Raw genomic sequence first — 142835 nt, 5'->3', positions numbered from 1 at the left:
CAAACGAGCTATAATATCAGCAGTGACTCCTGGGCCCTCGGGGTTTGTATGTGTATCCCTCTCACCATCTTACAGATACTGCTTCCAGTTTTCTGTGAGAATTAAATCTGTTCTTTAGTTTAAAACAGTGTTATCAACACCATGATTAAGGGAGGAGGAAGAAAGGAAGTAGAGTAGGAATAAGAGAGAAATTTAAATGGCCCCAGTTTGGCCAAGAGAGGAGAAAGCGAAATCGCACTTGAGAGTTTGTTTGAGACAAATCCCTCAGCCATCAACTTGCAGATGTGGACACTGTGTGAGAAGCATGTGCTCGGAGAACTATACCAGCCAGCGCGCAGTCCTGGGCTTCTCCTGATGTGCTGACGGAGACTCACTGCCCTCTCCTACTCCCCCACCGTCTCCAGGAGCCAGCCATGCACAGCTCAGCACCACTGCAGTCTCCTCGGGCCAAGCTAACCGTGTCCCACACTGGTATACATTGTATAAACCGATCAAATCAAATAAGTCACTTCACCTCCCTGCCCCCTTTTCTCTTTTAAGCCCCCGTTTCCTCCCTCCAGCTGGAATACTAGTCCGCACCTGTCTCCCAGTCTGTTCTATGCCAGAATCCATAACACCTTTCCATTTATTTCAACCCACATTATGATTTCTTTGTCAGTGGCTGGAAATAACAAGAGCTTTTCCAAAGTCCCATTTAGACAGATCATAAGAAAGAGTAATGACAGACAGACAGCCACCTTGATTCTTCTTGGAGGGGTCCGACACAGAAAACCAGGTAAGCTGTGTTCAGCCTTGGAAGGGGGAAAAGAAATAAACATTTGAGAGGGAGCGAAAATCTTACTGCAACACTACACTTTACTCTCTCCAGCACGTTACTAAAGATATTAAGTATGCTAAAGTGATGTCATGGGAAACATCTCTACATTTAGATATGCTTATCTAGATGTGTGTGTGTGTGTGTGTGTGTGTGTGTGTGTGTGTGTGTGTGTGTGTGTCCATGCCCATGAGGGCTCTCAAGTGAAAGTCAGGTGACAATGTGTGGGAGTTGGTTCTCTCTTGCACCAGGTGGTTCCTGGGAACCAAACTTGGGCTGTCAGGCTTGGTGCCCTTAGTGCTGAGACACCTCTGCCCCTTGTTGTTAAAAACCTGACTAATAAATGAGGCAAAACCCAACTCTATTCAGAATAGAGTTTAAAGTTTAATATCTACCTGTCTGCTTGGCTGTCATATTTTGACTATGATTACTTCTCTTTGATAAGCACGCGTAAAACTGCTAAGACATCAGGCCCCGAAAGCTCAGAATTGGGGCCAGTGAGGTGGCGCAGTGTGTGGAAATGCCTGCCTCCAAGATTAGAGAGCCTGGCACTCATGTGGTGCAAGAGCGGAGCTGACTCCAACACCTACATGTATGCTAACACAAACACACGCGTACACATGCACCCACACACGATACATCCTAAATTGAAAACAGTAAATGTTTTTTAAAATGTACCAAACAGACCACATTTCTATTCTCTAATAAAACAAAATTAATACAAAACAATTAAGTGGGGAGAGAGGAACCAATCATTTGGAAACTTTGGGTGAGGGGGTTATTCCATTTCTCAGGACAGAAAAAAATCAAAAGTACAATTGTAGCTAATGCAGGGGTCAAAGGATATGAAACAGTAAAACTAACAATGTGCACAACTGAACCAAAACCCAACTCGTTTATTTAGGTGTTTCCATTGTATAAAAAAGAAATTGAATGAAATATTCAACTCAAAAATTAGAAAAATAACTTCTTCCTTTAAAAAATTACCAGAAAAGAAACAAACTCCCCACCGCCCACCAAATTGGAGAAAAGTAAATATAAAGTCATAGAATCCAGGACAGATGTGACAACACTTCTGTAATTTCAGCACTCAGCCATGGGCCCATGGGCAGCCTCGTGTGTATAACAGGCTGTGCCTCAGAACAACAACAATGAAACCATAAGAAATGGTAAATAAAAGCCATTAGTTCACAAGTAGCCGTAAGAGCCGTGCCTTTGGAGGAGAGCTAATACAATGGACCCTGGGGGGACCACCCTCCCCCAATACTGCCTAATATAATACCGACTACCACCAGATACACCCAATACCACCGATTACCACCTAATATACCCCAAACTACCACAAAGGCCTGAGGTTTGAAGAATGAGAAAGGGGACAAAATTGTATTTTTTAATTATAAAGGATATTACCATTTTAATAATGTGGCAGACTGGCTAAGTTGTTCAGACTGTCGTTCCCATGGAGTTGGGGGGATGATGGACAGACTTATATCACACATACTCTTCAAAGCAATAAGGACCCAGTGAGACCATAAGGAGTTCTGAAGAAAGCAAGGGATGCTGGAGATGTTGGCAGAGCACAGTAACCGCTGTTATTCTAGGGACATTTGCTAACCCAGGGGAACGCTGGCATTAGTCTTTGTGGAGGGTGTACAACAGACATTAGAGCCCAAGGCTGGTCCAAGGTAAAGACCCAAAAGGAGACTTTCCCACAGAGCCAAGCTCATGAGGGTGATTTGCTCAGGATGAGGTTGAATCGGGAGTGGCCATTCCCCGCATCTGTGGCCTCAGTTTCAGATACAGCAGCACCGGGAAATAAAGGGCAACTTGGAGAAACCGTTTCCTTACAAATGTATCTGGAGCTCAAGCTCGTGGGAAGTTAAGGCGGGCTGAGACCCTCTAAGCCCGAGTACAGGTGTTTCAGAAATGGTGGAGTGTCTGCCCCAGGTAGAAGAAGCTCTGCTTGATCTCTGCTTGGGGCCTCAGGGATTTTCAGAAATAAGTTGCAAAGGGAAACCCAAAAACAGCCGATAGAAACAAGCAGGGCACAGGGGAACAAATCCCAGTGAACGAGAGCTAGGAGAAGGGCAAACAGCTAAACCTAACCTAAAAAAATAAAAATCAATCTAGCATGGCTGTAAGAACTAAACGAAACTTCCTGAAATGCAAAACAGCAGTGGAAATATGAGTCTCAGATTCACCAACATAAGGAGATCACAATGTTTGAAGACAGATAAGAGGACACTTCAGGACACAGAGACACTAGCAGACTATACAAAGGAGTTTATGTAACGTGGAGCTGAGCATACACCTTACATTTGCTGAGTTCCAGTCAGAAAGGAAAGAGAGCTTCATGGTGATAGCACAGGCTTTTAATCCCAGCACTTGGAGGCAGGCGGATCTCTACGAATTCAAGGCCAGCCTGGTCTACATGGTGAGTTCCAGGACAGCCAGGGCAAACAAACAGACAAACAAACAATAATCATATCTAGTGATAGGCTCTAATTTCAAACAGGGTAATACATTTTTAAAAGATTACATTAACAGTCTGAGCTGTTACCCTGAAGAATAATTCAATATTTATCCAATTCTTTGTGTGTTTCTGCTGACCTCGGAAAGAGAAGCCTCAGTGTCCAGTGTCTATTATTCAACGGCCTGTGGGAAATATTCCCCGCACCCTTTAGATCTAACACAAATGTCTTGTTTGGTTTCTTTTCAGTTTCACAAGAAAAGGGGACAGGACTGGGGCACTGACTGTTCCGCCTTTGATCTCAGGCATGATTCCGGCTTGTGGAATAAATGAGAAATGCTTGTTGATTTAATTAAAAGAACCCCATTGGCTGTGCTAGCCTGCCTGCCTCGTGGTGCCCAAGCAAGTGCACTGATAAACGGATCAAAAGCTGCGCGTGCCATTGTCCCAGGTCTTTCTCATCTATCTTGACAGCTTTTGAGAATACGAGTCAATTTCTCAAAAGCAGTTTATTGTAAGACTTGAAATACCCAGTTTCCTACCTGGTACCTTAAATCATTTCTTCCTCCCTAGGGACAACTGGTGAACTATCTTTGAATGTAGCCTTCTTGTCCGTTGACTCAAAAAGCTGATTGGGAAGAGGCCACCTGTGTCTTGGGGAATGCTAGCTGGCCTCTGAGATGGGGACACTGGAACTGCAGCCTGGGGATAAATGCACTACCCCAGGGCAGACTCAGTTCCTGGCCCCAGGGATATACCTCCAGTGTAAGACCTCCAGTAAAGATTCCTGCTAGGCCCAATCACAGACACTAGTGGGTGTGGTCAGAAAGCCCGCGGCACAGCCGGTTCAGTCACTCTACAGGCAAGTCACCACTAAGGCCAAACCTTAGGAGAAGAGCAAGACAACATCAGTGGCTGGAGTTACACATCTGTAACAGCCGCTCACCAACCCATTCTACATTGCCACTGAAAGTTCTCAGGAATATAAACATTTAGGAGTGTGATTAAACAGTCGAGTGATATGGGTAAGGGTATATCTCTATTATTTTTCTAAAGATTTTTTATTTGTGTGTGTGTGTGTGTATGTGTGTGTGTGTGTGTGTGTGTGTGTGTGTGTGTGTGTGTGTCCGTGGATGTATGCCACATGTGCCTGAGTACTGGAAGAGGCTAGAAGAGGAAGCCCGATTACCCGGAGCTCGTGAGCCTCTCACCGTGGGAGCTGGGTACAAACATGAGTCCTCTGGAACAGCAGCAAGTGGTCTTGGCCACGGAGCCTCTTCTCCTCCCTCATTACTGTTCTGTGTGTCGTCGTGGTAAATATCATTTTGGGGTTTCTATCCCAATAGATTATTTAGTTCCCAAATAAAAGACATAAAGCCTTTATACTTATAATAAGCCTCTGTGCTATATTGTCTTCTTCCCTGTCAATAACCCTGAGATCTCACTTGCCGTGTTCTGCCTGGGCCGCTGCTATTCCACCAGGCCGGCCCTCGTGGCCACGCGCTCATGATCCACCAACCATTCTTTTTGAATTTCTCTCAAGTCCTGTCCCTCAAGATCTGGTCCTGTCCCCTTTTCCTGTGAAATTGAAGTTTCTTCCTCCTTTCTCTTCTCCCTCCTCCTTGTCCCTCTTTCAGACCCCCGAGCCTGCGAACTGAAGCCCCGCCCACCCCTCTTCTGCCCAGCTACAGGCTGTTGGCATCTTTATTAACCAATCACAGATAACCTGGGGGTAAGGGGAGTTTTAAATAACAAAAGCTGCTGTAAGTTAGGATCTGCTTGTCCTAGAGCAACCAGATCTCAGGGTACAGAATTTAGCAGATGAATACACGCACCAGCAGACCAACCCACTACAATGTGTGTTTATGGAGGAACGGGGAGTGTTGTATGTTGTACGTATATGGTACATTTTGGTATACACATGTGTACGCATACATTCAAGGGACTGAGAGGTACGCCAGGTGCACTAGGTTTCTTCCTCTGTTACCATCTATCTTATTAGCTCGAGGCAGAGTCTCTTACTGAATGAAAGAAAGGAAAACTGTGTTTTGTGCTGGCCAGCAACCTTCTGGAGTCTTCCTGTCTTTGCCTCTCCTACCCCAATGAGCTGGGGATTTGAACTCGGGATCTAATGCTTGCAAAGCAAGAACTTTTGCCCACATAGCCATCTCCCAAGCCCATCTATGATGTTCTTTATAAGTGTTATTAACAGTCCAGGGTCTTGTTATAGAAGACTAACTTCTGTGTAGCGGGAAGGTACTTCCTGCTTAATAGCTATGCTCCCAAAAGATAATCGACTAGACTAAGAGCTAATGACGTGCTTTGCCTTGACTGTTACATTTTATGTATTTAAATGCTTTTTACATCTAACCTTACATTTTGCATTGTATGTTATGACTGCTAATTCACAGCAATCAATCAGTGACTTAAAAATTTGCAAGCCGATTTCAGGTCTTGGCTCCAAGATGAAGAATAAGAAGAAGAAGGAGAAGAAGAAGAAGAAGAAGAAGAAGAAGAAGAAGAAGAAGAAGAAGAAGAAGAAGAAGAAGAGGAGGAGGAGGAGGAGGAGGAGGAGGAGGAGGAGGAGGAGGAGGAGGAGGAGGAGGAGGAGGAGGAGGAGGAGGGAGGAGGAGGAGGAGGAGATGGAACAATGGTTGTGCCAAAAAGGGCCAAGGCCATGTGCAGACAATTCACTGCATGAACTGTGCCTGGTGCATGCTCAAGGATAAGGCCATTATGAAGTTTGTCATTCAGAACGTTGTAGAAGCCGTTGCTTCTACAGCCAGGGACGTATCTGAAGCAAGTATCTTCAGTGCTTCTGTGCTTCCCAAACCCTATGTCGAGCTGCATTACTGTTAGCTGTGTCATTCATAGCAAGGTCATCAGGAACCAATAACATGAAGGACTGAACACAGTCATGAAGTGGAAACTTAAGGGTTCTTTAGAAAGTCAATTGTGTCAGATGATGTTTTACCAGGGCGAATATGTGAAAGAGTGTTTTCCTGAAGCAGACACAGGTAAAAGGATGTTTTGCTAAGCAAACACATGAAAGGACACATGATAAAGGATTCTTCACTAATGACAGGCATGTATTGGTTCGCCTTATATGCCTTGTGGAGCTCCATTTGTCCTGACTCCATAGTGAGAAACGCACCAACATTTTTCTGACAGTGTGCTAGCAACTTCTTGTTGCTTCAGCAGACTCGGGGTGATTGGCAGAATGATGGCAGCGGATACAGATTCACATAGAGTTTTGCTAAGACATTTACGTGCTGAGGCAAGACATGGAGTGAGGCAAGACCCATGGAGGACACGTGGTGTTTGGAGGGAGTATCATTAGAACTCAAGAGAGAGGCTTGCTTGTAGAGAATGCAACGTTTCTTGCGTTCTTCGCTGTTCTTCAACTCATCAAAAGAGGCCCTCCTGATGACCAGTGCCAATTCTGCTGAGGCCTGGCTGCCCCTCCCAGGTCATTGACACTGCTGCTGCTATCCTAACACTACTAAACTGGGCTGCTGGTGAACCCGTGAAGTGTTTGTGAGTGGATCGAGCTGCCACTGCTGACCTGTGAGCTGAACTGCTGATTTCCTGACAATGCAGATGGGATTTGCTCCAAAGAACCAGTTCTAAAGAACCATTTCTAAACAGGTCCACTCCCCACCGTATCCTTTCCTTTCCACTGCCTCTGGTGGGCGGTGGGCCAGAAGGAAGGTTAAAGTGTTTAAGAACCCATATTAAAAGTAGGGTTTGGAAAATAAAAGTTTACATTCCCACAATTTAAACCTACCGACGCTGTAACATGACCTCCCCGCAAAGCCCATGTAAAGAGGTGGCTTCATAAGGCAGAAGGAAAAACACCTTGGAAAAATGAAATGGAAGTGATACTTAACAATAGAAAGGTTGCAAGCCATGGAGGGACAGTGTGAATAGAGAGACTGTGACTGTGATCAGAGCTCAGAATACCCAGCTGGCTCCTCGATGGGTAACTCCTGATGAGTACAAGAAAATGAATCCTATCAGAGGAGCCAGCAGTGCGCCTCTGGTTTCTATTGCATTTGTGAAACTTTGTTATAAGGTAGCAAGAAGCCACTGACACTCTCCTCCTTTTCAGAGTACCCAGGTCTTTCTGAGAAGCCAACTGAATTTTTCCAGAACAATCACAAAACAATGCTTTTGAATAGGGAGTTGATTAAGTTGTCATCTAAAGGAGAGGGACACAGAAACTAAAGCATGATGATTCAATATGGGGCATTCCAAAACAAGTCCAGATGTCACGGTGTGGCCAGCGATGCTCAGGAGAGACACCAATTAGATCCTGTGAGCTCCATGATCCAAATGGGCTGCTGCGTGTACAGCAGTGTGTACAGCTATGTGAACAGACAGTGCTGACAGCACGGAGTGCAGTGTGCAAGACTGTGCTTGTGAACACCTTCATCGCCTCGGGCAGAAAGGCACAAAGCATTGTGAAAGACACAGCTGCCAGGCGACCCACACTTCCGAACTCCTCTCCCTGCCTCCTCCCTCTTGTGGCTTCACTTCTCCAGTCCTTGCAAGAGAACACTGTGAGATCTCTTATCAAAGGACTTATCAACCTTAGATTAACTCTCACATATGTGCCTCACCCCAAAAACCAGAGAAATGTATAAAAGTGTTTGGTGACTAATTGTCTAGCGTTCTGCCCCAGCTCCACATGGAGGAACTTTTCCAGGTAGATTCCAGTGGTTTTGTGAGCCATGATGGGGTTCACGTTAAGGCAAGACGTGGACAGCTGCTCCTCCATCCGTGATTTTATCCCCAGAGAACAGCTATGTGAAAGCGCCATTGCCAGCAGGGTCTGTCTCTTCAGGGTGGCTTTTCAGAGGGAAAGTGGCAGCAAACGCACCTCAGGAGAAGTCCCGCCCACTGGGACAAGAAAGCATTGGCTCCCAGTTTGGAAGCTAGGAATGGGGCAAAGCCTTTTCACCACCATGCTGATCCTCCCCACCCCCACCCCGTCTCTCCTTCTCTCCCTTCAGAAAGGCAGATTTTTGAGTGGTGCCGTCCTTCCCTTCATGTCAGAGTGTAAGCTTTGTCACATTCCTGACTGTTGTTACTGGAATCTTTAGAAAAGGGTTGTTCATTTTTATGTGCATAGATACTGTTTGCCTGCATGCCTGTCTCAGTGAGGGTGCTCTAACTGGAGTTACGGACAGTCGTAAGCTCCTAAATGGGTTGTGGGATCGAACCCCGGTCCTTTGGAAGAGCAGCCAGTGTTCTTAACCACTGGGCCATCTCTCCAGCCCCAATTACCTGAATTTCATATAAACACAAAACCATGGCATAAGTCTTAACTAATTTGATATCCACATTTTTTACCTTTTTCCGTTCACCAGAGAAATCAATCACATGATGAGATGCAGGAAAATTCAAAGAAAAAAAAAAAAAAAAAAAGGCAAAGAAATCAGATAAAGCAAAGGAAACCCAGTGATGATCCCGCATCTGAAGAAACACTCGTGGAAAGCTGAATGGAAGCAGAGTGGAGTGGGACTCCTGAGGGAGACACACACCACTGCCTGTGCTCTGATTCATTCACATTTCTTTGCATGTGTATGTACAGGTATGTACACCTGTGTGCACATGGGCGCCAGAGGAGAGCATCCTGTGCCCTTCTCTATCACTGTCTTATTTCTTTGAGCCAGGGTCTGTCCCTCAGCCTGAGGCTCTTGTTCTCTTGGTTAGACTAGAAGGCAGCAAGTCCCAGCAATCCTCCAGTCTCCAGCCCTGAATCAGGCAACTCATTTAGGTCTGAGGGTATAGGGTGTCTGTGGAATCCAAACTCACGTTCTCATGGTCATTAGCAAGCACTCTCAACTGCTGAGCCATCTTTCCAACTGCTCCGTATCCCCACAGCGAGAAAAATCCTACCATAGACTCTGAGGCCATGTTGGAATCACGTGTTTAGAGCTAGCAGAGGTTGGGGACAACCTTTCCAACCAGGAAGACTAATAATTGTGATCAGGACTTTCTCTTTTATCAGATATAGTATCAGAAAAGGAAGGACCCGCGTGAGCGCCAGTCTCTGCCTCATGCTCTTCACCGTTTACACTGTTACAAAACCTCTGGTGGAAGATTACACCTAAGGATACACGCGCTTCCCCTGTGGTTACACACAGGATCATGTGTCCCCCGTGATTACACATAGGATCATACTTCCCCCTTCCCCTGTGATTACCCACAGGATCATGGTTCCCCCATGATTACACACAAGGATCATGCTTTCCCCCGTGATTACACATAGAATCATACTTCCCCCTTCCCCTGTGATTACCCACAGGATCATGGTTCCCCCCCCGACTACACATAGGATCATGCATCCCCCGTGATTACACACAGGATCATGCTTCCCCCATGATTACACACAAGGATCATGCTTCCCCCATGATTACACAAAAGGATCATGCTTCCCCAGTGATTACACATAATGATCATGCTTCCCTCATGATTACACACAGGCTCATGCTTCCCTCATGATTACACATAGGATCATGTTTCTCCCGTGATTACACATAGGATCATGCTTTCCCTGTGATTACACATAACGATCATGCTTCCCTCATGATTACACACAGGATCATGCTTCCCCCGTGATTACACATAGGATCACGTTTCCCCTGTGTGAAATTATGATGGCTTACAACTATGATTACATTCATCACAATTATTGTGAATAAAAACATTATGTTTTAAAGGAACACTGGGGAAATTATGAAACGTGAATTAAGCCAAGAACAAAAAGGACAAATACATAGTGCCTAATTTGTTTTATATGAGGTGCTTAAGCAGTAAATTCATGGAGAGAGTGAAGCAGAAGCTACAGGAGGCTGTGGAGGCAGCCCTGAAGGCTGACAGGTCCACAGTGTCTTTTTGGAATAATGTGAAAATCATAGATGTGGGTGCTGGCAATGGCGATATAAAGCTAAATACCCCTGAAGTATATTCTTAAGAGTGGTAAAACAATATACTTTGTTATGCATGTTTCAGTAACACTGTCTTATTAGTATTTTTTTAAATTGTAACAAACTGTGCTTACATACATCCTACAGTTTTACTCCTGGGAGTGCCAAGACACCAGGCGCTGCTCTGTGGAGGCCGGCTCTGGACACTCTCAGTAGAAAGCATTGTTTCTGCAGAACGGAGGGCCGGGCGTGAGAGCAGACGGGGAAGGTGGGAGAGAAGGGATGACCCTGGAGTACAAGCTGAAGCTCCCTGACACTGGCTGTGGACTCGCTTTTGAGACGCCTGCTAGCGTCCACACGTACTTCCGTACACATGGCCTCGCACACCGCACTGTGCAGTGGAGAGCCGTCCTGTCTTGAAAAGCCGGTGACGAAGCTAAGCAAGGGGGTCCTAGCTCCGTCCTAACTGAGGAGAGACATGGCTGGGCCATGGAGTGGAAGCACCTTTGTTGCAGTTTGGGGCAGTGCGTTTATATTGCTCGTTATCTCCATGAGTCTGTTGATGTGAGAGTCGGGTGGCCAAGGCGCCTTGTTTAAACCTTTGCTACTGAATGCAAACAGAGTCTCTGTGGACTTCACCTGAAGATGCCATTTCCTAGGGTCCATAAAAATGAGGTCTGTGGTGAAGCAAATGCTACCACACAATTTTTCACTGCAGAACTTTTGGGAAAGGGGTTCAGAATCCTTTCTATCAACGCTCCTAGGGGATGACTCTAGGGATCAAATCCGGGGTCTTGTAAATGCACTAAGCATCAGATTCCCTGGAACTGGGATTGCACGTGCTTTCGAGCCACCCTATGACTGCTGGGAACTGAAACCAGGTCCTCTGGAGGAGCAGCCGGTGCTCTTAACTGGTGAGCCATCTCTCCAGCCCCACGCGACTCTCAGAATTACTTAAAAGAGGCTCATTTGAGAGACACCTGCAAAGAGTTCGTATGGCCTTACACATTGCAGTCCCAGCACACACTGGACTGTACATGGTAATCAGCAGCTGACGCGCAAAGGTCAAGACAAGAGGAAAAACACAGAAGACTCCATTATAGCTGTTTGAATGAGAATGTCCTGCATAGGCTCGGACATTAAAGCACTGGGTCCCCAGTTGGTAGTACTGTTTGGGGAGGTTTAGGTGGTGTGCCTTGCTGAAGGAAGTGCGTCACCCCAGGCCGGGAGGCATTTCCTGCTCGCTCTCTCTGTTCCATGCTGGTGCTTGAGGCGCAAGCGCTCAGCTTCCTGCTCCCGCCTGACCCTTGCCTCTTGCTGCCCCACTTCCCCGCTTTTGCCGACTCATCCAACTGGAGCTGAGTTCAAAGAAGCCCTTCCTTCTGTAAGTTGTCTTGGTCATGGTGTTTCGTCACAGCAACAGAAGAGTGACTGACACATACACCTACAGGGGTGTAACAGGCTTTTTGCACCTGACTCTTTCCCAGACACACCTAGGATCTGGGCCTCCGAACTGAGACCTGCGGGGAACACCATTTTCTAAGGACGGTGCTGTCTAAACACTTTCATGTACACTTCTGTAAGACTCGACCTGAGTCTTAATTTCCAGGAGACTCACGTGAATGAGATGTGAGACCAGAGACCGAAGCAATAGCTAGAGGATCAGTACTATTCCAGCAAGCTCACGAGGAGAGGCGACCCCAAACAATCCGTAAAGTAGTTTTATACATTCCGTAAAGGGTGGGTTGCAGTGATGGAGATTGGGCCATTGGTGAGCTCAATCGACTTTTAGGCCGCTACAAACCAGGGCAGCATCAGGGTCCTCGAAGTGCATTCCTTTAGATAAGGTTGAGACAGCCCTGCTGTGAGGACAGCGCTCCCAGTGACCTCCAAGAACTGCCTCAGACATGATTGCTGCACTCCCTCCTGAATGGGAAGGGCTGCCTGAGGCTGATGGGAAAAATAACTAGCTCGCACACTTCAACTCCACCTGCAATTGTGTTCACATGTCAAAAGACCCTGGTTGATCCAAAGACAGAGAGGCCCTCCTCCTGCTGGAGGAGCATGGCTTCCCAGGCAGGGAGAGATGTGGATCCTAAGAGACAGATCCAGCCTTTGCCTTTGTCCAGTGGCTTGTCCACCACCCCTTCTCAGTGGCATTCATCTTTGTTCTCTGCTTCAAGGCTACTCAAAGGACTCAGCAGACACACGTTCCCTGGACTGAGGCACGCCTGAGTGGAGACCGTTCAGTAGTTCTCCCAGCTGGCGAAACAATGGATTCACTTAAAACCCACGGTCAAGTGGGCCACTAGCCTGAAACTCCTGAAGAGCAGAGGGGTTGGGCCCAGAGAGGAATAGAATTGTGGGGGGCTAGGAGCACCGCGTTGCATCAGAGTGTTAGTGTGTGAAAGGCCCCAGGTGTGACCCCAGCACCTCAGATAAAATATTAAGAAAGAAACTAAAGGCATGAATGTAGTCAAGGATATCTCGAGAATAGCTTAGAAGACTAGAATGTATATCTTTACTTAAATGCACGGACACTTGTGGCATGATGTCACAGGTGAGGCAGGTACAAGATAGAAGGAGGCCTGTCATTGGACAAGAAGGAAGGATGGGCGGGAGAAAAGTTTGAAGGAAGGGGAGGAGACTGGACCGGAAAGGAGAAGAGACAGGAGGCAGAGGGAGAAGAAGCCGTGGCAGGACAATGGGTTCTGCTCTGTGTATTTATGGTTATTACTAATATTCTTAAGGGATGGATGGTTACTGGGCTTTGTATGTTTAGGTGGGCAATTATAGCTTATCAATTGGGCCAAAGGTTATTGTGTTGTGTGTTCTTTCATGTGTAGATTTAAGTGTAATGGAGTGTGGGGTGGCTGGTCAGGACCGCCCACGGAATTGGATTGTGCTGGCAAGATATCCAGCAGACATCTTGGGGCACTGCGGTGCTGGACCTAGGGGGATAAAAGGCAACCCTACTTTTTTTTAATTTTATATATTTTTACAACAACAGATACTTAGTTTCTTCAGTCTCCAAACAGTGGATCTTACTAATGAAGGGCGAAGGGTTCATAATGATCACCCAGATCAAGATGCACAGCTAGCCCAGTTCTAAGAGTGGGTTGTAGGTGTTGACTTTGCAGCCATAGAATTCAAACTCAGGGCCCTCTGCAGGCGAGGCAGGAGGTCTACACAACCCTCACTGCAGCCAGTTGACCACGTGCCGGCCTCCTTTCAATCTGTCAAATCATCTGGACAACCTAAGAAAGTTACCATTTGGGAGGACTAAAAGAAAAATCGTCTTGTGATTCCCAGAGAGCTCTTTTGTTGCCATAAACAGCGTGCACAAACAGACGCGTCCATCTGCTCTCTTAAATACTATTTCAACAGCAGTAGCTAACAGTGTTATGTTAACATTTTAGAAACTTTCAAGTTGAAAATAAACCCGGGAATCAAAGTCCCCTGGGAGCACTTCATGCCTAAAGACCAATCAAAATGCCGTTCTTTAGTCAGCCCGACTCCCGGAGTAAAGAAATGTGTGTTTGCCGATGTCAAGTCATTTCGATTGAAGACGAAAATGGTTCTTAGTTTATGTGTACATGCTCAGTGGAGTCCTCTCTTCCCGTATGTGTGCAAGGGAGTGAGAGGATATGTTGATTAACCAATGGTTGAATTGTTTTTCAAAGGAAAGAGCAGAAAGTGCGTGTGTGTGTGTGTGTGTGTGTGTGTGTGTCTGTCATATAGTACAAACTTGACCTTTAATGCATACACCTGGCTTCTTTCTTTTAAGCAAAAATAAAGCAGAACACCCCCACTCCACACAAACCCGCACACAGAGAAGCTGAGTGGGGTCGTGCAGGCCTGGTGTTCAGAGCTGAACGGAAAAGGCCACCCGCCTCCCAGGTCTCCTGACTGCACGCCTCTGGTGTGCTCTTGATCAGGCCCACCCGCAACAATGTCGTGTGTGCACACACATGAAATGTCCAGATGCATTCTTCTCCTGAGTCTAGGCCGGCACTCCCTCTGAGGCTCTGCAAAGCACAGACCAGCAGCGATGCCATCTTTAAGTGGCTCGTGTGACTGTACGAGGGAGTGCAGTGAGGATCTCTTTCACTCGTGCCCACCACTGTGCCTTCAGCCCCAGGCGGTAGTTGGTCCAAAACAGATATTTACTTGAGTGTGTATTGAATGGATGCTAATCATTTAAACAGTTGAAAAACATTCATGCTTCTTTGACAGCCTTTTCCCACGTTATTGGAAATGCGGGTAACTTGTGCTGTGCCAGTGTCTGTGCAGTACACCCTGGCTGGGAGTGTTTCTGAGGAGCCGACTAAAGGCTGTCAAGTTTTCCTCTGTGAGGGTGTCTCTCTTTCTCTCTTTGGTATTGAGTTTGAACCAGCGACCTCAGAATTGCTGAGTTCATATTCCATTCACTGAGCCACACCCACCCGAGGTGGGACTAACAATGACTCTGTATCTCATCATGAGGACTTCATGCTTTTGCCTGTGCCAGTGTGCCCTGTCCTTAATGCATGGTCACATTGGGCTTTGTGGATTTCTATTGCCTATGTCACCTAGTATCTAGTGCACTGAACTCCACGGGATGGTAGACAGAGGACATTATTAATCTGTGTAGAGAGGGAGGATCCCATTAATACCATAGTCTAAGACAGGAAACTTCTCCCAGCAATAACAATCATTTTAAAAATGGCAAGGAACTCATCAGTTTCTGGAGTGTGTAAGGAGGCAGACAGTGGTACCCAGAACCTTCGAGGTGAGGGCGACAGCTGTGGGCAGAAGACTGTCGCCCCAAAGGCACAGAAAATGAGTAGAGAGACCCTCCATCTGAGCCACTCTCTGTGCGTTTGCCTTGTTTCAGCCTCAGGGGGTCACTGGCCTCTCTTGGCTTCTTGCCCCACCCTGTTACCACATGTTCTTCTCTGACTCCCCTCTGCTTCCTTCTGGTCCCTTTGAAGGTCACGTGGCTACGTGGACACATCTGGATGCTCTCTCCATCTTAAGATCTTTAGATCAGTCACATCTGCAGGTCTCTCTTTACCAGCAAGGTGCCGGCGAGATGGAGATTTCCAGAACCGTAATTGTGATTTCAGTATGTGAAACATAACGGAAGGAGCTTTCAGAATGTAAAAATATGCCAAGTGGGCTGGAGAGACAGCTCAGTCTATAACAGCACACACTGCTCTTGCAGAGGGCTGGAGTTCAGTTCCGGTTCTCACATCGGGTAGCTCACAACAGCCTGTCTTTGGATCCAGGGGATCTGATGCCTCTGGCCTCTTTGGCACCTGTACCCACGTACCCTCCACTCCCCACAAATAAGTGGATCTTCAAAACTAGGTCACTTGTTGAGTTTAGTGGTGCACACCTTTAATTCCATTGCTTGGAGGCAGATGCAGGCAGATCTAGGCCAACCTGGTCTACACATAAAAAGTTCCAAGTCAGCCATGGCTGCTGTGTGAGAACATGAATCAAAAATAGAAAAGAGGGCTGGAGAGATGTCTCAGTGTTTAATAGCACTGACTGCTCTTCGAGGGGTCCCGGGTTCAAATCCCAGCAACCACATGGTGGCTCACACCCATCTGTAATGGTATCTGATGCCCTCTTCTGGTGTGTCTGAAGATAACTACAGTGTATGTATGTATAATAAATTTAAAAAATTGAAAAGAAAAAGAAAAATAGGTCACATACATCAGACTTATGGATCCTGAACCATACGAGGTTACATTCCCTTCCCTCACTCATCTGACCTGCTTGCTGAGTCCTCTGGGGCACTCTAAGCTGCCCTGAGAAGTCTGCTATCCCCAGTAGACCTCCATTCTCCTGCCACCTCTCCACCTACTTCGTCGGACCTTTGGATCTGGAACCATACAGACCTGCTGGTGTCAAACCATACAGCCCAAGGATACCCATCAGAGGCCTGCCACACCAGGATGTTGAGTTTAACCCCCGTCAAAATACCTTCTTAGGACAGGAACATCCAGAGACCAAAGCCATCCAAATGGATGAAGGCCCTTGAAAGAACACAAAGAACACATTCAACAAAAGCCAGAGCAATATGGCAACCTCAGGGCACACTTAGCCTATTATAGCAAGCCCTGGATATCCTAAGACAACCGAAACACAAGAAAATGACCTCAAATCCAATCTTATGAAGATGATAAAGGCCTTTAAAGAAGAAATGAATGAATCCCTTAAAGAAATACAGTAAAATATAATTAAACAGGTAAAGGAAATAAATAAAACTGTTCAAAACATGAAAGTGGAAAATAAAAGCAATAAGACACAAACAGGAAATCCTGGAGATGGAAAAACCTAGAGAAGAGAACAGGAACAACAGATGCCCGCATCACCAACAGAATACAAAAGATGGAAGAGAAAATCTCAGGTGTAGAAGATACAATAGAAGAAACTGATACATCAGTCAAAGCAAACATTAAATCTAAAAATTCCTTATGTGAAACATCCAGGAAATCTGAAATACCATGAAAAGACCTAACCTAAGAATAATAGGACTAGAAGAAGTTGAAGAGTCCCACCTCCAAGGCCCAGAAAATATTTTCAACAGAATCATAGAAGAAAACTTTCCCAACCTAAAAGAAAGAGATACCTATAAACATACAAGAAGCTTATAGAACATCCATTAGATTGGATCTAAAAAGAAAATCCTCCCACTACATAATAATCAAAACACAAATCTGTAGAACAAAGAAAAAATATTAAAAGTGTCAAGGGGGAAAGGCCAGGTAACATACAAAGGCAGAATTGCATCTGACTTCTCAGTAGACACTGAAATCCTAGAAGAGCCTGGACAGATATTTCACAACCTCTAACAAGCCACAGAGGCCAACCTAGGCTACAACATTCAGTCTAACTCTCAGTCACCATAGATGGAGAGAAAAGGTATTTCAGAACAAATCCAAATTTAAACAATATCCATCCACAAATCCAGCTCTACAGAAGATACTAGAAGGAAAGCTCCAACCCAAGGAAGATAACTGCATCCAAGAAAACACAGGAAATAAGTAAGTCCATAGCAACAAAAGTAAGAGAAGTGCACACACACACACACACTAATACCAACAACATCAAAATAATAGGAATTAACAATCACTGGTCATTAATATCTCTCAACATCAATGGATTAAATTCCCCAATAAAAAGACATGGCTAACAGAATGAATGTGAAAACAGGATCCATCATTCTGCTGCATACAAGAAACACCACACCTGAGCCATAAAGATAAACATTACCTCAGAGTAAAAAGATGGAACCAAGTTTTCCAAGCAAATAGACCCAAGAAGCACACTGGAGTAGCCATTCTAAAACCAAATAAAATACTTTCAATCAAAATTAATGAAAAAAGACAGAGGACACTTCACATTCATCAAAGCAAAAGTCTTCCAAGATGATATCTCAATCCTGAACATCTATACCACAAACAAAGAGCACCCACAGTTGTAAAGAAGCATTACTAAAGCTCAAATTGCACATCGAACCCTATTAATTTACATTAATAGTGGAAGATTTCAACATCCCACTGTAACCAATTGACAGGTCATCCAGATAAAAACTAAACAGAGAAACAATGAAACTAACAGACATTATGAATCAAATGGACTTAAGAGACGTCTGTAGAACATTTCACCCAAACACAAAAGAATTTACCTTCTTCTCAGCACCTCACAGAACTTTCTCCAAAACTGACCATATAGTCAGTCACAAAGCAAGCCTCAACAGATACAAGGAAGTTGAAATAACACCTTGTATCTTATCAAACCACCATGTATTAAAGTTGGACTTCAACAATAACAAAGGCACAAGAAAGCCTACACACTCATGGAAATTAAACAACTCTCTACTCAATGATCTCTAGGTCAGGGAAGAAATAAAGAAAGAAGTTAAAGACTTTCCAGAATTCAATGAAAATGAAGGCACAGTGTACCCAAATTTATGGAACCCAATGAAAGCAGTGCTAAGAGGAAAGTTGGTAGCACTACGTGCCTCCATAAAGAAGTTAGAAAGTTCTCATACCAGCAACTTAAAAGCACACCCGAAAGCTCTAGAAAAAAAAGAAGAAACAGGCACACTGAAGAGAAGTAGAAGGCAGGAAATAATCAAAATTAGGGCTGAAATCAATCATTTAGAAATAAAGAAAACAATACAAAGAATCTATGAAACCAAGAGGTGGTTCTTTGAGAAAATCAACAAGATAGACAAACCATGAACCATAATAACTAAAAGACAGAGAGACAGTATCCAAACAGACAAAACCAGAAATGAAGAGAGAGATGTAACAACAGGTCTTACTTCAAAAGCCTGTCCTCCACAAAAGTGGAAAATCTTAACGAAATGGACAATTTTCTAGATGGATACCACTTAACAAAGTTAAATCAAGAACAGGCGAACTATCTAAACAGCCATATTACTCCTAAGGAAATAGAAGCAGTCATTAAACGTCTCCCAACCCCCCCCAAAAACTATTACCAATACTTCTCAAACTATTCGACAAAATATAGACAGAAGGAACACTGCCAAACTAATTCCATGAGGCCACAGTCACCCTGCTAACCTAAACTACACAAAGACTCAACAAAGAGAATTTCAGACCAGTTTTTCTTATGAACATTGTTGCACAAAGTACTCAATAAAATACTTGCAAACAGAACCTAGGTACACATCAAAGATATTACCCACTGTGATCAAGTAGGCTTCTTCCCAGAGTGTAGGGATAGTTCAATATAAACATAATCTACCGTGTAAGCAAACTGAAAGAAAAAAAAATCGCATGATGATCTCACTAGATGCTGAAAAAGCTTTTAACAAGTTCCAACACCTCTTCATGCTAAAAAGTCTTAGAGAGATCAAGGATAAAATGTGCCTCCCTAAATGTAATCAGAGCAATATACAGCAAAGAAATAGCCAACATCAAACTAAATGGAGAGAAACTTAAATCAATTCTACTAAAATCAGGAACAAGATAAGGCTACCCGCTTTCTTTCTATAGTACTTGAATTTCTAGCCAGAGTAATAAGACAACTGAAGGAGATCAAAGAGATACACAAATTGGAAAGGAAGATGTCAAAGTATCATTACATGTGAATGATATGATAGTTTACATAAGTGACCCTTAAAATTCTGCCAGAGGACTCCTACAGTTGATAAATACCTTCAGCAAAGTCGCTGGATATAAAATTAACTCAAATAAATCAATAGCTTTCCTTTATACAAATGATAAACAGGCTGAGAAAGAAATTAGGGAAACAACACTGTTTACAACAGCCACAAATAATATGAAACATCTTGATGTAACTCTAACCAGGCAAGAGAAAGACCTGTATGACAAGAAGTTCAAGCCACTGAAGAAAGACTTTGAAGATCTCAGAAGAGCATGAGGAGAGAGCTCCCATGCTCAAAGATCTACAGGATTAGCATAGTAAAAATAGCCATCTTACCAAGAGCAATTTAAAGATTCAATGAAATTTCCATAACAATTCCAACACAATCCTTAACTTTATATGGAAAAGCAAAAAACGCAGGATAGCTAAAATAATCCTAAACAATAAAATAATGTCTGCAGGTATCCCCGTCCCTGATCTCAGTAGGAATAAAAGCTGCATGGCATTGTTTGGGGACAGACAGGTTGATCAATGGAATAGAAGACCCTGAAATAAACCCTTTAGACACTTGGTTTTTGACAAAGAAGGCAATGGAAGAAATAAAATATCTTCAATAAATGGTGCTGGTCTAACTAGTTATCTGCCTGTAGAAGAATGCTAAGAGATGCATATCTATCACCCTGCACAAAACTCAAGTCCACGTGGATCAAAGACCTCAAGGTAAAACAGGATACACTACATCTAATGGAACAGAAAGTGGGGAACTGCCTTGAACTCATTGGTACAGGAGACAACTTCCTGAACAGAACACCCATGGCTCAGGCTCTAAGATCAACACTTGCTAACTGGGATCTCATGAAGCTGAAAATCTTCTATAAGGCAGAAGACACTGTCAATAGGACAAAACTGCAGCCTATAGATTGGAAAGGGCTCTTCACCAACCTTACATCTGACAGAAGACTGTTATTCGAACTTAATAATAGCTCAAGACGTTAGACACTGACAACCCAAATAACCCAATCAGGAAATGCAAATGGAAACAGCTCTGAATGGCTAACCCATCAAAACAACCCATCAGAATGGCTGAGATCAAAAGCTAAGTGACAGCAGATGCTGGCGAGGATGTGGAGCAAGGGGGACGCTCCTCCATTGCTGGTGGAAATGCAAACTTGAACAACCACTTTGGAAATCAATTTGGCAGTTTCTCAGAAAACTGGGAATAGTTCTACCTCAAGAGCCAGCTATAGCACTCCTGGGCATATGCCCAAAAGATGCCTCACTGTGCCATGGACCACTTGCTCAACTACATTCATAGCAGTTTTATTCGTAAGAGACAGGATGTCGAGGAAGGGGGGCAACCGCTGGAATGTAAGGAATTACAGGGGTCCGTTCCCCTCTTCCACTATGCAGGTCTTTAGGGATTAAAATCAGATGAATAAATTAAAAAAAAAAAAGAAAGAAAGAGAGTATTTCCAAGCCCCAAAACAGAAAAAGAAAAAAGCACAGAAAGAAAAAACGTCACATGAACCTAACTTGTCTCGGACCTGGAGTTGGTGTCTCTCTTGCAAACCTAGGTGACACAGAAACTGCTCTGTCAATGCTTTTCCCAGTTAGGGGGACATTATGTCAGAATATGGCAACTGTCAATCAAAAGGAGGGCAAGTTTTGTTTAAAATGTTATTATAAAGATTGCCTTTGTGTGCGATGTTGTCTGTTTGCTTTAGAAAATAACGAAAGTGGACTCAAGGGATCTGGAATGGGTCCAGAGGGAGCAAAAGTGCCAGGAGACGGGCAAAAGGTAGGGTGTGTACAGGGCAGAAGGAAGACCCACTGGTTGTAGTTCACAGAGAAAGAAAAGGACGAATAGGAGATTAAAGACTTGGGTGGCAGACAGAAAACCAGAAGATAGGTAGACAGACAACAGACAGACAGACAGAGTCAAAGCTTGAGAGACAAGGTTTAAGGCAACGAATGAAGGAGCTAATGTGACAGTGGCCAGCTCTGCCATCCTCATGGCCAGTGAGAAGTGATGGGTAATCAGAGGTGACTGCTCACAGAAGCAATGGCCTCTTGTCTCAGGGAAACTGCCACCTTGTTTTTAAGGGCTAAGTCAGACCTATGCTTTAATTCCCTTTACTTAGAATCAGTTGACAGGAGATTACACCATTCATGTTTGAATACCTGAGACTCACCAGGAACAGTTTATTGTTGCTTTGTTAATTTTATTACATTCTCTGTGCCTGTGTGTGCAAGCATATGCATGGGTGCACGTGTGCACGAGTGTGCACATGAGTACACCTGTAAGGTCAGAGGATGACTATAGGGTCATCTACTATATGGGTCTTTAGGGATTAAAATCAGGTGTCAGGCTTAGTGGCAAGCACCTTTACTGAGCCGTCTCACCAGCAGGCTGTGTTGAGTCAGGGTCTGGTAGCTCAGGTTGTCCTCCAATTCACTATGTGGAACTCATTGACCTTGAACTCTTGATCTTCTTGCCCCGCACGTCTGAAGTGCTGGGATTATAGGTGTGTACATGTCCAGACATTATGGTCTGAATACAAACCAAACTGAAATGACAACACAGGGAACAGTCAGATATTTGAACTTGGCTCTGGAAACATTTCCTATTCAAGGGCTCAGCAGGTAGATGTTGAAGCCAGGAAGGAGAGAGGAGGGTTATATAGAGCTCACTGCTTGGCCCCAGATGGACAGTTGACATAGCTAGGATAACGTAAGTACTGTTTATTCCCTCAGGACCCTTGGCTCAATTAAAAGAATGTGGAGTAAACACCATCATCCTTGACGTCACATACGCAGAAGCTGCAGGACCAGGGTCAGCTGTGAGCTTTATATCTCCACCTCGCAGTGGGCCCAGCTAGGTCACAGGGGCTGTGTGCAGTGGGCGGTGTGAGAAAGGGCACATTGCAGTTTGAAGACACGAAGGCCAGGAAGGAAGTGGGAATCACAACATTGCTATGCTAGGAACAGGCAGGAAGGGGATGTGGGAGCCGTGGAAGTTAACTAAGTCCTCTGTCACAGCCGGAAATCAATAAATAAGGCCCGGAGTTAATAAGCCAGAAATAGATGGAGAAGTTTATTATTTAGAGCTATGGGAATAGCGACCCAGAAGAGAATAACAAATGCTGGCAACAGCTCACTTCAGGGAAGCAAAATTTAAAGAGTGGGGCAGGGGAGCCTTCAACAGGAGAATGATATCTTTCTGTAACTATTGTTTAGTTGTTCCTTAGTCAAATGCATGTCACCCCAATAAAAAAGTTTTAAACAAATGTATTTAAAAGACTAAAAAGTCCCAAACAAAACCAGAGCCTTGTGTGATGTGTAAAAGATGAATCAAGGCGTAGAAACACATGAATGGTCATCCGATTAACAGAGTGAGCTTAGGGTGGCCATTCGGCTTCCTATCACCCATGTCCGCAGTGGAACTCCCAGGAGCTGTACTTGGAGACCAGAAGAGCAGGTCTACCCTGGGAAGGATACTGGCTGCTATTCAAGGGTCAAGCAATAATTTAAAAAGACGCATGTGACCTCGAATCAGGACCCGTGTGTGCCTTTTGCCACTTACCTTCCGCTTGACAGATGTGTGAGGAACCGAGAGAGAAAGAGACTCTTTTACCAGGGACCCTGGCTCTATGTGTATGTGACCACACACTGCAGGTGACCAAGGCTCTGACTGGATGACTTCCAAGCTTTACTTCCTCCTTGCAATTTCCTGGCAGTCCCGCTCTGATGTTAAATGAAACCTTTCCTCTTGGCAGAGCGTCGCAGTACGGGTGCACCAAAGCAACGCTCGAACATCCAAGTAATAACTGGAAGCTTCCTCCTCTCCTCCTCTTCCTCCCTCTCTTCCGTCCCTTCTTCTCCCTCCCCTGTTTCTTCTGGGTTGGGGTTTTGCCTGGTCATCCGTCCCTCTTGGTCAGGTTCTCTGCTTTCCTCTGCATTTGTAATTTGCATGCATTTGTCCTTCTCTATGCACAATGCTGATGTTTTATTTTAATGCATTTGCATAATGCTCAGATCGGTTTCTTCTGGCTTGGCTTTCTTCATGATCTCCTCTACAGATCGTGTGCTTGGGAGAAGGTGAACAAAACGCCTCCTGCCCTCCTTGGCTCTTTTATATTAACAGAACTCTTTAGAAGTTGTTCTCTCTCTCTCTCTCTCTCTCTCTCTCTCTCTCTCTCTCTCTCTCTCTCTCTCGTTCTCTCTCTCTCTCCCCACACACACCCCATTGGAGCAAGTATTGAGCAATAAGTAAGTAATTTAGCCAGCTGTGAGTAGAACAGAGGCAGGCCGGCATCACAACAGTACCACTCAAACACTGAAAATTGGGACTACCTCAGGCAGATGGGACTAACCTGCCTCACCAAGATGATTCACAGCAAAATGTTCTTTGCTTCATAAATGACATCTCCATATTGTCAGTCTTACAAAACCAGCCTTTCCCATGATACATCTGGGGCCAGGACTATCCACAAACCACACAGGAGAACAGAGGAAGGACATGAATTCTCTTCTGGACAAACTTGACTCTTTGCAAAATTCCCCAACCTGCCCCCACCTTACTTAGCTTATAACTAATCCTCCCCTCAGTAGATTGTCCATAATATAGATGTTCCATTTTCCGGTGAGGGTTCCTTTCTCTTAGAATACCAACAGTCAGGCTTTGAGCATGTGCCATCAGCACATATAGGGACTTTTTTTTTTTGCAGTTCCATAGTCTCAGAGAAATTAAAGAATGGATTCCAAGCAGCACAAGCAAGCTAGAGATTCCACTGGCTTCCTGGGGGAGAGAGGCAGCAGAAGAGGAAAGAGGAAGTTAGCTCTCTGAGATGGACGTCAACAAAGCCGGCAGCTACGTTAGTGTAAGTCTGTCCAACTGCATGGTGGGAGGGCCTTCCCAGAGTGCGGAATGCCCTGTGTGCCAGGAAGCCTCTCAGGCAAGCAGGCGCAGGATGTTGGCTAGTATCTGGAGACAAGGAGGAGGAGAAATCTAAGCTAGAACTCAGAATTTGAGGTTTGCCAGGCAACCTGCATGCAATGGCATCAAGGGAGGGGCTTGGGCAGTGTATAGGCACACACCTTACTTGTTCATCCTGTTTTCTTGTCATGTCTGCAGGTGCGTCGTGATTCTTTCCAAATTTTGGCTTTAAGCTGGTCATAGGTTGTAAAACAGGATCTGTTTCTTACCAAAGGTCTGGCCAAGGGAAGCACCTGCTGTCCACATCAAAAGGGTGCTCGGGCCACTGACCAAGCCATTTGGAAAGGGTTTTCTGGTCATCCACCAAGCTGTTCAAGCCAGAGGATGTTGACATTCCATTGTCCCCAAGGAGCCCAGTATGGGAGGCACCTGCTGCTTACAGCAGGAAGGATGTTAAAGCCAGGGTTCATGCGGGCCAAATGGTGCTGGGATGTAGATGGCGGCAAATGGCCCTTCTCAGGCTCTCCCTCCCAGCCTAGCAACACTATCTCACTTTCTCTCTGTTGTAGAGCTTCCTCCCAACTCCTTACTATGTCTTTGAATTCTTTCTTGGGCAGAGATCCTAATCTGGACCACACTTTCTGTTCTCTCCCCAGCTTTCAAAACGGCACCGTTTTACCGTCGGCAGATACACAACCTGGAAAGAGCTTCCTATTCTCCTGCAGTGTTGTTCAAAAGTTAAGAAAGTAGGGCTGGGGAGGGTTCCATCAGTAAGGTGTTTGCTGTACACCCTGAGGGTCCCCAGCACCCATGTGAGAAGTCAGGTACATCAGTGCAAGGCTGTAATCCCAGACCTCAGGAGATGAGAAAGGAAGTCTCTGGGACTCAGTGGCCAATTGATCTTGCTTAAGCAATAAGATCCAGGTTGCGTAAGAGACCCTGCCACAAGGAAAAGAAAAGCCTAGAAGTGACTGAGGAAGGCATGCAATGTTAGTCTCTAGCCTACACACACACACACACACACACACACACACACGCACGAATACATACACACACACATACATGAATGCACACACACATGCACACTCATGTACACACATGCATGCACACACCCACACATATGCATACACACATACACATTCATGCAGATATGTATGAACACACATACCATATACATATACATTAATGCACACACATGTATGCCCTCATGTACATACATGCATCCACTCTACACAGATGCATACATACATACACAGCCATGATGGACAAGTATGCATATACATGCACACACACATACATGCATGCATATATACACATATGTATGCACACACATATGTACATACACACACCACACATATACACACACATATGCATGCACCCGCACACATGCATATATAAACACATGTATGCACACACTCGTATATACACAACAGACCATACACAGAATAAATAAATGCCATGAAACAGATTACTGTATGGTGAACTATGTCAGCCACACTCATTGGCAATTTTACCAAGTCATAGCACTAAGGAAGTCACAAACACACAGCTTCCTCCATGTGTACCAACTAAGACACAGTATGCTTTCCGAACAGACACAGGTAGAACTGAAACAAGAACCTTCCAACAGTTTCAGAACAGCAATCCCTACAGAGCGAGCCAATAGTAAGACGCAGAGACCCTTCAGGAGTTAAAATAACTTGGCTGGTGCATAAATAAAGCAAGTCATGTTTATTTTAGAAACTAAAAGCCTGTGAAAATACGATTTTAGAAGCTCAAACACAGCCTAGTAATTTCATTATGCACTTTGCATTTTGACAATGTAAGTGGAATTAGAATGAGTGTCCACAGCATTGTGGGGGGAAACCCTGAAAGTATCCGAGTATGGTTACATTATCTGGTGTAAAATGGACATCAAATATAATAAGCATATAGTTCAACCCTGCTTTAAATATTATATTTAATTTAGGAAACATAGAACGTTGCCAACAACTTATGAAGTGGCTATGGTTTTGAATGTAAACCCCCACCCCCTCCAGATTCCTGTATTTAATCACTTGTCTCCAGTTACTGACACTGTTTGGGAAGTTGTGGAATCTTGGGACATTGGGGATTTATCTGGAGGAAGCGTGTCCCTAGGGGAACAGAGAAACATGTCTTAAGTGAGTCTCTGGGGAAGGGATCTTGAGATTTATAGCCCAACCTCTTTCTGTTGAGATCTATAAACACAGCCAAATTCCTGCCACTGTAACCCAAGCTGCTTCTCCTGCCACCACCCGCCTTCCCGCCATGATGCATAGCCACCCTCAAAGCATAGCCAAGGTAATCCTTTCCACCGTAAGTTGCTTCTTGTCGGTTGCTTGGTTGCAATGACAGGAAGGTAGCCAATAGGCAATGTTGGTACTGAGAAATAGCACTTCTACGATAAACTGACCATGTTCTTCTTAGACCTTGGGAACTGGCTTATGGGAGGAATGTGGAAGAGTTAGAAGCATTGCCCAAAGAAGTCCTAGAACGCTGAGAGCAGAACCGAATAGTCACATCTGGTGGCAATGTGTCAAACCAGACTGCCCGTGGGAGCACACGTAGCAAGGGGGAAGCCCCAAGGCTTCACAGCACATACTGAGCTACTGGCCATTCTCGTTAGTTTCTGGCTACATCTCACTCGTGTCTTGAGAATTTTAGGGAGGCTGAATCAACAATGACAGGCTAAGTGGTTTAGCAGAGTGAATTCCCAGACAGCACAGCACTCGGGGCTATGGCACGGTTATTCTCCACAGCCTTTAGTCGGTTCTACTCATGAATTCTAACCAGAAAGCAGAGAACAAAAAGAGCAGCAAAAGACAAAAACATGGTTGGTGAGGACAGGAGCACGAGGACCTTGAAGTTACGGGAGCAGTGCTGGGCAAAGCACCAGTGACCAGTTCAGACAAGGGTCAGGAAGACACTGATCGGCTAGACGCAGTTTCTCCACCAGGGAAGGGAGTGACTGGCAGGAAAGACCGTGTGCTTTTGACCCATGATTTTGACACAGCGGCTTCGTGCAGCGTGAACACACCTGTATCATTCCTCTGGGCTGTTGGGTTTGCCTCTTCAGTGTGTTGTTTGGTCTTACGTTAGTGCTTTGGCTATAAAATACTGTTCACGGCCTAGGCTTTCACTATAACCAACCCATAATGGAGGACCATCCTACAAGTGAGGGGCAACATTCTTTACTTTGCCTGCGAAATGTTAGGAACACACACATCCTGGTCCAATACCTTCCCATTCCATCTCACCCCACCTCTCCCACCCCAATCCTGATTCCGCTGAGAAATACTCCCATAAGGAACACTCCTTAGGAACATGGAGCTCCAAGAAAAAGCTCTACGAACGAACCTTAAAAGGAGCCTGGAATTTTGTTCTAAGTGCCTTGGAAAGTCATAGGAAACTTTTATCCTCAGAAGCAAAATAAGCAATTTATTTTCCCTTTCTTCACTCTGATGTGTGTATGCATACATGTATGTCTCTCTCTCTCTCTCTCTCTCTCTCTCCCTCCCCCTCTGTGTGTGTGTGTGTGTCTGTGTGAGTGTGTGTGAGTGTGTGTGTCTGTGTGAGTGTGTGTGTGTGTGTGTGTGTGTGTGTGTGTATGTGCACACCTGTGCTCAGTGGCCAGAGATTGACATTCACTCTGAATCATTTTTCTATCATATTAACTGAATCAGGGTCTCCTTATCAAAACCAAGCTCACCAAAATGGTGGGTCTCACTAGCAAACTTGTTTTAGGAATCCCTTGTCTCTCCCTTCCTACGCTGGAATTTCTGGCCAAGCTACTATACATACCCAGCATTTTCATATGGGGTCAGAGGATGTGAACTCCCATGCACATTCTTGAACTGTGAGCACTTTCCCCATAGCCCCGATCAGCAATTTCACACTGCCCGGGTAATTAAATGGAGACTTTGGTTTGGAGTTTGCTTGTTTGAAGACAGGGTCATAGGAACTCACTATGGAGGATAGGCTGGCCTTGAACTCAGAGCTCTGCTTGCTTCTGTCACCTAAATGCTGGATTAAAGGGCTATCCATGAAGATCTGAGTGCGGCTGAGGGGAGTGTGCAGGGAGGATTCTTGTACAAGTTTAGGGCAGGATTTCTTTTCTTTTTTTTTTTTTTTTTTTTTTTTTTTTCGGAGCTGGGGACCAAACCCAGGGCCTTGTGTTTGCTAGGCAAGCGCTCTACCACTGAGCTAAATCCCCAACCCCAGGGCAGGATTTCAACTCTTCCTTGACATCCTTCATACCTTCGGAATTGTCATGGGCCCCGGGTAAGTAGGTACATGAAATAAGGCCTACAAATCAGATACTTCCCAGTACAAGAAACTCATTTTAAAACCATCCTTTAGTGTGCATATATTTGCTACTTACTACTGACAAAAGCAAGTTTACATACTAACAAGGAAGATGTGTTTTTTTTTTTTTGTCTTGTTTTGTTTTTTACAAAAAGAAGTACATTTAGCAATAAAGGTGATGCTGTTGGGTGTGAAGCACCTCCGAAGTTTCTCAAAGCTGATCAATACTTTGATTTTATAATAGCCAATTCTGAGAACTACTTTGTATAAATCTGTAACACACAGCGGCAGGAACACACTCAGGGCATTCTGGAATTTGTACACTCTATCACGATCTCAAGCCAAAATGTATTGAACAACTATGTCTATGGGACTTAGCCAGCACCTCAAACAACAATGTTAAAATCAATTTTAAATTCTCATACGATGCACTCCAAAGATATATTTGTTCAATACTCATATTGGAATGCCAGGAGAAAAACATTTAAAGCCGTTTTTCTCTGTAATTAAACCATTATGTTTTTGTAAGAACAGAAACCTATACATTAAGAACGAGGCAATTAATAATACCATACAACACTGGCAGCAGCTTGGTGGCATGGACTTTGCACAGCTGAGCGCTCTGTGGTCTGAGCCCAGGCTGCAGCGAGGTGACATGATTCCACAGGGACAAGCACTGCCAGAAATGCCTTGCATTCATTAAACGTTTGACTTGGAATTTGTTTTCGGCCATTGCACATTTACAAACCCTTTTCTGATGCCAATTTTTTTGCAACCCCCACATTCAGTTGTGTGACCACCTATACGGTTATGACCCACAGTGGGACAAGGGATTCAAGCCGCCTTAGCTAAGGTGGCAGACGCAGATCTGAAAAGAAATGGACACACTGAGGGTGCGCTAAGAGTGGGTGCAGAGAGACTTACTGGGGGTTTGGGTGCGGGATGAGTTGCTTTAGCAACTGAATAAATGACAGTGGCCAACAGTGACTAAGAAAGAGAAGCTCACATTGTGTGTGAGTCCAGCTGTGCCCGTGTGAAGTTTGAGGTGACATTGGTGAAGAGAGACATGTCAACTTAGAGGGAGAAGTCTGTGAGAGGAATCCTGGCTACAGAGTCTTCCGGGATCAACAGTACACTGGAGGCATTGGGAGCCCAGGATTGACTGAAGAGTGCACATAACATTGGGAGAGAAGGTGGATGGAGGAGAAGGGCAGCCAGGACAGAGCCGTGGGGACCTAAACACCATTAAACAAAGCACTTCTCTATTAATTATTCCATTAAGAGCAACACTGACATTTCACACATTAATTTTAATGGGAATATTTAATGATTGATGACACTAGCTTTGGCTTATGGGTAGAAATTTTGGAACTAATTATACTCATTTTTCAAAGCTCGGGGATGCCCTCCTTTATGTATTTCAAATTATTTCCCGACATAGTGTATGGATATCATAATCATAGTATGCTATAAACGTAGCAATTAATGTTTGCATCAAGGGCAGGCTTCTGTAGAAGGGGGTCTCGGGCTCACGTCCAACCAGAGGTGGCAGCTGACGGTCAGTAATCAATATTTATCGGTCACCTACAGCACAGGGCTGGACTTTCTCACCTTCAAAGTCACTTAGATATTTTCTAAGGGGTTTGATGAGTTCTGTTTCCCAAGTCAAAGGAAATCCACAGAATTAAGCATAACTTCCAGGGTACCCCTACGGCTTTGACATTGAAAGTGACTGCTGTAAATTTTCAAACACACAGAGACAGGGACTGGGCAAAGAGATCTACTGCTGCACCGGTACAGCCTGACAGCGCTATGGCTACTCTTCAATAGCTGTCAAGCAGGTAGGAGGTGTGACCAACAGGATTCAGTTATTCCTCGTCCTCGATACATTCACCCCACGCCCCTTTGTATAGAAAACAAAGCTTCAACAGATCTGGAGAACTTTCCAGAAAACACTCAGGAGGAAGCATGGGAGCCAGGGTCTGGATGGGGTCTCAGTACTCAAGGCATTTTCTCCTCCCTTCACCTCTGCTTAGGAAATCCTAAGAGACGGAAGCTGGAGTCTGGAATAAATGTAGACCCCTTCCCCCACTTGAAAGACAGATTAATGCCACAATTCACTGACACTGGAGTCACGCTGGTTTGAACCTTAAAGCACTTTCCTGTCATATAGGGATTAACTTTAAGGAAATGTCTGAGTGATGTTACACTTAATGCCTGTGCTAAAGCAGAGTTACCGAGTCCATAAATGTTAAATTCACTGACATCGTCTCCTAGCTGGGAGACAGTGGGACCTAAGCTGACTTAAGTATCTAACTATATTTAGACAAGAGCCAAGTGCAGGATGAGGCAAGAACATTGGTAGGGACAAGTTAATGGATCTTACTAGATACACGTGGGTTATTAATATATGATGACTGGTGTCAGTAGAATGTGCTGTGTACTTAGGCAGTCACCCAGGGCAAGGTGGCTGCCAGGTCACCTAGTTACGTACGGATCATACACTGCCAGAAGTCGAATAGAGGAGCTCCACGTCCTGATCAGAGGAGATAAGGTTACACAAACAAAATGAGTCCTTGCCTACAGAATGAGAGCGAGAATTTGGGATGTAAGACTGCGTGGAGAATGAACAGCTTAAGAAACTGTGAAGGTGACACATCCAGGCTGCAAACGGCCACTTCAGCGGGATAAGAAGATGACTGGACCCTGGACGGCTTGAGTCCCGTGGCTTGGTGGGTTGATTCTGAAGTAGATGTGGGAGTTGGGAGTACAGGGTCTATTGGAGTCTCTGTTCAAGATGGAACAGCCCAGGGTCAATTCAGAAATCTTCTCTAGCATTCATGAGGCCAATACCATATAAACAGAGCATAGTGACACACATCTGTAATCCCAGCATTTGGAAGGTAGAGACAGGAGGATCAGAAGTTCAAGGTCCTCCTTAGACACAGGGAGTTTCTGGCCTGTCTGAGATGTCTCAAAACCATTATTTTGGGAGTTGTTAATACTTAATTTTCAAAAGTCTGAGCACTGGAACTTATCACCCTGTGCTTCCTAACGGCAGGTGCCGTGTGACCGGCTGCCTCAGGTTGTCACCATGCCTTCTCATGGTGGACTGTGACCTACAACCGTGAGTCAGGAAAGTCCTCTTGCCTTAAGCTGCTTTCGTCCTGTGTGGCCACAGAAATGAGACACGTAGGACAGGCGTGGTCACGGCAGGACGAAATCAAGCTCTATAGCCACGCAGGCATCACTCCCACGGTGATCACTGTTTGATGGAACTTTCCCAGGGCTGCTTTGTCAACCCTCAGCTCTAGGAACGTGACTGCGCTCTTGTTCCCTGATCCCCAGTTCCAGCTGTGGGAATGGGAGGGACAACAGGGTTATTGCCACCTCAGCGATGCTCACACCTCTGGAGGACGCATGCTTTGTCAAGTGTGGGCTCCTTCCGCCCTCACAGCAGCCGCTCTTCCAGTCTTCAGCGCAGCCTTTGTCCCTGTTCTGTGAGTGACTCCCAGAGACAGATCTCACAGCTGAGCTCGAGGGTCTTGACTAACACAACCTTTCTATCTCCTCATCTTCCAGCCTCTGGATTCTGCTCTCCGTCTCTGCCTCCTCCTCACCAATAAACCTATTTTTTTTTAGAACTCAAAAATACTTCTACTCCTTTCAGCTCAGACTTCCAAACTGTTACACGTTGGCTTTATGTACCATGGCCACCCTGTCCCCAGTGTAAGTTAATTGTCAATGTCACAAGATCTAGAATCACGAGGGAGATGGTCATATGAACCATATGCCTATAGGCGATTATATTGATGACTTAGTTTGGGTTTCATTGTTGTGAAGAGACACCATGACCAAGGCAACTCTTTCAAAGGGAAACATTTAATTGGGTCTGGCTTACAGTTTTAGAAGCTCAGTCTATTATGGTCATGATGGGAAGCAAGGCGGCCTACAGGCAGACATGGTCCTGGAGAAGGAGTTCTACATCTGGAAGTCAGGCAGCAGGAAGCGAATGCCACACTGAACATGGGTTGAGCATCTGAGACTTCAAAGCCCTCACTGACACATTTGCTCCTACAAAGCCATCCACACCTACTCTAGCAAGGCCACACCTCCTAATAGTGCCATTCCCTATGACCCAAACATTCAAACATATGTGTCTACAAGGTCCACTCCTATTCAAACCACCACATTTGATTATGTCCATTGAGATGGGAAGACATGCCCACTGTGGGTGGCTTCATTCCCTGACAGGACTCCTGGATTGGATAAATGCACACACATTGCACATACCACCCTGTTCTTGATTGTGGATGCAGTGTGGCCAGCTGCTACAAGCTCCTGCCTTGCCTTCCTCACCATGAAGAACCTGGGACTGCTTTCTCTCATAAGTTATTTTGTCAGTGTGTCTTATCACAGCAGTAGGAAAAGAAGCTAACTACGCCCAAAACTCATTGGTTAGTAAGGGCTCTGTAATTCCTAAGTATAAACCTATTCTGAGGCCCTGTCCTTCTCTGTTCTGTGTTGGTCCTTCTGTAAAGCAAACCTTGCTTGTGGAGGCCTGCTCTGTTCCTTTCTATATCCTTTACTGGAGTTGCATCATGCGTGTGCATGTGTGCATGTGTGTGTGTGTATGTGTGTGTGTGTGTGTGTGTGTGATCCTCAAGTGATCAATCAAGGAGCTCCTCCTATAATCACAGAAGGGAAAAACATCCCATTCCTTAGTATATGGTACCCAAGGTTATTCAAGCAGCAACCAGGACCACATGCAGCCTGGGCAAACTTACCTCCAGTTGCGATGGAGGGGCAGGGAGGGAGTGGTTAGAATCTCTGGGGCTGTCTGAAGACTCTTCCCTCCCTCTGAGAACTTAACAGACCACACTGAGGGATTCTGGCAGGTAGCTGAGGCTATTCTGTTTCAGGTGGTAATGACTGCTACGCTTGGGAGACAGCATTTCAGAACAACTTCTCAGTGGCCCATTGTGTTAAAGGCTTGGCTTGCAGAAATGTGCTATCAGGAGATGGTGGAGTCTTCTTAAAGAGGTGGGACTTGGAGGTCTTCAGGCATGCTTTCAAAGGGGATAAGTGGGAGACACCAATCCCACATCCCCCTTGTTGCTCAGCCAAAAGGTGAGCAGTTAATGTCCACCCTATGTCCCTATACATCTTGCCCACCTGTCTTTTACACAGGTTTGAAAGCAATGGGACCTTCCTGGTCAAAGTCACTGGCCACAACCTCCTCACTGAGTCAAAAATAAACTGATTCTCTTTTTTTTTTTTTTAAGATTTATTCATTTATTATATATAAGTACACTGTAGCTGTCTTCAGACACACCAGAAGAGGGCATCGGATCTCTTTACAGATGGTTGTGAGCCACCATGTGGTTGCTGGGAATTGAACTCAGGACCTCTGAAAGAGCAGTCGGTGCTCTTAACCACTGAGCCATCTCTCCAGCCCACTGATTCTCTTTATACACTGGCCGTCGTCTTAATTATTTATTTCAGCAAGACAGCAAGGCAAGAATTGGAGAGGGAGTAGCATGTTCTTGTGAGGAAGAGAGGAATGCTGTGGGAAAGGCCCTGGCAGGGACCAGAGCACAAAGACCCAGGCACCCATTCACTAGCGTCCTCCCTTTAGACTGTAAGCGCCTTGTTGACAGGATTTCTGACTGTTTAAAGGTAAGTCTTCTCCCAAATACCAGCTAAACCCAAGTGCTTTCCCAGCCAGATGTTAAGGAGGTTTAAGCGTTTACTGGGAAGTTCTAAGGGCTTTGCATATGTTCAATGTCAAGATGATCTGAGATTAGCTTTTCCAAGAAGCTTTCTAATTCTATCAAGTGCGGAGGGCGGTGGAGAGCTCTCCAATTCTAATCCCCACTACTGATTCTCAGCAAAAGTCCCCATGACCTTTGCCATCTTATGGAACCTCACTGTTTCTCTCGTTATCTAGACAAATAGTTGCTTTGATTTTCTCATTCCCCTAACAAAATATTTCCCAAAGACTTCCTCCCCAATCTTCTATGGCCAACGAGAATGCGTTTCATTAAGATTTTACTAGAATTCCATGAAATTGCCCTTAAACACAACGGGCATTTTTACGCACGGCACTTGCACACTGCAGGGTCTCCAGGTCGGATGATCTTCCTGTTTTATCCAGCTCACCTTCAAGGCCCTAGCAGTGTAATCCTCAGCTCACCTACTATCCAACTCACTAACTGTCCAACAGCCAGCGAGAGAACTCAAGGAAGGCAAAGGCAGCTATCCCCCTGCTTCGGAGAACTCTTACCCTGAGCTCTTTTGGACAATCTCTAGTTACACATCACAGTACATAATTTAACGGTAATTTTATCTGCGCTCTTTATTTTTAGACAATTTCCAGTAATATATCATGGTATAATTTAAAGGTAACTTTGCTTATTCCCATTGGCCATTTTCATAGTCTGGTGATGCACGTGTGTGTGTGTGTGTGTGTGTGTGTGTGTGTGTGTTTGTGTGTACGCGCGTGTGCACACCTGGAGCCTAAGGTTGACATCAGGAATCATTCTCGATCATTCTTCCACCTTATTGAGGCAGGGTCTCCACAGTCGATTTGCTCTGGGGAAGGAGTCCCCGTCTCTGTCTTCTCAGGCTGGAATTACAGGTGGGCTGCCTCATAGGCTGATGCAAGAAATGGACTACAGAAGACTCAAGAACGGTGGCTGTTGTATTTTGACACTTACATTTCTAAGGTATTCTTAACTTTAGCTGAATGATCCCCACACCGACCTGTGATGACCCTATCTCCATTCAATGAGTGTGCAGGGAGAGGTCCAGCAAAGATGGATAGGAAACTGTCACAGCACAGGTCCCCTGGCCCAGGCTCTCTTGCTTGCTGTTGATGGTCTTGGGGGCAATAATAGAAGATAGAAATGTTGGCCTGGTCACTGTTTAGGGGAGGTATTTTGTAGTTTCAGGGGAGTAAGACATTCTTTTCTTTAAAGTCGATTCCAAATGGTGGGAGGCAGTAGATTCTGAAATTTTGGGTTGTGAACCAAGTCCAGGAAAGAATATAGGGAGAAACAGTGGCATCTACATGGCTAGATAATGACCTCAAATTGTTTATTTTTAAATAAGTTTTAAAAAATGTTCTTGGTGGACCTGGGTTGTGGTTGGCACATGCACTTGGGAAGCAGAGGGAGGCAAATTTCTGAGTCCAGCCTGGTCTACAGAGCGAGTTCCAGTACACCCAGGGCTGAGAGAGAAACCCTATCTTGAAAACAAACATTTTTTTTTTCTTGATGGGAGAAAGAAAACCATCCCTATCCCAATAAAACTGCACTGAGGTCATCATTTTCTCCTGTGCAGCCTCCATTTTCAGCCTCCTTGGCTACATTCTCCCATGGCTACCCTATGTGTGCACCTTTAGCTCCCAAATCAACTCTTCTGGTTAACCGAGGTGGCCACCCATCAGTAACTGTGCTGCTGCGCCCTTACATTAAACATTTCTACATCTGTGGGCTGGGAAGACGGCCCAGTGGGTAATGGTGTTTGCCCGTCAACCCTGTGACCTCAGCTTAATCTCTGAAACCCACACCATGGGAGGACGGACCCAGGGCACGAGCCACCCTCTCGCCTGCCCAGGCGGACCATGGTACACACCCCGCCCTCAAGTTATTGCTTTTAAGTCTACATGCTTAGTTTTTCTCTAATTTTTCCAGTTTAGTGTATCCTTTCTCTTCCGATTCCAAACCACTGTCTCGGCCGTTCAGGCGCATGGCTTCACTTCAGTAACAGCTTTTGTACTCAGACAGTGCTCAAAAGAACACCGCATTTGACTGATTTTAACTTGCAAAGAAAAAAAATGACACATTTTTAATCAAAGTAAGCAATAATGACAGGTTTTATTTAAAAATTTCCAGTAGAGAAAAACCCTGCTAGTGTTGGAATAAAAGAACTCGCTGTATAAGAGAAAAGGAGAATAGAAAACTTCAACAGAAGAAAACCAAATAGTACAAAAAAACCGAAACAAAATTAAAAAAAAAAACTTTGAAATGGATTCTGATAGAGATCTTCTTCAAACCTGCGAATAATGAACAGAGTTACCAGGTTTGGCAAACAATTTATTTGAAAAATCAAAGCCTATGTCTGTATTGTAAACGCCGTAAGAACTGCTCGTTAAGTCCACGCTTTTCATGTTCCGGGAACTGAGACGCAGAGCCAGTCCGTTTGCGAACAGAAGGAATTACTCATTTGCTCTCAGTTAGAGGAATTAACCAGCTGCTTAACTGCATTGTGGAGCGGATGAGACAGCAGAAAAGAAAGGAAGAAAAGCCAGATAAAACTCTAAAAAACCTGAAACACAGCAAATTCCGACACCAGCTTGTCCGTTTAAGGCAACAGGCTGGGCTTTACGGCAATGTCTACATTTGCAGCTGTCGTTTTCCTCCCCGACCCCGCCCCTCAGATACTGTGTAGACCCACTAGCCATTTGGACTATTCATAACCTCCAAGTATTCTGTATATACATATTTAGCAAAGGGCATATGCCTGACGTCATCCTGACAGCAATACAGTCAGCATACAGCTTCAGAAAGGTTACTACGCATGGCATAACAATTAACCTTTACTTTAAAACAAACAAAAAACCCATTCATTTCTAAACAAATAGTTTTAAAATATTAAGAAAACCCATGAGAAGATGATCAGCGTGGGCTCCGAGCCTGATGAGAGCCCACTCCATAAAGACGATCGGCGCCAACCTTCTGCCAACACCCACACAAAAGGATTGCTCAGGGCCTTTTTTTTTTGCTTTTTTCCTCATAGATAATTTGCCCCTGGCTTGGCCATCTCTTTTCTAACTATTCACAAAGTCCTGCTAAAAGTCAGCATTTTAGTTGATTTTACAACAGAATGTCACAATGTAAACTAAGCGGGTTCTTGATATCAACAGCTTGTTACCAAGGCCTGTCAGCTTCTCCATCCAACGGTTGGTCACAGAGGTCAAGTATCACGGCTCCTTTACAGCTCCCCATCCTGTCTGACTTCTCCGTCCTTCAAGTACATGCAAGGCCCAATAGTTTGCAAGAGACAGAAGCCGAGGGCCCTTTAAGACACCGATGAAATAGGGTTGTGGGGCGAGCCCATCTGGGTAAGGACTTTATCCAGCCACTGGAGAGGGCCATGCAGGTGTATCTCAATCCAGCAGGGGGTGCTAGTAACATCCTGCCGGTGGTACTCCGCTCCCCAGCCCTAGGAAAAAGAAAGCACACTGGGAATCATTGAACTCCTTCATCTCAGTGGTTCAGTAGAAAGTTATATGATCAGTTCCTAGGAGCCGGTTTGTATTCATGGTTATTCCCTACAAGAAAAACACGCCACGCATGCATGCGGAACTCAGTCATTTTTGGGATACACGCTGACCACTCAAAGTCTATCCAAGGACCCCCAGATTACCCCCAGATTTTGTTGGGTATGGTGGTACACATCTTTAATCCCAGCAGTGAGACCTTGTTATAAACAAACAAACAAACAAACAAACAAACAAATATTGCTGGTCTTTGATTCTTAAAACTTTAACATAAATTCAACAGCTGACTGAATAAAAATATTTTAAATATCTATTTCCTATTATGTTAAAACTTTAATTACTTTTTTCTTTTATTGGTTTTTTTTTTAATTTACTACTTACTTATTTTTCAAAGACAAATTCTTACTATGTAACTCTGACTGCCCTAGGACTTCCTATGTGTACCAGACAAACCAGCCTCAAGCTCCGAGATCCACCTGCCTCTGATTTCTGAGCACTGGGATTAAAGGCTATGTTATCAAGCCTGGCTTTTTTGTGGTTGTTTTGGGGTTTTGTTGTTGTTGTTGTTTTAAAATTTATTTAAAATGTATATATGTACCAGCTTGAATAGATATTTATCTTTGAATGCTGTGTGTGAGGCCTATCTGAACCCCTGGTGCTGGAGTTACAGGCTGTTGTGAGCCATCTCAGCTGGGTGCTAGGACCCGAACCCAGGACCTCTGCCAGCACACTACACACTCCTGACTGAGTAATACCATGCCCCTGTGTGTGTGTGTGTGCGCGTGCGTGCGTGCGTTCGTGCGTGTGTGTGTGTGTGTGTGTTCATACCTGGGAGGTCAGGGGTCAACACTGGCTGTCTTCCTCAATCATACCCCACTGTATCTTCTGACACAAGGCCACTTGAACGTGGGGGCTTTTGCCAATTAGGCTAGACTGATGGTCAGTCAGTGTAAGGAGTCCTATCTCTGCTGTCTCCTAAGATGGGATTACCAGTGTACCCAGCTTTTTTTTAAATTGTTGCACGTATGTGTGTGCATGCACTCCAGTGTGCACGTATGTGTGTGCATGCACTCGAGTGTGCATGTGGAGGTTGGTGCACAGCTGTGAGCTCAGTTCCTTTCCCTTCTAGCCCTTACTTTGCTCTGTTGCAATTTCTCTAGAGATAAAAGCTTCCATCTAAGAGGAAAGCCCCTTGATTGGCAACCGTTCTAAGGGGAGGTGAAATACCCCACCCTATAGGCAAACTCTTTAAAACTCAAGAAGCAAACTACACAAGAGCTTTAGGAAGTCCTATGAAATGGACCAGATTCACTAGGCCCCTTTCTCCCCAAGCTGACATGAACATTACAGATTGATATGAACATTACAGATTGATATGAACATTACAGATTGCTCAGACGGGCTGAGCTCCAAGGAAGACAGGCGAGCTAAGCTGCCTAGAAGGGGCTCAGACCAAGTGAGCTTCCGGGAAGGCCCTCTCTAGCCTGTTGAGCTGCAGTGAGCTCTAGTCCCCACGTTTGTGAGCATCACCCATGCTAGGGGAACTTTTGATGACACGAGCTGTCTTTGACTCACTTCTGTTCCTGTAAGTAACCCTAGTAACTCAGTGGCTCCCCAAATCGGACGTCAGTGGTACTCATATTTTGATCTGTCACTGGCTCCCTATCTGGGGTGAGTAGATGTTTATTCAGGTCTCCCCAGGAACAGCATCATGCAACAGCAATGCGACCTACAGGGACTGAACTCGGGTTGCTAGGCTTGTGTACCCAGTCCCAGCTGGCTGCAAACTTGTAGCAATCCTTGGGCCTCGACCTCCCCTATGCTGGAATTACAAGTGTAGGGCACTGTGCCTGGCTCCCCTCTGTCCGTTTTTGTGGCACTGGGGATAAACCCAAGGCTCACGTAAGCAGTACATTCCACCACTAAGCCCTGGGAGAGCTGTCACTCCATTCTCTCCTTACCCTAAATAAACGCAGAAAGGGTGGTGCCAGACAGACTGCTATTGTTTCTTCCCCACTTTGGCAGATAAAACTCTACCTGTCAACCACACAATCTCTTGATTTTTCAGTCTCAGGGGAAACTGAAGGGTAGCGGCTACGACACCCCAAAGTTCTTCCGACACCTCGGCACTGTCTGGAAGTGACAGGCTTCGACCACTCATGTGGTCAGGGTGGTTGGCTACAGGCATCGGAATGACAAATTAGGACACCAATGCTCCACAGACATCACCATGAGAGCCTGTGAGGTCAACAGGACGTCCCTGAAATCCTAGCACTAGTCGGAGGCTGAGGCAGGAGGACTGTGAACGATACAAAGTCAGTCCGGCTACACTGAGTTTGAGGCTAACCCGAGTTACTCAGGGAGACCCTCTCTTAAAAATTTTGTACAAAAATGGTGTCGGTGTGAATAAAAAGAATCAAAATAATTTCTAATTAATCCTTGCTTGCAAAGAATTATGGCTACTAGGGTCTCTGATACATTCCTTTCTCTAGCAATTTTAAGAAACATATCTGAGTGAGAACTTTTAAGACAAAGTTGGGTCACGTGAACTCCACCTGTGAACTTGCATGCACGTCCCTGGGTTTGCACATTCAACAGCTACAGCTGCCATGCAGGTCTGTGTCTTTAGAAAGTGAGTTTTTTGAAGACAGGGGCTGACATCTGACCTTCAATCCGGTCATGAGGCAGAAGCCCCACACATACTTTCTGGGCCAGACTGATTTGGGTTTGTCAGGAACAGTTTCATATTAACACCAAAAACGATCATTTGGGGGGCTGGGGATTTAGCTCAGCGGTAGAGCGCTTACCTAGGAAGCGCAAGGCCCTGGGTTCGGTCCCCAGCTCCGGGAAAAAAAAAAAAAAAACAAAAAAAAACGATCATTTGGACCCCGCCCGATAATGCTGGCAAGTTCCTTGGTATCACTCATCCCTTACAGAGAGTGTGCATGCGAGCTTTCGTTATGAGCATTCGACTTCTTGTTATGTGGGGTCTGTTATTTATAGGTCGCTGAGCATTAAATGAGATTTATTTTTTTATTATGTGCATTTGGGGGTGTCCATGTGCACATGTATGTAGGTACCCATGGAAAACAAAAGAAGTTAAGGTGTTTGAGTTTTGGAGATGGTGCTAGAAGAAGTTATGAGCTGCCGGATGTGGAAGATCAGGACAGGATTCTGGTCCTCTGTAAGAGCACCTCTAGCCCATTACCAGCTTTGGAGTAGTAAGATTTGTCTAGCTTAGGTTCCCACCCACATCCACCCTTGCTTGCACAGTTGCCTCGCTAGTCAGTATTAAATTCTTTTATGTTCCGTTACTAATAAAGCCACAGGAAGCCATATGCATCCTGACGCTAGAGGTTTCAGATGTGTTTTTCCCCTCTTTGTATTCTTTTCAGAATAGCGGTAAAATGTCTGCAGAAAGAATGAAGTCAGTCGATTCTGAACTGCAGTTTTGGGCTGGAGAGATGTCTTAGCAGACTTGCTGCCCCACCAGAGGACCTGGGTTTGGGTCCAGGCACCCGTGACTGCTCACGGTAGCTTATAACTCCTGCTACGAGAGCTCTGACACCCTCTGTGGCCTCCAGCAGCGTGCACACACGTTTTGGTCATAAATATACACACTGACATGAATAAAAAAAACCTTTAAATACCTTAGTGCAAATAAATGTTTTTAGTTGTACAAAAGTAACATTTAACTGCTGGTGTGATCAGTAGGAAACAGATGCCAAGGAGATAGCTTATTGGAGTCAAAACTTCTTCAAGAATTCAATAATCACAGCCCACCAAGGAACCTCAGGCATGGTTACCAAAGGCCCAGATCCATCCAGCCCTACAGACCATGAGGAGATCTGAGAACAACCCGTGTCTCCACCACAGTCCAAACACCCCCGCTCTCAAGGGTTCTTTCTTCCAAACAAAAACCACTTTGGCAAGAAGCTGGTCTCATTTTGTAATTCGCCTGAGCCAAAATGCTTGAGTCAAAAATTAAACGGTGCCTGGGAAAAACGAACAAGGACAGGCCCTGTGGTCGCATTTGCACACACTGTACAGGTCAACTTCTTTAAGGGGTAGAAAAAGGCCTCCTTTAATATTAAAGAGGTGCCACGTTCAGCCAAGGCGGGGAAGGGCGCCTTTGATCTGGGTGATGATGAGCAGAGCACAGCTCTGGAATCACCCGGTGATGAACCGCTAAACAGGCCCGGCGAGAAGGCACAGAGCTTTTGAAGACTGCACATGAAAGACGACTGCCTCGCCCAGGTTTGTAATTAGCGCTCTTCCTCAAGGTAAAGCAGGATAAAGACTTATCTCCGAGGCTTCAGAGACAAGGTGGTTGCTAGAATGTGCTGTCATCAGATGTGCCCTTTTTTAAAAACATTTCATTGGCATCGAAAAAAACTTTCATTTTTAGTGGCAGAAGAGGACCGAGGAGATATCTGTGATAAGCAATGACTCCTTTCTTTGATATCACAGAATTCTCTTGGAACCAGGGCCTTGCTAACTTTTCAATTATACACAAAACACACGATTTACTAGAAATACATTTTAACGAAAAGCATCTGATCAACTAAAAAGAATTTCCAGTATAAATACGTCTTTCACTATTTTTTTTTTTTTTACATCTATTTACTGCCCTCCCAGCCCTGTGTGTGTGTACATGTGGAGGTCAGAGAACAACCTGCAGGAGTTGGTTCTCTCTTTCTACCATGTGGGTCCCAGGAATCAAACTGCTGAAGGCACCTAAACAGTCATGCGCTGACCACAGATCCACAGCCAGTAGGCACCGGCATCCTGTGTATTCAGCCCACAGCCAGTAGGCACCGGCATCCTGTGTATTCAGCCCACAGCCAGTAGGCACCGGCATCCTGTGCATTCAGCCCACAGCCAGTACGCACCGGCATCCTCTGCACTCAGAACTAAGAGCAAAGAACAGGAGGAAGAAAGCTGATCTCACAGGACGGCCATGCATTTAAGCTACTTGTTGAATACATAGCATTCCCTATGCTATGACAGCAGCTATGGGGCTGGGGACATAGTGCAGTGGGGAGAGCACTGGCCTAGTGTCCCAGAGACCCCACAATGGGGCAATGGCAGCACACAGGTCAGGAAGCCTAGCCACTCTGGACGCAGAGCTGACACACCTCCCCAGCGCCATCAACTCAGCCGCCTGGGCAATGTCAGACCCTCTCTCTAGCAACAGAGGTCTGACCAGGGCCAGCAAGATGGCTCAGCTGGGTAAAGGTGCCTGCCCCCAAGCCTGGGGATCTGAGTTCTATCCCTGGGACCCACACGGTGAGAGATTACATCGCTATGTTCCAAAGACAACTTTTTGGACACTGACCCTCTTGTTAGAGGTTTGAAAAAGGAAGATATACCAAGAAGGCGCAGATTCATATTCTGTGAGAGAGTGTGTGCGTGTGGTGGAAGCATGTGCATGTGTGTATGCAGAGTGTTTGTGGTGGGGGAAGCATGTATGTGTGTAGGGGAGCATGTGTGTGTGTAATGGAGGGAGTGTGTATGTTTATGTGTGGAGTGTGTATGCGTGGTTGTGTGTGTGTGGTTGTGTGTGTGTATGTGTGTGTGTGTAATGGAGGGAGTGTGTATGTGTGGGTGTGTGGTTCTCTGTGTGTGTGTATGCAGAGTGTTTGTGGTGGGGGAAGCACATATGTGTGTGTGTGAGCATGTGTGTGTAATGGAGGGAGTGTGTAAGTTTATGTGTGGAGTGTGTATGCGAGGTTGTGTGTGTGGTTTTGTGTGTAGAGTGTGTATGTTTGTGTGTGTGTGTGGTTGTATGTGTTGTTGTGTGGTTTTGTGTGTGTGTATGTGTGTGTGTGTGTGGTTGTGTGTGTGTGTGTGTGTGTGTGTGTGTGTGTGTGTGTGTGTTGTGTGTGTGTGTGTGTGTGTGGTTGTGTGTGTGTGTGTGTGTGTGTGTGTGTGTGTGTGTGTGTGTGTGTGCGTGTGTGTGTGTGTGTGTGTGTGTGTGCGTATGTGTGTGTGTCCAGCCTGAATGAGATGGGTGGGCACCGCTCACCTTCACGAAGCTCATTCGAATAGTGCACATTTTGGTGAGTTCATACACGGTCTCGAACCCATGGTTCACAGACTGCGCCAGTAGCTGAGCGAACTCTTGGTTGTTGAAGATTTTCAAGCTGCACCCGCTGGGGATCTTGCAGACCGTGGTGGGATGAAAGCCATGGTGGTAGTTGCAGTTCCGACTCTGCACGAAGATGCTGCTGTCACTGAGGCACTCCGCATACACCTCTCCTCCGACGTAATAAAGGTGGACTCCTGTGCGAGACGGAGACAGACCGAGTCAGCCGGCTGTTATCTGGATGACAGGTGCCCAGGCAGTCAGGCTGGGCTGCTCTGACAAATCTCTGAGGTAACTATGCTACCCTTGTGTCAGTCAGCATGTCCAGGAAATAACAAAGTCTCTCAAAAATAATAAAGTATAACACTTTCATTTCAGTAAGTATTTAATGTCCCACTTGGCCAGGGTTGAAAGTATATCTGTGCTCTAAAAATAGAGTGCAGTAGGACCTAGAGTTCACTGGGGCATCCTGTGTGTTTAAAGTCCCCTGCATTTATGCCAGGGCTAAATTGTTCAGAAAACTTCAGCGAGATGGAAGTGATGATCAATAAACACGGAGGGATGAAACCCGGGAGGAAGAAGTCCTACTGGGGGCTGGAAGGTGGGAGGTCCAGCTAAAAACAAAAGCTTCAGAAATAGGAAAAAAGGCGCGCACGCGTGTGTATGTGTATGTGTGTGTGTGTGCGTGTGTGTGTGCATGTGTGAAATAGAAGCTCACCAAAATAACCACTACAAACAATGCCTGAAAACGTCTCCCAGCTTAGAATGCCAGCACCCACCTTCAAGGTGGGGAGGAGGGGTCAGCGGCCTGAATCCTTTCCTGCTGAAGGTGGGAGAATCAGTCCTGCAAAGCTGCCCTCTGGATGCCACGTGACTCCCGTCACACAGGAAGTGATTAAAAACAGGGAGAAGGAAAGCTCTCAAAGCCTCCGAGGGGGAACAAGCACCCAGCAAAAGTGGTGTGGCTCCAAACCCTGTCCATGCCTGGGGCACGGCGCTACCGTGACTGTCCAAGGAAACGCCATGCGGCATCTCTACAGATACATAGGGCTAGAAAACTACGGAAAAGAAAAGAAACTTTCTTCCTGGTAATAAAGATGACTTCTCATCTTAGAAAATTAAGGCAGGGTGTGAAACCATAAAGAAGGGAAAATACTAACAATGCTTCAGTGCAGAAAACAATGCTTGTTAGCGTGCATGCACTGTGTTGATTTTGCAATCAGGAAAGCTTCTGAGAAACTTTTAAACCTCTGCCTGACTGCCCTGCTATCAACCGGTCACCAGTGTGGCAATAGCTTTCTATCCCTGCAGTCATGACAAATGTCACTATCCGTAAGAGAGTCCTGAAGTTAAATGGCTCCACAGAAGGCCTTGGAATCACGTGGCCAGACAACTGTTCAGGATGCTCATGTCGGTTTACACCCACAACAGCACTGTGGGCGCGCCGTTCATCTGACCCACATCAGCGCTGATCCAGAGCAAAGTGTTTGCAGCTGGAAAATAATACAATTGTCTTAATTTGCACGTGGGGCTGGGTGTGCACTCCCGGCTTGGTGGCCATTCGAGTGTCTCCTGTGAATTCACTGCCTTTACAGCTCATCTATTTATCCTGCTGCGGTTGTGGGGTTTTTATTATTTTTTATGAGCTATGGGTTCCAGGCCAGATATAAATAATTTATCTTGTGTTTTCCTGTAATTCCTTTTCTTTCAATTTTATTCATTCTATACACTTGTGTGCATAGACAGAGCGACAGATAAGACAGTTACAGATACACCTGCACTCATTCCCACATGTAATGTGTGGTGCAGGACCATTAGGGAAGGATACTGACCTGATGCCAACACCCGACATCGGCTCCCATGCCCACTACAGTACGAGTCTAATTTACTTTGCTCTTTTCTCCACTGCTGATTGACTTACTTGTAATTCTTACAAGCCCTAATGTCAGAATTTTTCTTTACTTGTCCATCCGTTATTATTTTTAACCATTCTTATTAACCTTTCCAAGTAATCGTGGCATCACAATTTAAGTCACAAAACAATATAGAAAGAATTACTGTCTGCTTCAAAGTTTTCACAGTATTCAGCCATTCCTTTAAGGACCAAAGGCTACCTGTATATGCAGTTTTCTCTCTCTCTTTGTATAGTCTGGAAGGAGGTGTCAGGAGAGATAGGCTTTGAGAGTTTAAAGGCTTGTACCATTTCTAGTTCGCTCTCTCTCTCTGTTTTGTGACTGAGGTTCAAGACGTGAGCTGCCTGCTTCTGGTCTAACTGCCATGCTCCTGCTGCCACCCTTCCCTGCTGTGCTGGACTCTGTCCCTCTGAACCATAAGCCCAACTAAGCTCTATTCTCTGATTTCCTTGGTCATGGCTTCGCCATGGCTATACAAGCTTCTAGGTGGACGACTGACAGGGACAGACATGAAGCTCCTCACGAGCTGTCCAGGGTGAAGGGAAACACCACACGTCTATTTCTAGTGGGAGGTACAAGTCAGTAAGAACTTTCTGGAAAGTATATATAACCAAGAGCTTCTGGCTCCACTCCAAGGACCTGTCCCAAGATGACTATCCATTATGCCGTCCACAGTGATGTCTGCACGGGGTTTCTGCTGCTTGTCCGTGGGTCAGGATGTGAGGAGTCCTCAGCTTATCCCTAGCACTGACCCCGGCTGCTTCTGTCATCTAGAACTCGACACTGGGTCCACTCCTCTGGCGCCGGGGTGACAAGGAAGTGCAGCCCCAGAAATCCGCCTGCCTCTGCCTCCCGAGTGCTGGCATTAAAGGCGTGCACCACACCCAACCCCTCAGAATGTCCTAAAGAATGTGGCTTTCTCCTACTTTGGGGGCGAAGTTCCCCTAAAATTGAGTGAGACACACACTCTTCCTTCTGAATGTGCTGACAGGAAACACCATGTTTCAGGTGCAGGCCAATGCCCACGTGTGCTGCGAGCTGTGTTCACCTTAGACTGTCTCCATCTTCCCTCCCTTGATCACAGTAAGATGTCCACCAAGTCCCATCTCAACAGCTGTTTCTCTAAAAACAATCTTAAAACATTTTCTTAAATGGCTCTTATCCCTTGTTGAAATACCCCTTTTTATTTGATCTCTTTCTAGATGTTGATTCTTTTATTTTTTTACTCTGCCTTGCAACTAAAGTAGCTTTTAGAGAAATATTTTAAAACATGCAAATGCTCTATCATAGAACTTCTCTTCACATTTGGCATATATTGATGGTTCTCTGCTTTATTAATTCACTTCCTTGTTTGGTGTGCATGGATGATGGTGGTGGTGGTGTGTGTGTGTGCGTGCGTGTATGTGTGTGTGTATGTGCGTGCGTGCGTGTGAAGCATGGGTGATGGTCAGAGGACAAAGCATGGCAGCTGGCTTTCCCCACCACGCAGTCCTGGGGACTAAGCTAAGGCCCTTAGGCTAGGCAGCAAAGCCCTTACCTACCCACTGAGCCATCTCACCGGCCCTATGCCAATGACTCTTGCTTGGTCTTTACCACAATGGTTGCAAAATGATGAATTTTATAACACTCACTGTCCATTTAGCGGTTGGACTTCCCAATTAATTCATTTCTCTATTAATGATTCCTATGGCTGTACCAGTCAGAATTTTCTAATTGGACAGATTCTCACTGTGCAGCCTGACCTGCCTTGGTTGTCCTGATGTTCTGCTGCAAGCCTCCCCAGTGCTGGCATCACAGGCGTACGCTCATCGCCACACCGGGCAGTATCTTTAGATCCGCTGCTGTGGTTAATTACAGTTGCTCTTCATTATCTGTGGATCTGGGACCCAGTTTCAACCACGCACAGATCAAAATGATCTTTCAACATTAACATGTCCAGGCTGTGCCTCTCACGATTCACTCAACAGTGCGACTGTTTGCCCGCCATGAACTGTGCAGCAGGTGCGACTCTCATAAGGACACTTGACAGGTGACGTGTGATAAATGAAGTCACAGCACTGTGTGATAGAGGGGGAACTGAGCATCCGAGGTTTCCTGGTTCTCGAGGGTCTCAGAACAAACCCACCATGGATACCAAAGGACAAATACATCCTGGTACCAAACTGTACAAAGCGGTGAGGTGGGAGCTGGATGCCGAGAGGCACCACGGTTTCCCGCAGGGGGACAGATATTAGCAGCAATGGGCTGGACCCCAGGTATGTGCTTGTCAACACTTTGTATCTTTGCTTCAGAAAAACTACATGTGTGTTCGGAGGGCACATGGACAGGCTCACATACAGACACGCACAGCAGCATATAAACACGTGCCGTGCCATTAAGTTATGATTTACACTGACACTTCCAAGGGATGCCATGCCCTTTCATGAATGCATGTTCCTTACCTCACAGGGAATGCTGCGCTGATCACCTACCCACACATTTAGCTATTTGTTTAATCACAGAATAAAGGCGTGTAAACGGTACAGAACTGTCTTAATCTACCATTGAATAATTAAGCCTATTAAGAAAAATCGGCAGGATGGCTGGATGGCTAGGTTTGCCACCAAGCTGATGACTGGAATTTGATTTCTGGTGTCCACAGGATGGAAGTAGAGAACTGACTCCCAAAGTCTGTCCTCTGATGGAGACACTCACACACACACATGTACAAGTGCACACATGTGCATGCACACACATGTAATAAATGTAAAAATTATTAAGATATTTTCATAACAAAAACGTTAAAAGAATTGCCCACGGTAGCAAGCCACAGTATCCACTAATCCCTATCCACATTATCAGGGTGGGAAAATCCACTAAGATCATTGATTAGAACAATCTCCAGATAATGTGAATTTGAAAAACTCTTCAAAGCAGTATTTGAGCCTTCACTGGCATTGTCACAGGAATGATGGAGTCACTTATAGAGGAACATTTGCAATGGAGTAAAGGGAAGGTTCACCTTTCCCGATGTGTCGCCTGGTATTTTCAATAGTGGAGTTCCGGTTAACATTGGAGAGCAGCCCAAGGCAGAATCGGTTCTTATTGTTGGAAGGATCGGTGAAACCATCCACCAACACGCTGGTGGAGGAGGCGTGGAACGCTTCGCCCACACGGTTGTTGAGCTCATAGTACACAATAGAGCACCAGTGTTTTGGTTCCTCGTAAGCAACTGCTTGAACATCTGTAAGAAGGGAAGAAAAGGTGGTGTTGCTCACGGTTTGCGCCTGGAGCATCCCCAAACCGAAACCACATTGTAAAACTGGCTGGACATCACCCAGAAGACAGCCAAGGGCGACCACTGTGATCACATGTATCATTTTTGAGAGCTGAAGTACTTCTTATTAAAGGTGGCATTCTCCTTTAATTGGGGAACAATCTTCTCCAATGACTAGCAGAAAACCAAAATACCAGCTAAGCAAGCCCGGCGACAGCATTTGCTGAATACTAAGGACCTATTACCTTCTCATTAACATACAGAAATAATTAGGAATCTCTCTCGCTGGCACACTACCTACGAGAAATACAAGCGACCAATGAAAAACCAAGTGGCTCAGGAATAAGAGGGGCCTGGAGATGTGCCAATGGGGCTGGCATGGAAAGGAGCTACTGTTGGAAAAGCCTTGGTAAACCTCTGCTTTCTCAAAGCACCAGAAACAACTTCTACCTATCGCGGGGAAGCTGCCTGCCTTCCCAAGAGCCAGGGATGGCGGTGGCTGCAGCTGCCGTTTTGCTGTGTTTCTAGCTCAGGAAGAAATCTTGCCAACTGGCCATTCTCCCTCAATGAATCATATCTCTCTCACCCAGACTCCGTGCTAACTTCCTTCTATTTGCTTTAAGTCATGCCGAGCAGGTGTGTTTTGTCTCTCGCTTCCCAGAATGGGCCAACAATGGAAACTACCCAGCTTTACTGACAGGATGCAGCTTGTTCAGTCCGATCTCTTAAGCCCAACGAATCTCCAAACACGAATGCTTTCAACCAAGAGGTGGGAGATGAATCCTTTCTGCAGCAAACCTCCTTCAAGACCCCCAGGCATACAAGCCACACTACATCCAACGTAATTATTAGTGATCTGGGCTTCATGGGACCTCATGAACAAACGGGAAGGATCGCAAGGAAAATCCAGCAGGCATGGTAAAAAAAAGAAGGACTTCCATGTCCTTCGTTAGTAACATTTTGTACTTAAGTGGCTTAGCTGAAAATAAACTATTTCCCTTGTTTTCTAAACAGTTCCCGCCTGTTGCTCCATTGTTCTTCAAGGAGCAAAGCTTCAGTGATTCACCAGGTGCCGGAGCGTGAAGGCGGCTGCGGCCACAGTCACACGAGCCTTTTATCGGCGTTTAGTGTTGTTCGAAATGCTATTCATCTAGTTTAGCCTTGGACACATTTTTTTCCTATAAAAGGCCAGAAAGACTTGTGGGACATATGGTCTTTATCACAACTATTCCACTCTGTCTTTGTATCTCTTGAAAACAGCCATTGATAATGTGTAACAAATGGGCACAGCTGTGTTCTAATAAAGCTTTATTTATAAAAACAGACAGTGGGCTGATCTGTCTGTGGGCTGTAGTTTGCTGACCCTTGCTCTGCGAAAACCACCACAGGTGACAACAGGAAAAAAGCCAACTCTTTTTCCTTTGAAGATTCTAGGTGATTTTAAATTGGCTCTAATGGGGCAACATTTTAAAAGCTGTTTAAAAGGGAAAAAGATCTTAAAGTATGGTCTCTGTTTGGGGTATCAGCTAATCTCGTCAGTACAGATACAGGGTCCACACAGGAAATCTTGCTCCCCAAATAAAAATTCTAAAAATAGGTCAGATAGAGGCTACTCTTTCACACACTTCACTTGTTAACTCCCAACATCTAACGCTGACCAAGACCCATAAAACACAGAGCACCTATAAAGAAAACTTCAAAACAAAATCACTGATTTATATATGCTCCAATTTACTTAACTGTACTGCTAAGGTTTTTTTTTTTTTTTTTTGATAGTATTTATTTTGGAGTCAACATTTCAGGTCGCTGCAAAGTGAGACTTCCCATACGCCCTCTCACCACAGAGATCTGGCATCAGATTGGCATATTCAATATAATCCCAGAGCCTACACGGCCATGTCATCATCCCAAATCCAGAGTGAGCATTAGGGCTTGTTCTTGGCTACAGTGTGTGCGTCTGAACACATGTGAACACAGCATGCTACTATCCTCGTGCTAACACAGGGACAGTGCTACTATCCTCGTGCTACCACAGGGACAGCATAATATTTAAGTCCTGAAAAAGCACCAGTAACTCGGATCCAGTCCAAGGCACCTCTCATTTCACTGAAAATGGGCTTTAGAACAAAACAAGACACGTTCAGCAGCCACACTGCTTCTAATTTCAACTTGCTTCATCCCCGGGTGGAGAGCTTGCTGGAGGCTCCCTCAGAAGCTACTGAGCGGATGGGAGATCTCGCCAGGGCACATGGTACCTCTTGGCATGGGGTAATGTGCACTTGGTATACTGGGCTGAAATGAGCCTGGGGGTGAAGACCAGCCCCTTCCCTGAGGGAAGGTGAACTTCAGTTCAGCTGTAAATTCTTTGAGGGGAAAAGAATAAATTCTTACCCTTTAAATTAATTCTTCTGGTAACAAAGTTAGGCAGGAGGACAGAGAGAGGAAAAATGCACCATTACTTGTCACAACGATAAAGGCTCTAAAATAGATAAGGTGTGTGTGTGTGTGTGTGTGTGTGTGTGTGTGTGCATGCGCACCTCTATGTAAGCATCTGGGTGTGCATGCGTGTGTGCCTGTCTATTCTAACACAAAGGGAACCGTCTGGAAACCTAGCTATATGGATTTCCAGTGAGATCACCAGTGGGAAGTCCGCTCTGCACTACTGCGGGTAGCCCATTCCTCTTGGCCCATTTAAAGACAATTCTTGCAGCACCGATCCCAAGTTACTAATTACTGAAGACCTGAATACGCGGCCATCTAAATGAAAGACACAGGTAATGTAAAACAGGCCTCGGCTGCCCCATGTGCAAGAGCTCTCATATGTACACAGGTACATGAAACAGCTATACAAACCATGTGTCTATTGACACTAAACCATAGATAAATGTATATCTAAATAGTTCTTTGTTTATATTACTTAGCCATTTACAAAAAGTAGAAGCAGATTAGCATGCTGATGAGATACGCCTGTTCGCCTTTTACGGAAACAATAAATCTTGGCTGACCGTTCAGCTCTGACGGATGTATGGCACATTCAGTTGCCTTCAGAGTTTGCCAACGGCATGGTTTTCTAATCACCAAGGCTGAGACTTGGCCTCACTTAACTTCCTAGTACCAAATGGCAAACGGACGCTTAAGGCCATCTCATAGGCTACTGAAAATTCATTCAATTCTGAGACCCCTTAGGAGACTGTGGCAGAGATTTTAGGCAAAGGGCTGGGTTCTAGAGAATTCTTTCCTTCAGGCTTAGAACAACAGTTTTTTCTGTTTTCCAGACAGCTACTGTTTGAAGGTCTATATGACTGAAAGCAACACTTGGACCTGCAGACGACAAACTTTCACAGGGAGAGCGGCAGCTGACTTCACCTCCTCTGTTGATCTCCGCGGGCAGTGGCGGTGCCGTCATGTTCGTCATGTTCGTGTCCATAGGCTGAGAGCCATCCTGGGCCATGGGGTCTTCAGGAGGCAGGTAAGCAGGCGGGGGTGTGTCGGCTACAACGGTTTAAAGAGAAAAATACATGTTTCAGGCATAGATTCTCTTCTGTGTTGTCTCTGTGCACGCTGTTCACGGGAATGCAGGTGCATGCCTACGTGTATGCAGGCAGTCAGAGGTTAACTTTGGGTTTAATTACTGTGGGGAAGAAGGAACAAGTGGGGGTCAGAGCATAACTTGGGGAGTTAGGTCTCTCCAACATGTAGGTTTCAGGGACTCAGTGAAAGCCTTCACAATGGCAGCAAGTGTCTACCCCCTGAGTCATTGGGCAAGCGCTCACCTTCTGTGGGGTGGGGGTGGGGGAAGCAAGGACTCTCGGTGGTCTGGACTCTATAAGCAGGCTTGGCTGACCAGCCAGTGAGCCCCAGGGATCTGCTTGTCCCTGCCTCCCTGTGCTGAACCAGTCCCTTAACAAAAAGGCCTTCCATGGTGGTGTTCAACTGCAAGGATTGCAGGCGGGAAGCAGAGGCAGGATGACGGAGAAGTCAAGGCTAATCTCGGCCACAGTTTAGCATCTAATCCTTTGCAGAGGGGTGAAGGGTGAGCCTAAAGACACTGGACTTAAGGTACAGTTTCAGAAAACGATCGTATCCCCAAACTTTGTTTCCAGTAACAACAGACCCTTAAGTGGGCTCTAGGAGTCCCCGTACCTCTCTAGGACCACGTCACTTTAAACCCACTGAGAAGGACACGGGTGCACACTCTCATGCAGCAGACTCTTGAGAGCCCTCAAATTTCATTTCACTGCTGTAACTAAACTGCCTGACAAGACTTGGTAAGGAGAAACTTCTTTCCAGGTCTCTGACATTAAACCTCTGGGCAGGAATTTGCTACTCACTGAGTCTTGGTTCCCATGAATTTAAGCAATCTCTGCACCATAACCATTTAAGCAATGACTAGCCTAAAAACCCCCAGTAACAGAATAATAGGAGATAAAGCAGTTTAGCTCAGCTGTCTTCTGTTTTAGAATTTACATAGGTCTCCTTCTGAACAGTTTCTAACAAGTAATAAGATTACTGAAACCACATATATTAATGCAAAACTGGTATTTTCTTACTGGGAAATACAAGACTTAAAAACCAAATACAGCTCCTCATTGGCCTGTCAGCCCACCCAGCATGTCCGGCAGAGCCTTGAGAACGACATTTTACCTTAGGGATCCATAAATGCTCGGGTAAATACTTAGGGCAACAGGGCTCCCTGGCGGTTCCCACCACCCCTGACCCTGGCAGAGTCTTAACTCAGCTGCTAAAAAGCTGAGAGCCAGCCGGGCTCCAGAGACCTTTCCTGTACGTCTCAGTGGGCCTCCCCGCACTCCAGCTTCTTGGTGCAGCTCTAAGGTGAAGTCTGCTTTGTCTCGAGTCAGGAGCAAAGCCAGGAGGCTGCTCAACAGAACCGGATGAATTTACCCCAACAGGCGGTGAAAATCTCAGCAGCGCCAACAGGGCTCAGGGCGGCAGGGTCTCACCAACAGTGTTCTACCACCTCCCCCAGGACACGCTCGAGCTTTGCTCCTCCAGCTTTTGCTTTAATCCCTGACGGCCAAGGACAGGAGTGAATCCTAGCAACAGTCTTTGCTTCTCTTTACTGGGGCTCGCCTGGGGTGGCCCCTGCTCAAAAGTCCTCTGAAATGGACCCTGTCATCACCGGCCCATCCAGCAGACCCAGCAGACTTGCCAGGGAATGGGTAGATAGGAAACCATCGAGTTATTACTTTGGTTATCAAAATAATCTCTTCCACCTTCATGCCAAACAGACAGACATAATGCAAAATAAACAAGTTGAATTAAAATAAGAATAATTAAAGAAAAACAAAAAGAAGCAACAATAAAGTGTGGACCACCTTTCAACATGGACATTGAATTAAAATTTAATCTAAAGCACTTTTAGTGGCTCCGTAAACATACCTGCCCGCCCAGTTATCGCCCTCACAGAAATACCCAGATCTCAAGATGATCTTTTGTTTATAGTAGCCTTCCTGCTGTTGACCGTCAAGGATTCTAGCACTAATATTTGAGATGCTTGTTTACTAACCTGCAACTTGAAAACTAGAACGTTCTAATTAATCACCCATTTTGAGAACTATCACAGTATCCGTTATGACTACAACAGGAAAATAACTGGCTTTGTCTCTGCTAAGTTAAACATGCAGATGGTCTCCAGCACTCCTGATACAATTCCTTGTTGTTAAAAGCACATGCTTCTTGGGATCACATCGCTGGTTAAATGAATTTAATTAAATGGGGGTTGTGACCCCTCAGAAAACAGCTCTTCCAGGGCTGCACTGACAGCAAGGGTTCTTCGATGTCAGAAGCACTCATTGGAGCCACTTCTCGGAACAGCACTGTGTGTAACATAATGTTTTCCCTTTCTCTCATGGAGAGCCGAGGCTGGAACAATCGTGCCACTCCCAGAAGGATGCAGCTGTTTCAGAACTTTTGAAAACAAGGGGAAAATGTAGCAGGAATCAAACAGGCCATCCCCTTGTCTGGCTGTGAGACTCCACTCTACAACTGATGTTCTGAAGGACTCGCTCACTGGAACTTGCTCTTGAGTTCAGACCTCTTCCTTGCAGGTCACGCCCACCCACCTCCCCAAACACCCCATCCCCACTCTGTGAACCCCTCCTACCTGGCATCTGAAAAGGGCTGCCCGGGTCTGAGCTGGTCGGGGAGTGAGGGTAGGTGCTGCTGCTGCTGCCAGGAGAGTTGGGGTAGCTGCTGTTGGGGGACTGGGGAAACGGGTGGCTGTGTGGCTGCTGGAAGGAGTCGGGGAACGTGGCATTCAGTGGCATGTGGGGCTCATTTTGTCCCAGGTTTCGGAACTGAGCCAGAAGGCTGTGCTGAGGGTTGTACTCGCTGTGCCTCGGAACCAGCACCGGTGGGAGAACTGGAAATGGGAAGAGAGAGAGAGAAATGAGAACGGTGAAAACCGGTAACAGCCTCACGGCAAGTGAGGGCAAATGACCAGAACATCACTGTCAGCTCCACAGCTCTGACCAGAGGGGAAAGCACAGCCCAGATCGATCACAGGACTCCAGCCAGAGAGCAGCGCTCCTGGCCTGCTGACCCGAGAAGCCTCGAAACACAGTTTCAGACTAAACCATGTTGCTGCATTTCACTTCAAATTTTCCCACTCACAAGAAACTCAAGCACAGTTAACAATGTGCATCGCCCGCTAGCCAGGTGGCTTCAGGGGAAAGGAGCTTGTCACACAGCTGGGTGACCTGAGCTTGATCCCTGGAACTCATGTAAAGGGACAGAATAGATTCCACAAAGTTGGTCGGTGGCATGAGCACCACTTTCATATGCACACACGCACACACGCACGCACACACACACGCATAAAGCACTGTGGCATATACCCACGATCCCAGTACTCAGGAAGGAGGTTAAAGCAACAGAATGCCAGTCTGGGGTCCAGCCTGGGCTACCCTGTTTATGTATTTATATATCACCACTGATGTTCTCCCTGACAGTCTGCTGACATCTGAGTTATTGAATGATATTCGAATGTATTGAATCACATTACTTACCAATAAGTATTTTAATTGACACATTAGCTCCTTTTAAAATAAAAAGCAACAGAATGAAGGTTGAAGAAATAAACACAGTGGGCATCAAATACCCAAAGACCAAGGATGAGGACTGGTTACGTAGCCTCTGAGGATCTGGACGAAGGAACCCACTTCTCTGTGATCCACAAAACAGGGCCGAGGAGGACCCGGAAGTTACAGTCACATTTTGCTAACTGAAAACTCCAAGCTACGAAGGTGTAAGAGGTAGGTATGTAAGCAAAAGCAAAAAGAGTTGTCTCTCCTGAGGGCTGCAGGTTAAGAATCTAGGACAGTGAGAATCAGCATGGTTAACTCCCCAAATCCTGGCACAGCCACCACCAAACTGGTGACCTACCAGGGATGGGCAGGCCGCCTATGGTAACTTATAGAACCCCGCCCTGGGAGAAGTCATTAGACCCCAAGATGTCCTCCAGGGTCACAAGGTAGCTTCCCCTTAGTGACAAAGACCTCTGGAAGCCCTTCTGCTCTTGTGGCCCCAAAACAACAGAGAAAAGCAACATGTTTTAAAACTGCAAGAATGGAATTTTCTTTTTAAATTTATTTTTCTATGTAAAACACTTGGATTCGTTTCCATTTTTGTCCAAAACTCATTTGGGTACAACTCCCACCCCCAGTGTTGGGCTTACTGCTCGACACACGTCAGCCCTCAGCAGCCTCCCAGTGCTCTGTACAAAGCCAGAACACACTCGCCCAGCCCTGAAGGCCAGAGGCCTGCGGCTCCCACCGTCTCCTCTGCTTCTCTCATTCTCACCTCCTCCCAGGGCAGCGCCAGGTTCGTGTGTGTGTGTGTGTGTGTGTGTGTGTGTGTGTGTGTGTGTATGTGAGTGTGTGTGTGTGTGTGTGTGTGTGTGTGTGTGTGTGTGTGTGTGTGTGTGTGTGAGTGTGTGTGTGTGAGTGTGTGTGAGTGTGTGTGTGTGATGTGTGTGTGTGTGTGTGTATGTGTGTGTGTGTATGTGTGTGTGTGAGAGTGTGTGTGTGTGTGTGAGTGTGTGTGTGTCTGTGTCTGTGTGTGTGTGAGTGTGTGTGTGTGTGTGTATGTGTGAGTGTGTGTGTGAGTGTGCAGTCATAGAGTCTTGTGTATCCATGCTGAAAGGAAGAATTCATCCCTGTACCCTTCTGGGGCACGGAGTTTCCCAATTTGTTTCGGTTTCTGAGCCACTAGTTTTATTTAATTTTACCTTTCTCTAACTGGTTAACCAGAAATGCCACTCATTAGGAGTCCATCTTTGTCCTGGGGACCAAGGGGGACCTTTCTCATGATGTCCTATGTACGTTCTGCTGCTTTCTCGGACACCTCCTCTGCTCTGTCTGGGCCATGCCACCATTGTTTCTTGGGTCTTTGTTTACTTTTATATATATATATATATATATTTTAGAGAGAGAGAGAGAGAGAGAGAGAGAGAGAGAGAGAGAGAGAGAGAGAGAGAGGTGTTTTAGACAGGTTTTCTCTATGTAGACCTGGCTGTTCTGACTTGTCCGGTGGAGGCTGCCTGTCTCTGCCTCCCGAGCTCTGGAATTAAGTGTGTTCCACACTAGGAGGACTGACAGGTCCAGCTCCTGTCGGTTTTCCTTCTCGGTGTTCAGGACCCATGCTTCTCTTTCCAAATGGCTTCAGTTACTTCCCTGTCTACCTTTTGGAAACCAAAAACGTTCTTGTTGCCTTACTGAGAGGCCATTCCATTCACAGATACAGGGAAGTATCTGGGTGCTGGGTGCCTTCCTTACACTAAGGAAGGGCTGGGCAGGAGATGGAAGCCGGATGCTGAGTGCAAAGCCGGTCTCAGCTACAAAATGAGTTCGAGGCCAGCCTGGGCAACTTAGCGAAACTGTTGAAAATAAAACCTAAAGAGGCTGAAGAGAGGCTCAGCAGTGAGGAGCATGCACTGTCCTTCCAGTTTTCATCACCCACAAGGATAATTCCATCTGTAAGAGACCCTTCATCTGGACTCCGAGGGAACCTGTATGCATGTGCGCAGTTAAACTGCAGAGAGAGCCATGGGTACAGCTTAGTGCTACAGAACCTGCCCGGCATGCACGGGAGCCCAGGTTCATCCCCAGGACTGGACAAACAAAAGCACTCGGAAGGTCTGTTCAAGTCCACAATGGCTCTGTGATTTGTGGACACTGTAGCTAGGGCAGCTGTAATGAAATACCAAAGAGTGGAGCCCAGAGTAACAGGAATTCATTTTCCTGTGGTCCTGGAGGCTGATGTCCAGGATGAAGGGTTCTCCCGAGGCCTTGGTTCTCAGCTCCTGATGGCCTACTATCTTGGTGTATCTCTGCACAGCTTAACCCATCTCACAAGGATGTTAGGCAGTCTACATTAGGGCCCCCCACAATGCCCTCATCTTATCTTTTCCTTAAAGGCTCTGTCTCTAAAGCCCACCTTCAGTGGTACTCGGGGTTCAGGCTTCAACATGAATTTAGGGACACACACAGCCTGGTCCGTAAAGGCACACTCAGTGTCTTCCAAGTTCCCGAGCACCCCGAACTTCATACTTAAGGACAGTGCACTTGGTTTGGAACTGTTCTCCTTATGTTTCCAGAGATGCTGTTCCCCACAAGACACTCTGGAGAAGCCAGATTCCAAATCTGCTTCCTAAACGTTGTCGGAATCTGCCCTTTTTGCCTTGGGCCCCGAGGTTCCTCCTTGGAGAGGCAACCCCATGGTTAGGTTTACTAATGCTTGGTCTCTAAGATGACCAGGTTGTATGGTCACTAATACCCAGGCCTGGCTGCGCTGTGCCCTTCCTGAAAAAGAGGCCTAGTGAGTGGAACCTTTCTCATGTAGCTGACAACCACCTGAAGTCTGTGTGTGCGTGTGCATGTGTCTATGTGAGTGTGTGTGTATGTACATGCGTGTGTGTGTGTGTGTGCGTGTGCGTGTGTGCTGCCTAGAGAACTCTGTGGTTGGATGCTGGGGATCTGAACCCAGGTCCTCAGGCTCGTGCCGGAAGCACTTTACCAACTAAGCCACCTCATTCTCTGCCACATCTTCATTGGCATTTTTAAAAATTCCTTATTTTAGCCGTTATTTTAACTCTGTGTATATATGTGCATCTGTGTGCACATCCGTACATGTATGTGAGTGTTGGTGCCCTGTGTAACTAGAATATTAAAACCTCCTCTAGAGGTCATTGTGAGCTGCCCAGTGTGGATGCTGGGAATTAAACTTGGGTCCTTTCTCAGAGCAGTTTGTGCTCTTAACCACTGAGCCATCTCTCCAGCCCTCTAAGAATTCAAAAGGAGGATGCTCTCGCTTCCCATTTTTTCCTGACCTTTCTGAAGGGAGGAGTTGGGTTTCTTCCTTTCCTCACCACTGTTAACTCTGCTTCTCAACTGCGTCTCCTCCCATGAAAAAGTAAAATCCCTTTTCCGGCTAACAGGACAACCAACGGGAGACTAAAGCCGCAGGACGCTGCAGCCTGAGGACGTCTGTGATTCTTCTAGTGGGCTCTGCTTTTCTGTGTTGCCAAGGTGCACAGGAGAGAAAAGACCGAGAACGGCTAAAACGATACAACAGGAGCGCAGCAGCGCCTCACACCCCAGATGGGAGCTCTGTCCAGAGGCTCAAGTGCGGCTTGAAATCCTACGCCAAATGGTCAGTGGCAGCGTGCTCTCGCCTAACCCTGGCAAGTCTTCAGCTGTGCTCTGACCCTCCAAATGGTCTCCAAAAGGCAGCTGGTTTCTGCTCCAACACACGGAGAACTCTGATGAGGAGGCTGCCAGCCCCTTGGCCTGTGTTTGTCCACGAAGACAGAATGGCAGTCAAGACTCCTAAATGCTTCCTGCCCAGTTCTGCAGTGCTGGAGGAGGTACCTGGCTAAGTGACCTCCACAGATGACCACCCTGTGACTCTGGGCAAATCACCCAACCGCTTGGGGTTCGCACTCTGGCTTCCCTCCGGCAGCTCTGCCCTGAATTCTGTCTGTCTCCTGCTATGACTTCCTGTGTACCTAATTCTAGCCCTGCATCGTCACAGCGCTGTCCAGGTGAGACTCGAGACATCCCACTGGGGTTGTCTAAGAGCAGAGAGGTGGCACAGTCAGTCAGCCTTACAGTAAGGACTCTTACCAAAAGGGCAGGTTGCCTCAGCAGCTGCTTAAGACAGATGTCCCTAATAAGAGTGTACTGGGTGAGCTTGTGGGCAGGAACCATTCATGTAAAGAGGTGGGGGAGGAGGTAAGATGGCTTTCAAGTTAATAGAATGTTTGTTTATAAAATTAAATCCCTTACTTGGAGATCTGCCTCGGAAACTGAAGCAATGGTTCTCCGAATCTTAACCAAGGTTAAATTTTAACAGCAGTAAACAACAGGTAAAACCCCTTTATCTTCTTGTTTGCTCACTGATGGTGAGCTGAGGGTGGGCAGGGTTTGAAATATTAGATAAGGTCTCCCGAACTGTGGTTATAAAAGTCAACCGGAGGACACGGCTCTACCACAGGGTGTCTCCATGCTGATTCTTACAACTGTGATCTCTGTTTCTCCAGGGAAGCAGGCTCAGCCTAGCTAGGTAACTCATTCTGGATCTAGCACCTCAAGAAAGAGGGGCCAAGGCCTGAGTGAAAGGATGTTCACCGCCACCAGGTTTTACTACTTAGTCCTACAAAACTGAGAGGAGACTGAAAGTCACAGGGGTGTGTGTTCTGTGTGTGTGTACGCTTGCATGCATATGTGTAGTGTGTGTGTGGTATGTGTGTGCATCTGTGTATGAGAGAAAGAGAAAGAGAGAGAGAAAGAGAGAGGGGCAGATACAGACAAACAAACACTGGGTTTTCTTCCTCAATTGTTTCTCTATTTTATTTCTTGAGACAAGATCTTTCACAAAACCTGGAGTTTAGTGTTTTGGCTAGACTGCCTGGGCCAGCCAGCCCCCATGACTGCCTGTCTTTTTCCCTCAGTACTGGGATTACAACCATTTTCTGTGTGTGCTGAGGACCAAACTCAGGCCGTTCATCATCTCTGCACAGCAAACACCTGACTAAGCTGTGTCCCCACACCCGTGCTTGGGTTGAAATCATATTTTCAACAGACTTTTATCTGCGGAGGGCACTGTAGTGTTTACACTGTAGGAATGCAGCAGTCTGAAGTACAGAGTGTATCACAGACGGCAAAGACACAAAGTAATTTGAACGCAGGTAGAGAAATGAATTGCATTCAATCAGTATCAACCTTTTCTTTCTTTTAAATAAAGGCCCAACATTCAGTTTACTTTTAAAATAGCCTAAATGTAACTCGGCTTCCCAGGAAATGGGAGTCAGTGATCTCTAGGCCACCACAAATGATTCCTGGCAGACGTGTCTCTGTGGGACTGTGCCGCACATGCTGGCCATGACTGGGGACCCTGACTGAGGTTCCTGCTCTGACCTATCTTTCCCTCCCCGCCTGGCTACCCTCGGCTTCTGCACTCTCTGTCTCCTTGTCTCTCAGACACTCTTCCTGCTCCCTGTCCACGCCAGCAGGTAATTTCCGCCCCATGGTGGCTGTGCAGGCTTTACCAAGGTAACTCCCCTGTTTTATTTCTCACCTGACTTCCTCATCTGGTGGAGTGTCATGCCCTTGAGGGTGGAACTGTTGCTCCTTCTCTTGGACTGCCCCGAGTCTGACATATAAAAAAGCCCTGAATGTGTTTTCACTTAACAGTTTTATTGTAACCCCTGCCCTGTTAGGTATGGTGCGTGCAGTCTCTCCCCGATGCGCTCCTCACATTCTACTCAACTGCAGATTGTGAGCATCATCCCTGTGAACAAGACCAGAACCTGGACGGTTGGTGAATTCAGCCTCAGTCACTGTGCCTTGGGTCCAGGACACCCGTCTCTCGTTCCATGGCTCCAGCTATGGAAACCAAACCTCAAATTTCTCCCTTGTGTCAAATACCTAGCAATGACTCCCTGCATTTCTAAGACTCGGTACAGTGGTAGCTCGGAGCCTTAGGTAGAACACACCAGTAGCTACGGGCTTGCCCGGCTTGGCCTTACACTGCTCACAACAAACAGTATCCAGGGGCCAGAGCGACAGCTTCTCAAGTAAAGTTGCTTCTTGCTAGACCTGAGGATCTGTTTGGTTCCTGGAATCCAAGGTAGAAGGGGAAGAACTGACTCCCGAAAGTTGCTCTCAGACCTCTACACAAACAGATGTAAAACAAAAAACAAACAAAACCTGCTTAGCTTCTTTGGCCAAGCTGCATGGCGTTATGGAAAAAACACTGGCTCTCACTCAAGAAGGCCTGGGGTTCACCGCATGAACTTAGGGAGCACAAGCTCGTGCTGAGATTTCCATGCAGGTGTCCCCATCAGCCAAGATGGTCACAGCGGCCTCCCACCGACAGCTCCCCCTCAGGCCTCTTTTCTTCATCAGTTCCCTTTCCTTTGCTAAACATTTGTTTGCTTCATTTCCACAGAGGGAAGGCGTGAGGTTATAAGACAGTACAGAAGTCTTCTAAGGTAGAGAAAAACTTGAGTATAAACTACAATTATCACACCAGGAGTTAAAAACAAAACCACTGTAGGCGATGCATGAGAGAGAACAATACTGTTTTAGCTTTAGCTTTCCCAATTTAGGGTTTTGCCTAACTCCTCATTAGACAAGTAACAGGAACGATTTTTAAAACCTTCCTTCCTTTCAATAGTAGAGCTGCAACACACATCACTTACATATGCTGAGTGCTGTACCAAATATTAACTGATCAAAGGTTCACAAGAGCCTCGTACACAAACTTGGACAAACATCGTACAGGTAATTAAAACGGGTGAGAATACAGCGTAAAATAGAGGTGGAAATGAAGATACTGGGAGATTTCATAACTTAACTGAGACACTAGTCACCTATGGTTAGACAGCCAATGTCCAGGGAATCAGGTTCAAACTGGACCGCCTTGGTCTTAAGAAGTTTCTGAGCAGCGGCTCAGTTACCTAACAATCCACTGAAACGCTCACAATGGCCTCCAAGCCGCTCTGTTTAACTAACACTCAGAGTTCAATTAACTGTATTCAGCTCAAAGTGGATCCCAGCAAATATCACTGATGGATGGGAAATAAATGTAAACAGAACTTCCTAAACACACAGACACAGGCATGGATGCTCCCACAGGGCACCGGCGCAGATGCTCCCAACTCTCCACTCTCAGCCCAGCCCACAGGCAGGCTACCACATGTGTCTTAGAACACACACTCTAACACTTACACACTGGGTGTCTGGCTCCTCTGTTAACGAGAAAGCCAACTGCTTCATGGTTCATCAGAAGCAGTCCCAGCACACACACTGGCTGCCCTGATTCAGTCACCATTTTAGTGTAATGACTACCACTACTTTTCTGGAACTGATTGCTTCTTGGAGACTTGCTCCCATTACAGGTTTCCCTTCATCCTACAGGAGGTATGGAGGAAAAGAGCGACCTTCCTCGCCTTGCAGACCTCATCATTTTCAAGGATGCACAAGTGTGGACGGAGGTCTCTTCACACACTGTGACTAATGTGATCTTCACAGCAAACCTGGACAGACAGACCGTCACAACCCTCAGCTTCCCCCACAGGTCAGCAAACAGAAAATCCCAAGGAAGAAATGTAAGGGGCTCAGGGCCAAACCGCCCAAGGCGAGTGGACGCCTAAGTCCATGGTCCCCATCGTGTTCTCACAACATTACTGAAGGAAACTGGTATCTTCTTCACATGGCCTTTTCTGTCCTGAATCCCTAAGGAATCCCACTCTACCAGTCCACTAGGGACTAATCCTCTCTCACTGATACGACTTGTGTGGTTTCAGGGTTTTTTTTGTTTTTTTGTTTTTTTTTTTTTGTTTGTTTGTTTTTTTTTTTTTTTTTGATCTATCACAACCAGTAGTTTACAGTCTGCTTGTTTTAAGGGTTTTCTCATCAAATGGCCTCAGGTTTGAGGCACAGTCTCTCCTTCCTGCTGCTGTGTTCTGACTGACTCCCTTTGCTGTCCTAGTGCTGGGATTACAGATGTGGGCCACTACATCTGGCTTTTAAGAAGAAACAAAACAAAGCACCCTGTGAGTTCCAGCTGCAGAAACAGTAAGAAAGGTCCTGCCTCAAAGAACGAGGTGCAAGGAGAGAGCGACTCCGGAGACGTCATCCTCTGACCACTGCCAGGATACGGCGGCATGTGCCAACCCTTCACTCCTCCACAGAATAAAATGAACCTCCACATCCTCTTCTTATGCTTGGGGAGGCTCCTTGGGTAAACTGGGTAGGCAGACAGAAGGAACCCTGAAACTCTCAGGCCAAGAGAGTCAAGCCAGGTGACCATCAAGCTCAGTGAGAGCGCTGTTACAGAGAAGTGAACAGTGTCTCTGAGAATAACACCCCAAACTGGCTGACCTCCAAACGCACACATACACATAGAAAAAATCCTTGAGACAGTGGCCATGCACGGCCATCTCGGCACGGCACTGGGGCAGTGTTAGCGAGAGCAGTGTGCAGGGGTGTCAGCTGAGGAAGTCTTGTCAGTGCTCTTCCCAGCTTGTGAGTTAAGTTCTCCCTCCATCCACACGGGTCCTTCAATTTAGCATCAGCCATGATAATTGCACGCCAGTGTTTTCTCGTGGGCACAGTTCCTGTAGACTCCTGTGTTTGTCATAAATGTAAGAAGGAAGGGAAACTTAGATGTGCTGGAACACAGCGCATACTGTCGTTTTAATTTCTATTGTTAGTATAGTTAATTTATCTCCAATCTTCAAAATCTTTCTAATGAATACATCTTGGTATCTGACTTTTTTTTTTTTTTTAAAGATTTATTTATGAGTCTTAACCTTCAGACAACCAGAGGGCACATACTGGTTACAGATGGTTGTGGAGCCACCATGCGTTGTTGGGAATTGAACTCAGAACCTCTGAAGAGCAGTCAGTGCTCTTAAATGAGCCATCTCTCCAGCCCGGTATCTGACTTTTAACCTCCAAACCTTGAAATAAAGTCAATCCTTGCTCCCGACCCAGCAAGTGCATTTGCTGCCCAGGTGCAGCCAGTCTCAGCGATGGGGTCACATCTGAATAAAGCCGGGGTCAAAGTACTCTAAGTCAGAAATGGACTCCTGCCTAACCTGCCTACCCTTAATGCTCGCCTCACCTGGGCAGCACCCCGGGGCTTCAATCACTGGTGTGTGTGACAGCGACCGCTGCCCACTGCTGTCTCCACCATCCCCGGCACTGAGGGTGCACACCTCCAGCCCAGGAAAGATAGGCTCCATTGTGACTAAGCAGAAGACAGTTCTGCCCCATCTGACAGGGGCTCTGGCTGCCTGTGGCAGAGCACTGGGGTGACTGAGTTGACACCAATTGATGCCCTTCCACAGAACACTTTTCAACGGAGATCATTACAGATTCATATGCAGGTTTATGCCACCACCAGAGTCTGCCACTGGCACTGTTAAATCTAGAGAAGCGCCAGCATCCTCAGACCTACACTGCTTACCTCTCTCCTCGGCATCTACTCCCCCTGCCCCGTTCCTGCTGGGCAATAATGAATCTTTCTTTGGTTCTGTAACTTTTAAAACATTTTCTTCCAGGGTGAACGGGTGGCTGAGTTGAAGCCCATTTTCAGCCAACAGGTGGGAAGTTTCAGACTATTTCAAGTTTAAGCCGCCAGCAGCCACTAGGCCGCCAATTGAGCCGAGATTTCCATTTTCATTGTTAATGGAAACCTCAGACTGTATTTGTTTAGAGGATGGTGTCTGATGAGACAAGGTCTTGCCATGTGGCCCCAAACGATCTTTCCCCTCAGCCTCTTGGGTGTTGGGATCATAGGTATAACATACGTGTGTACCGGCACACTCGACAAAAACCTCAGAATTTTAAACCTGAGTTCGATAAGGGCCTCCATGGTGAAGTTCGAAGTGCAAAAATGATTTTTATGTGCCGCATGAGAAAAGAGGGAGGGGAGAGAAAGAGAGGGGGCAGTGGACAGGATACCCCTATGGAGGCACTTTAGGAGCAGTGGACAGCAGCCGAATGGGCCCCTCAATACCACAATTAGGTGACTTACTCAGCCTTGGTCAGCATTTACTTTGGGAGAAGAAAAAGAGAAGCCATATTTAATCCAACCACTAATAAGCAGCCTCCCTCCGAAGGCAAAGTCCAGGCAAACAGGTCGCTACGTCAGCAGCTGGGTCAGCCTCCGTGTCCGGGCTCTGAGAACTTTCTGTTTCCTGCAAGTGTCTACACGCGTGCAGGGGGAAAGAAACGCTCAATGGTGGCCAGAGTACGACCTTTCACAGAAGGAAGAGTCTCCGGGGCTTTGGGAAGCAACGTTTCTCAAAGTGCTGGGTGGCCCACCGTGTTTTTACAGTACTTACGTGTAACAAGACACACAGCCCAGGTTAAGGAAAAACTGTAAGTTGATGAAATTACTTTGGGACAAGGAAATAGAGAATGAATATACTCAAAGGAACAAGGACAAATCTGCCTGTGCAGATTTTGAAATGAAATCAGTTGTTTCTCTTGTTAAACTTGACTATCTGAAGGAAAAATCTAGAAAGAGCAAGTCTCAGCACAAGACAAGCCCCCAAGCTCAATGACTTAAAGACCAACTCACCAGCACCTTATGAATGGGAGAACCTAGAAGGGCAGTGGGACTTGACTTGCCTGGACACCTAACCAGCGGTTCCGTGATCTTAGCATGCGATGCACAGCTGTCACGTGATCACTCACACGCACTCTAAGAGGGTACAATATGAAAAATAAAAGGAAACCCCTGGTATATTTAAATCACATACACCTCTCCCTTAGCCACAGTGGGTTTCCAGAAGTGCCCGGTAAGTGGCTGGCAACACTCCTGGCTGAAGTAGAGAAAGGACGTGAAACACAGAGTCATATTCCGCCAGCCTTCCGCCTCCTCATCAAGCCTTTATGTTAGAACAAGTTACTAGGTAACCAAGAGTTGTGCCAGGAATCATTTCCCTTTTTATCTTACAGCAGCAAGGAAATGACCCTACAGGAAAAGATGGTTTTCAAAGGCTGCAGAGAAACGGAAAACCCATCTCTAGGAAGGCAGACAGCAGTCACGGCGTTTTCAGTGACCGACAATGATTGGTGTCACAGTGGTAGCTGCTGAGACAGACACCAGCACATACAGTGCCCGCCCAACACGGAGATCAGCTGAACAGTACTGGCTGTGAAGTTTATTATGAAGAAGCTCGGGTTGCTACGGGAAAGGCATAATCTCTCTGGGGTACGAAAATAGAGGAATTAAAAAAGAGTCCCACCTAAACACCTCTGCAAGATTAGACTTGAGAGAGAGAAGTGAGCTGGATCAGGAAGGAGGAGGGAGGAGTTAGGGACCGAGTGCCCGCATAGAACGCAAGTACAGAGCAAGGGAGAAAATGGGAACGGAAGTGGGGAAGGAGGCAGGAACTCGAACGGGCAGGGCTCTACTGAAGAGCGAAGGGAAAGAAGGTCTATCGATCGATCACAGCTGCTTTTCAGTGGCTCACAAGGGCAGGGGCTCCGCAGCTGACGCAAGCAGTTAGCATGTGGGGCGGGCTACGCAGCTGACGCATGCAGTTACGTGTGGGGCGGGGCTGCTGGCTAGCTGGCGCGGCAGAGTGAGAGCCGGGTGGCTGGAGAGGGTGCGTGCCCACAGTGTTCCTAACAATACCTTAGGTGTGAGAGCACTTCCTGTGTGCAAACCCCTCTGCTTTCCAGATGTCTGACACGTAAGTCCCCCACTCAGAGGACTCTCCTCTTCATTACTCACGCGGCATTAACCACGTCAGCTGAAACACATGTACCCAGAATCTAATTTGTATGAAATATTTGCACGACACTTTTTACTCGCCAGACTCCCATCTCCGTTTCAGTTTCTGGCTAAAAGAAAACCATGTGTATGTGAGTTGTTCCTAAGAATAAACAAAAACAAAACCACACATCCCATCTGGTTTGACAAAGAGTGAAGAATCCCAGAGCTAATGAGAACCCCGCAAGGCTGGGGGAAGGGGCAAACGCTGCGCAGAACAACCTGTAACAGTGTAACTTTCAAAGGGTCCAATAAAAAGGCACCAGGAAAGAGAGCTAAAAGGTGTGTGAGAAGTGTTCAGCAAAAACCCGAGAGTACGGAAGAGACTATGTGATGGGCCTGAGGGTAGCAAGCCTCCAATGAAATTCCAACAGAGAGGCCCTTCATAGCACAGGCAAGGGCGTTCTAATGACCTACATTCTAGAACCATGGAGCATCCTGTGGATTGAATACAACAGTCAGTTCCACGAAAATCGAATGTCATTAAAGAATATTTCATGTGTTAGTATGAAATGTGCACGCATGAAGATAGATGATTTCAGAATGGTGGTGACTAACGGGAATGCACGGTCACACCGGGTTTTAGTTCATATACTCTCTTCCTTAAACTAGGTGGGGACACAAGTGTTTGCAAATGTTCCTTTACTTTTTCAGAATGCAAATACTGCACAAAAATACAAAATGCCTTCAGAGAGTAGAGAGAAACAGGTATTGCACAACCATACTACAGATCTGCACTTGATGAAGCAGCTCCTCTTTCCCTGGTGTCTGAAGTTCCTGTAAGAGAAGGAGATCACCTGGCCCTCCCAGGAGCAGGGACAGGGAGAAGGGTCACATGATTTTGATGCTTAAACCACCGGCTAAGAGAGCAAGTCCACCCACACAATCCCCCTGTGAGCAACACTCAGGCACCTCAAGTACAGAACCACTTGCCAGTTGATCCACTGGTCCCGATGTAGAGTCCAGCTCAGGGGCAAAACTATACAAATTAAAAATGTAGAGGTTTGTATCCATGGGAGACTGGCACCGGAGCTCCCTCACAGACCCTCAAGTCCCTTGTGTGACACAGCACAGGACCTGCGTGGAACCTGTGTCATTTGCCCTACATGTTAAATCACCCCCAAGTCACTTACAACACCTGACGTGATATAAACACCATGAAGACGGTCACTTAGTTGTTTAGAGAGTAAGGGGGGCTTCTGCCCTGTCTGCAATGGTTCCTGATCAAGAGAAATGTACAGCGGCACAGCACTCACCGACCATGGGAAGACTCTAAACTCCTTCCAGTACAATGGGCTGATTTACTCCCAGGACTGTGAGAACCGAGCCCATTGCTGAGGCAAAGCTGTGTGGCCACAAAGCTAGGCTCGCCAGTGCACGCCAGCCTACATGAGGCCTGCTCCTGGGTCACCCTCAAGCAGCACCAGACGCAAGTACAGCCCTGATCTGTACATGGTGGCCGTCCCCCCTCCTGAGAAGCCTGTGGTGGAGAGGAAGAACTGAGCCCTGGGCCCCGGAAGCAATGGAGTTCATGGACTTTTCCAGCCACTAAAACTGAAAGAGAAAGTACCAGGAAGGGTCAGCCTGCTCGATACAGACAGCATTCCTTCGCTAAACGTGTTTAGCGGCAGTGGACTCTGAATATGGACTCGGAATCCAGACTGCACAACTGTTACCATACCCCAGGGCCAAGGCATAAAGACAGATTCCTAGAAGGCACCCAGCAGCAAATCCTAGCAGAACAGTGTGCAGGGAACACACTGCAGCACACTTCCGCATGGATGACAAAAGGTGCTGCCTGGAAACAACCTGGTTCTAGTCACAGCTGCCCTGCTCTGCCCTTCTCTTAGGGCACAGGCCAAAAGCCTGTGTTTCTGTTGTCTTCTGATGCACAGCTAAACTTGCTAGAGAGACACGCAGAACCAATGTGCATCACTCAAAGCAAATTCACACACAAAACCCAATGTTCAGAACCTGTTCCTAAGAAAGAAGTCACTTAGAGAGGAGGAGGCTGACAACATGAATGAAATACTCAGGGGCTGCTAAACTTATACCTGGAAAGCAACTCCCAAAATGTTCAAGTGCTGAAGGCTTGTTCCCAAAGCCTCCTGGGTAATAGCACAGTCACTGAAGGGGACAGTGGGGCTCAAGCTCCTTCCTCTTAGACATAAGCTCTGCTGACACCCCTTCACCCTAGGATGCTGCTGGGCTGCGGGTCAGAGAGTACAGGGCTGACAGGCCCAAGGACTGATACTTTCAAACTCATGACCAAAGTGACCCTCTCCCCTCTACAGTGATCGCTGCAGGTGCTTGTTACAGTGAGGGAAAGCCGACTGACGCACGCGCATTCCTGTGCTAGCTCTCTCTTGCACACGCATGTACAAATACAGACAGAATTTCTCCCAAATGGTTTAGAATTACAACCCAAGGCGGAAAGGTGCTTTTCTTTCGATCTTTGGGGACTCGCGGGGCACACGGGTGCAGCGTCACTCACCAGGGCTCTCCACTCGCTTATAGTGGTAGGGATTGATGCAGACTTCCTTCTGCTTGGAACCAAATGGGAACTCGCAGCATTCCAGAGGCTTTAGTTCATGGTGGCTCTGGAGGTCGGGCCAGCGCCACACGCGGCAATAAATGACATGAGGCAGTCCCTTCCGGTGGGACACCTGCAACCTGCCATCCAGGGAGCGAGGAATGGTGACGCAGTTACTCGGCTGCCCGGGGCAGCTCAGGGCCTTCTCCAGCTCTTCCATGGCCCCTTTCTTCTTCTTCAGCTTCTTCACCAAAGCGTCCACAGCCTTCTCCGCCCATTTCTCTTCTTCGTCGCCCTGTTTCCACCCAAGGAGTCTCTTCACGGCTGGGCTTGTGAATGAAAACAAGCTGGTCACATTCATAGCGGCTGGCCGAGGTCTACACGCTCCTCAGACCGGGGAAAGTGACGGCTCCGAACTGGGGGTGCAAAGCCAACAGAGATTTCAGTTTATTTACATAGATTCTCTAGCTTCTTGGTCTTCGGTTCGGAAAGGTAGGAAATACTGTTCCTTCTGCTTCAGGGAGGACCCAGTTAGCACCTGCGAAAGAAAAGACAAGAAGCTGATTTAAAATTAACTGCGTCACAATTAGCTAATTAGTGCGTGCCAGTCTGACCCTGTAGAGGTCCACGCTTGGCTTAGACCAATTCAGTGACTTCATTAGAGAGCAGCCCCATGCTGAGTTCATGAACATTTGTGTCCTGTGACACCAGGAACTGAGCTTCACCCGTTAAAGGCAGAGCACCCACTGCGACCGACTTGTATTTGGGCTGGGAGCCTCTAAGTAACTCACTAGGGTTAAGTTAGATTATAAGGGTGGGTGGGGCTTGAGGCAACAGGATTGGCAGCTTTACAAGAGGAAGGGAATAGATTGCTCCCAACAGCACCCAAGCCCTGGACAAAGGTCATGCGAGTGTTTCGGGCACAGAAATCCACTTGGCTGATTTGCATATTACCACCTCATATGTAAACGAAAGTGACAAGCCCCAACAGATACCAAGCACAAAACTGCAAAGAAGCTAAACCACTCCAGCAACCGACACTCCTGGAGGGAGATGGGCTGATACACAGGAACCGACAGGTACAGAAGACTACAGCATAAAAATGCGACCAAATTAATCGGCAAAGCCAACAGGTGACAGAGGAAAATCATTTGAAAGATAAGCTCCTGTGGGTGGAGGAGCCCGCTCAGTGCCTCAGAAGCCTGAGGGCACGCGTCCCATTCTCAGAGCCCACACTGAGTGGACCGTGCTTATCTGCCCACACTGAGAAGGCACAGGCGGGTCTCTGAACTTGGTGGCTGGCCAGCCTAGACCAGTTCATTAGCAAGCTCAGGTCAGCCAGAGACCCTGTCTCCATAATGAACAAACAACCAGGGCAGACAACTCTTGACGTCTGTGCACGTAGCTGCGTGTAAGCGTATAATAAACGGTAATAACCAAGACCCCTCGGCCTTAGTATAACTAAGACATCAACAATAATATGGTGGTTGAAAACAACCATGATTTTAACCACGAGTCAAAGAAGAAACTACAGTAGAGATGAAACATTTTAACTGAATGATTATAAATTTATGACATCAGCTACATTTACTGGAAGAGGAAAAAACCTGAAAACTATGTTTTACATACCCAACATGGGGAGGTGGACAGTGATTTAAACTCCAAAAAAAATACAAGGAATTGAGCAATTATTTCTTAAAGTAGACTAGAGAAAACTGTAAATTCAAAATGGTATAATCTCTTAGCAAGACTGACAAATTCCAATAAAACAGAAAAATGACCAATAACAGGTATGGGGGGAGGGGGAGAGAATCTTCCTGATCCTCAGACTTAAAACAATGACCCAAGTAATCTGGGTCTCCGTCCAGTTCTGGAGCAAATGGTCTGGCCGCTCCATCTCATAATGTTCCTATCTTTGGAGCTGGTACCTGGTACAGGACAGCGTCTCAGTAAATGTTTGATGACTGACTTGGCTCCAGGAAGAAGTTATACTAAGATGAAAAGATTCCATGTTCCCTGAGTTCCTCAAGGAGCAACAGCTCACCTTTAGTCAAGAGAAAGCTGCTTGCAGGAGGGAGCTCACCACATTTAGTCGTTTTTGCGAAGGTTTTATTTGCGCAGCTCAGAAGTCAGCGTGGTTAGGGGCACCTCCCTACTGATATGCTAATTCACCGTTCCGAAAAGTTGGGGGAGGGTGCTCTTTCCTTTTGTTCTTTTGTTTTGTTTCAGAACTGGGAAGACTGCATCTTTCCAGGCCTCCCCCAGCAAACTAGAGAGGCCTTGAATTTCTTCTAGCCCCCTCCCCTCTCCTGACCGAATAGCTGCTTAATATTTTAATAAATGGCTTCAAATATGAAGGATCATTTACCTCAAAGTTGCCCGAGGGCTATTTTCCGGTGAGAGTTTACCAAGTGAAATGAGTGTATTAGGGTGCAAGGGGTACCTAAGAACACCGCTTTGGATCTTTATTCTTTTCCAAACAACTGTGGGAGTGGGGGCAGTGACCGACACCCCAGAGAGCTCCCAGGAAGAACAAGGTAAAAACATCCAAGTGACTCCCATGGAGCACTGGCTAATCGGATGCCAGCCTCACAGGACTGCAGTGGGCCCTCTTCAGCTCTCCCCAGCCTCTGCCAGAAGGAATGCTGACAAAGTACCAAGGGTAACAGGAAGTGGTAACTGTTGTCAAACAGGCAGAAGCAAGAGTATAGGCTGATGCTTGTGTGTGTGTGTCCCAGTCGTAAACTGTATTGTACAGTATTAGGAGGTGGGGCCTCTGGGAGGGGGGTCAGGTCGTGGGAATAAAGCCCCCACTAAACTCCACAGTGCCCTCCCTTCCTGGGTGTAGCAGGAAGATGCTGCCCAGCTAGCTGGAAGCACCCCAACTATCAGTCTTGGTCTTGGGGCATCATGGCTATTCAAGCGTCAGCTAGAACAGATGAAGTCAAGCGTCAATTCCGAACAGAAAAGACAAAAAGGAGCAAAGAGCTAACTCCAGGGGCTTCAGGAAGTTTTTTCCAAAGAGGAAGCCTCAGACAGCCAGTGAAGGATTGTAGAGTTCTGTGGAGACAACAGACATCCTGAGCACTTCCTAGCACCAGACCAACGACCTCTCCATCTGTGAAAGGCAGAGCCAAGGTCTAAACCCCTTTGCCCAAGTCTCCTGTGCAGACTGTTAAAAGTCGCAGCCTGCCTGAGCTCAGACATGGGACAGGAATCCCCAGGGTCAACCCGTGTAGTCAAAGCAGGAGGGGCAAGACTTCGAAGAGAGGGCCGTAGGTACAGCATCTCGATGAGCCCTTGGGGTGGGTGAGGGGGGCGGGTTGGGAGTGGGGAAGCCTGGCGGTGACTCAGGGACACAGGGAAGGCAGTGCCTTCAAGAAAGCAGGGTCTCTGCAGACACCACACTAGAACAACAGTGTTCACCTGGGCAGTCAAGATCTGAGCAGAGCTCACAATAATTAAACCGAAAAGATCACAAGCCTTGGGGAACGAACATGGAGACCATAAATATTGCGGACTGAGAAGGTTTCCAAGAGCAAGTCAAACAGGTAACCAACCTCCCGTGAAGAACTCCAAAATGAGTTCTAGACACTTGGCAAGACAACCAGATTTTCCCCTCTGTCCCTTTTTGTACTTCCTGCCTTAGTTTATATCAGAAGCTAACTGGCCTTATCAGTTTAAAACGCAACATAAAAACATGAGTCAGCACACAGAGATTTCCTTCCCTCCTGTGCAAATACAAACATTTCACACTGACCAAAAAAAAAAAAAAAAAAAAGTCCAATGAGGAACACTGCAGCCAGCCCAGTCGCCTCATCACGAGCTTAAATTTACTTGTAGAGAAAGAACATTCTAAACTGAAAAGGGAAAAATTTTTTTCACAGCAAGATTTTCATCATAGAATTACTCATCGCAGGAAAACAGCGATGCGGGCATCCACAGTGTAGACGGTTATTAGCCCTGAAGCTCTGCTCGGAAACCGTGCTTGGAGGCAGAGAACACTACTCAGAGAAAGTGGGCTACGGGAGGAGAGGATGGGCATCTGCCAACAGTGAACAGCAGCCAGGGTTTACAGACGTCTCCAACTTCCTGAAACGCTCCAATCGGTCTTTACAAAAGAGGTTTTGAAAACTTCATTATGCGAATATTTGCTAATCAAACAACACACATGGGTATAACAGATATCTCTCTCTGTCTCTCTCTCTGTCTCTCTCTCTCTCTCTCTCTCTCTCTCTCTCTCTCTCTCTCACACACACACACACACACACACACACACACACACACACACACACACCCAGGACCTGAAGGTGTCTCTATTGTGCACTCAGAAGTCAGATGGGTAAGAGGAGGCAGGAATGACAGTCCAGCAGTTCCAAGTTGGTGCTTTTCTTGCAGAACCCAGAGTTCCAGACATCCAGTGGCTCACAACTGACAACAGCAGCCCCTGGGAAATCCCAGCCTCAACCCTCTGTGGGTACCTGCGCTCACATGTATACCCCCCCAATAACTGGAATCACAGTGTGATCTAACTCCAGAAACAATAAAAAGGATAATTTTAAAAACAGTTCTTAATTCAGGACTTCCCTTATAAAGTCTCAGCCACAAGAAGGATTTCAATTAGTACCACTGGAAGCTGACACCGATATTCGAATATTCACTTTTAAATGGCTAACTTTGAAACTTACGTGGTATTCCTTATGTTAAAAGGAGCAAGATTTAAATACTTTTAATTGCTGTGTAATTTGCTTTGTGTCGGAGGAAACTAAATCGGCCAATTGCACAATGGACGTTTCCTTATCTGTGCCTCCTCTGGTAACGAAACATGCAATTACCTAATTGTGTAAATACCAGCAAATCGCAGTCTCTGCTTCGATGCCTTGAATTCCTTCAGGAACTGTGAATAATAATCCTAGCTTGTATCTGAGACACAGCTGACTCTCCGTATCTATGAGTTCTTATGGATTCAACCAACAGTTGATATTTTAAGAAAATTGATCATCAGTTGTGGTAAAACTGATCATCAGCTCTGTGGGTAAAAGTGCTTGCCTCCAAGAGCACTGAGTTTGCTCCCCGGACCCATGTAGAAGTGGAAGGAGAAAACCAACTACACACACACACACACACACACACACACACACACACACACACACACCCCATGGCCTGTGCGTCCACATCATGCACACAGCATGACATAGGCACACACATTCGCTTTTAAAATGTAACACTGACACGCTCCTTGAACAACAGAGCAGACCCGTTTGTAAGCGTCCTGACTGAATTAGGTGCTTAAAGTGAAGAGCTGATGTGAACGGCCAGGAAGCTGCAGTTTGCAGAGCGCTGCAGGCTCCTCGGAACCCTGGACTCTGCATACGTGTGACGGCCTGCCTGGACCTTTAATAAGGGGAGAAACAAAGAGAGACTGCCACTCGTGGTCTCAGCTCGGACACAGGGACTGTTTGTCAATTCTTCTCCTGGCATGGGAAACAGCGGACTACACCAAATGCAGGTATGGAGGGGATAATTAAATTTTCTAGGAAGGCTGTCTCAGAAAATGACTGAGAAAAAGAAGATGGATGGCTCGCCCTGCCTTTACAAGCCACTGACTGCTAAGTGCTGAGCTGTGCAGGAGGCAGCCCCCTCTCCCCCAGTTCTTACCCTGTGGTCCAGCCCTTTCTGTCTTAACAAAAGTATGGTATCAGGACATGGCGATCAAGTGTACGGAGCAGAACAAAAGGCACGGGGTATTGATTAACCCTACTTTGAAACCGCTTAGCAGCTAGGTAAGTGATTCAAGAAAAAACCTTATAAAGATTTTGCTATTTTTGTTTATTTTATTTTTTTTTTTAAAGAAAGATATTTTCTAGTAACTCACACCAGTTCAGGTCCTGTTTCCTGACTATGCCATGGCCACCATTTTAGAGATGGACTGACCCTGTGGACCTAGGGAATAAACAAGCTCGGCAGTTATGTGTTGTTTGTTATTGTGACACGGGAAAATCATCTTGCCATAGACCTTGGCCATCACAGCGGTGTGTACACCTGAGAGACCCACTGCACAGAACAGTGTTCTCAGCCTTCCTAATGCTCTGGCCCTTTAAAACACTTCCCCGTGGTGTGGCGAGCTCCAACCGTAAAATTATTTTGTTGCTACTTCATCACTGTAATTTTGCTACTGTTATGAACCATAATGTAAATCTCTGTTTTCCTATAGTATTAGGTAACCCGGGTAAGGGCCCCCCAGGGGGTCCTGACTCACAGGCTGAGAACTGCTGGTTCCCTCAGCACTGGGGGTCTGAATCAGCATCAGAGAAAGGTACAGTAACCTGTCCCGTGTCTACTTTCAGGCAGAGGAATTCTTGCTTCCTCTGAAATATTTAAACTGGAACATGGAAAAAAGGCAAAGAGGAATACACCAGGGCCTACGTTTAACTTTCATTATTCTGAAATGGATTTTTAAAAAAATTTAATTCCTCACCCTCACAGAACTAGATGCCGCAGAGTTTGTAAAGAACAGACACAGTTTGTAAAGAAATTTTCCTTTTCACAGGCTCACTGCCAGGAATATATTATAAAACATTAAAAAAAAAATACCCAAAGACTGTAATTCAGTGAAGAAACACGAGTCTTGTTGGTAAGAATAAGATGGGGAAGTCAAAAAGCAAGCAGGAAAACCACCGTCATCATCATTAGGACTGCGTGAAAGTAGGCCACTGGGTTAAGTAGAATTCAGGAGAGCAAAGAGCTCAGAGTTGAGCATTCCTTACTTGAAAAGCCAGAGGACAAAGTCCTAAGCCACTGGCACCCCCACCACACCCCTTCCCCTTCCCCACCCCCACCCCCGACAGAGACAACAGCTTTTGTAAGTTAACCTCCATTGTCAACTGGACTGGGCTAAGAAGTACCTAACTAAATTAGTTACCCACAGCTCTGGGTCTGTCTGTCAGGGAGTCTTCCGGAAGATTCCCTAAGGGTGGTAGAAGCCCTCCCTGATGTGGGGAGCCCCTCCGATAGCCCCCTCCCCCACCATGGACTAAGGGCGTGAGAAGTATAATGAGGGAGAATCATGAACCCCTTTCATCTGAGAACCTGTGTAGGCAGAAATAGGTGAATCTCTGCTTTGAAGCCAGCCTAGTGTACACACTGGGTTTGAACTAAGGCTGCGTATTATCTCAGAAAGGAGGTGGAGTGTGTAACGGTCTGGCAAATGTACTCCCCTCCGCCAACAAGCAGAAGGAAGCCATCAGGTGGCAAGAGTGAGGCAATCAGGAGAAAGGACAAGGTAAAGCTGCTGTACAACTCAATGTCATTACCCAAGCAGAGAAACGGAGGCGGGCCTTCCTATGTCAGTCCCAGAGAATATCTTCTCGTAGAAATGCTATGGTCTGGTCACACAAGGTTTCCTCTGCGGGCAAAGCCATGTGACCTGCCTGCCCCTTCCTTGCTCCCACTCAAAACAGCACTCAACTCTCAAGACGCCCTATCAGAACTGGGGTCAAACAGACAGCCAGGCTTACTGCTAACCAAAGCCAGAAAGAAAACCCTAGAACAGAAGGAGGCTGAAGGTTAAACAATCCCTCAATATTCCCCCTGTGGCGCCTAACTTGATTTTTCCAATTATATTTATGTATTCAGTGTGTGCCCGCGCATGCACGTGTGTGCACACGTCCCTCCTTGCTTATGCAGAGGTCAGAGGACAACTTTGAGGCGTCCTTCCACCATGTGGGTTGGAACTCTGGCTGTCCGGCTTGGCAGCAAGCACCTTTACCTATCGAGCCCTCTCTCTGGCCCCTGAAGCATGTTTTAAAGACTTTATTTCACTGCCAGATAATTTGGCTAAAATGAGCTCTTGGTCAAGTCCCAGGGGGAAAAATATTTTTACAAAATTCCTATATAAGAAACAACATGAGGACGCTCAGAGACCACAGGAATCTGTTCAGTCTCGGGACTGATGACATAGTATGTAGTTTACCTTGTTTTCATTTGAAAGAAAATTCCTTTCCAGAGTTGGATTTTTTCCCCAGTAGGGGAGGGGTAGTAGGTAATGAAGAAGAGAGTCCAGGAGGTAGAGAGAGCTCAGCTGGTACAGGTGCCTTTAAGGTGCAAGCATTAACAGCTAAACTTCCAGTGCAACAGGGTGTCAGGGGCTGCCATACGTCTCGGGGTATCGATTAAGTGCAAGACTTAGAAATCAGCAGAGAAAGAGTGTGAGTCCCAGATTACCACTTACAAACCTCGGGACACTGACTTCACAAGGAGTGTCCCCTTGATGAACCAAAGAATTTATGGATGTCAGCACAACAGGGCTTCCCAGGATATAGCTGTAGTCTATATATTTAGATGACCAGGTATGTTCTCAACGTAGCTTTTGTATATTAGAAAAGTCTACTCTCTGCATACACAAATCCTTTCCCGGCACATCTAGGCTTAAACCGGGTGGCCTGGCTCATTTCGCTTATATCTGTAAGCAACAGCAAGTTTCAGAATTTTGTTTTAAGCTTCTTAGATAATTACTTCTTTGGATGAGGATGACAATACAAATTTTCCTTACTGTTCCCAACTTCATCCACCGGACTTGGTTTTTTCCCATTTCCTTGACATTTCCCCTAAACCCTACTGGATGCTCATTCTTTCAGCATGAAGGAACCTTGGGCAGACGCAGCACGCCCTGACCTCCTCTGAGAAAGTTCACCTGAGTGCTCAGTCCTGAAATGCAGGAAGATGAGCCCTTAGTCATCTCCTAAGACAAATCAACAACAACCACAACAACCACCACCACCACCACCACCACCACCACCACCACCACCACCACCACCACTCTTCTCTTTGAACCGTTATCTCAAACAGTAATTTTACGGACTATAGCAGGCTAAATGGGACAAACTTCCTCTAGTGCCCAGGAGCTGTGCTGTTAGTAGAGTTCCTGCCTGAGGAGACACTGGCTGTCTCTACATCTCACAGACCCTCCAGGGATCTGCCTATGACTATCTCAATCCTACTACGTGTCCGGAGGCTTGGAGTTAGGTGACTTCTCTGGGACACACTGGAATAAAAGCCTACATTTCAGGGGTTGGGGAGCTCAGTGGTAGGCTTGACTTCTCAAGGACTGGGTTCGGTCCTAGCTCCGAAAAAAAAAAAAAAAAAAAAAAGAGCCTACATTTCAGCCAATATTTACTGACATAAAAGTCCGCAGCCGGCCAGGTTCAGTTTCCATCCAACACTTAGGAAGCGGAGGCAGGTGGATCTCTGAGTTCAAGGCCAGCCTGGTCTACCTGCCAAGTTCCAGGCCAACCAGGGGATACATAGTCGGACCCCAAGAGATCAAAACGAAACAAAAAAGGCAAGAAAGAAAATGAAAAGTTTACAAAACAGGTTTTAAAAAAACAAGGAATTTAAATAGCAAATCCACAGACGCCGGAGGATTGGAGCATAGGGGAGAAGGCCATCCATCGGTTTCCCCAGACTCTCTCGGCCCAGCGTCTTTCAGAACACGCGTGTCTGTTTTTCTGCTGAACTGGCAGGTGCTGTTTGTAACAACAGGCACATCTGTGCAGCACGCTGGTGTCCACAGAGCAGGGCGGCCTGAACTCGCTCCCTATATTTAGATCCTCCAGCTCTGCTCCTAATAGCTTAATTTAATCAGGACCCACTAGAGGGGAAGCACATCCATGTTCCTCACAGGCATCAAAGGAAACATCTTTACGAGTTATATCCTTTTGCAAACCAACATATGGTCTCACGCCACTCTCCCAATTGTTGAGCCCCTCCTGTGGGAAGAGCATGGAATTTTATTTCTTTTTATCACTTGAAAAAATCACTTCCCTCCTAATTCAGTCAAGCTGGGTGGAGGCCACTTCCTGCACAGGTGAGAGAAATAAAACTTGTTGCTTTGACATTGTCAGGAATTTTAACATTAACCACTTATTTTATGTTTTCAAACTGGAAACAAAAGGCAGACTAAAACCAAAATTAGCCAGGACCTGTTTTTCAGGCTTTCAAATAAAAGTCTTTTTTGTGTGTGTGTGTGTGTGTGTGTGTGTGTGTGTGTGTGTGTGTGTGTGTGATTTTATGATGGTTCCTAACTCAAAAACAAGAGACCTTAATTTGAAAGGACTTGAACTGCTCCCCACTGTATAGCTGCTGCCTCTTCTGAACCCTAGTTTACTTTGCCACAGCACGCTGATGCCACCACCAACGCCATTTGGTTGTTACTAGGATTAAATGTGCATATATAATTAGAATGGTCTGGAAACGGAAGCACACACTGAAACATCTAAGCACCGTTTGTTAATGGAACAATTTGCCAAGTGATGCCCTTTTGATACTGCTTATATATGTGTCAAATGAAGCTTTTCAATTTTCTTTTTGTTTTAGTAACTTCTAACTTTATTTTTTAATACTTAAAAATTAATTTTTTATTAGTATTAAATTCACAATCATTTAATTCACTCAACAAACAGCAATGATGTACTAAGAACTACTGTAAGTACCGAGACAAAGGCATATCCTGAAATCTATGGTGTCCATGTTCTGGTATCAAAGGAAGCCTCACTGAGAACAGAGCCTGAAAAAGAGATCCAGGAGGAACATGGTAAACAGAGAGAGCAAGTGCAAAGGCCATCTGTCCGGAATCATCTGCAGTGTTCCAGGAAGACCAGGAAGGAGTTCAAAATGGCTGGAGTGGAGCATGGATGAAGGGGACAGAGGGGACTGAGGCAAGCGGGGGACCAGCCTGAGGTGGGAACTATTACCAGAAGATCCGAGCTGAGTCAGGCACATCTGACTTGCAGTTTAACAAGATTGCTGCAGCCTGCTGGGCTGTGGCAGACTGAAGGGGCAGAGGGAGGGACTCTAAGTAGGACAGTCTCCAGGGGGAAAGAAAGGTGGCAGTCACTAAGACAGAAGGTGTTAAAGGCCGGGGCCCAGTGTGGCACATCAGAAGTGGTCAGATGCTGATATGTCCTGAGAAGAAACTGCTCTTGCAGAAAGAACCTTTAAGCATGAGACTGGAGACTCCCTTTTGGTTTTTAGAAGTCTGCAGTTTATGGTGACCAAGACACTGAGTGTCTCAAACCCAAGACAGGAGGGAGGTGACCAAGAGGCAGCCAGACCCTGAGTGACTGACAAGAAAGGGAGGGAGTAGAGAGCCCCTCAGAGCTGGAGAGGTCCAGGAGGATGGTGGGAAGGGGGCTAAGGTTGGCAGAGAGCAGAGAGAACTAAAGAAAGGCAGCTTCATCAGGCGAACACAGTAAAGATTTGTGTTCATATCCTGCTCGGGAGACAACGCCAGATTTAAATACACCAAACACACATGGCTATTACTAAAATTGCAAAAAAGAAAAATATATTTATGAACCACATGAAAAAAATTGACTTTTTTCCCAGTTAAAAGACGCTCCAAATCGGTGTCTCTCCCATGACACCTCTTCGGAAAGTCTAAAAGAACCACAAAGCTATGTGCAGAGGGTGTGTGAGCATTTGCAAGAGCATTTGCAAACCTCCACCGAAACAAACAGAACCGAGAGTCGGTGCTGAGAGTTACCTGTATGTCTGAGCTGGGAGCGTCCAGTGCAGGGGCTAACCACTTCTTTTACCAGATTCTTGTTTTCATGTTTAAAACCCCAACAATACAAGCTGAAAGTAGGTAAGAGGTTCGTTCTCTGTAGCATCTAAACGCCACAGCATTGTGACCAACAGGTGCTGCAACAGGCTTTTACATTTGCAGAGAACACTGCATCCCTGTCCCTCGATCTTGCCTAGATAAATGGAACACAGATACAGATGAATTCTTTTATTAAGTAGTTCGGCTAAAGGATCAAAAATTCAATTTTACAAAATGGTATCCTATTGTTAAAAAAAAGTAAGTTTGTTCCCCATTAAATCCTCTTCCGGTCAATAGTTCATCAAGAGTAAGAGTCTCGGCGCCTGGCATTAATACCAAGAAAAGAGGGGAAAATGTTCTCAATTACCTGAACATCTTCACAGCAAACTGTCTCTGCCCCTTCTCTAGATCAAACCTGTGAGCTGGGAACACTAACTGCAGGACGAACTCTGGAGAGCCACTGAAACAGTGAGAGAGCAGCCAGAGTTCCGTCTCCCACTCCCCCACTCCCACGTAATTAATGCCACACCTTCCAAACGCCATCACGTAGCCATGAAGCTTTTGTCCGGTCAGGAGGCGGTTCCTTCTAAGAGCTAACAGAGGCTGTTTTCACTATATTTAGAAAAACCAAGCTTGAGACCAAAAGGTCTGCCTGTCCCCCAGGCTAGGCCTTTCTGTCTCTCAGTCCTTACTGTTAAGCCCCACCATCAGAAGCCCCAATGTTGTGCTCAGGAAGGTTGGGAACCCCCCCATACCTGCTCAATTCCTGGGCAGTCTTAGTGCCCACTAATCCATAAGTAACAAATTCTTAAAGGGCTCACCACTGATCCAGGAGCAGAGAAGAAAGGAAACAAGACTGAAGAGTCTTCCCAGTACCAGGGATGGCACGGGGGGAGGGGGGGTAGGAAGTATGGCCGTACAGTGAGTACACTGCAGACTGGCACGGGGCACTTTCTGGGCTATTTGTCTACCATGGAACACACACGTGCAAGGGAAGGGGAATGGCCAACGCTGTCGTTTTCTTTGCGACCACTATTTCTCCTGTGTCTACGCTGTGGATCCCTTAGGATGGAAATCAGGAGGGGTGGAACCCTCAACCAGCCAGACAGCAATTCCCTTCATCCCAGTGGGAATCCTAGAAGGTCTGCATAACTTTAGAGTCTGCATAACTAAAACCTGGGAGGGACCAGTGAGCCAAGGGAGCTCAGCAAGGCGCCCCTCCCCTTTCCTGAAGGACACCCCCTTTGTTTGGTGCATGAGGCAGAAGGATCTGTTTAGTATTTTATTTTAATCGCTCCAACCCCTTCCTTCCTAACTTATTTGCTGTTGCTGTTGTTTTCCCTCTTGGTTTGTCCCCATCTTCTTACCCCAGGGTGATCAAGACAAAATCCTGTTCACTAAGACCTACAGAGCTTTGAGTAAAGTGAAGCGGGTCAAGAGAACGTCACGCCAACCGCCACGCAGACACTCCACTCGTGGACCCCTTTCTTGGCTGACTGTGGAGCACTAATCTCCTTTGGAGAACCTCATTTTCTGGGCTGACAATCCCAGCCAGCAGGTAGAGGGCCCGACGCTGTGGAAGGCAGACTCCTGAAAGATGTCCTCCGACTTCCAAATGTGCACCATGGCATGCGTGCCCCTCCCACAGACACATATACGTAAATGAGTAAATATGATAAAAAATTATTTTCGAGGTCCCTTATTAAAAACATAAAAGGGAAAAAAAGAGGTTACTAGGAACATTTCCTGTTCTTGAGATAATGCTTTTTCAATTGAGCAAGCACAGAAGTGAAGAAAATTTAGCCAAGAATTTTTCAAGCGTCCTATTTTAGTAACCACAACAGTCATTGTACAGTCTAACATGCAGCTGCTCAGGTCCAACACTGTCTGTACTGAAGAAGCAGGGGGGAGGGTTGTGAGGGGCGGGACAGTGGACACATCAGTCAGTCACACCACTTCCGGCATCCTCCTGCCTCCCGATCCTTTCCATGCCCTATTCCAAGGTTTTTTTCCCCCTTAGTATGAGAGCAGCTGAGATGTATCCCTGGCCTCTTACTCCTAAAACCAGTTGTCACCCCATGCTCCATGCCCAGACTGTGACAACTGAACAGGTGACCACGCTCAGCCCTGCCACGCCCCACATTTTCTCTCTGCAGTCTAAGCACCCCGAGTCCCTGCGGCCTTACTTTGCTGCACTTTGAACTCTTTGGCTAGAGGAGTTTCTGGTTCCTGCTAGGGTGGAGGGAATGATGCCCAAAACATAGGTCCTTTCTTTTCAAACTATGAAAAGTTTGAAATGTATGTGTGCGCACATGAATGCAGAGCGGGCAAGACCAGAAGAGGGTGCTGGATCCTCTGGAGCGCAAGTCACAGACGACTGTGAGCTGCTTGATGCAGGTGCTGGGAACCAGTCTGAGGCCTCTGCAGAGCAGGGAGTGGCGTTAAAAGCTGACTCATCTCTCCAGCCTCACACACTGGCTCTTCTTCAAGAAGAACCGCCCTCGGTGTTTAACTGGTGTGCCTCAAGGGTTACAACAGTCCCACACCGTGCCACGGGCTACCAAACATGAAAGCCATGCATGGTTCATACACACAAGGCACTAACAACACCACACAGCGGATTTCCTAACGTGTTTCCAAAAACATCGAAATGTTAGACGATGCACCCCACACATAGCTGGTGTGCCAGGCAGACAGTTAGCTGTACCGGGTTTCCGATGGACCGGCCAGGTGCTCCTGTCATAGGCCTGTGGATGAGTCTCTGGGGAACAGACACGGTGGGACCCACAGAGATCATGAGGACACTCTGCATTCCCTCAAGGAGCTCAGTGGTGTTAGCGTGATAACTGAAATAAAAGGTCTTACGACAGAGGGTAGGCTCGACAAGCAGGTCTGTGCTGTTCCTCAGAGTTACAAGCTCCCAGCCCTGTATTTATGATCCTTTATCCCAACTTTATCAAACTGTAAGATACACATTAAGTATAAATATACATTTTAGACATTCAGGAACTGACTGGAGAGTTAGCTAAGGGAGAAAAGTAGGCTGGGAGGAACCTCTTTCCCAGACAGTTGTCCTCTGACCTCCATAGGCACAGTACGGTATGCCCACATGCTCAAAATACACACACACACACACACATACATACATACACACACACACACACACACACACACAGATTAATATTTAGAACTCCCTACCCTTGTGTCAAACTTCCTTGCCAAGCCCTTGGTTTTTGAGAGACTACCCCACGCATATGTGAACTGCCTTTAAACCCCAGCCACTGCATATCAACAGCTTATTATCCAGTCTTTATGTTGGTCACGGGACGGTAACTGTACCAACTGCCTTGCCTCTTCACGTAAAAGCTACACGCTTTTCTCCTCCCTCCCACACTGCATAGGACGTGCAGGATGCCAAGTAGAAACGCACGCTGTGTTTGTGCCACCGGCTAATACTGACTGAAAAAACCAAAGCCAACACGAGGTGTGCCCTCTGAGAAGGGGGCTTTCCTGAAACACAGAACATCTCGTCCCATACAATGACAACAACTCTCCTTACACCCAGATAAACGTCATCTACTCCTTGTGCCAATCATTTGGATGGCAGGTTTGGTTTTCTCCCAGTTCGCAAGAAAACATGTAAAACCTATCAAACGTTCTCCTGAGCTTAGACAAACTAAACAGAAAGTATCTGTGCACAACAGCGAAGATAATGAGGCCATCATTAATCGCTCCAGACTGCAGAGCCAGCAAGGACTCACAACAAAACAGGAAGCCGTAACAGATGCCACGGTGCGCGCTACACTCCACCAACTATCCAGACCTTTTATAAGGGTCCGTCTTATTTCCCATCAAGAAAAGCTACTGGGCCAGGAGACAGCTCAGCAGGCCAAAGTGCTTGCCTGGCAGGCTTGAGTTCGATCCCCAGAACCCAGGTAAAAATGGATGTGGGAGTGTGCACTTATGATCCCAGCACTCCCATGGAGAGCTGAGAGGGGAAGGCTGAGGAATTGCTTGGAAGCTCACAGACCGCCTGGCTATACTGGAATGAGCAAAGACAGAAACAACAATAGCTCAGACACAGCCATGCCTCAAACAAGGTGGCAGGTGAGAACGGATTCCCAAAAGCTGTCTGAAAACTCTCTCTCTCTCTCTCTCTCTCTCTCTCTCTCTCTCTCTCTCTCTCTCTCTCTCTCCTCTCTTAGAAAAGGAAAGCCACTGTATTTAATAAAATTAGCATCTGAGCATTCAGTCTTCCTGTTCAACTAAGCTGAAGGTGTTTAAGTGACACTTCTGACCAGTGCATACGGATCCAGGGTCCCTCATCCTAGTCACTCAGCATCCGGAGGAGGCATATAAAGGATGGGGAGGGGACGGCCACAGGCTGAACACGGAGCCTACACGGAAGATACACAAGCTTTCCCCTCCATGTCGAAAATATTCTCAGGCCATTTAAAGGTGATGGTGAGAAGACAGACAGACTCTGTCCGGCGGGTCTGCAGCAGCCTGACGCTGAAGCAAGACGGCATTTGATTTGGTTGGGTCAGGACCCTGCCAATCACCAGCAGCCCTTGTCTGGGTAGTGCACGAAAGCCCTTTCACACCCCTGCGCACTGACTATTATCCATGACAGAAAACCGGGAGTTTAAATCCGGATGCTTCTTCATCCTTAGAAGAGGGGAACTTTTCTCACTGAGTCGTCATACACCAGTCTGTCTCCAGAATCAAAGCCACATTCTAAGACATCACTGCTATCGCATATAAATGAGAAAATGTCACTGTGAAGTCTAGTACTGCAACACAGGCAGGAGGGTGGGGGAACCTACTTCCAAATGCTGCACTAGGGAACGCTAGTGTCTTCAGGGCTCATTAATTCTGCCAGCAGACCCCCACGCGCATGCGCAGGAGCCCTAACAGACCCGTAAAACCCTAGCGAGCTGACCCTTGACCCCAAGACCTGTCCTGGAGGAAACAGGCTACTGTGGAGGAAACGGGTGGAGTTTGCGTGTACCTCACCCCCACACACAACCCCTGCTTCCCTCCTTCATTGGGGGGGAAAATACTGAAATACTGGGCTCCTCTCCTTCACGGGGAAAAGCTTTGTGTTGCCAGACAGACATGTTCTGATCCACAGGGAGAAAGTCAGTAAGGTCCAAAAAAGTACACTGTCCCCTCTCCGGGATGAACTGCTGCAGGACGCATTCCTCAACCCGTGTTTGTTTGTGAACGGCTCACTCTCAGTCCCCTGAGTTCTTCTCTTGGGCCGTCGCTTTCTGTTGAGTCTGGAAGGTTCTCAGTGGCCATGGTAGGTACTGCGGTTGAGACCGGCTGTCAGGCTGCCTGCATACTTGGTGCATCCCGATTGGCCAGGCATCTGTCTTATCTATAAAGCATCTCTTCTCTGGATTTGGCTCTCGGAGGCACATCTAGAAAACTCGGAAGTTACCGGGCGGTAATGCCCTCGGACATCATGTGCCAACCTTCCTTCTGACTACCACAGTAAGACTCCATCCCAGAATCTATCAGAAGTAAATTATGTGTTGTCGGAGTGGGGAAGAATTAACACTAATGAATGATGTAAAAAGAACAAACAAACAGAAGACACAGAAATTTAATCCCAGTATTGGGGTGAGAGGCCAATTGAAAAAAGCATGAATAAATTCAGAATAGCAATTTATTTTTAAAGACTTTAGGCAATCTAAATAACTTATCTAGCTTGTTAAAGGGTTCGTCCCTCGATTCAATTACTACACTTTCTAAAACCTTCAGCAGCAGCTGTCAGGAAAGGGCTTTAGTACAAATCCCCAAACCTGGTATTTCTGCCCTTCTTCTCCAAAGGTTCCCGTCGCTAACGCTTCTGCAATCACAGAGGCCATTAGTCTCCTCCTCCTGCACGGCTTTATCTGGACTGGATGAGATGCTGCCCTTGTTAACATTCTCAACTGTAAAGGCCACTGATTTGCTGAACAGTTACCACAGCTGAATGCTCACTACACCTGGTTTCATGCTGAGCCTTTCACAGCTCTGCACTTGCCCCTGAGGAGATGCAACTCCTACATTTGCACACTGTTTTAATCTCTAGAGCTATATGGAGTTTTTCCTTGGTAGAACACGAAATCAGGCTTAAACCTAGATGAAATACAAAACCTCTTCTCTTTCGTGTCCATAGTAAAGCTTGGGCTGTACTATCACTTCCGGTTTTCTGCTAGTGGAGAAGAATCACAGGCTAATAGTGATTTTCCCAAAGTTACAAAGTGAGTGTTTTGGGGGCTTGATGGAGCATGGTCTTAACAAAGGCAACCAGCTCCCTGCGATGGCAATGCAGGGCGGTCAGCACCAGCTGGCATGCTCTGCTGTGGCACTTTCCTGGGTAACCTGGTTCATGTTCAGCGTTACAGGGTCAGCATTTTGTCATTTGTACCCCAGATCACAATCTTTAATGATGTCCCTTCACCTCTGCACCCTTTATATAGAGTCTCATAAAAAATAAGGGACTAGTCGGAGTTTAGGAATCTATTCCCCACTTCCTAATAAGTCCTTCTCTGCACGATTACATTCACTCAATTACTCTTTTTCCCCTTTAACCCAAGTGGCAGGCCTGCCCCCTCTCTGAGCCTACTCTGGACTCCTGGGTTCTCCACACCCCTCCGAGGCAACATCTTTCTTACGGTTGCTTCTTTTGACTTCTTCAGATATTCTTCCTAATTCGTAGGTGTGAGCTTGGATTAAAAAAAGTGAATTTGCATGCTGTGTCTCCTTGTCTGGGTTTTCTGGGTGCATAGGTAGTGGATTACATGCTATGTCTCCTTGTCTGGGCTTTCGGGGTGCATAGGTAGCTAGAGGCCTGCCACCTCCTCACCCTGCACGGGAGGGACCCCACCTGTAGCCCTGAGTTTCCCATCTTTAACCTACAGACCCTAACTAGGTGACCCACTGGAAACCCACACCTCCATCCCAATGTTTCCCACCCCCCGCACAAGCTTCATCCCTCACCTATAGAATGGCTGTGTCAGGTTTCCAGCCACTGACGTTCCAAGCTTAAAGGTCATCTCTGACATCCCCTCCTGTAATCCCCACAGCCATATAATGGCCACGACTTCATCAGTTTTGTCTTGTTTTTGTTCGTCTTCCATTTTACCGAAAATTAATCATCACATAAAAGAAAGCTTTAAAAGAAACAAAACAAAAAACAAAAACGTAGCACACAGCATCTATCCAACGATTCCAAACTCATGACCCAGCTTTCACCATGACTTCTCAATCTTCTGCATTATAGCACACGACTCAACTGTCCTTGACCGCTGTACATCCCCATCCTCTCAGGCTCCGACGGGAACGCCTCACCAAGGTCAGACAGGTCGGCTCACTAGAGGGTACATCTGCACTACTTAATTTGGTAGCCACATGCTACTGCTCACACAAACACTGACACACATGTTACTGTCATGAATAAAGGCCATTCCTCAGCTGCACTGGCCACAGCGCAGAGCTTGACAGTCCCCCTTGGCTACATTGGTGGTACATGGACCTCACTTGCACCACTGTAGAGTTTCCATTGGACGGGGCGACTATACTCACCCTTGCTTATCCATTGTGCTCCCTACTGATACAAGGTCCATGTACTTTTTTTTTTTTTTTTTTTTTCTTTTTTTTTTTCAGAGTTGGGGACTGAGCCCAGGGCCTTGCGCTTGCTAGGCAAGTGCTCTACCACTGAGCTAAATCCCCAACCCCGGTCCATGTTCTTCTACCCCACAGGAGTCCTCCCTGAGTTGTGACCCTGAATCCCGGACTGCCCTGTAATAATTTTTATGTTGTTACTGATTTTTTTTCCTTTCCTTTTTATATGTGTCTTGTCATGAATTACTCTGTTAAATCAAAAAAAAAAAAAAAAAAACCCATGGGTAATCGATGCACACATTAACTATTATACTATATCAAATTAAAAAAAAATACCAAATAAGGGGCTTATATCCCTCTTCTATTAAAAAATGTTTTCTTTCTATCGAAACAAATAAAGGAACTTGCATTTAACTAAATGAATGACTTAATTTAATGTCTAATTATAGTAGTTTAAGATAATTAGTTACTCTTTCTTTTTCCTTCTGGTGTTTGAAACTGAAAGGAAAAATAGCTGTGCCAGTGTGAAATAATTCTGCTCTGCACAGGCACACAGTAAAGAAGCCACAGACAGACAAGTAGCAGGAAGGAACAGTTTGAATAAGTAGATCCTAAAACTATCTGAGATTGTATGAAAAACTATAGCACAGAAGCTCTAAAACTAAGGAAAACTCTAAATAGAGCATTGATAAATTCAGTGTAAGAACACACTCTGAACACGCATGTAGGCCCGTTCATCTCTCTCCGTCCCGAATGTGACCATGAACATTCTCTGACACCCTGAACTAAGAAACATATGGATGTTTAATCAGTGTACGTGTCATGTGTTCCTCCTTTTAATTCAGGGGTATCTCTAATCATAAGTAATACACGGAGGAAAGAGAGGCAACCAACATACCAACTCCCCACAGCACACGTATGGGCTCTTCAAGGAGAAACACACGAGTGGGTGTCTTTTCAACACGGGGAACCACACAGAAAAGAGATGGAGGAGAATCAACAGGCAAGGATTCTTAGTGTCTGACAGAGTCTGAGGCTTTCTTCCCCTGGGGGTGGGGGAGGGGGGAGAGAACGACTCCATTCTCCAACTCCATTCTCAAATCCCGATTAACAAAAATTGCAAAACTGAGCTGCTAGGTCCTCCAAATGTGGCGGTTCCCAATGCTTCCCCCAAACGGATGCAGTCACTGACTTTGAACTGCTCATAACAGCGTCTTTTATGCAAATGAGCGCCCTGAAGGCCCTGCCCACCTTCTCTGGACTAACTGTATGTATCTCAGCACACACCACACTTCGGATCTGAAGGAGTTACAGGAGCGCACCACGCTTCCTGGTCTCATCTCCTTCCTTAACTTAAAGGATGCCATTGCCGAGTTAAGTAACTGCTGAAAATACTTCATGTGTTTTTGCTACAACTCAGATCCCTGGTGGCCAGATTAGACTGAATAATGGCAAAAAAGGCACAAGGACTGAAAAGACTAGACTTCAGAAGAAATGTCCTACGTGTTTCTAAAACATAGCCTGCAATCTTGGTACCACACAGAAACACCAAGACATTTCGTCGATGTCAACGTCACTTTGACTTGTATTGTCTCCACTCTTTTCTCTCCCCACACCTTTGCAATTCTCTCCTACTACACACCAGGCTCCTTCCTACAGACCCCAAACTTCAGCTTTAGTGAGGAATACGGTGGCCTAGAAAGTAAAAAAAAAAAAGAATTCCACGTGCTTTTCAACAGGTCACAACTGTCTGATCGCCCAATTCTAATAAGATCCCATTGATTAAAAATCATATATGGGGTTTTTCTTTTCAATCTCTAGAATAAAACAAATCAATTTTAAACTGTAGAAAGCAAACATTTCTCTATGGTTATCATGTTTAATTGCTACTTAGCTCAAACAATGTTAGGTACGAAAAAAACAAAATCATGCCAAAAGAAATTCTTCTTTCTTCCCCTCCCCAAAAGATCCAGGATGCGCTCAGCCCAGTGCCTTAAGAACACTGAGCGTAACAGGAAAAAACAAATAAATGGACCCTCGATACTCAGAGGATCCAGGCAGGTCTGGCTTTCTGTTTCAATCAGTAAGATAGGAGACATTACACAAGCCAGGTAACCTCTCTTGGCTTCAGATTGGCCAACTCGGTAGGAACCAATTGGATTAGACACTCTTGAAAGCAGTATTTAACAATACGCATCTTTAGTCTCTGAAGCCCTTGGCAGGACAGTCTCAAACTCCACAGAGTCTTCCACACAAACCCACCAGTGCACATCAACATCCCCGGATAGGAAGACAGGAGAATAAGGATGTAGGACCCAGGTAGGAACTGAACCAGGCTCCCATCAGATTCATAAACAGCTCTAACCCTTCCTCCTAAAGTGTTAAGAGCAACTGAACTGTGAGACTTTCTACAACAGTTGACACCCATCCTTAGAGAAAGGAAAAAGTCCCCAGGGAGTTTTCGACCAACTGCCCTTATCTCCAGCTGCTTGGCTTAGCTGCTGGGAGAAGCAGAGCCGTTGTGATAGGACAGATAGCTAGATACTGAGACTTCCTTCAACTGCAGCCTCAGCTTGGGATGATCACAGAAACACAAAGGGCCAGTGCAGGGGATAAGTCAGAAAAGCAGAGGCACAACTGCCTGGATTTAAAATGTGCTACTTTCTGGGCAAACTTGTCTTCAAATCATGTGCTGCTTAAATGGGGGTGATGGGAGAAAGTACCCCTCCAAAAGGAGGGTGATGAGGCATCAGCTTGTCTAAAGGCCTACAAGTACAAGCAGAGAGTCACGCCCACACTGACAAAGCAAAGCCTCCTGGGTATTCCAAATCCAAGTTAAGTGAACCTGAGGGTCTCCATACAGGTAGGTATGTAGGTAGGTAGGTAGGTAGGTAGGTAGGTAGGTAGGTAGGTAGGCAGGCAGGCAGGCAGGCAGGCAGGCAGGCAGGCAGGCAGGCAGGCAGGCAGGCAGGTAGGTAGGTAGGTAGACAGACAGAGAGACAGACAGATGGCAGGCAGAAAGATAAATAAACAGGCAACAGGCATCAGGTAAACAATTCAAACTCAAATGGGTCATGAATCCATCCAAGGTGCTCCTGGCACCCCTGCTGTACCACACAACTGGGTTGGAACATGCAACCTGCATGGTTTGCACCGACCATGCATGTCCTTACACCACACAGCAACTAAGGGCAGCATGTCGGCTCCGATCTGAGACTACTGTATGTCACGAAGTACACAGAAGAAGCCACAATATATACAGTTGCTGCTTTACAGCACTGCGACACCTGGTTACAGAAGAAGGCTCAGGGCTGGTAACGGTGCCGACGGCCAAGACCAACAACCTCAATGTGATCCCCAGAACCCACACCGTGAAGGAGAGAAGACTCCAGTGGGTTTCCCTTAACCTTCACGCGTTGTGCACCTACCCTCTCACAGACACAAATAAATGTTTGGGGTTTATTTTATCTTATTTTTTTAAGGTAACAGTTGAATTACAGGAGACAAGGCCTTTTAGCACTCTCTCACCCCTCCCTCAGCGTGTACCCTTGGTACCCCTGGACTGGATTGTGTTAGAATGTTTGATCCTACAAACCGATGTTCAAGATGCTGGGCTTGAGTTTTATAAAATGTTCAACGAATGTGACTTGCTTAGAATTCCCAATAGTTTCTAAAACAGCCCTAAACATACTTCTGCCATTTGACATGACGTATTTAGGTTGAGGTGGCATTCCCAGCATTGACAAGGATAAAGTCAAAGTATCAATTAACTACAAAAAACAATCTGAAGAGGCTCCGTGTGTCCTGTATGCCCCGCCAATTTTAATGTCAAATAGACAAGAACACCCATCTGATTAATTAGCAAATTTATTTTCCTTTTGAGTAAGTGGTATGTATACTAAAGAATTACTTTTCAATAAATTTAAGATGTTTTTATATTTATCTAAGGAAGTTAGAGGAAGTCTGTTCTCTCCTTCTACCGTGTGGGTTCAGGAATCAAACTCGGTTCTTCAGCCTTATTGACATGCTGAACCATCCTGCCGCCCTGTGACTGTGCAAATTTCTTTATAATGTATTATCAGTAAGTACTTGGTTTGTAGACCTACTTCACAGACTTGGGATACTCAGGTCACAGGAATATTTCCTGTGAGAAAAGAGAGCTCAAGGGGGGAAAAATTTTAAGAAGCAAACAAAACAGAAAACAAATGAAACAGAGTTAAGAATGAGGCTCGGGGCTGACAGGCTTCTTGATCCATATCCCTGGACAGACTGTAAACCCTCAGAACTCGCCAGCTGTGCGGCCTGAAGCAACGCAATCACTCGGCCTCAGTTTCTTTATCAGTAAGATGGGGACAACACTTTTCTAGGAAGTCCCAGGGCGTAAATAAGTTACAACCACCACACACTTTTAAAAAGTCAGAAGGAGACAGAAAACTACAATTTCCATCTACCTAGTGCTCTAAATCATGGTCAGAAACGGCAAACAGGATCTATTGAAAAGCCAACTTCACATTAACCTCTGTCTTCAGCCATCATTCCAGACTGAATTTGTTGTTATTGTTGTTCGGATGGTTGGTTGGTTGTTCGGATGGTTGGATGGTTGGTTTTGGTTGGTTGGTTGGTTTTGGTTGGGTGGTGGTTGGTTGGTCGGTTGGTTGGATTTTGAGACAGGGTTTCTCTGTGTAGGCCTGGCTGCCAAACTGCCTTTCCCGGGGGAAAAAAAGGATTTGTACAGAGGAAGGTCACCTCTCTAGATCCTAGTGTCTAGAACTTTCTATGGGGATAAAAACTGTTCCACGTACATTCCCTTCAGCATGGTAGTGACATATGACTACTTGAAATGAGGGTGGTGCAGGCGACACTGTATCTTAAATGATGACTGAGCAGCACAGACAAGGCTGCTTCTACCTAGACAGCAAGCATTGGGCTATACTGAAGACGCTCTATAAGAACTCAGGCAAAAGCGAGGGCCTTTCTTTTCGCTTGAGTCGCTACTGTGTTTTCAGTGGAGGCCTGGTGACTATGACCCATTACGGCAATATCCTCACACACTTATCAGCACAGTGCAAGCTCAGAGCTAACAAATGGTCAGAAACGAAGAAGCAATCCATCCTCTGGTATCTCAGAGGATCCAGAAGGCCGTGTTGAATCCACACGGATACAAAGATGGGCACTGCAAAGGTCCCCATTGCCGCCCCAGAGCATCAAATGAAAAGCTACGCCTTTAACAAGATGCAGCCCTCCCCACCCCAGAAATCAGTTCAGAACACATTCCCCTCTTACAGAAACACGGGGGTTCTTCACCGTCTCCCCCTTCCACCGTAAACAAAATCCATGTACCACCCATATCTGAAGGATAACGCCAGACTCCAGCTTAGCTACCCCTATAATGTGGTTTAATTATGATGACTGAACTAATAGGCTGACATCATAGACTTTTACAGGCTGACCCCATGTCATTCTGATGTATCATTTTGCACCAGTTCAGTGCTGTAAATCAATTTAAGATCTCGAGCAGGTTGGAAAGGCTGGTGATGGTGCTCTCTCTGTCTCTCTGGAGACTCTGCATTACACACAACTTACATTATTTATAAAGTCTCGGCGATGCCTCCATTAGCCTTGTAAGACCACACAAATGAGATCTTTTATACACACACACAACTCGGCCTTGATTATGGAGGCTTCTGCTGCTTAAATACGCTCATCTAATTACATCCGAGTTTATTCTTCCTCCAATCTACCACATTACTACATTTTTATCTTGAGCCCAGAATAGCTGGAAATCAAGATTAGAAACCGAAATTTAGTTTTTAACTAGTATGTGTAGCTGGGGACCAAGATTTACTTCCTCTTAATGCTCATGTGAACTTACCAGAAAAGGAATGGAAATTCCAAGACGAACAAGAGTTTAGCATTTTTAATTGCCTCCCCCAAAAAACAACCCTGCCACTCCTCCAAAATGTAAAAACCACCATCTCTCCAAGGGTATAAAACTAGAGGACACTGCAAAAGTAAGAGTGTATTTGGTTACTACTTATGGTTGCAAGGGTCAAAACTAAATCAAGGACAAATCCCTATCCCCTGAAGAAACCTGATCATTCTCGGGAGCCTCTGGCATCCCCACCCCCAGAAAACCCATCTCTCAAGACCCTGGTTTACAGTTTCCTAAGAAAAGCAGACTTACACAAATGGAGCACCACCTTCACAGAAATATCGTATAACTGAAAATGAGAAAAGCAGAGGCGGGGAGGGCGCACCCGAAAGTCCGCACAGCCTGTTTAGGCCTGCTACCTCCATCACAGTAACGCCGCCGGTGTGAAACATCCACACCAATTGAAAACACCCAGGCAGCGACCACTGCCTCTGCCTCGACTCTGTGAACTGTTCCAGCACAGCTCATCAGCTTCCGGTACAGCGTGAAGTGGTAATTATAAACAAGATGAAAAATGAACCTGGTCAGGGAACAGTTTTCTCATTGTGCTGAGGTATGGGCACATTATCCACCACAGGCCCTTAGAGCGAGAGATGCTGGAAAGAGCGTGCTGTGATTTTGCTCCAGCAACAGGAAGGCATTACATAAACCAAGCAACTCCTTTCAGTCCGGGCTTTGAAAACTTCAGATGTCACCCAAGAACCCTAGAGAGGGGGAAGAAAGAGGCCAGGGCTGACAACATGCACTCTACAACGATTTTCTCTTAGATGGCTGTGGCATGGGCTAGGATTTTCAGATGGAAAGCTCTTAGCTGGATTATTTTGTGCCGTGCATTTTAGAAAAACTGCATGTGCCTCCGAATAAACAAAAGCCGCGACTACCACAGTGTCTGGATGTGGCCGGCCATGGTCCCTCCTGGCTCCCCAAAGCACCTCGGGGAGACGCTGCCCCCGCAGCCTTCACACGCAGTCCGCAAAGCGGCTGCAGAGGCCCGCGCTCTCACGCCCACCGCCCCCACCCCGCGACAGAAACACTAACAAAGACGGTCTGGACGAGAGCAGTTGTTCCCGGCGCTCGGAACGCTGCAGTGAGGCAATCGAATCCGGTAAAGGGAAAGGAATGAGGCGACACTGGGCGACGCAGGGGGTGTAGGCGGAAGGGGGGGGGGGAGACGCGAGGCGGCCAGACCTTTGAATAAATCAGAAGGAACTCCGCCGCGAACTTTCCTTAACCTCGATCCCCAAATCAGGCAGTGTGGGGACCCCACAGGGGTGCGCGCGTCCATCCAGGGAGACCCGAGCTGAGCGCAGCGCTGTCCCCGCGAGGGTCTGCAGGCCGGGGCGGGGACACAATGGGGCTGCGGCCCGATGCGGAACGGGGGTCCCCGGAGAGCTGGACACGCCCGACAAAGACGCGGGGAGACGGGAGAAGAGGTCTGGCGGCAGGTTCGCGGCTGCGAGACGCCATCATGGGGGGTGGGGGGGGACTGTGTCCCGGAGCTCGTCCCAGATTCCCTTCAGCGCGGGTCCCCGAGACCTCCCGGATCCTCCCCGGAGCACGTCCCAGATCGACCCCGGAGCCCGCCCCTAATGCCCTCGGAGCCTGTCCCCGATCTTCCCCGAAGCCCACCCGGGATGCCCCCGGGAGCCGGCCCTGGATCCCCTGGAGCTGGTCCTCGTCCCGGTGCGCCCCGCGCGGCACAGGACAAGTCCCTCTCGAGTCGGCTCGGGTACGCTCGGCTTTACCGGCTCGGCGGCGCGCCCATCGGCGGGGACGCACGAGACCCGGGGCCGGGTCCCGCGCTCCAATCCGCTCCCGGTCACCGTCCCAGCACTTCGCTTAGCTCTCGGCCGCCGTCCCCGCGCCTCGGCCCTGGCCTCGCCTTGGTGCGCCCGCTCGCTCCCCGAGCCTGGATTGATCTGGTCGCGCTGGCGTCAGGCAGTCGGAACCGCCCAGCCTCCACAGCCCGCCTGCCAATACCCGGCGCACAACCCGCCCGCCGCTCGCCCTCGCTCACACGCGCACCGCGCGCGCCCGCTGCCGCTTAGGGATCCTCTCCAAATTCCCGGCCCGCGCCTGCCTCTGACTCTGTAGTCCCTGCCTAGCTGCCAGTCAAGTTCCAAAGCCTGTGTTATTTTCTGAAATGTTCTCAAACACGACCATCAAACCCACCCAATCGTCCTAAAAACCCATTTTAATGGCCCTGCAATCACTGACCCAGTGATTTACCGGCCTTCCATGTGGCCTGAGCCCCAAACTGGGTGACCTGTTAACTGCTAGGTAAATGCATTTATTTCTAGTATGTACCCTTGCTGTGGCAAATGACAAAAGCCATTTGTATGTTTGATACACGGTCTCTTGTAGCCCAGGATGACCCCGAACTCACTTTGAAGGGGAAAAGACCTTGAACTTCTCTTCCTCCAGCCTCCACATCGTGAGTGCTGGGATTATAGATCTACACATTTTTATTTATAAGATTCTGGGAATCAAACCTGGCCTTGTGCATCCTGGGCAGGAACTTTACAACTGAGCTTCACCCCTAGCCCTTTTGTTCACTTGCTTGCTTGCCGGCTTGGAAACGGGATCTCTCCCTTTAGCCCAGGCTGGCCTTGAATTGGGAAATACTATAAATTTTTGGTGTAAATTTTTAGATGACAGGGTCTTGCCCCTGTTTCCACCCCCACCCCCCAAACAAAAACCCCACAAAACAAAAATACACAAACACAAAGGAGCTCACATCTTACTGATCTGTTCAGACACCAAAAACACCCTCTTGAAACAATCAACTTTTTTCTTGGTCAGTTTCTGGAAGTTGGCATGAAATCTTGGACACTTATCATAATGTTGAGTTATGTTCAGAGAAGAACTATTCTAGGAGTAAATGCCCCACAAACCAAAAGAAGAAAAAAAAATTATTACCAGCAATATAAAGAAATACCAAAGGCCACTACAAATTAATGACACTCTCCAATTATTCCTGTACCTTTACATGCCTGGCATTCCACTTAAAATTCTTATTAATTATTTAAGTATTATATCTGTATTCCATATTTAATTATTCAAAGGAAATGCAACAAATCCCATAAACCCATAAAATGCCATTTATAAATTATACATAAGAATATTTCTGCTAATTAAATTCCTTTCTTCATTAAACTATTTGAGCACTTACTGGTCAATTCTTGGACCTCATCTTATTTTCCTTAAAAGCAGCATTTGACATAGTTGGTTGCTCTCTGGTCCCTTGGGCAACAGCTGGAGAGAGCTTGACTAAAGGCCACTCAGGGTCATTCCCCTCCCGTCCACAGACCCTCTGCTGACAGAGTGGGGTATATCCATACACGGGAGCATTATTCAGCCATGGAAAAGGAAAGGAGCACTTCCTCTGTCTCCCAGGGCCCAATGAGAGCCTCGGTTCCACCCTTAGCATGGAATAACCGGGTGGGATAGTGCTCACTGTAATTCAGAAGTTCAAGATCATCCTTGGCTGTATAATAAGTTCAAGGCCACCGTGGCCAATGTGACCAACAAAATAAAACAATTAAATAACAGGCCCTCTGCCAAGTTAATAAATAAAGACCCCATATAATCTGCTTCCTTCATGCAAGATGTTCGTAATAGACAAAGCCATAGGAACAGAATAGGAAAGCCGGGATTAGAGTGTGGGGTGCAGGATTGAAAGGCTGGGAGGGTCATGAAAGATATAAGCATGGTAAAAGGTCTCAAAAATAAGGTTAATAATAAATCTAGTAGTTACACAACTGTGTGAATACAGCAAAAAACATATAAGTGTATATTTTGAATAGCTACATTCTACAATTGTGAATTTTATCCAAATATAGCTTTTTTTTTTTAATGCAGACAACTAAAGGCGGTACATGGTTCTTATTTAAATCCTGAAGGGAAGGCTGGAGAGATGCCTTAGGAGTTAAGAGCACTGACTGCTCTTTCAGAGGACCTGAGTTCAACTTCCAGCAACCACATGGCAGTTCACAACCATAACTCCAGTTCCTGGGGATCCAACACCCTCTTCTGGCCTCTGGGGCACCAGGCCAGGCACACCAGGAAAGGCCTTGTTGAAACATGCATGATATGAGTGAAGACATGGGATGGGGACATGGAGACACATGCCAGCCAAGCCATATACATATAGTAAATATAAACAAAAAATCCTAGAGAGATATGCAGTGGTATTATGTAACTGTTCATTGAAGTAATTTGTAACACTAGAGATGGCCTTTCCTGGTCTATGTCTACTGTCCCTGAATGATAATTACTAATACTATGCCCATTAAAAAATTATTTTACTTGTGCAAGTTGTTTCTTTAAGTGGCAATAAAAATTTGGATACTCTTTTAAAGGGGGCATTTTTGAGACAGTTGTAAATTGTGATTAACCTCATTGTTAAAGTAATTATATTTGTTAAAAAACAAAACAACAAAAAACAACCGGATTCCCACTTCATTCCCAATAGCGATCTTACCACAGGTAGAGGCCATGCACGTGTCTGCCTTCTGTGCCATTCTCTCCCACACTAGCCTAGTCTTTCTCTCTTCTCTTCCTCGCATCATCCTGGCCACCTCTGTCTTGCAGATCAATTTGGACACAGATCCACCTCAGTTCTAACGTATGGCCCATAACCTCCCAGAGATGTCCATACAGCTCTTCTGATCCAGTTGGTGCCTTCACTCATATACGCTCTTCAATGCGGCCTACCCCGGCCGGTGTCTGACACGCCCACCACTCCTCAGTTCACACATGGTCTTTCTCACTGCTAGGCAGCTTGGTTATCTTTCTGTTGCTGTGATACATATCTTAAAGAAATGGGGTATCTTGGGCTCATGGTTTGGGTGTTTTGGTTTGTTGTTTGTTTGTTTGTGCCTGCTTCCATTCCTTAATGTCATCGGGACCTAGCTTCTTTAACCTTCCAGTGTACACGGAAAACCAGCTCTCCTCCAGGCCTTCAGCAGCAGGTTTGGCGTAAGGAAGCATCCAGCCTTGTGTACTAGTACCCCCTATGGTGCTAATGACCATAGTTGGATTGCCCAAGCCCTTCCTACAAGCCACTCTAATAAATTCCTTTCATAACATATGTTATCCTATTCTAGAAACCCTTGTCTAGTACAGTTTCCCACCCTCCCCGCAGAGGAAAGGGCAGTTCTACTTCATAGACCCACGGAACATCAGAAGCCAGAGCAGTGTTGCAGGGAGAAGACGCAGAGGCTGAGAGGGGAGGCAGGGATGCCCAGACGCACCAGGTTAGTGGTCGCAAAGCTGTGAGTGCCAGAGAGGTCATGTCCTGCTTCCTGCTGTCTGTGAACTAACCCAGGACTGCTTCCAGAGAATGAGACAGGGTGGCCGGGAGGCTAGGGTAGAAGAGAGAAGAGTGTTCTAGACAGTCATCTTCTCGGAGTCAGAAAGCACGGGGAGTACGGAAATGTGGTGGTGCCAGGCCACACTGCTGAGTACCCATTTGAGGTTTGAAAGCCAACTCAGTCAGCCAGGTTCAGTTGACTGAAGGAGGACGAGGTGAAGCTGGGGCTATGCAGGTGAGTGTGATGGGAGGGAGTTAGGCACTAGAGGGCATGGGCAAAGCAGTGACCGCAAGGAACTGGGTGGAGAGGAGCAAGGAGAGAGCATGATGTGTTGGGAAGGAGGTAGGATCGGTGGAGTGCCAGTCTCTGGCGGGGTTTGTGAGTCTCTAGAGTTGAGGGCCATTCCTGAAGCTGGAGAGCAGTTTGAGAAAGGGGCGCGTAAGTGATGCAGCAGTTTGAAGGTGATAGACCCCCATAGGCCCATAGGGAGTAGCACTACTAGTTGGGGTGGGTGTGGCCTTATTGGAGTGGGTGTGGCCTTGCTGGAGGCTGTGTTACCACTGTGGGACGGTCTCCTTCCGCTGCCTGACAATCAAGATGTAGAACTCTTGGCCTCTCCAGCATTGCGTCTGCCTGTGCGCTTCCTGCCAGGACGATAATGAACTAGACCGCTGAATCTGTAAGCCAGCCCCAACGAGAGATAATTTTCCTTTTTAAGAGTTGCCGTGGTCATGATGTCTCTTCACAGCAATACAAGCCTAACTAAAACAAGTGTCTAGAGCTTACTAAGCAGGAGGACACAGGACTGAACCCTGGAAAGGCCTGGTCTCAGTCTCAAATATCCCCCATGAAATACAGGCCAGCCTCATCATCTTTAAATGACACCAAAACCTACTGAATTGTCGTTTATGAGGAGGGTGGTGAAGAAAGCTACAGGCTTTGTGTACACTGTTTGCCTAACATTTTTTAAGTCCTTTGTACAAGTTATTAATCCCTCAAAACAACACAGCGAGGAGCCAAAAATCAGCTTGGTAGTTTAGAGCACATAATGCCCTTGCAGAGGACCTGAGTTTGGTTCCCAGCATCCTCCTGCACACATGCTCCAGGAGATCTGGTGCCCTCTTCTGGCCGCCACAGGTACCTACATGCAAGTGATCAATCAGACCTTCCCACATACATACATACACTTAACAATAAAAATACATCTCTTTAGTCAGGATGACATTATTTCTGTTTTGTACAGGAGGAGCTAACATGCCAACTGCTAAGTGACTCGCTGCTGGTCACACCACAAGTGTGTTGACGCCTTTCTGGTACTCAACATGGCCTCTGCCTGTAGTCTACACACAACGGGTAGGCCTTTCCCCAAATCTTCATAGTGCTGTGCTTAGAATAGTTTTTGTCTCCAAGCCAAGAGTTTTAGGCAAACTCACATCAACAGTACAAGGGAGTTTTGAAAGTGACTGTATGATCTTTGTTAAAATTTCCAATACTTTTGTGTCCAGTGGCAATCTCCCTTCGGTAGGTCTGTGTCTAGCGATACGCGAAAAGAATGAGTTTCCTACTTTTAACACAACGCCTGGCTTGTAGAAGACCCCAGGGAGAATTCCAAGAACTGGGAGACAACTCAAGGTCATTAAAGCAGAGTCCGCCAGTCTCCTGGCTTTCCTTTCTTGGATAGTTACTTTCTTGACGCTGCAGCCTCAGTAGGAGAGGTGATGCCTGAAGCCCCTTTAAGACAGACACTACTCACCATAGCACCTGTGACTAAGTGTCACGCCCTACAGCTTCTGCCAGCACTGCCCCACAGCCGCGCTCCTGTGGTCTTTCCTATCTTCAGGGAAGGGTGGAGAACGTCCTTTTTAAGTTTGGGTACTTGTCCCTGTGAGGAAGAAGGTGAAGGGTAAATACAGCAGTGTGCTCAGATGGCTTGCCCTGGCTCCTGAGCCTTGAAGGGGATGTGTGTGGGTGTGATGGGGGGGTATATATTATGTATTATGTACACACGTGTCGGTATTCAGATGTGCATCCATACTTAACTCTATCACTCTCTGCCTTGTTTGTCTGAGACCATTGTTCTCACAGAATCTCAGACCCACCCTTTCATCTAGGTTGGCTGGCTAGCGAGTTCTTGACATCTCCCTGTCTCTGCACAGCCCAACCCCCATCCCCAGTCCTGTGGTAACCTGCACGGGCAGCCATGGCTGCGGAAAATTAAACTCGGGTCCTCTAGGCACAGCGAGCACCCTTCCCTACAGACCTATCTTCCCAGCCCCAGTTTACAAGTCTTCTGCAAATATATTTAGCGTGTGAGTTGTGAGACTTATTCGTGGTGGTAATGACTACATCAACAACAAAATGGACAAATGCCACGAGCTAAGGTCCTTCCGGCTCTCTTTAGAAAGCCAGTTAAACATTTACCAGCATACCACAATCAGGCAAGCAACCGGGACTTCCTGCTACAAGAGGCTCCCCTCCCCCCTTCATCGGTTATTTCTGACTCACGAGTCAAATTTATTAATGATCCAGCAGATAAACTTTTGAAGTGCTCACCATAATGTGCCCCCTTCTTCCTTACGTAATGGTTCTAGGCTCGTCCATTTTTATTGCCTTCTATCTTACTCTTCAAGGATGCTCCACAGTCTTTGTGGTAGGTTAGATCCGTAAAGCTGTTGACATTTTTGTACAAGGGGTGTTATTTTTGTTGTTGTTGCTGCTGTTGTTATTGTTGGGTTTTTTGGGTTTTGGGGGTTGTTTTTGTTTTAGTTTTTGTTTTTGTTTTAGGTTTTTCCAGACAGGGTTTCTCTACGTAACCCTAGAATTTACTCTGTTAGACCAGGCTGGCCTTGAACTCACAGAGATCCATCTGCCTCTGCCACCTGAGTGCTGGACTAAAGAGTGCACCACCACCGGGCTCTAAAGGTTTGGTTTTTTAAATATCCTGAAATAATATTCTAGTAAGATTCAGGCATGCTCAGAAAATGCCTCTGATTTTACATTCAAGCCGTCACTAAGACAGTTCATTTTTCGAAGTGAAGGGTTAATCTGACACAAGCTACCACACCATTTAAGATGATTTCTGCTTTCAAAAGTTACTCTTGTGCTGGGCACAACAGTGCCTGCCTTTACCCAGCACTTGGGAGGCGGGGGCAGGCAGATCTCTACGAGCTCCGGGTGAGCCTGGGAGGCTGGGCTATACATCGAGTTCCAGGCTGGCAGGAACTACATAGTGAGACCCTGTCTCAAAAAGTAAAAACAAAATAAAAGAATCTGGAAAAGGTCTGAGGAGCAATGTCGTTTTGTCGTGGTAATGACAAGAAGCCACGGCTTATCGTTGCTGTTTGCCTTGCTTTCTGGTACCAGGAAAGTTAATTCAGGGAGGAGGCTTCAGGTCAGTTCCAGCTCAGAGACTCTAGGACCCATAACTGAGGTTCACGTGGGTGTTGGGGGCCATTGCAGGACCTAGGAGGGCTATTTGGGGGGGTGGAGCTAGGGGGATATAGAGGGTCATTGCTAAGGATTGGGGGGGGCTCTGGGGGTTCTGGGGGACTGTTTGGAGGTTTCACTATGTAGCTCTGGCTGCCCTGGAACTTGATGTATAGACTACACTGGGCTGGAACTCACAGAGATCCTCCTGCCTCAGCAATGGGGACCTACCTTCCACCTCTGGGGAGCAACCAACAGCAATTACAACAGCCTATGCTTAGGGAGTCTGTTGGACAATCCTGACCCATAATTTGGAAGGGGAATTCTCGAACCTGGTGTTTAGGTATTTCATAGACAGTCTTTGGCTCTTAGTGGGAGCCTTTTCAGTACAGATGGGAAAATTTCATTTAAACTAGCTGTGCCTGTTTGTACACTGACTTACAGGTATTATTGGCGTTTTTAGGTAGATAGTTTACATTGTGACTCCGCATGACTTTTTCAGACATTCTTACTGTTATTTTCTGTGCCCACCCACCCCGTCCCTATTTTCTGCTTCACATTACATATGCCTTGCTCCCCGCCACTCACCCCTTAGGCCTCTCTATTCCCTCCTTAACCCCTGCAATGACCCCTTTATTTGCCCCAGCCCTTCCAATGACCCCTCTTTTGTTCCCCTGGCCCTCCAGTGTCCCCTATTGCCCTCTACTCCACCCCCAAAGACTCTCTTTCCCTACAATGCCCCCCAGCCCCTGAAATGATGTCCTTAGTCCCCACAGTGGTCCTTCAGTGACCCCCACAATGCTTCCAGCTCCCATAATACACCTCTAGCCCCTGCAATGTCCCTCAATTGTCCCCAATGCAATGGCCCCGTTTTACTTTCCTGATTTCTGCAGTTACTCTAAGTTGAAGGTGTAAAATTTAATGTGACCCTTCACAGCTTCTATTCTGTCTTAGTTTCTTATATTTTTGGTTGTGAGCCTAGTAATGGCTGGGCCATCTCTCCAGTCCAAGGTTTCTATTCCTGCACACACATCATGACCAAGAAGCAAGTTGGGCAGGAAAGGGTTTATTCAGTTTACACTTCCATGTTGCTGTTCACCAAAGGAAGTGAGGACTGGAACTCACAGGGCAGGAACTTGGAGGCAAAGGCTGATGCAGAGGCCATGGAGGGGCGCTGCTTACTGGTTTGCTTCCTCTGGCTTGCTCAGCTTGCTTTCTTATAGAACCCGGGACCACCAGCCTGGGCCCTCCCCCCTTGATCACTAATTGAGAAAATGCCCTACAGCTGGGTCTCATGGAGGCATTTCCTCAACTAAGACTCCTTTCTCTGCGATAACTCCAGCTTGTGTCAAATTGACACACAAAACCAGCCAGTATACATTCCAAATGCCAATTCTAATTTACTTTTGGTGTTTGTCATTTTTATTATTTGCAAAGTTTTTATAATAAAATTCATTTAGAAAAGCAAACACACATGCAAACATTTGCTTACTCCCCTAAGTGGGACATCGAATCAGAGAGCAGAGGTGGAGATCAACGTCAGACTCTGACATCTATGTGGTATCTGGGAGAGGCCTCTCTGCCATACACCTCTGGCTGTAGCCAGCCAAGCTTTGGTCTCCAGCAGCAGGGACACTGTTTCCTGTGTGGTTGGACAAGCAGGACCACCCTCACAGGATGGTGTCCTCCTCCTGGTTTCCTCCATGATTGCCTGCTCTGCATCAACACTCACCCGAGTGTCTCATCTTTCTAGAGGAAGATCAGCCCAGCCTACAGACTAACAGTGTACTTGACCATCCACGACAAACTTAGCAGGTTGGTTTAATTGTTTTCTTTTCCCATAATGAACTCAGGGATGGTCTGGCTTGCCTAAATAAAGCTCTCTAAAGATTGGGCTTTTATAAATTTGCTATAGTTGTATCATCTCCAATAGCCATTGATATTAGATTTTCATCTATTGATGAAAAAGTTATTATAGTAAGTCCTGACGAGAGAGAGAACAAGATTTATCTAGTGAGCATTTACTGAGTTCCTGCTGTATGCTGGACACTGCTCACAGCCTTGGACTGTCTGTGATATATAGAGGCTTCATTTTGGATTGGCAGTCGTGACATCACTGGGGCACAATGAGCAAAGGACATAGGATAAGACATGGTCATTTAAAGTGTCAGAAGAATCACACTGTGAGTAATAGGGATGTAAGAGGCTAGGCAGGGGTCTGTGATAGTGACCAGAGGGCTTCTCCGAAGTAAGGATAAAACAGATACCGAACAAGACAGAGATCCTGCCTGAACCCTCGCCAGGACTTCAGCAGTGTTCTAAACACAACAGGAAATTATCATATGGTCTAATGCGGTGGGGGGTTGGGGGGAGGAAGGACTGGGGTTCTCCAGAATTCTTAATGAGAAATACAGAAAAAAAAAGTGTCTTGACTCCAAACATCCATGGCTGTTAAATCTGAATGCTTTGGATAAAGCCACAAGAGGGACAATGGATGGAAGGGCTGTCATACAAAGCAGCTGGGTATACTGATTGTCCCTTTTGTTACCACTGTGGTCACACAGCTGGCGAAGCTACCTAAGGGACACAAGGCTTGTGTTGGCTCATGGTTTAAGGGATACAATCCATCAGCAAGGAAGGTCTGGCAGCCAGAGTGTGAGGCAACTGGTCAGATAGCATCTGCAGTCAGGAAGTCCAGAGAGGGGATGGTGAGATGGCTCAGTGGTTAAGAACACTGGCTGCTCTTCCAGAGATCCTAAGTTCAATTCCCAGCACTCACATGGTGGCTCACAACCATCTGTAATGGGATCTGATGCGCTCTTCTGGTGTGCCTCCTACACTTAAAAAAAAGCATATATATATGTCAACAGCAGCAACAACAATGGAAACATCAAAAACCCAGAGATGAGTTCTGGTCCTCAGCTCTATCCTCCTATTCATTCATTCATGATGCCTCCCCCTGTGGGATGGTGTCACCACGTTTAAGATGGGTCTTCTCACCTCAGTGACTCTAATCTAGAATCTCCTTCACAGTTGTACCTGAAAATTATCTCCTAGTTTTCTAGGGTCCATCAAGTTCACAGTCAGTATTGGGCATCACACTCAGGTAGGCCAGAGGTTGGCTGTCACCAGCAGGAGTGGTTTTGGCAGGCCTAGTGAGACTGGTGGGTCAGAAACAGTGGGGCAATGTGACTGGATTAATGAGGACGTCAGCTGGACTGCAGTTAGCCAAGTGGAAGATGGCTGTCTTCTTATGGTGGCCCGTGAACTTATCACCACCACTACCACCACCACCATCATCATCACCACCATCACCACCATCATCATCAACATCACCACCACCATCATCATCATCATCGACAATCATCATTTTATTTGGGTGCTCCCATGTTATGGCAAGGGTGTGTATGTCAGAGAACAATGTGCTGGAGTCTGTTTCCTTCTATCACCTACTCTTCCCAAAGTCAAACTCAGGCTGTTAGACTTGGCAGCAAGCACCTTTATCCACTGAGCCCTCTCACTAGCCGCAGGGAAAATAGCTTTTAAGAGATGCTCACCTCACATTTCTATTTCCTGGCCATTCTTACCACAACTAGAAGATGAAGAATGAACAATAAACAGGCTCTGATATCTTCCATGACAAGATATATACATAAAATGTTATAAGCAAATATGGCATGTGCCTTGAGGCTTTGTACTCCAGCCCTGTTTCCTCTCTGGTCTCTGCTTCCTGTCTGTACATTGTTGTGTGACAAAACTTTCCCTGGGGAGACACAACACGCACATCTAATCACCCCAGATCAAAGCACGGATACCATCAAAGTCCAACTTGGTGAAGCAATAAGCTTATTGGGGTTACTTACAGGAAAAGGGGTGAAGGGTTACTTATGGGAGCAGAAATGACTCAAAGACAGCTGCATCACCAAAGCCCACCCCAGTGTGGGTGACAGATCACAAATTGGGAACCTGGAGTACACTTCACAGCCTGTAGGCAGCTCAACAAGCCGCAGAGGGTTGGTCTAACCCTCTTCCAGGCAGCTCGGATGGCTTCTGCTTCTTTCAGGCGGCTGGTTTGGTTTGATGCTTCTTTGCAGCTTATCTTGTCTGAGAGTTATCTTGGCAGCTCTGTTTGTCTGAGAGGGACTCTCAGCTTTTATTACTTACTAAGGCAGGGAGGGGCCTAGTGAATCTGGTTGGTTTCAGGAACTTCCTAAAGCTAGGTTGTGCTGTTTCTGTTTCTGCTTAAGGAACTTCCTGAAGGTTGGAATGTTTTAATCTTGGAGGAAACTGTTAACACAACACACATGCAGATACAGCCACTCCACAAATGCTCTCTCCACTAATATGGGCTGTATCTCATCTTATACTATGAATCTGAATCAAAGAAGCTTTTCCACCCACAATTTCTCCTGCCAAGAAATCCCAGGGGTAAAGATGGAACAGAAATTGAAGGACAGGCCAACCAATCACTGGACCAGGTCAAGACCCTCCCACCAGAGATAGCCAACCCCTGATGCTGTTTATAATTCTCTGTCATGCTGCAGACAGGAGCCTAGCCTTACTGTCATCCGGGAGGCTTCAACCAGCAACTGAGAGAAACAGATGCAGAGACCAACAGGCAACCATTAGGGGGAGCTTGGGAAATTCTAAGGAAGAGGGAGACAAAGGACTGAAGGAGCCAGAGAGGTCAAGGACACAACAAGGAAATCTACAGAATCAACTAACCTGGGCCCACAGGGGCTCTGAGACTGAACTGCCAACCAGAGAGTTCGCAGGAGATGGGCCTAGACCCTCTGTACAGATGTAACAGTTGCACATCTTGGTCTTCATGAGGGACTCCTAACAGCAGGAGCATGGGCCGTCTCTGACTCTCTTGGACCCCTTTCCCCTAACTGGGCTGCCTTGTCCAGCCTCAATAGGAGAAGATGTGCCTAGTTGTACTGCAAATTAACATGTCCTGGCTGTCTGATATCCATGGGAGGCCTCCCCTCTCCTGCAGAGAAAGGAAGGAGTGGAGGATAGGAAGGCAGGGCAAGAGTGAAGGACTGGGAGGAAAGAAGGAAGGGGAAACTATAATCAGGATGGAAGGTAAATAAATTAATTAATAAAAAAATAAATACATAAACGTTTTCTTCCCCAAGTTGTTTCTGCTGGGTACTTTGTCACAAGGAAGACTTCCCATTCCTCACCGCCATCTACAGCCCATGTCCGTGCCATATTACCAGACTGTTCTTCCTGAGCCAGCATGCTGGGTCCCACTGGGTAGACCATGTGTGTTAGTTTCCCCTTGGCTAAAATGTCTTTGGCCTTCATATTGCCCAATTTAATGCATGCCTTTCAATCCTCGTATTGTTGAAAGGCCTAGATTCACTACCCGCTAATCCTTCCACTCTAAAACTGGGTTGTTTGTTTGTTTGTTTGTTTTCTAAATAACCGCTACTGGGTCTCTCTTTTTTAAAGATTTATTTATTTTATGTATATGAGTACACTGTCATTGTCAGACACACCAGAAGAGGGCATCAGATCCCATTACAGATGGTTTTGAGCCACTATGTGGTTGCTGGGAACTGAACTTAGGCCCTCTGGAAGAGCAGTCAGTGCTCTTAACCACTGAGCCATCTCTCTAGCCCTTGTTTTGTTTTGTTTTTGTTTTTGTTTTTTTAAAAACACTGGAATTAAATCCATTCCTAGAGGACTAATTAACACATGGGGTATTATGGAGCCATGACAAGGAATTTGAACTTCCTTATCTGTGCTACAAAGTATATCAAGGGAAGAAAGTGCAGCAGGAACAAAAGTGTTTATTGTACTATTTTGTTTATCTTTAAAAGATGGAGGGCCAGGGTTGGAGAGATGGCTCAGTGGTTAAGAGTGCTTGCTGCTCTTTCAGAGGCCCCAAGTACTGCTCTCGGCTCCCTGGTTAGGCCATTCACAACCACCAAAACTCCAGCACTAGGGAGTCAAATGATGTCTTCTGATCTTTGTTGTTACCCCTACATACATGAGTGCACAGGTGTGCGTGTGTGCACACATACAACACACACTCACATGCAGCACACATGCACACACGATTCAAACAAATCTTTAAAAATGATTGTGTCCCATAAGAAAAGAAGCATTTGCTCCCAACTAATGGATATTGAAAGACTGAACCAAAACATCATTAAAAGTTGCGTAGATTTTAATAAGCGAGAAATAGAATGGAAACTGGAATTCTCTGACTATAACATGTTCTATAAATATACCATTGAATCATAGTTGTATTTTACACAATTATAGAGCTGAAGTATTCTTTTGAAAAAGAATAAAAAAAGAAAAGTAAAACAAAGCAGACTGTGAACATAGCCTGTGACGCATAGATTATTATTTTAAGTGTCTTACAAAGATATAGTTACCAAAAACTAATTAAATAAATAGGTAAATAAATAAAGTCACCTTACTAAGGATGGAGGCCCACAGCTTTAGTCCCAGCACTTGGAGAAAGGCAGATCTCTGTGGGTTTAAGGCCAGCCATTGTAGTTTACACAGTAAGTTCCAGGACAGACAAGGCTATGAGAACATGTCTCAAAAAAACAGAAACAAACAAAAACGATCTGTTCACCTGATTTAAATCGTTAGTAGGATATGATCTAAGGACAAAGAGAGCTTGGGGGGGGGGAAGACTGTTCTCCATAGTCATGTCATTAATAATGCTTGACATTTTACATTTTAAATTGTAATAAAATATAAGACAAAACTAATTATTTTAACATTGTTACAAACCACGATTGGGACATTTCCAGGGCTCTGGAGCCGGGTGAGCCATAGGAGTTTCATCCACAAACTTATAATCTTCACTTCGTCTGAAAAAAGAATTAGGAGCCCCCATGTCAGAAGCGGCTGAGAAATTAGGAGATTTACACAGGCCAGGCTGGGTTGTCATGACTGCAAAAGTAGAGACAAAACTTAGCAGGTAATGATGTTTACAATTTATGTGGATTTCCTTGTTAGCAAAAGCCATTTAGATGTCTGAAGAGCGCCTTGCCAGAGGAATAAGCTGTGAGGGAGATTGTTAACCACAACAGCATAGTTAACACTAAGGAAACATAGACAGGTAGAATAGGGTCAATCAAATTATATGTATTCAGCATAACTTGTGTATACACACATACACCACACACACACACACACACACACACACACACACACACAAACACACACACTACAAAACAATATGTTACATAGTTTTCAACAAACACTTGAGTCCTAGCCATTTGGATTTATTTGAATTTAAATCAACAATGAAGACATCAATTAATTCACAAATATTTATTGAGTGCCTTTTTCTTTTAACTGTCAACTTGACACAGCCTAGAGTCACCTAAGAAGGAGGTCTCAGATGAGGGATTAGTCTGTGGGCATGTCTATAAGGGGTTTCGTGATCACTATTTAATGTAAGAGGAACTAGCCCACTGTGGGCAGCACCATTCCCTGGGCAGGTGGGCTTTAAGCTGCCTTAGAAAGCTAACTGAGTATTAGCCAACCTGCAAGGGAGCCAGGAAACACGATTCCTCTGTGGTTTCTCTTTTAGATTCCTCCTTTAGTTTCTACCCTGACTTCCTCCAGTGATGGACTGTGACCTGTAGGCTAAAATAGGCCCCTTCCTCTGTTAGCTTTGTCAGAGTGTCTTATCACAATGGCAGAAAGGACACTAGAACAACTCTAACTGTGCACAGTGCTTTGAACACGTTGTTTCCCTCAAGCAACTCATAGGCAGGGGTAGCACACACAGGCTAACTCATATAAATGGGTAACACTGGGAGCCATCGTCAAACTAAGCACATCGTGTGTAATTCGCAGACACTCCCTGCCACTGTCATGAACTGCCTTTGCTTGTCTTCTCCCTGGGAGCTATCTGAGGACAGTAATGTATTCAAACCTCTCAGCACAAGATTCTGCAGGCTCCCCACTTGAAGGCCTCCAGTTGTTTATTTTATTTTTTTTAATTAGATATATTTTTGTCTTTTTTAAAAAGATTTATTTATTTATTTTATATGAACACACTGTCACTGTCTTCAGACACACCAGAAGAGAGCATCAGATCCCATTACAGATGGCTGTGAGCCACCATGTGGTTGCTGGGAATTGAACTCAGGACCTCTGGAAGAGCAGTCAGTGCTCTTAACCGCTGAGCCATCTCTCCAGCCCATATTTTTGTCTTTTAAATATGGTCTTCTATGCAGCCCACTAAGGCCTTAAATTCGTGTTCCTCCTGGCTCGAGTTCCAAAGCACTGGAATGCAGGTATGCACATCACAAGGTATAGACGTTTTAGCCAGGAGAGGTCTTGCAGCTTGTCAAGCAAGGTTCCATGCTTTCGGAACTCTTCCCATATAGCAAATAGCAAAAATAATAGGTTTATTATGTGCTGATAAATGTTAAAATAAGAAGAGAACGTGCAATAAGGAGTCCCATAAAACCCCCATCAAGAGATTTTTCCCACAGTACAACAAGCTTTAAAAAAAAGAAAAAAAAAATCAGTCAGGCAAAATGACTCAGCAGGTCCTGAGGACCAGAGTTCGATTCCCAGGTGAGAGCATGTGGTAGAAGGAAAGAACTGATTCCTGAAAGAGGTCCTCTGGCCTCTCCAGATGTTATAACACAAGCCCTCCTTTCCATCCCTAATACATACATACATACATACATACATACATACATACATACATACATACATACAATACAGCGAGGAGCCATTCTTCCTTCCCAATATGGATAGGCTACCTGCCCCTTTCAGTTACTCTTCAGTGAAACGAAAACATCAGTGAGCTTCCAGAGCCGGAAGGCTGGGGTCAGAAGCTCCTCACACAGGTTCCTTTACCCCTCTGTAGCAGGTGGAGTAATTCGAGCCTGCCCAATCGTGTGGGCCCTAAAATTACAGAGTACTGGACTTACTCAACACCAGCTAACGAAGAAAAGAGGGGCAGCACAGTCTAGAATGAGTCTTAGAGTGCCTCTCCTGTTGTCTGTCATGGTTAATGTGCTAGGATATCTGGCATTAGGCCCAGAAAATCAAGATTGACTTCCTCTCCATCAAAGGTTTCATTTCCTCTCTGTGGGGATACTCCTCTATGGGAGAATGCTCTTTGATTCAATTTAGCTCACGGGGACCTGGACTGAAGCCCTCTGTCACACAGACCTTCTCCCCAGAGTACGTGTATCAGTGTGCTCCCGCTTCCCTCCCCGGGGAGAGTCTTCGTGGGCAGAAACGAAGCAGCATCCTTCAAACCGCCTTTGTCCTGCTTGGATGCGTTCACGGCCGTTAACTCACTAGATCATTTATTTGGGCAATAAATACTTACTGAGCATCTACCAGGCCTGCTCTAAGGGAACAAGCCACATGGGACTCTAGCTGCTGTAGAACCGATGTCCTGTGGATCTTGGAAATACTCGGGGAGCTGGCTCCCAAGAGGCAGCCTGCTAATAGTGGAAAACTCATCCTGAAGAGCCAGGTTGCTCAAGACTGCTTCCTCCAAGGGCTCCCACACCGTTCTCTCTAGGTCCATTTTTCTCATAGATGAATCCATTACACGCTGCCCCTGTCCCAATGTGCAGGAAAGAGGCACGGAATGAGCTACAGGCAGGTGCTGTGAGAGTACGTGTAAGAAAACTCAAAGCAGATCTGAGACGACTTGTTCTGCAGAGATTCATGTCGCCCACGTGTCTGGAATGCTCTTTACTAGCTTGCAATGTAAACACAATACCTCACTTTTATGTATCTGTATTTCCCTTGACGTTTGAGTACCCACCTGCCCTTGGTGACAGGAAGTCCCTTAACTTCCCGAGGCCTCCACCACCACCCTACAACCTACTGCCTTTAAAGGAGCCCAATCTTGCTACGGAGAGCCAGGAAGAGAGAAAGAAACCGGAAGTGTCGTTGCCACCGGAAGTTACAGATGAGCCAGAATGTTCCAAAGCTAGGATGTTTGTTCATGGCGACTGGGGTTTTTCTATGGAGTCTACTTGTTTCTTCCCATGGCCTCAGCAGCCTCACTTGAGCTCTGAGGCCATGTCCATTTTAGACTGTGTGTGCTCAGCCATTCCTCACAATCGTTAGCATTTTACTAGTTGGGCTAAAGCTAGAAAAGAACCAGCTACAGCATGTCATGGTGGAAAACACCCTTCCCGCAAAGAATGGTTTGGTCTACCTTAGCATGTTGGGCCACATAGGCACATCCTGCCAGGAATCATACAAATGCATACAAAAGGGAAAGGCTAACGTTACTTACAGACAAACACACTCGTTCAGGAACACGGACACCTACACATAAAGGCTCACAGGGAAGGATTGTTTCTCTGCCGTATGTTTTCACAGCATTGAGAGCTCTTAACTGATCCCTACAATGAAGCACTATTCTTAAAAGTCTGTGTCCTCCCTTGCCAGCCTCTGCAAACAACTATTCTACTGTTAGGTTCTAGAAGATCAATGTTTTAAGATTCCATATGGGTGAACTCATGCAGCGTGTCTTTCTGTATCTGACTTTTTTTTTTTTTTTTTTTTTTTTTTTTAGCTTAACACAGTACCCTCCAGTTCCGTTCAGGCCGTCATGAATTAAAAGACTTCATCCTTGTAGCTGAACAGGTTTCATCGTGTTTGGTATTAGATTTTACCCCATTAATCCATTGGACACTTCCGTTGCTTTCATTGAAAGCCGTACATGTTTAAAGATGATGAAAGACGTTGATGCACTTTAAGAAGTTCTAGGAAGCTAGAGAATGGTCAGTGGCTAAGAGTGCACAGCATTGAGGACTCAAGTTTGCTCCCCCAGCAGCTCTGTCGGGCGGCTTACACGCCTATAACTCCAGACCCAGGCGATCTGGAACACTGTTCTGACCTCCAGGAGCATTCACACTTGAACATACCCACACAATACAGATCATATAAAGATAAAACAAATCTCTTTTCTTGGTTTTTCAAGAGAGGGTTTCTCTATGTGTAGCCCTGGCTGTCCTGAAATTCAGTCTGTAGACCAGGCCACCTGTGCCTGTCTCCCAAGTGCTGGGATTAAAAGTGTGTACCGCCACTGTCCGGATATAAAATTAATCCTCAAGAAAGAAACCCTAAAGTGAGAAGACCTAAAGCAATAAGTGAAATACATTCTATCATTGCGAAAGTCCTATCCTTTAAGGACAGACTGTTTGAAACTGTGTTCTCAACAAATGCTATGTTAAGACTCATGAATGCTTTTAATTATAAAAGACTTAGGGGCTCGGGGGTCATGATGGGCAGCAAGATGGCTTCCGCCTCCAGGGTCCTGCAGGCAGTGGAGCCACATGCTGCATTAATAAGGTTCCCTAACAGAAGAGACAAACCTAAGCTCACTGAGTGCCTCAGACACTGGGATCTGCTGCGCTACCCTCCCACTCCTCTGTAATTTCCCAGCATTCTAAAGGAAATATGTCCCCAGATTTGCTGATGCATCAGGGGCCACCAGACACGGCAGAGATAATAAAATACAGGAGGAAACCTCTGTCTCAAGAGGAAATGGAATTTATCCAGTGTGGGGGTCCAGAGTGATGGTCGTGGCTGCTGCTTGTCACCAGACAGAAGGGCTAGCTTTACAATAAAGGACTTCCACAATGTCAAATGAAATGTCATCTATTAAACAACCTTAATAAATATTCTGTAAGCAGAATGAAGTATAGAAACTCCAGGTGGTCACTTGAATCTCCTACCTTATGTGTCTTGGTCAGCTTCCCCACAAGCTGACCTGTACATTTATTAAAGCCTACAGTTTTAAATGCTAAAATAAAATAAAAGACTTAGGATCTGAAATTAGTAAAATGATTAGGCTTCTTTCGGTGGCATATACCTGTAGTCCCGCCTACTCAGGAGACTGAGGCGAGAGGGTGGTTTGTGCCTAAGCACTCAAACCCAGCCTGGATACCATGATGAGAACATTCTCAGAAAACAAAGGAAACCAAAAACAAGGAAAAAAATCAAACCTTTAATTTATACAAAATAAGAAATACAAAGTAAATGCCAATAAATAAAAAAACTCTGAAACTTTACTATTATAAAAATTGCTGTATGTTTTATAAACCTATACTATTTTAGGGTTTTGCCCATGCATGTATGCATGTGTGTACACGTACATGTGTTTTCATGTGCATGCCTGAAAAGAATAGATCTTGGAATCTCTGCAATTCTCATGTGCCCAGGTAATTCCTCTGTTTGTGCTCACAGTTACCCCCCCTTTTAAAATGTTTACTACATGTATTGTGTGTGTGTGTGTGTGTGTGTGTGTGTGTGTTGGTGGGAGGTAGTGTGTATGTGAAGGTCAAAGGACAACTTAAGGAATAGATTCTCTTTTCCCACTATGTGGGTCCTGGGGATCAAACTCAAGTCTTCAGGCTTGGCTGCAAGAGCTTTACCCACTGTGCTCCTTGACTGCTGCAGGGTGTCCATTCTAATTCACACACACACACATACATACACAGTCAAACACACACATACATATACAATCATACACACACATATATACACACTCACATACACATGCTCATACACATACACACACAACCATACACACACATAATCACACACATACAATCATAACACACACTTTCATACACACATACATACACAATCACATACACACATATACACACACTCACACACACTCACACATATACACACAATCACACACACATATACACACACAATCACACAATCACACACACAACCATACATACACACATACACACACACTCACACACATACACACACAATCATACACACATTCACTCTCTCTGTCTCTCTCTCTCTCTGTCTCTGTCTGTCTGTCTTTCTCCCTCTCCCTCTCCTCCCTCCCTCCCTCTCTCTCTCTCTCTCTCTCTCTCTCTCTCTCTCTCTCTCACACACACACACACACACACACACACACGTGCCATTTTTTAGACATCAACAGATTCCTGTCCTCTTTTCCAAGCTGTTTCTGATTCCAAACTCCTCCTTAGAATAGTCTCATTCTGGGGCTTGCTTTGTTTTCTGAATTGGTTAACACGTCCCCCAGTCTACTCATCTGCTGCTAAATGTCTTCCTGGAGTTACGGAGCCCACACTCATCCCCTAGCCTTCATGTTCATGGCCTGACCAATCCACCATTATGATAAAGTTCCCATCTGAGGTCCTGAGCAAACGTTTCACATAGGCACTCTATTAGGCTCTCACTCAATAGCCTTCTGGGTACAAAGAGCTCTCTCTCTCTCTCTCTCTCTTTCTCTCTTTTTTTTTTTTCCTTTTCTTTTTTTCGGAGCTGGGGACCGAACCCAGGGCCTTGTGCTTGCTAGGCAAGCGCTCTACCACTGAGCTAAATCCCCACCCCCCCCTTTTTTTTTTTTTTAAACAAACACTTTTGCTCTCTTGAGCTGTCACAACCTCCTGGCCCGTCCTCCGCCTGCAGGACCACCCTCCAGGGCCAGCTGTTCTCCTGGCTATCTGCTCAGAGATCTCCCCGGAGAATGTCTCCAGCTCCCACAGCTAAAAACATGTTGACGTCACCTGTCTGACATGAACTCACAGTTTCACAGTGCCAGCCACCTAGCTGGCATCCTGTCATGGCTGTAATTTTATTTCGAAGTTAACGTGTCACAACCCCAGCCTGCTCCTCTCACCCTTATTTCTTTAATGGTTTCTGCACTCTTGGGGCCAGAAAGGTGACATAGTGGACATCTTCCCTCGATGCCCGTGGATCCCTTCAGTGATCGCCCTCTCTTCTTGCGTCTTTGTTCTAAGCTTCTTTATCCCCAGCTTCTCAGCTACAGCATTTATTTATGTTTTCGTCTCTTTAAATCAACAGACAAATAAAAATTGAAGTTAGGTTCTGCTCTTATCCTTTCCAACCGTGCTTTTAGCTGCCCCCATGTCACATGTGCCCTTCCCCCTCCTCAGCACCTCATTTCCCCTCTCAATCGCCTTTCTGGCTTTCCTTGTGCTCTTTCTGTTTTTTTCCGGCCTTTACCCACGACCCACACAACCATGAGGAAAAAACGTTCAGACTTTATCTTTCTGGGTTTGAGTCCTACAAGTTTCACAATTTTACTTTTCTGTATAGCTAAGCAAATACACCGTTTTCGTTATCACGCATCTGTTGCTGTACATCTAGGGTGTTCCAAGTCACTGAGAACAGAGCAGCGAGGGACAGCGTTGAGTAAGCACCTCTGTGGCAGGATATGGAGTCCCTGGGTGTATACCCAGGAGTGGCACAGCTGGGTCATAGGGTTGTTCAAGGTTTTTGTGGAACCTCCACAATAATTTAAAAGATCATTTCTGTTATAGTTCAAGACAGTATGTGCATGAGTGTGCAGGTGCCACGGAGACCAGGGGCACCAGATCCCCCACAGCTGGAGTTACCTGTGTTCCTGGGTCACCTGGTAGACCCAGGCCCTCGGAAGAGCAAGAAGTGCCTTAACCGCCGTCTCCAGCCCTCTCAGTATGGGTTTCTATAATGGCATATTAGTTTACCAGATCACCAGCAGTGAGGAAAGGCTTCTAGTTCCCCACACCCTCACCAGAATTTATTGTTAGATCTCTTCATGGTAGCTATTTGACTGGCATGAGATACAATCTCAAAGTAATTTTCATTTTACTAATGGCTAGGGATGTTTAAAACTTTTAAAAACACTTATTAGCCATTCGTATTTCTTCTTTCAAAAACTGTTTATTGGCCCGTTGTTCATTGAAAGGTTTAGGGAGAGAGTGAAGTTGAAATTTTGTACTTCTTTTTCTAGAATTATAGGTCTCAATCGTCTATCTGATCTCCTCCCATCCTATGAGATGTCTGACCACTCTGCTGATAGTTCTTTTTGCTGTGCACAGTTTTAAATTTTACATAGTCCCATATGTTAATTTTGAGGTGTCTCCTGTGCCATCAGACGTGTGTCTCTGGCAATTTCAGTGTTTGGGGCTTTAAATCGAAGCCTTTGATCCATTTACTCACAGGCGTGTCCCATGTGTCATGAGTGCATGTGTGTGTGTGTGTGTGTGTGTACGCGCGCGTGCATGTGTGGAGATCAGAGGACAGCTTACAAGAGTTACTTCTCTCCTTCCTTCACATGAATCCTGGAGATGAACCTCAATCATCAGCTTGTCAGAAGGACCTTTACGGACTGAGCCTCTCTCTCGGCATAGTCTGCAGATACCTCACTCTGAGTAGCCAACTGTCTAGGACTGGAGCCTACAAATTCTGGCTGCCTTGCTTTCTCTAAATGCCCATCTGTGTCTCTTCAACCCAAGAGCCCCCAGGCTGTGAATTTGTCCTTCCTGTAGCCTGGTGACTTTCTGAGAGTTTCATCCCGGACTCTCCTTGTTAACCTCTCTTGGGGTTGCTGTCCTGTTCCACCTGATGCTTGGTGTCTTCAAGTGTTGAGTTTTACACCTCGGTTGGTCTGGAATATATTTTCCCTATTAATTGGTGTTGTGAATGCAACTGTATCTCCCCTTTCCAGAGACGGGACTCGGAGATGAGGCCTAAGGAGGGAACTGAGGTTAAATGAGGTCGTGAAGGGAGGCCCCTGATCCAGTGAGACTTTGGCCTTTAAGAAGAACGTGACACACCACTGATGCATGTGTGCACAGGAAAGGTGCCTTGAGGACTCCGGAAGCAGTGGCCATCTGCAAGCCAAGGCTGGAAGGGTTTCTGGAAATGGACCTGGTCAGCACCTGGATCTTCCAGGTCTAGCTTACAGAATTGTGAGAAAATAAATTTATAGCATTCAAGAAATCTGACTTACGATGCTGCACTTGGTGCAGCTTTAGACTATGCAGCGACGCTCCCACTTCGAGGGTAGAGAATCAGTGTTTGTTTTTGCTGTTGTACTTGCTTTTGTTTTGAGACAAGTCCGAATAGGTACCTCTGACTGGCCTGGAATTCACTATGTGGATCAGACTGGCCTCCAACTCACAGAGACTCATCTGTCTCTGCCTCCAGAGTGCTGGCATTAAAGGCGTGTCCTACCATGTCGTGCTGAATTGATGGCTTTTTCCCGCCTCACAGAACTGCAAGGCAGCGTCTGGCATATCCCACTTCCTTGGTTTCTGAACTCTATTGTATTGCACTGAACAATGTTGAGAACTACACTAGGACAGTACTATCCTAATCACCAGCATTTTTAATGCTTTAGCTTTGGGGAAATGTATCTGATTTATCCTTTTATCGGGGCTACTAGTGAATCTTGGTGCTGGGGAGATAGCTCAGTGGGTAAAGGCAGCACAAACATTAGGACCTAAGACCAGAGTCCCAGAATGCACAGAACATCCAGGTGCATCAGCACGCATCTACAGCCCAGCCCTGTGGAGGCAGAGACAGGTAGATTCCAGAGCTCACTGGAGCGAACTCACTGAGCTGCAGGGTCAGCGAGAGACACCATCTCAAAAAGATGGACAGCAAGGGAGGAAAACCCTCAGTGGCAAGCTGATATCCACTCCTGTGCACACACACGTGCTTGTTCATGCCTCCTCCAGAAGACTGTGTACACGTATGCACGCACACACACACTTCTATACCTGCACACATACACACATGTACATATACACACGTACACACACATATATACGAACTCGTATATGTGCATGCACACACACACACACACACACACACACACACACACACACACACACAAAGATAGAGTACTGCTGCTCCTTCTGAACATGTATTAGAATTAGTTGTCAAGAAACACCAAAAGCACCATAAAGGTTTTGATTATGCTACATTGCAACTATAGATCAATTTGGGGAGAATTAATATATGCAGGCCACTGTTTTCTTGTGTTATACTGGCCTTTTGTCTGCGACCCAACGTCTGAGATAACAACTTAAGGGAAGCAAGGTTAGTTGCAGCTCATGTTCACAGACACCTACTTGTGGCTGTCTGGCTTTACTGTTGGAGACAAAATAGTGAAGTGGTGTGAAGCTGGCCACATCTTGGCACCCAGGAGGCAGGGCAAGAGAGGACTCCTTGCTAAGGGGTCCCCCTTTCCCTTTTACTCCACCCAGTATGCTGGCCGGTGCCACACACATATGCAACACACATACACTCACTCTCACACTCTCACTATATCATACACACACTCTCACTCACACTCTCAATGCTCTCACACACTTACACATACATACACATGCTCACACACACTCATACACACTCTTACACTCACACACACTCTCATGCTCACACACACTCTCACACACTCTTACACTCACACACACTCTCATGCTCACACACACTCATACACACTCTTACACTCACACACACTCTCATGCTCACACACACTCTCACACACTTACACATATTCTCATACCCTCACACACACTTTCACACTCACACTCACATCCATTTGCACCCACTCTCACTCTCATACACACTCACACACACACTCACACACATGTGTACACACACTCACACACATTCACTCTCACACTTATCTCTCACTATATCATATACACACTCTCTCACAATACTCTCAATGCTCACACACATTCACATACACATACACATGCTCACACACTCATACACACTTACTCTCACACTCACACACTCACACTGTCTCTCACACACTATCACACTCACACCCACTCTCACATACTCTCATACACACACACTCTCACACTCTCATACACACTCACAAGCATGTGCACACACACACTCACACACTCATACACACTCACTCTCACACACATCTCTCACTTTATCATCATATACACATTCTCACACTCACACTCTCACCCACATGTGCACACACACACTCTTACACTCATAGGCACTCACACACATTCATGCACACTCTGTCCCATACACAGACACTCACACACACACTCACACTCACACTTGTCTTTCACTATACCATCACACACATGCCCACACTATGCTGTATTGATCTCCTAGGGCTCTTTCAATCAAATCAAGTTGACTGTCTACATGAACTGTCCTTCCTTTGCATTGAGATTTTTCTTGAACACTTTTCAGTACAACTTTACGGGAGAGCCATGAAAGTCTTGAACTTTTTGTGAGATTTATTGCTAAATACATTTTAATTGTCATGATTACAGATGGATTTTTTTTTAAAAAATGTTTTCAATTTCAAATGTTAATTAAACTGTTTTCTCATAGTTCATGTATTTTATCCAAATCAATTAAGAAGAACAAACACTGTGGCTTTATTGTTTACAAATATTAATGATAATGCAGTAGAATTAAAGAACCTTTGAAGTAAAATATCATATGGGATGCGCAGGCACATACAGGTTGCTTCTCCTCGATCTAAGGCCGTGTCACAGAGCACACTAGTTAGCACACCATGTTGTCTGGTGAGTGAGTCACATAGACTAGCGAAGTCTTGTGAGAATTCTCTCTGCGGATCTATAGCCCGTTGTTAGAGTGTGCCGGCTGTTTTCTTGATAGGCTGTGTTTTAGTTCCTTGTATTTTCTAGACACGAACCCTCTGTGGGATACACAGCTGGTAAACACTTACATTCTGTGGGCCATCTCTTCTCTTGACTGCTTCCTTTGCTGTACATCAAGACGCTTTTCAGGTTCATGAGGTCCCATTTGTCAGCTGTTTGCCTGAGGGATCAGGGTCCTTATCTGTGTCTGTAAATTGTTGTACCCTCCCTAGCGTCTCCTCTTCTAGCTTATCTGACTTTTGGGGATTTCTCTCTTCAGGTTGAGTCTTTGGAGTTATTTTTGTTTGTTTGTTTTGTTTTGTTTTAGGATTTATTTCATGTATGTAAGTACACTGTAGCTGTCTTCAGACACACCAGAAAAGGGCATCAGATCCCATTACAGATGGTTGTGAGCCACCATGTAGTTGCTGAGAATAGAACTCAGGACCTCTGGGAGAGCAGTCAGTGCTCTTAACCACTGAGCCATCTCTCCAGCCCTGGAGTTGATTTTTTTGATAAGGAACCAGGTTCTTTCTTCTCTGTGTTCACGTTCAGTTTCCCAACACTGTTGAAGATGCTGTCTTTCTCCATTGTGTATTTTTAGCATCCTTGTTAAATGTGGCTGTAATTGTGTGGAAGTAAGTCTGAGTCTTCTGCTCTAATCCATTACTTACATGCTTTGAAGTATCACTTGAGATTGGATGTGGTAAAACATCCAGAGTCATTCTTTCTGCATTGGATTTCCTCGGTTATTAGAATCTTTTATGTTTCCTTATGAATTTTAAGGTAATATTTTTCTTTCTGTGAAGGATGACTCAGGGATTTTGATTGGGGTTATAGTAAGTCTGTATATAGCTTTTGGTAGGATGGTTATTTTCACAGTATTAATTCTACCAACCCATGAGTGTGGGAGGCCTTTCTTTGTGCTTGATTGTATCCGTTTCTTTCTTGACAGTGTTAAAGTTTTCATCCCAGAGGTCCTTCACCTCCTGGGCTAGATTTGCTCCAAGGAGTGTTTTTTATGTTGTTGCCAGTGGGATTGTTTCCTTTCTTCTTTTCCCACTGTGTTTTCGTGTGTTAATTTTGTATCCCGCCACGTTTACTTTGCTCCTATTTATACACCTTTTAGTTCCTTCTCTTGGCTTATGAGGAAAAGAAGCAGGGCAGCGTGATTGCTTTGAGTTTTTCTCAGTTTAGCATGGCGTTGGCTGCGAGTTGCTTGTATACAGCCTGTATGATGTTGGAGTGTGTCTCCTACAACTATTCTTTCTAGAGTTTTATTATGAAGGGATGTCGGAATTTATCAAAGGCCGTTTCTGCATCTATGAGATGAACGTGTGATTTTCGTCTTTATTTCCATTTATATGACGTATTAACCACTTGGACAGGCTGACTATTCCTGAGCCTCCAGAATAAAGCCAAGCTGATTATGGTTGATAGTTTTTTAAAGTGTGCTTCCGTATTCAGTTTGCGGGTGTTTTGTTGAGAATATTTACATTTTTGTTTATCAGGGATACGCGTCTATAATTCTCTCTTATTTTATTGTGTATCTACTTCTAGTGTTAGAGTGGTAATGGCTTCCTAGGAGTTTAGAACCGCTCCTTCTGTCTCTATTCTGTAGAGCACTACAGAAGCATTGGTTCTATCTCTTCTCTAAAGGTCTTGTAGAATTCTGCTGTGGCCCCACCTGTTCCTGGAATTGTTTAGTCAGTAGATTCTTTTTATGACTGCTTCAACTTCCTTGTTTGCTGTATGTTTTTTAAAACTGTTGATGCCTTGATTTGGGACTTGATTTAACTTTGATGGGTCAGTCAGATGTGTCTAGAAATTCATGGCCTGAAGAGATGGCTCAGTGGTTAAGAGCATTTATTGATCTTCCAGAGGTCCTGAGTTCAATTCCCAGCAACCACATGGTGGCTCACAACCATCTGTAATGGGATCTGATGCCCTCTTCTGGTGTGCATGAAGACAGCAACAGTGTACTCATAAAATAAATAAACAAATCCCTAAAAAAAAATAAATAAAGAAATTCATCTATTTCCTTCAAGTTGAACAACTTGGTGTAATATGGGCTTTTAATGCAAATCCTTGTGATGTTTCTGAATTTCCTTATTATTTGTTGTGATGTCTCCTAATTATATTAGCTTAAATCTTCTCTTTCCTTCCTTTGGAAACTTGACTAAGGGTTTGACAATCTTGTTTATAGTTTCAAATTATTAATGACAATCTTGTTTATAGTTTCAAATTATTAATCCCTTTTTTAAAAAGTTTGCTTCCAGAGCGCTTCCCAAGCAAGCGCAAGGCCCTGGGTTCGGTCCCCAGCTCCAAAAAAAAAAAAAAAGAAAAAAAAGTTTGCTTCCATTTAATTAATTTATGTTCATGGTTTGATTATTTCTTCCTATCTACTGTTTTAGGTTTGGATTCTTTTATTCTACTCTTGACAGACACCGTTAAGTTATTTATTTTAAAATATCTTTTTGGTATTCTAAATGTAGGAATTCAGAGGTACAAGATCCTTCTTAGGACTGTTCTAATTGTATCCCAGAGTTTATATATTGTATACTTGCTTTCATTTAATTCCAGAAAGATTTTAAATTTCTTTTTTGATTTTTTCAATGTCCCATTTAATGTGTGTTATCTCCATGAGCTTTCATGTTTCTTGGTTCTCTTTCTATTTCAGGCTTTATTACATGGTGACCAAATACAATATGTGAAGTCATTTTAATTTTCTAATGGGGGAGGGCATTATGTGTGTGTATCCCAATATATATTCTACTTTGGAGAAATCTTTTTCTATTTTCTTTTAAAATTACATTTATTTACTTGGTTGTTTATATATGCGTTTGTTTATATATGTTTATATATGTTCGTGTGTGTATATATGTGTATAAAAACATATACATATATGTTTTTATATGTGGGTTGTGTTTCTCAGAACATATCCTTTGTAGTGTTCTGTAGAGTAGAATGTTCTGTAGGTATCTTTTGGGTCTGGTGTCTATCATTTATTTAGATCCAATGTTTCTGGGTTTTTTTTTCTGGGTGATGCATCCATTGACTAAAGTAGAGTATTCAAGTCACCACTTGAGTTTAAGTTTAGAACTCTAATGTCCTCTTGGTGAAATGTTCTCTTTTTCAGAATAAAGTGACCCTTTAATGTCTTGTAGTTAGTGTTATCTCTTTTGCCAGATGTTAGAATAATGTTGCTTATCTCCTTTTTTCTGGAACACTTTCCCATTTCCTTTCCATCCTTTTGTTCTAAGGCAGTGCCGATCTCTGGAAGTGCTGTGCAGTTCTTGTAGGCGACAAAGAGATGGAGCCTTTTTTTATAATTACATTTATTTATGTATATACATGTGAATATTGTGTAAATGTGTGTGTTTATATATGAGTGTACGTGCCACATTACATCTCTGGAAGTCAGAGAAGAATGTGTAGGAACAGTGTCCTAGGGTTTTACTGCTGTGAACAGACACTATGACCAAGGCAACTCTTAGAAGGACAACACTTAATTGGGGCTGGCTTGCAGGTTCAGACTTCAGTCCAGTATCATCCAGGCAGTATCGTGGCATGCAGGTAGGTATAATATAGAAGGACCCGAGAGTTCTACATCTTCATCTGAAGGCAGCTAGGGTGAGGGGCTTAAAGTCCACATCCAGTGGCACACCTACTCCAATAGGGCCGCTCCTTCTAGTAGTGCCACTCCCTGGGCCGAGAATATACAAATCATCACAAGTTCCTGTCTTCCACCATGTGGATTCCAGAGACGGTTTTCAGGCTTCACAGCGGCCCCTTGAACTACTGAGCCATTTGGCAGGCCTAGATTCCGTGTCCTAATCCAATCAGCTCGCTTCTGCTCTTTGACTAGGAAGCTGAGGCCAGTAGTAGCATCCTTACCGAGCAGAGTCTATGAACTGCTGTTATCTTGTCCATTTTGTGGTGCGTCTTTTCTCACCCTGCTTTACAGAACAACCATTCTACCACCACCCACTGATTTTTCCTGGAGCCGTGTTATTCTTTCTGGCAGCGTGAACTATTCCTTCCAGAATTCTCTGTAGAGCTGCCTTACCAGTCATAAACGCTCCTAGCCTGTTTCTGTCATCCAAGTCTTCTCTCTGCATCAGGTCTGATTGACAGTTCTGCCAAGCAATGCACGCTTGTTTGGCATCTGTAGTCTTTCCAAACTTAACTGAATTTTTCATTTCCAGCTTAATGCTAGTCTGAGTTTCTATCATGTCTAGGGTTAAATGTTCAACAAAGTTCCCTTATTTCATTCCATTGCTTGTGTTTTCCCAGACTTCAACAAACTGTTTCTCCTCTTAAAGAACTTATGTCCTTTTTGAATTCTTTGAATATTCTAATAATTGTCCTTTTGAAGTCTGTGTGTTAAACCTCAACTAAGTGGTTCCCATTGGTAATCATTACTATGATTCATTATTTTAGATGAAGACACATTGTCTTCATTTTTATTTTAATCTTTTAATCACTGCTTTTGAGATGGAATCATGACATCTTTATTTAAGTCATTTGTTTTATCTTTTCTATGAGTTCTTAGCCCACAAGGTCAGAGTTCCCAGGCAGGGCAAAGGGCTGGATAGATTCAAGAAATCCTAAGAGTGCTGAGCAAAGGTGACTTGTCCCCTTACTAGAACCCTAGGGGTAGCTGGAGAGTCCTGAACCGGGGTATAGCACGAGGTGAATGGGAATAGGATGAGATGATTTTGGTAACAGATTTGTTACCAAAAGGAAGTTTCAAGGTGTGGGAGTGAGTTAGGCACCCAGAGAGGGTCCCAGGGAAGATGAGGCAGAGCCAAGGGGGGCAGCAGATATTTCACAGGCCTGGCTACCTGAACTGCATGCCCAGAGAGGTCTAAATGGACATTTAGTGGTCATTTTCCCTTTGTGCTTGGTCTATATAAATAAGAGTTTTGTGTTTTGACTATTTTGTCAATCTATTAATTTCAATAATTTGAGTATGGAATTTTTAGTGTTTATACATAGGTATATCTTTTATGAAAATAGCATTGTTTGTTCCTTTCAGTTCTTGTATCTGCTGATACTTATCCTTGGCAATGTGCTGGCTGAGAATGTCTAATACAGTATTGACTGGAAGGGAATATCTTTGTACTGTCCCTGAATCTAAAAGATAATTTCAGTGTTCCTCATTTAGAATGATATTTTAGGAGCCTGGGGAGATGGCTCAGTGGGAAAAATGCTTGTTGTGTAAATATGAGAACCAAATAGTGAGTGCCTGTGACCCCAGTACCAAGGAGGAGCAGGAGGACCCCAGGGACTCACTGGCCAATGAGTCTAGCAGAGATGTCAAGCTTCTGGTGCAGGGAGAAAAAGAAAGTAGAGATTCACTTACACACACATTCACACATATACTCACACTCATACACTCATATACTCACACTCATACACTCATATACGCATACTTATATACTCATACACACTCATTCATATACACACACATATACTAACACATACACTCACACACACTCATTCATACACTCACGCACACTCATTCACACAAATACACTCATACTCACACACACTCACATATATACTCATACACACATATTCACACACATACTCACCGTCTTAGGGTGCAAAGAGACACTATGACCAAGGCACAACTCTTACAAAGGCAAACATTTAATTAGGGCTGACTTACAGGTTCAGTCGATTACGGTGGGAAGCAGGGCAGCATAAAGGCAGGCGTGGCGCTATAGAAGGAGCTGAGAGTTCTGCATCCTGTTTGGAAGGCAAACAGGAGAGTTTGCCATCTTGACATACTTCTTCTCACAAGGCTACACCTCCTCCAACAAGGCACATCTCCTAATACTGCCACTCCCTGGGCTAAACATTTTCACACCACCTCTCTCTCTGTCTCTCTCTGTCTCTGTCTCTCTGTCTCTGTCTCTCTCTGTCTCTGTCTCTCTGTCTCTCTCTCTCTCTCTCTCTCTCTCTCTCTCTCTCTCTCCTCTCTCTCTCTCCCCCCCCCCCCCCTCTCTCTCTCTCTCTCTCTCTCTCTCTCTCTCTCTCTCTCTCTCTTTCTCTCCAAATTATTTCTTTTTTGTTTTGTTTGTTCATTTGTTTTGCTCCATTCTTCTGATCAGGATTTCATACAGGGAGGGCTAGCATCGGACTTACTACAGAATCAAGAATGCGCTGCATTCAGCTGCTCAGGGCTGGCCGTATAGTCATACACACACACACCTTGTTTTTATTCTATGATCTTTAAAACAAACATTCATGTTTCGATAGTCGGTATAATCCAGCCTGCATTTTTAAATTTAATTTTAACTTTTCTTTTGACAGTGCTCTGGTTGTCTAATTTTAATTTCCTTCAGGCTCTCAACTACTAATAATACCACAGAAGTTTCGGGTTGTTGTTCAGTTAGTAAACCTTGATTCTGGTATTTCTTAATACAGAGCACTGAAGGATGGGGAGCACTCATGCACACTGGTGGGAGAGCACGCTTGAGGAGCACTCATGTACACTGGTGGGAGAGCACGCTTGAGGAGCACTCATGTACGCTGGTGGGAGAGCACGCTTGAGGAGCACTCATGCACGCTGGTGGGAGAGCACGCTTGAGGAGCTCTCATGCACGATGGTGGGAGAGCACGCTTGAGGAGCACTCATGCACGCTGGTGGGAGTGCCAACTGTACAGCCACTATGGAAGTTGTGCAGTGTTCCCTCAGGAAGCTGGGATGCGATCCACCTCAGGGTCGAGCTATGCGGTTCTCGGGCACGCACCTCCTACTGAGACACTTGCTCAGTCATGTTTACTGCTTCTCTTTTCATAATAGCCATGAGTTAGAAAAGGCCTAGACGGTCATCAATGGATGAACGGATAAAGAAAAGGTGGTACATTTGCACGATAGACTACTATTCAGCTGTTTTAAAACATGAAATTGAAAGGTGAATGAATAGAATTAAAAAAAAAAATTATCCCGAGTGAGGTAACCCATTCCAAACCTGACAAATATGGTATGGATTTGCTTATGTGTGGGTGTTGCTGTTAAGTTCTCGCTGGGCAGGCTGCAATCCAAACCACAGAGTTAATTATAGAGTGAGGGACTGGGGGAGGGATGGAGGGATCGCCCTAGGTAGGAGAGATAGAATAGACGGTTGCGGATAGATGGGGTCGGGTGGACTGGAATGGGAAGCTCAAACAGGGAGGAGGAGGGAGAGAGAGGGACAGGAGGGGCTACGGGAGGAACAACGGTAACGCCGAGGGCCATCTGAGGGGCCGTGAGGAAACTAGCGCACTGGAATCCTCTTAAAGTATCTACACGTATAAAAGAATTCTGGGGCTGGGGATTTTGGCTCAGCGGTGAGCGCTTACCTAGGAAGCGCAAGGCCCTGGGTTCGGTCCCCAGCTCTAAAAAAAAAGAACAAAAAAAAAAAAAAAAAAAAATTCTGAGTGGATCACCAAGCCTGGGCAAAACAAAGCCCCAGCTACACATCTCTCACCACCAAATGAGTCCTCCAGTGCCTGCTGGGAACGGGTCCAGCCGATAACCATTTGCTCAGGAAAACTTAGCGCCTCCAACAGAGCACACTGGGTAAACAAACCACACTTACGGGCAGGCTACGAACATGGATGAATAAACTCAGTGATATTTTTGGGGTTTTTCTTCCCCTCACAGTGCTTTATCTGTTTTTGTTGGTTGGTTTTATAAACCTGTATGAAGTTTCTGTCTGTGGATGTGTGTGTCCTTTCATCTACCCAGATTTCTTGTGTTTTTATGTTTTTGTTTGGTTGGTCGGTTTTGTTTGTTTTACCCTATTCTGTTTTTTAACTTTTATTTCACCCTCTCTTGCTTTATTATCCTTATTATTTAGATGTCTGTTTGTGTCTAAATGAGAGAGAGCGTGAAGGGGTGCAGGTTTGGGTGGGTAAGGAGGGTTTGGGAAGAGTTGGAGAGGGGAAACTGTAATCAGAATATATTGTACAAAAATTAATTTCAATTAAAAAAGGGGGAGTTTCAGGGAAATGTCAGTGTGGTTCAAACTGAAATAATGAGACTGTGAAAATTATAGCAAAATTATTTTTTAAAAAAGCAGCGCCCACGCGCGCGCGCGCGCGCGCGCGCACACACACACACACACACACACACACACAGTGAACTGTTAGAGTCTAGGATATTTTAAAACTCCTAGTAGGGGACCAATTTTATTTCTATTATTTGTTTGTGCATGTGCATACGTGTTCATGTGTTTACATGTATGTGTAGAGGCCACAGTTTGATATCAGGTGAGTTCACTGACAGCCAGACTTGCTGTCCAGCAAGTTGCAGGACCCCTCCTGTTCTCCTCCCTCAGTGTTGTGATTTCAGGCGTGTGCCATTGCCTCTGGCTTTAAAAAGAAAAAAAAGCTTTATTTAGTAATGTGCCTTTGTGTGTAATGTCCATGTAAGCTCACACACACGTGAGTGCAGAGTCCAGGAGAGGGCCCCGGAGTCTCTGGAGCTGGAGTTGTGAGCCATGCAGCATGGGTGCTGGGAATGGAGTGTGGGTCCTCTGCAGACAATAGATGATCTCAACTGCTGACACATCTGTCTAGCACATCCCTTTTTCCTTTAAACCCCGAGTGCTCGGATGCTAGTGTGGCAAGCCCTTTACGACTTAGCCATTTCCCAGATTCTCGGACTCATTTTAAACCCATCATTGTTTAGTGGCAGATTGGAATTGTCTAATTTCCTTGGTTGTAAAGTAACAAAAGGCTGATTTTTAGATTGCTCTAAATCGTGTAGAGTAACACCTGGAGTTTTCCACTCATGATCGTACTGCATGATAACTGTCTGGTTGGTGCTTGTCACAGACAGTATAGAATATAAAAAAGCAGAATGGCGTTCATGCTCTGGTTGATTTATCTGCTCTTTCAGCACTGTTTGCTTTGCTTCCATTTCTTCTCCATAAGCTGTTTTGAATAAATAAGTCATAATTAGTGTTTTGTTTTGACATCCTTCCATATGCACAAAAAAGAATCCAATTCGAACGTAGCTCCATAAAGAGCATGAGGTTCCCAGTGTTCAGTCACATCCAGAATGGCCTCCGGAAGATGCCATCTTTCCTTTCAAGGCGATAGTACCACTTTTTAGTTTAAAACAAAAATTTCTTCCCTGTTCCTCTGGCCAGTAAGCCTTTATACGGCTTGTGTGCAATCCAGTCCACACAAATATTTTCTCCACAGGCCCTAAATACTTGGATAAACATACATACATACATACATACATACATACATACATACATACATACAATGCACATGGACACACACACACACACACACACATTATTCTCAAAGTAATGTCTAGCCAGAAAATTTGTATGATGTGACTTCTGTCTGTTTCATTGAAAGAGTTTACAAACAGAACAAACTATGTCATTTTAGGCTAGAAGCAAGCTGCCCAGACTCTCATGGTTCTTCCTGCACGTGGTCAATTACCCTAGCCATGGCACTGACATCATCTGTCAATCCATATTCACCAGGAGTCACCAGGACACACCGGTAGACTCCTGGTGAAGTCTACTGTGAGACTACACACTGTCAGAGCCAAGGTTAGACTCATCTAATGACTGCTGCGTCTAACCTTGGCTCGCACAGCTCTACTGTCCTGCACATTTGTTGGACGTTCCCTAGGTCTCCTTTTAAAGGGATTGCTTTATTGTGGATATGTGTGTTGGTCTGTGTGATGCCGTGTGTGTGGTACTTGTGGTGTCCAGAAGTGGGCGTTAGATTCCTAAGAGACAGAGTTACCGACAGTTGTAACGTGATTTGGATGCTGAGAACCAAAGTTGGGTCCTCAGGAAGAGCAGCAAGTGCTCTTAGCCACTCTCTCTCTTTTCAACTGCCCATCACCTTAAGACTTGTAACGGTGGCTCTCAACCCTCCTAATTCTGTGGCCATTTAACTTCCTCATGTTGTGGTGACCCCCCAAGCATAAATTATTTCCATTGCTACTTCATAGCTGTAATTTTGCTACTGTGATGAATTTTAAAACCAATATCTGTGTTTTCTGATAGTCTTAAGTGACACCTGTGAAAGGGTCCTTTGACCTTCCAAAGGGATCACTACTTATCAGTTGAGAAACTCTTTTTGTTGTTGTTTTGTTTGTTTTTTTGAGGCAGGTTTTCTCTATGGAGCCCTCACTGGAACTCTGTAGACCAGGCTGCCCTCAAACTCACAGAGATTGATTTCCTCTGCCTTCTGAGTGCTGGAAGTAAAGCCATGCTCTACCACTGCCTGACTGAAAGCAATGTTTCTTATGCCTTCCTGACATAACACTTGAAAGCGGGTTGTTAAAGATGGGTTCCTAGAAGGCCAGGGCCCGCTGAAGCTCCCTGAGGGAGGAAGTCAGGCACATTGTACTGTTGCCGCTGTTGACCCTCTGGGAGAGAAAGGTGAGGACTGACCTCTGGATCAATGTTTGGTGGTGACTGGGTCTGGAGAGCTAGCTCAGGCAAGGGCCTCACGCTCACGCTGTCTGCCCTCTCATCCTTCAACACCTGTCTCTTTCTTCTCTTGCTCCACTTCTTTTTATGTTTTTCTTCTTTTTTAATAATATTTTTATTTTTTGAGATTATAATGAAATTATATCATTTCCCCCTTCTCTTTTCCTCAAAACTCTTCCATGTATACTCTTTCAATTTATGGCCTCTTTTTAAAAATTACTTATTGCTCTTAGATATGTATATGTGTGAGTATATTCTTACATATGTAAGTATAACCTCCTTAGTCCATATAATGTTACTTATTTGTATATATTTTCAGGGCTGACCATTTAGGATTGACCATAACTGTTTACCTTTCTCTTCCTGGAGAAGACTATTCCTCGGGCTCTCAGCATTTCTTGGTTGCCTTTAGTTCTTTGTCTAGCTTTGAGCCCTTGTCAGCGTGCCTACCGTGGTGTCCTTGTTCCGGTCACTTTAGGCAGCATTTCTAAGAGATGCAGTCTCACGGTTTTCCTGTTCCTCTGGCAAGGCTTTTCCTGCCCCTTTCTGTAGTGATCCATAGGTCTTGGGTATGGTGGCTGCTTTGTTTTGCTTTGTTTTCTGCAGGCTTTGGGATCAAGCCCCTGACTCTGCTAGGCCAGCAGTCTACCACTGAGTGATGCCTTGTGTCTGAACCATTGTTTCTATCTACTGCGTTATATTCCTTGATCTGCAGTCACTATCCCATAATTGAGATTATGCTTACCCCCAAGCTCCCCACTCTGACAAGCACTTCAGAAAGAAGAAAAACGAGAAGACAAGAAGAAGAAGAGGAAGAAGAGGAAGAGGAAGAAGAGAAGGAGAAGAGGAAGAGGAAGAAGGGGGAGGAGGAAGAGGAAGTAGAAGAAAAAGAAGCCAAAATAATGTGTTTTTTTCTAGGAATCTAGATCTCCTTTCTATTTTTTTGAGATAATTATTTATTTAGTGAAATTTCAGTAAACACAGACAGATACAGGAGAGTCCAAATCCTTCGCTTTCCAGACAGTCGTTGGACTATAACCTTGAAGGAGAGTTAAAGAAGTGGTTGTTTTTCTTACCCAGGATGGTAAAAGCACAACAGTATTTGTCCGAACAAATCTCAGATGACTTATAACAAGGCTTGTGAAAGGATCGCACTAATTTGGAGCCACTCCTGGAAACACCCTGAAGACAATCTTGATTCAAAAAAAAAAAAAAAAAGTTTTGCAATAAGTGGGCTCTTCCCTGAGTGCCTCCAGCGACGGTCCAGCCAGCAAATGAACCAGGTATAGGTAAGAGGCATCCGTGCCCTTACATAGAGGCTGGCAGCCAGGCACTGCAGGGCAAGCATTATTCGAATCTGACAGGCACAGCTCTCGGTCATTTCTGGCAGGCCTCAATTTTTTGCCTGAAGGTGGATTGCAGTGTCTTTGATCTATTGCCAGAGGGGTCAGTGGGAGGGTTGTGGTTTTGCTCAAAGGTACTGTCACCCTCTTGTCTCTGCTCATAAGTCACAGCTCTGAAATGCAGGTACTGGCAAAAAAACAACTCCAGCAGCCTGGGGCTTCTACGACAAGTCCCTCAGATCTTCTGCCATCTATTGGTTAATGTGTGCGTATGTGTATGCGTGCATGTGCTCATGTGTATGTGTGTGTGTGCTCGTGTGTGTGCATGTGTGTTGAAATACTAAGTACAACACCAGCACTAGAATTAGGTAAGCCAGGAGGCTTTGTTAGAAAGTCATAGTCTCAGCTTGACACAATGGAACCCTGCTTCCTTATGTGCCTGACTGGGGAAAAAAAATCCTATTGGTTAGCATTAGAAAGGACAGGGCAGAGGCAGGGATAAGCTTCAGAGCCTGTGTGCACGTGGTTCCACTCATGTACAAGGAAAAGCCAAATTCCAGCCTTCACCTTGTTCAGCCCTGGGCTCTAACCACCCAGCCTAGAGAAAGCACTTCGTAAATTGGCCAATGAAAAGGAGATGCAGCTTTGCAAAGTATCACCCAGAGGGTTTGTGTGAGGGTCCTCTTCCCTGTTAGAGTTGCTCTGTGCTGACAATGTGTGTGCCCTGTGGGTGTGGGTGTGGGGGAGGGGTTGAACTGTTGGATCTAAGCCTCATTGACCAACCCCTAGAATTTCTTGGTGATGGAAGATAAGTAGAAGTTTGTTGAGAGTTTCCACATGTGCGTGCAATGCCTTGATCACATTCACTTCCTATTGTCTTTCTCCACACCTACTACCCTCAGGTCCCCGCTGATCCACTGCCACCTTAATGTCCTTTTCCTTTTTTTTAAATAACCCCTTGAGTCCAGTTGGTGCTGCCTCTGTGCGCGTGAGTGTGGGGCCATCCACAGGAACATGGGGCTCTGCCAGTAGCCATCACCCAGAGAAAAGCTACTATTCCTCTCCCAGCAGCCAGTAGCAACTCTTCAGCAACGGTGTCCTCTGCACCTTTAAATACTTCGCATTCATCACAGGGTCTGGCTTCTCTCTTAGCTTTTGACACAGCAGAACCTTGGGAATCCCTAGAGGCAAATTTTACTTTGTACCGAGTGTTTAAAAACAGATTACCCTGCAGGTAGACAGGTGTTTCCTGAACACAGGTGAGCCAAGCCTGGGAATGGGAACAAAGCAATTTCTGGTTCTCAGAAGAGCCCACATTTCTCTGTAAATACAGGCCAAGAGGTCAAATTGAAAAGACAGGCCAAGGTCAAACTGTCCTCTTTATTTTCCAGTGTTCAACTGAAATGTCGACGTTTTGTGTCTGTAGGCAAATTACAGAGGCAACTGTTTTCCGATGCCATCTACCTTGCACAGAATGACTGCAAATAACGCAGAGACATGGCTTCACCTTTTTTCTGGAGAAATCATCTATAACAGAGAGATGTTTTAAAAAAAAAAAAAAAAAAAAAAAAGAGTCAACAATGAATTTCTATGAATAGTGAGATATATTTTCTTTTTTTTCTGTTATATAACATTTTCACTCTTAAAAACATGACACATCCTGAGGCTGGAGAGATGGCTCAGTAGTTAGGGCACTGGCTGCTCTAACAGGATCTGAGATTGATCCCAGCATCTGCGCGGCAGTTAGCAATCGTCTGTAACTCCAGTTGCAGGGATCCAATGCCCTCTCTGGCGTCCACAGGCACCAGGCACATACATGGTACACAGGCAGATATGCAGGCAAAATGATCATATTCATAAAAAGAATAAATAAATACAATTTTTAAAAATTGACATGTCTTAATAAAAAAAAATGTTCTGCTAAGAAACAAGAATTGCTGGCCTAGCTCCTGTCTGGGCTGACTAGAGTCTTTTCCTGTGACGTCTCCTCTTGGACCTGTGGAGGAAGGCTCATGTCAGGAGCTACACAAGCAGGTGATGTGAAGTAGTGCCGCTGTGGGGATCTCTCCGGGTCTGTGGAGAAAGCTTGTATTCACAGGAAGACGACACATCATGCACACTCAGGCATAGGGGATCCAGACTCAACTACGTGGCATCTGAAGATAAGTCTCATTTCACCTCACTCAGGATTAATCTGAGAGGTTAATTAAGCACCCACTATGCGCTATGGACAGAACCTATAGTAAATGCTACATATATAAGACATAATGTTTAAAAAAAAAAAAAAAGACATAATGTTTAGGGGCTGGAGAGACGGCCCATCTGTTAAGAGCACTGGCTGCTTTTCCTGAGGACAAGGGTTCAATTCCCAGAACCCACATGGTAGCTCTCAAATGCCTGAGACTCAGTACCAAGAGATTCATCCCTCTTTGGGCTTCACAGATACCGGCACACACACACACAGACACACAGACACACACACACACACACACACACACACACACACACGCACGTCTGTATTTGTATAGGTACACATACACATAAACATAAATCAAATCAGTTAAGGTAACATATTAAGAGAAATAAAAATCGTCTCTGTAGGCATAGAGAAAACATTTTAAAGAATCCCACATCAGTTTATGATGATAAAGCAGTACTAAGCAAGCAGAAATGGGAGTCTATTCTTCTCAGTTTGAGAAAGAGAATCTATTAAAAAAATCTATGCTAATATAACCCTTTTCTTCTTTTTTTTTTTTGCTAATATAACTCTTAATGGTAAAAAGCTTAACACTTTCTCCCTTAAAATCCTGAATAAGCCAAGGATATCTGCTCTCATTAATTAACACGATATTGGTTGTTTAAACCAACTCAATAAGTCAGTTAAAAAAAGAAAAAGGAAAAGAACAGGAGGTGGTAGCACATGCCTTTAATCCCAGCAGAAGCAGAGGCAGGCAGGTCCCTGAGTTCAAGGCCAGCCTGGTCTTTAGAGCAAGTTTTAGGACAGCCAAGATTACACAGAGAAACCCTGTCTCAAAAAAACAAAACAAAATGTGGTGTTTTGTTTGAAGAGATGGCTCAGCAGTTTAGAGCACTGGCTGCTCTTCCGGAGGATCCAAGTTCAAGTCCCGAGACCCACATGGCAACTCTCAACTGTCTTTAAGGGCAGTTCCAGGGGGATCTGACACCTCAGAGATGTACTTAAAATAAATATATCTTAAAAAAGAAAACTTCAAGAAAATATTTTTATTTCTTTTTTTTTTTTTCTTTCTTTTTTTTTTTTTTTTTTTTTTTTTCGGAGCTGGGGAACGAACCCAGGCCTTGTGCTTCCTAGGCAAGCGCTCTACCACTGAGCTAAATCCCCAACCCCAAGAAAATATTTTTTAAAAAGACATCTAGATAGTAAAAGAAGAAGCTGGTCTGTCCCTGTTTAAAGAAGGTATTGTCCACGCAGAACTAAGGAGTGATCCAGCAAGAGGTGACATTTATATATATATATTTATATATATATATATATATATATATATATATACACACACACACACATATATGCAACATATATATGAATTAATTTTCTCTCCATATACTAGAAATAACCAGTGGGGTGTTAAATTTCCTATGGTTATTGTTCACTGTAGCACGAAACAGTATGAATACCTAGGGTTAAATTCACACAACTCATCCAAGTCCTGTACCCTATAAAACATTAGATGCCAAGTGTGGGTGTCCCACTTCTGTATTCCAGAAGAAACAGGCGGATCTATGTGAGTTCGAGGCCAGCCTCATCTACATAGAGAGTTCCAGGCTAGTCAGAGCTACCCAGTAAGACTTTGTATCAAAAACTTTGTAAATCATTGACTGGAAACAAAAGTACACATCATTCTAAAAACTGGCAGGTGTGTTCAGAAAGAGAAGAATCAATGTTTTAGAGATGTTAGCTCCCCTAAAATTTCTCTATTGATTCAATCAATGTCAATCAAAATCATAGCAAGCTTTTTATTTTTACATTTTAGTATTTTTTATTCACGTTACCTCTCAATCACAGACCCCTCCCTCCTTCCTTCCTAGTTCCACACTTACAAATCCCTCCCCCTTTACTCCCTCCCCTTGGGTACCACCCCATCCTGGGATATCTAAGCACCCAGCAGATCTAAGCACTTCTTCTCCCACTGAGGCCCAACCAGGCGATCCAAGTAACCGGGAAGGGGATCCAATGGCAGGCAACAGAGATGAAGACAGTTCCTGTTCCTCTTACTAGGTGACCCCCCATGAAATGGGGTACAAATGTGTAGGGTCTAGGTCAAGCTCAGGTGTGCTCCCGGGTTGGTGGCCCAGGCTCTGTGAGGCCCCATGGTCCTAGGTTAGTTGATTCTATAGGTCTGCTTGTGGTGACCCCTGTGACTTACTCACTTCTATACCCCACTCTTCCACAGGACTCCAAGGACTCTGATGTTTGTCTGTGGGTCTCTGCATCTGCCTCCCTCTGCTATTGGATGAAGGCTCTCGGGACACAGTTATGCTAGGTTCCTATTTGCAAGCGTAGCAGAGTATCCTTACTTGTGTCAGGGGTTGGCTCTCCCACATGGGATGGGTCTCAAGTTGCGGCAGTCATTGGTTGGCTGTTTCCTCAGTCTCTGCTCTATCTTTATCCCTGCATGTCTTGTAGGCAGGACACATTTTGGGCTGAGGGTTTTGTGGGTAGATTGATGTCCCCCTTTCTCTTCTGGAAGTCTTGCCTGGTTATAGGAGGTGGCCACTTCAGTGTCTATATCCCCTTCTGATAGTAATCTAAGCTAGGGTCACCCCGTACACTCTCCATATCCTCTCCAGTCCCAGGCCTCCATCTAGTCACCAGAGTTGCCCCCTCCCTCTGCCAATTCCCATTCTCACTCCCAGACCTCTTTTGCCCCACCTTTTCCCCTCCTCTCCTACCCAGTTCCCTCTCTCCATCCACCTCCAATTACTATTGTGTTTCCCCCTCTGAGTGAGCTTCACACATCCTCCCTTGGGAACTCCTTGTTACCCAGTTTCATTGTGTCTAACTATGGGTACCTCACTCAGGACGATATTCTCACGTTCCACCCATTTGCCTGCACTATTCATGATGCCTTGTTTTTAAGGGCTGAGTAGTATTCCATCGTGTAGATGCCCCACGTTTTCTTTATCCCTTCTTCAGTTGCGGGACATGTTGGTTGTTTCCAGTTTCTGGCTCTTACAAATAAAGCTACTATGAACATAGTTGAGCAAGTGTCCCTGTGGTGGAGTGGGGCATCTTTTGGGCACATGCCCAGGGGTGATATAACTGAGGTAGAACTATCCCCAATTTTCTGAGAAACTGCAAAATGGATTTCCAGAGAAGTTGTACAAATTTACACTCCCATCAGCAATGGAGGAGTGTTCTCCTTGCTCCAGATCCTCACCAGCATCTGCTGTCACTTGAGATTTTTATCTTAGTCATTCTGACAGGTGTACAGTGGAGTCTTAGGGTCTGAGATTTCCCTGATGGCTAAGGATGTTGTTGAACACTTCTTTAAGTGCTTCTCGGCCATTCAACATATCTCTACTGAACAGATAGGGAGAGTGGGCAGCCTTGTCCTGTCTCAGATTTTAGTGGAATTGCTTTAATTTTCTCTTCACTTTATTTGATTTTGGCTATTGGCTTGCTGTGTATTGCTTTTATTATATTTAAGTATGTGCCTTGTATCCCTGATCTAAGACTTTTATCATGAAGGGGTGTTGGATTTTGTCAAAGGCTTTTTCAGCATCTAACAATTTTTTATTTCAGGTTGTTTCTATGGTGGATTGCGTTGGTGGATTTTCACATATTGAACCATCCCTGCACCCCTGGGATGACACCTACTCGATCATAGTGGATGATGTTTTTGATGTATTTCTGGATTCAGTTTGAAAGTATTTTATTGAGTTTTTTTTTTTTTTTTTTTTTGCTTCACTGTTCATAATAGAAATCAGTCTGAAATTCTCTTTCTTTGTTGAGTCTTTGGGCTGGAGAGATGGCTCAGCTGTTAAGGGCTGGGATCACAACCAAAAGTAGTAGGCTTATAAAAGTAAAAATTGTCAGGTTGTGGGGGATACAGCTCAGTGACAGTGAGTTTGCTTAACAGCTATAATGCTCCCAGTTCCAGTCCCTGGACCAGACCACATACAGACAAAATCTCCTCTGCCAGGAGAGATAACATGAGCACAGGTTCTTGGGAGTAAGTCTTAGAAATCTTTGTTGGCCATTATTCATCTTATGACATCTTATGAAGGATTCGTAGTAACACACACACACACACACACACACACACCCCTATGGCAAGACAAAAGCAAACCATAAAATGATGGTCACCGACTGTCTTAGTCAGGGTTTCTATTCCTGCACACACATCATGACCAAGAAGCAAGTTGGGGAGGAAAGGGTTTATTCAGCTTACACTTCCATGATGCTGTTCATCGCCAAAGGACGTCAGGACTGGAACTCAAGCAGGTCAGGAAGCAGGAGCTGATGCAGAGGCCATGGAGGGATGTTACTTACTGGCTTCCTTACCCTGGCTTGCTCAGCTTGCTTTCTTATAGGACCCAAGACCACCAGCCCAGGACTGATACCACCCACAAGGGGCCTTCCCCCCTTGATCACTAGTTGAGAAAATGCCTTACAGCTGGATCTCATGGAGGCATTTCCTCGAGGGAGGCTCCTTTCTCTGTGATAACTCCGACTGGTGACAAGTTGGCACACATTGCACAGCATGTGGCTCTGGGATTGACCTGACGCGGGCAGCGGGATGAAGGTCTTCATATGTGCACACCAAACACTTTCCTGACTCACCTTGCCAGCCTCTACATGCATTGTCTTGATTTCCAGAACTTCATTCCAGAAAGGGGACTTGTCCCAGGTTCCATGGCCGTCAGTGGACTCTACCCTGCAACGTCTTATGATGTGCCACACTCCACCATGTACATGCAAGGCCTGGTATCATGGAAAGGGGACACTCATTGTCTTAGCCAGGGCTGCTATTGCTGTTAAAAAAAGACAAAACACTGTGACCAAAAGCAAGCTTGAGGGAAAGAGTTTATTTTGCTTACACACCCATTTCATCATTAAAGGAAATCTAGACAGGAACTCAAACAGGGCAGGACTGGAGGCAGGAGCTGATGCAGAAGCCTGGAGGGTGCTGCTTTCTGGCTTGCTCAGCTTGATTCTTATAGAACCCAGGACCACCAGCCCAGGGATGGCAGCACTGACAATGAGTCCTTCCCTATTGATCACTAATTAAGAAAATCTCTACAGGCTTGCCTACAAGGGACCTTATGCAGGCATTGTGTCAAGTTGGCCTAAAACCAGTCAGAACACACCATCTTTGCCAGGCTGAGTCTAACGTTAAAGACTGATTTTTTTTTGTATGTGTATACATGTTTTTTGTATGTGTATACATGTTTTGCCTGCACATGCATTCCTGGTGCCCTCAGAGTTGTAAGGGGTGCAGTAATGAATAATTGTGAGCTGCCACATCAGTGCTGGGAACCAAATCTAGGTCCTTTGCAAGAGCAGCAAGTGCTGTTAACTGCTAAGTGAATTCTCTAGTCCCAGGCTTAGAATATTTAAAACACCATTCTTTTTTTTTTTTTTTTAATTAACTTGAGTATTTCTTATTTACATTTCGAATGTTATTCCCTTTCCTGGTTTCCGGGCCAACATCCCCCTAATTCCTCTCCCTCCCCTTCTTTACGGGTGTTCCCCTCCCCATCCTCCCCCCATTGCCGCCCTCCCCCCAACAATCACATTCACTGGGGGTTCAGTCTTGGCAGGACCCAGGGCTTCCCCTTCCACTGGTGCTCTTACTAGGCTATTCATTGCTACCTATGAGGTTAGAGCCCAGGGTCAGTCCATGTATAGTCTTTGGGTAGTGACTTAGTCCCTGGAAGCTCTGGGTAAAACACCATTCTTGAAAGCAGAAGAAATCCCGTTTATGGCCTCAAACCAGACTGACACAATTATACATCTAATTGTCCTTCGGTTTTTCTCTTTTGAGGTAGATTGTCATTAGTCTTTTCTCCAGCATCTCAGTACCACAGCACAGGTGAGTGTCAGTTTTCTTTCTTTCAGAAATAGCTGGAGACGAGAGAAGAACACCAGCACAAAAGGTCTTTAGTGGTTAGAACACATATGGGACTGATGTATCACAACTGTGTTAACACAGCTAAGGAGATTTCAACCCTTT

The 142835-nt window shown here is 45.6% G+C and overlaps 2 protein-coding genes and 1 pseudogene across 4 annotated transcripts; 2 read left to right on the top strand and 1 right to left on the bottom strand.

Annotated features, from left to right (window-relative positions):
• Positions 1–36468: 36468 nt before the first annotated feature.
• Positions 36469–97619, bottom strand: Smad1 (SMAD family member 1). 3 transcript variants are annotated; one of them, XM_032887448.1, is made up of 7 exons: positions 97402–97619; positions 70467–71043; positions 55281–55538; positions 52499–52648; positions 48902–49123; positions 43928–44184; positions 36469–37841 (listed from the first exon to the last, which is right to left on the bottom strand). In XM_032887448.1, the coding sequence occupies exons 2-7, from the start codon at positions 70864–70866 to the stop codon at positions 37698–37700; spliced, it is 1431 nt and encodes a 476-aa protein (XP_032743339.1). In that variant the 5' UTR covers positions 70867–71043; positions 97402–97619; the 3' UTR covers positions 36469–37697. The 3 variants fall into 3 exon arrangements, with proteins under 3 accessions (XP_032743339.1, XP_032743337.1, XP_032743340.1); XM_032887446.1 differs by lacking the exon at positions 97402–97619 and adding an exon at positions 71120–71220; XM_032887449.1 differs by having other exon boundaries at positions 36475–37841; positions 52523–52648; positions 97402–97558.
• Positions 97024–97704, top strand: LOC116886645 (cuticle collagen 2C-like). Its single transcript, XM_032888145.1, has one exon. It carries the CDS (start codon positions 97024–97026, stop codon positions 97702–97704), a length of 681 nt encoding a protein of 226 aa, XP_032744036.1.
• Positions 97705–115654: 17950 nt separating this feature from the next.
• Positions 115655–116102, top strand: LOC116886673 (annotated as a pseudogene).
• Positions 116103–142835: the final 26733 nt, after the last annotated feature.

The sequence above is a fragment of the Rattus rattus genome, chromosome 17 (assembly GCF_011064425.1).
Source record: "Rattus rattus isolate New Zealand chromosome 17, Rrattus_CSIRO_v1, whole genome shotgun sequence".
NCBI classification, from domain to species: domain Eukaryota; kingdom Metazoa; phylum Chordata; class Mammalia; order Rodentia; family Muridae; genus Rattus; species Rattus rattus.
The sequence above is the reverse complement of the archived record's forward strand: the minus strand, read 5'-3'. Positions and strand labels throughout refer to the sequence as shown.

Bases quoted from the DNA above. Each gene is read 5' to 3' on its own strand.
- Smad1 (XM_032887448.1), bottom strand. From the start codon at position 70,866: ATGAATGTGACCAGCTTGTTTTCATTCACAAGCCCAGCCGTGAAGAGA. The intron at 44,185-48,901 runs GTGAACCTTCCC...CGTCTCGCACAG, and splicing joins CAGGCGACACATCGGGAAAG to GAGTCCACCTTTATTACGTC. The intron at 37,842-43,927 runs GTGAGCGGTGCC...TCTTTTTCCTAG, and splicing joins TTCGAATGAGCTTCGTGAAG to GGCTGGGGAGCGGAGTACCA.
- LOC116886645 (XM_032888145.1), top strand. From the start codon at position 97,024: ATGCGGAACGGGGGTCCCCGGAGAGCTGGACACGCCCGACAAAGACGC.